Source organism: Diadema setosum, chromosome 2, assembly GCF_964275005.1.
Source record: "Diadema setosum chromosome 2, eeDiaSeto1, whole genome shotgun sequence".
Classification (NCBI taxonomy): domain Eukaryota; kingdom Metazoa; phylum Echinodermata; class Echinoidea; order Diadematoida; family Diadematidae; genus Diadema; species Diadema setosum.
This window is the reverse complement of record NC_092686.1, coordinates 47,255,043-47,363,010: the sequence shown is the minus strand read 5'-3', so window position 1 is coordinate 47,363,010 and position 107,968 is coordinate 47,255,043. Positions and strand designations below refer to the sequence as shown.

Below are 107,968 nucleotides of genomic sequence, written 5' to 3'. Positions count from 1 at the left end.
CACTTCATTCAGTCAACATACAAGTAAATCTGATATGTCTTGAATTTGAAATATGAAAACATGATTTATCAGCAATCGCAAGTTGTAAATTGCATACTGTGAGTCAATTGCGACTTGCTACAGTAATTTAAATCAGCAAAGTCAAATTATTGCATTTGTAAAAATGTGAACAGTGGCCACTGACCAAATCCTTCTTCACATGATTTCCACCATCTTTCAATTTTGAAATTACGAAAGTAGAGACAGTTTGAAGTGCTGGTTAATGATTTAAATTTACCTCTCCCCTAGCCCGACCAGACGCCATGCGAAGCAACTTGTGTACAGCCACAGGGCTGTGTATCAGCGTATAGATCTAGTTACCTCTCCCCTAGGGCCCCAACATTAACAGTTAGACATAAAAATCTGTCTGTCCGCAGGAGTCTTTTAGCATTTTGATACATTATTTTTTATTGGCTCTCCTATAGCCAAGGAGGGAAATCCATGAAGCCAGACACAATCTCCATGAAACATATCCCCGACGACCAGATACAAACTGATCTTTCATCCAACCTCTCCCCAAGATCCTCTAGAGGTCTAGAAAATTATATTATCATTGAATTGAGGTGACGGTGGGTAGGATGTACAAACCTATCTAATCTTTAACCCGTTGAGGATGGGCTGATTTTGCTATAACACGCATTTCCAAGACACCTGTCCGAGTATATTGGGAACTACATGTAGGTTGAGTCCAGGGCTGCCAACCTTGAGTGAGAGTTTGGTGTGAGACACTGCGAGGGAGCGGAGCGACCTCCTGGCTAGCACCTGGCGGCCTGCTGTGCGGCCGTACAAATTGTACGTACGTACATACGTACTACCTACACAGTCAGTGTATGTAAAGCGATGTAAAGCACACGTCATAGCCATACATGTACTTAATTTGCCAAAAGTACAAGCTACGCTCACTAGGTAGAAACCAATCGTAATCCAATAGCTTGTCTTTGCGCGCGAACCGAAAACGATTAGAAAGTTTCTAGACATCTACGTTACTGGTATTATTGGTTAAGCTTTACACCCACGCGGGAAAATCTCGAAATTTTGGGCTTGGGCATATCGATATTCGGAATAGACCTTATGCATTGACGTCATCACTCGCTTGACAACCTCTCGCGACGCCATCTTAGAGGGCAAGCGAAGTCCTTGACATCGCATCGCAGAGGCGTGCAGCTATGTGCTTTTCCTATGCGCGCTAGCGGCGATCGCCTCACTCGCCGCCAGTCCCCAGGCTAGTGGCAGGGTTTTTTTTTTTACCATCAATCAAGTTTGACATGACATGACACATTATGCAGCAATATTTGGGTAATTTTCTCACATTGTGCAATCGAAATACTCACAGCAACTACAGAATTCCTAGGTTATATCGCAGAAATTTGTATCCATAGCGCAACATCGCCGTTCGATGAATGTATGTCGCCATTTTGAATTTCATTAGCCAATCACATGCGAGGTACGTGTTTTAGTAAAAAACACGTAGAAATCTACCTCGCATGTGATTGGCTAACGGATTCGTAGGTTGATGAGCTGTTACGACCGCTGGTAGTTGCATCTTTTTTCATGAAAATTGTGCCAAAATGTTGGATATATCATTAACCTGGTGAGTGCAATGCATACATCAAATGTCGATTTTGCTATACAAGCTTGAATTTCCCGATCTAGGGCTGTAGATTACATGCAATAGAAAAGACAGTAAAAGAAACACCGATGTTGTGTGTAAATGCCCATTGCCTCGCGTGTAAAAGCACGCTCTAGCAACGCATCGCTTGCCCTCTGAGGGAGGGCGCCCTTCAGTTAGTAAGACCGTGTGACGTCATATGCATAAGGTCTATATCAGAGAATTTAAAGATATATTTATTTTTATAGTCATGCACATTCCATTTTGGGGGTTTAGTGTGAGATTTTGTTTATCAGAGTGAGACAGTCAAAATTGGTTGAATTGCGTGAGTCTCACTCTCAATGCGTGAGAGTTGGCAGCCCTGTGAGTCTTCAGTGGGTTAATTAATAATATGCTACATACAGTATCTAGACAGATCTAGATCTAGAAACAATTGCAATTGCAATTGCAATTGTGGCGACAGTCTTTTCCGGGATTGAGTAAATTCAATTTGTTACAGTTGCTTGTCATCATTCATAGACCACAGTTGACAGTCGTAGAAGCTAAACTAAATTTATCATGTTAAAAACAAGTGTAGGTAGGCCCCTTATCTAACGTGAAAACGATATGGTAACAGTCGTGAAGGAATTTGAGTGGAATCATGTGCAACAAAAATCGACTGAGGTCGACGTAGCCAGGTCTTCGGGCATAATAGTTGTAACGTTAGTTACCAGATAGATGCAGCGGAGTCTTGCTACGGGCTGGGAGTGTGAGGTCTGTCGGCTCGTGGTGGGAGGATCCCCGAAAGAGCTGCCACCTGATTCGTAGGTTAGGGAGGCACCACCGAGCGAATCTTCTTCAATTACTGCCGCGGACCCTCGGCGCTGCAGGAACACAAATCCAGTGGAGTAATCATGCGAATCCTCATACGATACGCAATAAGTCAAATGATTACAGATACTCTTCTAATTTGTGGATGAAAAATCTTGCAGAAGAGGCCGGTCTTTTTCAAAATAGTGGTGTGGGGCTACGTGCAACGCAAGTTGTTTACCATCGCCACACAAGTCGATGTCGGGTTTCTGGTATTACAGCAGCGGCGTCGTGCTACTCTACCTGCATGCTGTGTGTTCACGATCACGTTATACCGGCTGGCTGCGGGCAGTGCCGTATATTAAGAGAGTCTGGCCAACTCGGTTTTTGGCTTATGTGTTTTGAAGCCTGTGATTGGTCAAAAGCTGGTCCCGTGATCTACAGGCGCCATGTTGTTACCAAAGTCAATCACGCGGGCGCGAGCAAAGCTCATACGCAGTGCCCATTGTTCATTACGCGCAGCTACGCGCTAATTTTGTTTGCCTTTGGGAAATCCCCAATATCAGTCACGGTGCAGTGGGGATAATGAATTGTCATTGCCGTTGTCTACTTTATTGAAGTAGAAGGTATATAATATATCATTTTAAAGTTATTTTGATATGTTTCTGCGAAAAACTGAAGATTTGTCATGCCTAAATTCCTGCCCAGCATGGCGTTGCTTGAACCACCTGACTCATGTGTAATGATGCACCGCTTTCCGACAGATCCAAAACGAAGGAAAAAAAAAAAGGTGAGAAATCAGTGTGCGACGGGAAAACTGTATGATATGTTTTCTTTGGATTCCTCACGGTGTCTTTCAGACTATCCAAGTTTTGATTTACATTTGTATGCCAGCGCCATAACGTACGAAGTGTAGCCTGAGGCATCTGTTTTGGTCGTCCGTCCGTCCTTCTGTCTGTCCTTCATTCCGTAATCATTTTTTGGACACCGTTTGTAATGAAACTGTTTGACATAAGATGCATATGTGTGAGTGGACGAAGTTTTGTCTTTAGCTTATAAACTTTTGTGTGAAAGTGAAAGGTCAAAATCATGTACATAATGGTTAAATTCTTAAAACAATATTACTATTTCCCACATATCTACATGCAATTTTTGAAGGTGAGTACATGTATTTCCAGACAAAACTTACTGCGGCGACTATGATTCTCTTGTGATTTATTTACTAGTATTTATTTATTCATTTATTGGGGGGTAGGGGTGGGGTCATGGGAGGGGGCCAAAGGTCAAGGATCAATGTCAGGTAAAATGTTAAAATTCTAGTATCTATTGTTAGGATATTATTACCCAGTTCCTCCGTACCTTAGAGATTACCCAATGCAAAAACTTAAAACCAAACACGGTATTCGCATGCCATCATTACTACACAGTTACGCGTATATTTATAGGGAAAGATTTTGGCCATGATGGTCAGAGGTCAAGTGAAAATAGTCAAATGACAAGATTTTCCACATATTTTTAAAATAACCACTCAAGGTATTGCCATGAAGTATAGATAGGTCAACTGACGAGTAAAAAAATGCTCAAATTCCTTAATACTTGCTCTCTTAAACAATAAAAGTCATCCATTCACACTTAGTTCAAGGAAAGTAAACACTGGACGTATTATATCTTATGACAAACATGCCATTTTTTTTTTCTGTCAATTATATGAAACTGACGTGTAACACTGTCAAGACGTACTCTACCGTATGTACCAAAAAGAAAATTACAACGGGACTCTCCGCATTGATATCTTTAAAAATAGTCAATCAATCTAAATACAAATTCATGGTATGAAACTATAACTCATTGCCCACATTATTTACAGAAAACCCCATTCGATTTGCTTCAGTGGTCAAAGAGAAATTAGGGGTTTTGTAGAAGATGTCAGAAATCTCTTCCCTCCAAGTTCTGTATATTGTATTCTCACACAAGAGCATCGTAAGAATCAGACTCATGACATGCTTTACAACAATCCACTTTTCTCTGTGACCGCTTTACCAAATTGAGAGCTAAGATATTGTATTTCAAGACTCTGAAGTAGCATTTAAACAGTTTAATCCTATTGGGTGTTATCAATGCGAAAATCTGATTGTGATCTTTTTTTTTTTTTGGGGGGGGGGGACATATACTGTACACCTGCTAAGAGAACAATGTAATATGGCTGAGGTATACGCCGGCAGCCACTTGGACAATTTTATTTGTTTTTAAACTATATCTATATTAAATGATCCTGAACGTGTAGTTTATATTTGGTACGGATGTCGCTGAGGATATCCCTAATCATCATATGTTATCCAGGTATTTGTGCTTTCGTTCAATTACAGGTCTTTTTAAAAACTATTTCTAAACAATTTGAGATCATTTTACATACCTTTAAGGTATATGAAATGATCTCAAATAATAAGCACTTGCCGATGATGTTTCATGTTGTACATTGTACATAGGCGTTTTCCTTTTGGATTACCTAGAAGGCCTTCATGTCTGTTTCATTATAACTATATGGTACTAAATAGGATGGTAATTGAGGGTTATTTACGTGCTAAACAGTAATAAGTTAATAACTGTGGAATTCGTCTATTGCCTGTGCACTGCTAGAATTGTAAATTTATTTATCATGTTGTACAATATTCTTGTTCCCTGGACAGCTTGCTAATACAATATAGCATACAGTCTAGTGAAAGTGTATGACACGGCATACTGTGAATTCTTCTTTTATTTTTACAGCAAAAAAAAATATATTTATATTCAAGAATTATGTCCTTTAGACAGCTTCCCTATACCTGGGTGCTTGTGTCTGCAATGGTCTATTCAAATGTGTAAAATGATTGACGATTGTTGGCTTTGTTCAACATGGATGGAATGAAAGAGTGTCCTTCCCCCAATCTACACCCTTTCTCTCTCTGTGTCTCTCCCTCTCTCTCTATAATAAAAAAAAAAAGTCAAGCAATACAGTGCCTTGCGCCTTTGGGACGCCTGCGCGTAACGCTAACCCCCAAGCGCACACGCTAAAACCTTAAGCGCACTGTACGCTGGGTAACGACATGGCGTCCAATTTATGAGTTGGCCAGACTCTCTTAATATACGGCACTGGCTGCGGGTAGACGGTCGCGCGCGCTGGCGATGGCAGGTGCTATGTTCATTCAGAGGAAAATGTAGCAACCCCAGAGGTGCTGAACTTTCATTGAGCCATAACACACCAACGGGCTGCTACGGTAGCCGTAAAGAGCCGACAGGAAATCGCATACGGCTTCGATATTTTCTCGAATTTCGTATTCTTCACAAAGTAATTTTATGAATTGCGGTAGATTCTACTCAACATTGACTTGGGATGCCTCACATTTCTCACGCATGGGCGTCATCGGGGGAAAAAATGGGGGGGGGGCGTGCGTTGGTGCGAACGCGCCCTCCTTCAGACCTTTAAAAAAAGTTTTACTTATCATGTATGCACGCACAATTTAAATCTCCATGGGTCTCGGAGGTGGGACACCCCAATCCAGACCCTCCCCGCTCGCTCAATCTTTTTTTTTTTTTTTTTGTTAGCTGATGAAACCTGGAAGTGGAACCAGAAATATAAGCGCACCCCCTTGAAAAAAGCTGGTGACGCCCCTCCTCACGGGATCACTATTGAAGCATAGGTGTGATCTTTCATGAACACTTAAAGTTCATTCGACTTGACCATTGATTTTGTGGATATGCATTGAATCTTTATCAGTTAATATAATTGTGTACATACACATATTTCCATCCTTCCTATAAAATTTCTACATGTAACCGACATTCTTAGCTGAAGTTGTGGCTTGAAAATGACATCAGACCCTGTACTTTCATCATGTGATTGTCCTTTCACTTTAATCCTTGCTCCCAAAGCATATTGCTGCTGCATATTAGTGAGTAAAATTTGTTGGCTGAGAATGAGAAGGGCATTATGGTGCTTCAAACTCTGCAGTGGCAACTTAATGCCCTTATCATTCTCAGCCGACAAATTATGGTTAAAAATGAGCAATGAACTTTGACCCACAACTGTCTGGAATTTTGCCCCCGCATGTAATAATCAGCACATATCCACACACACGTCATACCTTAGCCAGCTACATTGTATGATGCAAGTTCACCACTCGTTCACTTGTGCATCATACATATCAAACATAGAATGTCATCAGTTTGGATTAACCAAGTACAGCTTAATATTTGAATCTGGCAAGATTTCTGAAGCACTGTGTACAAAATGGTATGATTGAGAATATGCTGTATTGTACCATGTTCATAAAAAGGAAGGGGAAAAAATGACACAAAAACCCCAAATAAACTTTTATCACTTGTAAAAAGTGAATGAACTTATCTGGGATAATAATCGAGGATTTGTTCATTTCAAGCAAATGTTGTTTTTTTTTCTTCTGAAGTATAATGATGACATCTTTCTGATACCATATATGCAATCTGTAATCTTAACTATCTTCATGCAAAAGTTGTACAGAGAAGATGTCATGAAGATAATAAGCATAAGGATCTCTATGACCTGAGCATCTTAAAAGAAATATGTATTATCCAATACAAAGTATGTAATGACTCTGTATCAGTACTACAGTGCCAAAATATATAACTGTCACATTGTCACTATCATTACTGCTGTCATCAACTTTCAATCACAATCATCGTCATCATTGGCGACATCAACATCGGCATCATCAACTACAAAAGATAACATCAGCACTCGGGATATTTTGTAGAAAATATTTAATGGTTATTGATAACGAATGAAACATTTTTCTTCCGCACTGCACTAGAAACAAATTGTGGTCTCTGTGTACACAAGTTCTTCTCCTTTTTATACCGAATCAACATTGGAAGACTAAACGAGTTATGAACTACTGAAAACGGATGAGAGTGAGAGTCGAGTGCTAGTGGGAGCTTGTTGGGATATATACCAACCGTATCACGAGATAAATACCTCTGAATACCAATAGATTCCTGCTTAATCTTAGCTTCATAACAAGTTCTGATGGTTACATCTAGTATATTTAAAGAGAAGTATACTTATGTCTTTTTCTTCCAAAACAGCTTCAATAAATTCATGACAACTGAAAAAAAAAAGCAACTGAAGTTATGATTAGCAAATTAATTTGAAAAAAAAAATGCCTCTTTTTGATGGTAAATCAATAAAAATGATAAATGAAGATACATGTGCCATTTCTTTAAATCTACACTGAGGTAAAACTTGTTTTGCATTTGAAGTGATTTTCCACAGTGAGCTTTTACCCTGAAGAAAACGATTTTTCGAGTGAATTTGGCAACAAACCCTGTAATGTCATGAATCACTGTATCTATCATGAGACGTGCCTTTAAAGTGTATGTATACATATATATCCCCCTAGGTCCGCTAGTACTTAAGACTTCTAAATAACCTTGTCAGCATTCTAATATATGAAAAACTTCAAAAAACACAATACAAAATTCTTACTGCATGAGGTTTTCTATTCTTTTTGTAATCATCAGAAGTAAATCTGCATGCTATTGAATTTAAACTGGCCCAAAGAGAACTTAGAGGTAAAGATACTGCAATTTCTTGATACACATTGCCACAGTAATACTCTTTGTTTCTTTTACATATGCTGCACGTTCAGCACTTGAAACAAAACTATGAAAGTTGTTCAATACATACACCTGCTTGTTAATATACCCCAGGGATTTTGGATCTCATATATTCATTCTTAAATTTTCTATGTTAAAAACAAACAAAATAAAACTAACCAAAACAAAACCACTTGCCATTTGAAAAATTCTCATGATGTTGATACTGCAGTATGTGTTTGAAAACTTGGTAAACTTTGACAGGAAACCACTGGTAGAATTCCTGGCATGACATTCTTCTATTAATTTCTGATTGATCAGTCGATGTTTTGCTTGCTTGCTGAGTTTTTTTACATATCATAACATAACACACTTAAACGGCATAAACAATAAATACAAACACAGCTTTCCTATTAAAAACAATAGCTTTTTTTGACAAAAAGATCAGCATATGAAACAGAAAAAAAAAAAACAGATTCAGTGCAATATGCAGAGATATTTGTACATCATACTGACATGAAAACATGATCCTATGTGGCTATTTGGATGAGAACAGCCATCTATTGTACGTATTCTGGATGGCACAAACAATATAAAATGATATTCCTACTTACAAGGTGGAATTTCAATATTTCTACCTAGATTTGTTAGAAATGTACATGAACACCATTTGCATAATGTATTTCCTTGCTTAACTACGAAACACAGAGTTTTCCTTCATCATGAATTAAACGAGGGTGACGAAAAGAATTTAATTGCATACCAGGTCTAGAGGCGCTCACTGATGTTATCATAGATGATAGACTGATGACACAAACATAATCTGTCCATTGTTTTCCTCATGTAGCACAACCTTAATCTAACTCTGCTGACTCCTCCAACACAGTCCAGTTACCATGGAAACACAAAAACAGAATTCACAGTAGTAATTTTCATTTTTTATGTTACTGGAATCATCTCTCTCTCTCTCTCTCTCTCTCTCTCTGTCTCTCTTTCTCTCACTCTCTTTAATTTGTCATACTGCATACACACGAAGAGAATTTCCCGGTCAAGGATTACAAATGAAATATTTACCTTGATACCTGATCTACAACATCTTGCATACTATCATCCATTGTCTTATTCACCTTCCTCATATGTTCAGATCTGCTATTATTTCGCTATATCATATTTAAAATAGTTGAGATGACACAGACATATTCAAAATATATATTAATTTGGATAACATTGCAAATATCAGTACTTTAGGTTTCTTGAAACTCTGAACAAATATACAATTATCTGTAATATCTTGTTGAGATATTACTTAACACCAGATGTTAAAACAAGACTAGATACCACCTTTGATTCCATGAAAAGTATATTTACCGTCTCGTTATGCACATAGTTTGCACCAAATAAATTTCAAGAACAATATGCTCCAAAACTACACAAAGACCTGGATATTTACAGACTCGTAAAGAGCAGTCTGATTGGTCAACACCATTGCACCTGCAAGGTGTCAAAATAGTTTTAAATACAGGTAGATCCGACATCTGCAGGCTGCAATCATCTTAAGATGAACATCACATGGCGGACAGGATATCTTGAGGCTTTCCTCACTGAGCTGGAAAAGTTAATGTCAGCTTGACAAAAAAAGATGACATAAACTCAGAGACACAGTAAGTTGCCTATTTGAGGGCCATATTATGATATCAGCTTTCACAAAGATTTCATAAAAATAATTTGATCTTGAGTAATGATGGGATCTGAAACGCTTTCCCCTCTCAACAGTCTGTTGGTCCTATCCTTCAGTCGGCAATTCTTAAATGGCATTCTTATGTTTATCCAAACTGCAAACCTCACTCTCAATCATCACAGATATGACATTGTCATCTCTGAATGATTTCATAAAGCGAGTGGTAAACTCCACTCGCCAAACAACTTGCCTCTAAACACTACCAAAAAATCTCCTTGCAGCTCAAGAATCTCCCTGAAACTTGTTTCATTCGTTCTTCAGTTTACTTTACAGGTACAGTAACTGCCTTTATTCTCTTCAAACTAGCATGGGCTTCATCCCAAAAGACTAAAACGCAGCACTTTTTGATGCTGACATATGGCTCCTATACTGTATGGTCTGATCTGGCCCCCTTCGCTGGGAAACCGCATAATTGATAGGTGTAGTATATGACTGGAGAAGTATATAAAATATATGTTGTATTGCTACAGTCAAACCTCACAAGACTCGACACCTGCCACATGTGTATTTCATGTACATGTCTACTTTTCAGTGCAAGGCGTCTGACACACACAACAATCATATGAGTTTGAGATAGTGAGAACATCTGCTCTGGAATGGATTGAAGATTCTTGACTTATCAACATAAATGAAGATCACAAGATATACAATCCCATTGTCTTTCTTCACTCTTTCTTAACTTTTTTATGGGGGTTATTGGTGACATACAGACACTTCTGCCATCCTATGCAAAAAATAAATAAATAAATAAAAAATAAATTAAAATCATATTATATCACTTTGCATCATGAGTGACAATACCAAGTAATTGTAGTACAGCTAGAAATAATAATAAACTACTTCTGAATCCATTTAATGGTTATATTCTTGTTAAAATGGTAACCCAATATCTAAGCTGTGGTTTCAGCCATTGGACATGGAAGCATGCCACTTCTGCGTGTCCTATATATCTATATACACCAGGTATATATCTTCACAAGGCCCATCCATGCAGGAAGCAAACCTTCCCGGGAGTTGTGGGGGGGGGGGGGGTGACAATGCAACCCTGCGAAGGAGCTAAAGTGTAAATTGCATTGATACATGTTGCTGACTGCCTACTGGGTTCAACTTTGAGAACCACATTTGAACAATTATTATGCACATATTACAAAGTCCCTGGATGCATGCAGATATGCAAGTACCAGGGTAACTGGAATCGGGAGAAGGGGGTGGGGGAGGGGCGGGAGAGAACAAGGGAGGGGAATCCCAAAACAATCAGATCATAATTCAAGAAAATCTTTTCTCATTTCACATGGAAAATCAGGGAGACTAAATTACATTTTGATTAAATAAATGTTGATCATCAGCTGCACTTTATAAGATTCCTATTAGAAATCGCTAAAGAGCTAAAGCAAAGAATACAGGTGATACCAGTATACAGTTGTTGTCTTGAAATGTTTAATTTTCAGTTTCCTTACATCCTGCCTTAGGCCTTCTTTTTTTTTCATGAAAAAAAAAAAAATCACACACACACAACTGCACCATGCAAACTTATACTGAACATACATTCATCAGTCTATACTGGATGAGTTTTACCTGATTTGTAGCTTGTTGGCCAACATGGTAGATGCAGCAAATCAAAACACACAAATACAACGGCACAAGAAGCATTGACCTAATTCAAAATATCTACGGATGATAACAAGCATCAAAAGACAAAAGAAAACACAGCTCTGACTTAACAATAAGGAAGTAAAGCTTACCATACATCACAGTGAACTGAGTGGGTACACCTAGCAGTGCTCATCACCCAAAACATGGTTTCTACTTTGCAAAGTTCGGGGATGCAACAGACAATAGCTGTCTGCCATAGCTCTCTACGCAGCCACATTCACAAATATATCTTTCCCTTGTCACACTGACTGAAGCACATGTCTCTCCATTTGTTCATACGCTTCTCATCACAGCCTTGACGTAGAATCCACCCTTCTGGTGGGGGGTTGAACGTGACAGAGAGGACTCACGTGGGGGAGGGGAGGGGGAGGGATACCACTGCCAAAGCCCCCTAGGGAAATAAATTATCTTACGGACTGAACACTTACTATACGGCTACAAAGGATGCCATGGACGAACTGGTATTGACATTAAAGTCAAAGTTTGATGTAGTACTGAACACAAAGCAAGAAGAAAGCGTAGAGGATATCACTTTCGGTCCAGCTGGATAAAGTTTTGCCACCAATGACTTCCACCCGTATTAATCACAGTACACGGGGGCTGAGGGCGGGGGTTGGGGAGGAGGGTTGTTGGAAGGGGTAAACTACCACTCTTCCACTAACAACAAAAGGAGATCACCTCGGATAAATTTCCCAGATGAAATGGTCAAATGCTTCCATTCTGTCTGTTCCAAAATTTGACATTAACAAAACAACTTGAAATGTCAGACATATGCTCACACATCAGGGCCAACACTTCAACATATCGGAGAACACACACAAAACCACAATCAAGTATTTGCAGAATTTGCACATTGCGTAATCTCATGGGACATAGACGGGTTAAGGTGACTCAAGATAACATATGAATGCACTGCCACATAACAATGCAATATAGTATTTTACCCATTACAGCGTACAGTAATACCTGCCCTATATACCACCTGTATAAAAACATATCTGATTTCTCAAGTGGCCACTATTAAATAGACCAATCTTGCCATCCTCTGGTGATGCATGAATCTACACAAAGAGACGTCACGACCAAAAGGGTCTGCATTCACATTCAATCATAAAAGATTTCTGTACATCATATTTACTATTTCATCTGACACTCTTAGATATTCACAAGTGACCATTTCACACAGCATCAGGCACCCCTCTTCTCACTGAGAATAAAATTCTTGTCTTCGTCCTCGTTCAGTCTCTCCTCTTGACCGATAGGTCAATCGAGGAGGATGGACTATGAGGGGAGGATGGCGATGTGTGATAACGTGTCTCTGTCGCACTTTCTCGCCTCACTGCCGACGTTTTAGACGAGGTCATACTTCCATCCACATGGCGAGGATACTCTGGGAGACAGCTGCTATGATGGCTATGATGATGACTGAGACAGGCAACCACCTCATCTGCGCCATCTGGTGGGGAGTACAGAGACAGAATCAAGGATGTTAATACATTGCAATGATAACGGTGCAAACATCACAAATCACGGTTGCAGCATCTAAACAGCATGGCTAAGATTAACTGGATCCAACAGATCACAAACAGAGATACCTCATCAAGACCTTTCAACTGACGGTTTTCATTGAAAGACACTTCCATGTACCTTTGCGGATAGAATAATTACTGCGTATTAGATGAAAAAGATTGAGAGAACGGATCATCAAATTTTAGCCTCAAACATAACTTTCTTGCTGCTGCCATAGTATGTAGCAATGCTCTCTACAGCAGGTGAATTTGTGAGAACCAAACCACTACCGTTGTGTTGTCATGACAGTCTTGTAAATATTTTCTGACATGGTATCCTATACTCCCGACATTAACATTAATTCAAACCAGTTTTAAGTTTTTTTTATGATACCATGCCTTGCATTTTTAGCTACCAATCAACCAAGCTTGATAGAGAAAGTATAAATCTAGAGCAAGATTTACACAAGTTAAGACCATAGTTTAAATCTAGACAAACTTTGCAAATACCAACACTAGAACAATTACCAGCCGGGTTAAGTTTAATTCACAATCAAAAAGGCTAAACTTGCAATATGAGAATTTACTTGATGAGAGTTCTGAGATTCGAATGATTTCCTGCTTTGATTCTTCTCCAATCTTGATCCAAGAAAGCCGTAGTACCGGCGGATACCAGTACAAACAGGGCAACTTACTGCATTATTTGACTTTGCCTTGGTCAGCTCCATGGTAACATTTTCCAGACGTTGCCTCAGGCCGTCCACTTCCGAGCGGTCATCCTGTGGTCCGGCCCGTAGCCTCTCTAATGCTTCCTCTGCTTTGGTCAGCTGTGATCAGGAAATAGACATCAAACTAAATCAGTCACACTAATGCATATAAAAAGAGCCCTTCACAAAATCGGAGGGTATGTAATGACTCTTCCAGCTGATGGTTGGACACTTATTCATACCCAATCCCTGCTTGTGACTGGCCACAATTTTGGTGGCCATGAGGTCAACACCATGATCAACAAGGAAAAGTAGAAATTACGCGGTGCGTAATATATGTCCCCGCCGGAAGTAGCATTTAGTAGCAAAATGTACAATATAGGTAAAAAGATCAAGGTCAAAGGTCAAAGAAGTCAAAGGTCAAAATTCTATGTAGAAGTTTTGAAGCCCTCACCTAGTGCCATCACATAAAGCAAACGGAATCGAAATCGGGTTAGAAATGGCGAAGGAGTAGCATTTTGTAGCCAATGTACAATATAGGTAAAAAATCAAGGTCAAAGGTCAAAGAAGTCAAAGGACAAAATTCTGTGTAGAAGTTTTGAAGCCCTCACCTAGTGCCATCACATAAAGCAAACGGAATCGAAATCGGGTTAGAAATGGCGAAGGAGTAGCATTTAATAGCAAAATGTACAATACAGGTCAAAAATCAAGGTCAGAGGTCAAAGAAGTCAAAGGTCAAAATTCTGTGTAGAAGTTTTGAAGCCCTCACCAAGTGCCATCACTTAAAGCAAACGGAATTGAAATCGGGTTACAAATGGCAAAGGAGTAGCATTTTGTAGCAAAATGTACAATTTAGGTCAAAAATCAAGGTCAAAGGTCAAAGAAGTCAAAGGTCAAAATTCTGTGTAGAAGTTTTGAAGCCCTCACCTAGTGCCATCATATAAAGCAAACGGAATCGAAATCGGGTTAGAAATGGCGAAGGAGTAGCATTTTGTAGCCAATGTACAATATAGGCAAAAAATCAAGGTCAAAGGTCAAAGAAGTCAAAGGTCAAAATTCTGTGTAGAAGTTTTGAAGCCCTCACCTAGTGCCATCATATAAAGCAAACGGAATCAAAATCGGGTGAGAAATGGCGAAGGAGTAGCATTTTGAAGCAAAATGTACAATATAGGTCAAAGGTCAAGGTCAAAGGTCACAACTGAAATTCTTTATAGAAGTTTCAAAGCTCCCATGTAGTGCTATCATATAAAGCAAACAGAATCAAAATCGGGTTAGAAATGGCGAAGGAGTAGCATTTTGAACATTTTGATCACACACGGACGCACGGACGGACGCACGGACGGACACACGGACACACGGACACACACACGTACGGAGCCCGTTTCATAGTCCCCTGCTCGAACTCGTTCGGCGGGGACAAAAAGAGACATTGGAATGCACCTTTCCCATGACTGAATATAACTTGAATGTTTCCATACAATGTCTTTTGTTAATCATATTAGTATTTAAGCAGTTATTGACAGATGACGCTGTTAGCAGAATCTTGGTTTGGAAGTATTTCTTTTTTTTTAAGATGCATGCAAGTAATCTGAAAAAACAAGAAAAAGTAGAAAAATTATCTTAAAATACATGGTACAGATCTTCTCTTAGCCACATAATTGATGATCAGGATATTGTAAATCAACACAAATCAATGTGCATTTGCATTGCATAGGTCCTTTTAATGTCCCAGACCAAAGAGGGTTGGGCAGTGAAGGTCAGTCACATACCCGTTTCTGGAGGTCATCTCTCTCCGTCCTAAGGTCATCCACCTGTCTGTCCGTCCCTCTCCTGGAGTCTGCCAGCCTCCCTCTCTCGAACTCCGCCTCTTTGAGGAGGAGCTCCAGTCTCTCCACCTCCCTGCTCATCTGACTCCTCTCCTGCTGAGAGCTGCCAGGGGAGAAGCAGAGAATGGTGCTCAATCCAAACATCAAATTCAAATTGCATCTTCATTCAGTACAAGCAGTAAAAGGTTCAATAAGAGGACACTGACCACTGCTAACAACGGAAGAAATTCGCAGGTTTGATAGACACACAAACACACAAACACATGTTTAAATATCTCGAGCAAAAAAATTTCACGATAGTGATGATAAAGATCATATTCTTGAATGATACAGATATCGCAGACTTCAAAATAGATGTTAAGAAAAGTCATTGTAAGAATGCACAGATATCACAATCATTTCAGGCCTACTTTGAATGCAGAGAAGTAAGGGCAAAAAACAAGGTATTTCATCAAAATATTTCAACTATATGCTAGTTTTCTCATACACCCACTCCATTTGGTATTGACTGCACTCTGAGGAGAAATAATGACCTTTGATGTGTTTAGGCCACATTCTTTCATTAGTTTTTGGTGGGCTTTTTCCAAGGGGATAGCTATATGTACAAGAATAGGGACAAGGGCCATGTCAAAGAATGAAATGATGGAGAACAGACAGCAGAGAGCAATGTCTTTCTCTTTACAAGTCAGACATAGGAAGAGGTACAACGGGAGACAGACTTGTCTCTTTCTCACCTCTTGAGATCTGTCTCCAAGGCTGCCATCTTGGACTTCAGATCCTTATCTTCAGACGTCTTCTTCTCATCTACACAGAGAAATACAGGCATGTACACAAGATGTCACACACTGGTCAACTGCCTGATCAGGATGCAATCTCCATTAGATGGAGGCCAGAGCAAAACCTTGTTTGACATATTTCATGTCGGTGTAAAAACTTTCTTGACACCTGCAAATGAGTCCTTCTGCGATAGTTTATTGCAGAGATACCACCAGTCTACCACTGTCGGAATCTAGCCATTCCTTAATCCTGTACATGCCCATGCCCATAATCATAACTTGCCACGGTCCTTTGGTGGCACTTGTAACTTCCACTCTTCTTGGCGGCAATGAGTTTAACAAACCCACTCACCTCTAGTGTCACAACACAACGGTCCTATTGTAACATCTTTAATGATATAATCAAATATCTAATACATTTTTAGTGTACATATATTTGAGCCAATTGATGAAGAAAGCAAACCAAAGGAAATGCTGACTGGGCATCAGGACACAAACAGGGTTTGTAGAGAAAAATGATTTACCTAGTACATTCCTGCTTTCCTGCTGTTTCTCTAGCTGGGTCACTTTTAGCTGCAGCTCCCTGGTTTCTGCCTGTAGTCTCTCCTTCTCCCTCCTCTCCCCAGCCAGCTCCTGCTGTAAGGAGCTCGCCAGGGCCACCTCTTTCTCCAGCTTCTGCCGAGACTGCCTCTCTCGCTCCAGGTCATCAGACAGGGCTCGGATGCGGACTGAAGCAGGAAGATACAACAGTGAATTAAAGGTTTCTTGCAAACAGTTCTCAGGGGCCAAGCTGCTGTCTAGTATGTAAATAAAGCATGTCTACCACACATCTATCCAATTTAGTATATTTACATGGCATCTTTTCACATCATGACAGAACACAAGAGTTGCTACACAACTATCAGCATTTATAAAACATGTCTCCTCTAATCTTCAATTACATAGTATAGTTTACCTAGGGTTTTTTCTCCCTTGCATTACACTGATTTTTTTTTTTTTTTCAGTCATTCGATAGTTCTCTACAACATGGACTGCTGTAAGGAGAAGAAGATAAACCCCAAGAACTACCCACTCTCACTTATCACATTAGTTTCCCCTTTGTGGCACAATCATAGAAAGTTACAAAATTGGTACAACTCTAGCATTTTCTGAAAGAGAATTGTTTACCCTGGTCAATGTATAATCTTTCCTGACTTACTCCTGGCTTTCTGATAAAACAAGGCAACAAGGGATTACAAAACCTCAAACTATCATATTTAAGAAGAAGCCTACGATGGCTCTATTCAATTGAAATGTGAGAGAGGCTTCTGCATTGTGCACTTTAGGCAAAAAAAACAAACAAAGCCACATACTTACAGACAAACTACAATAATATTATTGCTAAGCTTTCAGCTGTGGGAAACTAAAAATACATGATAAAAAAAGAAGACACACTAAAAATGTACATGATAATGACTTCCTTCATCATGAATTACTTAAAGTATCTGTAGTATTTACCTTTACATGTTTCTAGTTCATTCTGTGTGTTGCTTGCTGTTCCACTCGTTTCTACTAGTTTTCCTGGTACCAAGAAAAGAATAAAAAGACAATGGTTTGAGGATCATTCAATTTAAACAAATCACAATAATAAATCATGATTAGCTCAAACAAACAATAATTAAATAATTAATCCCATATATGTATCAAATAAAGGATGGGGGGGCAGAGGGGGATAAAAAGTATGAGATACAATAAGAGTGCCATATAAATAAATTCTGTCAAGAGTGATATGCTCTTTATGATTTCTTATGCAAAACTTTCAATTGTTGTAACAATCTTGCAATGCAAATACCAGTGGAACTAATGTTCAGTTTTAATTTTCCTTTCTTGGCATCCACCAATTTTGGGATCTACAATTCCTTAATATTGAGGGGATCATGACAGAAACCAAATTCTAGGGACAATTTAACAGATTGCAAGGTACTCTGATTTATTCAAATGTTGTATTCATTTAATTGATTGTCATAAACACTCAGACGAAGTTAAAATTACATTACCATGTAATTATGTTACAGCCTTTGAAGTTTATGCTAACGATACATCTTCTTTGTGTATTTCGTCAACAAAATATCTGATTACTGTTGTAAGTCTACTAACGAGTGACATCAAAAAGTCGAGCCTGTTCCTCATTCAGGCAAAAATTGGAACTTTAATAATATTGATAATAATAATACAGGGTACTTATAATGTGCCAATTCCACATGACTAATGTGCTCAAGGTGCAAAACTTTGAATCAAAGAATTTGGTTTTTCTAAACCTGCTATTGAATAAATCCTCATAATGAGACAAGAAACTTAAGAAATCATGAAGCCATTTGTTGAATAGAGACTTACTTTGCAAGCTTTCTATGTCGAGACTTTGCTTTTTGACAAGCTCAGATTCCTGTTTTAGTTGCTCTGTGCGTCAGTTCAAAGTGAAATGCAGACATAGATTAGAAGAAGTTAGAACATCTTGTTGCATAAAAAATTATAATGGTGCACAAAACCAGAGTGAAACATGGTTAGATATACAGTGCTATATATACAGCAATAAAATTAAAATCATATATATTAATATCATATATAGAAACATATTAGTGTCATAAATGTGAGATGCAGCACATATCTTTTATAACAAAGTCAAAATATGTTAGAGACTCCTGGGCCCGGATTTGCAAAGGTAGTTTGGATCTAGCCATTGAGAATGCAAATTTTGATTGCATTAATGTGCATAACGCATTGTGTATGGAAACAGACATCCAATGAATGCATGCTAACACATACAACTGTATATGAGGAATGTACACCCATTTCACACTTGTTTTTGTCCACAGACTAACTTTAAATCGCGAACTTGATTTAAACTACCTTTGTGAATTGGGCCACAGAATCTGGTGGTGAGACTAGTGATAGTCACAATCATCCATCACACACTGATTAAGAACTGCAAACACAACAGATAATTCTATGTGATGTCTATTTGGCCTTTTGATGAGCACTTGGTATAAATAATAGGTGGAGTGTATAACACATGCAAAGTGCAACCAAAAGATCTTGTCTATAGTATACACCTTTGTGCTGCGTATTTTGATATACTGTAAGACCATAAATTTTTGCATGTTTGAACCTTTGCAAGGAGCCAAGATTTGCAAAAGTAAAATTCTCGCAAAAGTTATTGTCTACTCAATGCATTGAATGCCAGCATAATGACATACACTGTTTAAGTATGTGTATTTGTACCAGCAATACGGTGCTTTTCACCGTACAAGTACTTGTACTAACATGCGTACTAGTAGTGCACATTCAGTTTTTTGCTTGTTTTAAACTATGCGTGTTCAGTAGTATGCATGCAGTTTTGTTGTGTGTACTATACCTACCAACAGTGTGTGTTCAACAAATCCTTGTATTACCAGAACATGTAGGACACTTGTAATTTTTCCATGGTCAATGACTAACGAAAGTTTCATGCCGCAAAAAAAAAGGCTATTCACGAAAGTTTCATGCTGCGAATGTTTCTGAATCTTTTAATAATATATTTTCCTGATAAGTCTGTTGTCACTTGTACAAATCACTTTCAATAACTGAGCCAAATCAGTACATCTTAGCATTTCTGGCCATACTAAACTTGCAGTGTTTGCTTAGTTTAGTTTCATTCAGGGTAGACACTGAACCTTGTTTTGACATTAGGGATCACCGTAGTCGATTTGACAGATATACAAATAGTGCAAGAGAGACATCATGTTCAAACATGAACAGATCTCTGACTTAACGGAAACTAGTTGTTCTGAAACAAATGTGTTAAAATGATAGCATAAAAAAAAAAAGAAAATAAAAGAAAGGAAACTTCAAAAGACAATAGTGCAGAATCATTAGTCACTGCATATCTTGCCTACAAAAGGAAAGTCTAACCTTTAAGAGGTGGTAATAAAGCTTTTGTTTCTCTTGATGATAACTCCGCTGCATCAAGTTGACCTGTACAAACACATGATTTGAATAAGATTCACACTGTTTAGAAACAAAGAAGGCATGAACATATTCCTGGAAAGTAACTTCCTAGCTAAGTGAAGTTACATATAGGCTCATAATGTAACCTTGGAAGTCACAGTAGTGCATGTCTGAAGTTCTGGAAGCCAACACAACCATTCACACTTTGAAAACAACATTCCCAGCAAATATCTGGTCAAGTTGGGTCAAATTCCTCCTCCAGATCTATTTTCATCTCATTCAAAATATCTGTGTAGGAAACACTAATGAACAAACTACTTATATCACTCTTTAGTAGCAGAGACACATACTAGATTTTTTGCATATCTATCAACCTATCTAAGTATACAACACCTGTATCTGTACTGTAATCAGCCTTAAAGAAGGGGGAGGCCCCTCCAAAATTTAGCAATGAAAATAACATCACTGACAAAAATGCATTAATTGTATATTTTTCTTGATCTTCAATTTGTGAATGCCAATGAATGGATAAATTAATAAGTTTATATCTATATTGATATATAGATAGATAGATATAACCCTCTTGGAGCATGTGGTAACAGGCAAACACTCTTTGTCAATAGCTACTAATATAAAATGCAAAAACATGTTCGCAATATTGTTCTTTCAATCTAAACTTACTGTGAAGTGATAACTGTATCTGACAAAGTCATAATTTCTGTTTTTTGATGGATGTTTTGAAATGAAACTATGAAAATCCAACGACATGGAACAACAGGTTTCTCAGTATAATTTCTTACCTAGCCTCACTGATGTGATATCAGAGGTTTCAGACAATTACCTTGTAAACTGACAGCCTTGTCATGTGCTATTCTGGCTTCATTCCGTGCTGAGCTGAGTTCTTTGCTGATCGATTCCTTCTCTGACGTTAGCTGGCTGTATTTGGACCGTAGTGTGTGCAATTCATCTTGAGAAAACAGAAAGGCATAAAGAAAGATATTTGATAACATAAATTTCAAAATGGAAACCAAAATAATCAAAGATAAGTCTCAATTTTAGTGCATATCTTCCTGCATTTTTATTTTCTTTGTCATTCTATTCTCTTTCTTTGTTTCTATCTTACATTTTTCCTGTTTTCTGGTTTCTAGCTTTGGAAGAGAAGGGGAAGTAACATGACAGAAGAAAGTCACTCTACACACAAAATTATGATCAAATATTGTATATCGATGTAAAAAAGTCATGAGACACATAGCAACATCATTCAACCCTTAAGTCTGATTCAGGAATGGCAAGATCCCTCAAACCTTCAGGGTTTTCACTAATCTAATCAGAACATTTACACCTCACAAAGCATACCTGAGTCAAGTACTGGTTCTAAGAAAATCCACTGAAATTATCTTCTTAAATCTTGATAATGAAATATGGGTGGGATGGACAGACAAACGGACAGATCGACCGACCGATTGACGGATGACCCCAAAACATGATACCTCCAACACTCTTCCGAAAGAAGGAATAAAAAAGTTATTTACTTTACACTCTCTCTTTCTTCGGTTCAAAGGTTAATGCCCAGAATAAATTGACTGTCTTACCTTTCAAGGTGTCTATTTCTAGAAGAGTTGCATCCAAGTCTTCAGAGTGTGCTGAAAACAAGATTCAGAAAGTCCAAAATGTCAAGCACAGACTCACTATTCATCACCAACCAACCATATACTGTAGTATGCTAAATGAACTAAACAATCAAGTCAAATTTGCTTTTAGATACTTGCTTCCCTCTAAAACACTGTAATCCAATTTGCTATTCAACCATTTAGTTTTCTCCCAATTGGTGTGTCTCCCTCTTCAAGTTCTTCTGCCACAATATGCCTGGAACATTGGCATTTCCATCATCCACTACAGAAACGACATGGGGTCCATTTCATGAAAGTCTTACAAGGGACTTGTCACTCATAAGACACATGTATGAGAGACTTCAAGAAATGGACTTTACTTCTCTTTGAAAGTCTCTCATAGCTACATGTACTGATGTGAGCGACTTTGGCCATTCTGAGATTTATGTAAAGACTTTTATGTGATGACTTCATGAAACAGACCCCTGGACCATGTTGGCAATTACTGATCTCAGACAATTTATGGCTTTCCTGAAGTTTTTTTTTTCTGTTTTCAAGCCACTGTACAATCTAAGTAAAACATAGAAGGAAGAATTACAAAAAATAGATATTTCTCCACTTTCCTGTTCAAATGAGAGCTAGAGTTTTACCTATGGTACCTTACCCTGTAACCAAAAAGGCCAGATTGGCACTGCCCATGAAAAAACTTTATTCTTCACTTATCAAGGAACTATGATGCCATGAAAACTTGGCTCTCACAACTTAAGGTGTCAAAGAATCTTAAAAAACAAGCAATTAAAAACACTTCAGCATTTGAGACTGTCCTAAAGACCCTGCAGATAGCTGTATGAACAGATCTGAACAGCTTTGGAATTGTAAAGGCCTACGGCAGATTTTATTAACTTATCTTCATGTGCACTAGTTTGCTCTTTCAGATGATTCAATAATACAGCACTCAGTAAACTACTTACAAGAGTTGGTACCATGAACGTGATTATGGAGATCAGAATCCCTCTTGGCCCCTAATCTTGGCGGCGACGACGATGACAAAGATGACCCTGAAAATGATGAGGGTTTTAACGTTGACGAGAACTCCTGGCTCATGACCACGGACTGCTGCTGCCGCTCCTCTTGTTGGGAGACCACTAGGGGCTCGTCGACCAGAGTCTGTACATTGATTGAATCCGTCTCCTCCTGTCCAAAGTCCCCACCACCCCTACCACTGTTCTCCCCGCTCCCTGATAACCGCTCCTGCAGCTCACTGACTGCTCTCGCCACGGCTGCCCTGGTGGTCTCCTCAGCCTCTTGCAGCCGCTGCTCCAGGGATGCGATCTCCCTCCGGTGCTGGTCCATCTCCCGGTGAGCATCATCCACTTTGCTCCGTAGGCTCCCTATCAAACGATCACTCTCCACCTGTCTGATCTGAGCATCCTCCAGCTCCACTGAAACACAAATTTAAATCTAACATGTAAGATATTCAATTCAATCTAATAGTGATCACTACATCAATTCAAATTTCAGGAATGATAATTAATGATAGCTCGAGTAAAATCAAGCAAACGATACGAAATAAGTACTTGGATATAAAAATATAAGAATATCTTGTTAATCATCTTCAAGATACAGCCTGTAAATATTTCAGAGGACAGATCACATGTTAATGCCAGAGTTGGAATCTGACCACTGGGATGACTAACTGCATGTGAATACTATGGTTACCTCTAAATAACTATCTCTCAGTGATGACACTGTCAAAAATTCTTCTTTTTACAAATTGATGAGGCATTCTGTTTTTTCTCTCTCTGTTTTCATCTGTCTTGTGCATACAATGACTTTGTCCTCATCAGGTCCTGGCAGTGAGTCTGCAAAATCATCCTCGCTGAAACAGTTGGTATCCTAGTAACCACTAGTCGCGTTGTTCCTGGTTTATTTGTCACCACAAATTTATTGTATCCACACCACGGGATGCTCTCCTACACATGCAGAGTTTCTGGTTTTCACACGCGAAAGAAGACATTGTGGGTATTCCCATTTCACTGAAATACTCACGTTTGTATTTCTTCACTTCTCTGAAAACCATCTCTTCTGCAGAATTCTTCAAAGACTTCACAGGTTGCACCTTAGCACCATCTAAACACATACAGAAAGAAGAATGGTGAACTCTTATGACACACTTATGATTTGAATACAACAAATGATATACTGCAAAAGTGGTAATTTTAATAACATTTCGCGCAACCAGAAACCAGTGCAAAAATAAAAGCACCCACATATTTTTGCTCATCGCGTGTTCCAGTGATTACTGTCTCGATTCCGTGGAACTAAAAACATGCAAAATTCATCTTCCCTGGTCGACTGTGAAAAATTACTTGCTACAGCAGGTTTCATAACTATCACTGCTGCATATATTTGGAAACTATGACAATGCTATATGACAATGCTTGCTCTTGGACAGTGTACTTGCCGAGAGCCTATATTGAAGGTGACTTACTAGTCAGGAAGTCATTATTTACCAAAAGACTTTCCCTGGGAGGCACTAAAGGATATGACATCACAGATCCTTATGGCATATGGTTTGCAGATGTTACCTGGCCAATACTAGTATACCAAGATGATATTTTCTTTTTGTCTTCCTAGAGGATCCAAGCTTTGTTTTGCATTCTCTGGCATCATCTCAGCATGATATTCCTGTCATGATACATTAAGGTCATTTATATCATTCTCAATTTCATTATATCTCCCGCAGTGAAAATATCACAGGTTAGTGGGGAAGACTGGACGTGCAGTGACCTCTACATGCTATGCATACAGGTAATGTGACTCTATGGGTCATCTCGTATTCTGGGAGCCCTCTTTGGGCAGAGTGGTGACTGGGTGAGGATGCCGGCTCATAAAGAGTCTGGTGACTTACCACTTCTCTCCCTGACCCTGCCATTGAGCTCCTTGCCGACAGCCTCCCTCCACAGGGACTCTACCTGGACACCAGACTCCCTGGTGGGTGTCCTATCGTCTCCGTTGGTGATGAGTGCTGCATGGTGGCTTGTCATGTCATCATCTACTGCCCCTAGAAACACAGGATGTAGTATGTGTGATTACATTTTAATCTCTGTAAACTCCTTCACAGTTCCCACAAAATGTTTGCTTTATAGTCATGTCATCTACTCTCCATAATTCTTACAGCATACTTTCTGAAAATAAATGCTTAAATTTGCATTTGTTCACCTGGGTACAGTGGACTCCCATTACAACAAAGTCCTCAGAACCGGCAGCTTTCTTGTGTTAAATTTTCATTATAACCAAACAAACAATCAATAAAAAAACATAAAGCGAATAATGTTGAGGCATGATTTATTACTTCACAGCAACTGGAATTTCGTTATAACCGTGTTCATTATAACGGGAGTGCACTGTAGTAACTTTTTGGAAACATATCATAGGAAGCAGTTTCAGGAATATCAATTTCACTTTCATAAGTTCTGATAGAATGGGCACAAGACAGGAAAAGTGGAGAGGCACTTTTCACGCACATTTACTATGCTACATATACCTCATGAGGTCATAAGCATTATGCCATGTGGATATACAATTTCATGGGTAATAATGAAAAAAGTCTGACAAACAACATCTGCAAAGCACTGACCAATTATAAGATAAAACGGGACATTGCTGCTTGAGGAGTCAAATGTACTTAACAATAAAAGTGTCATTGCATCAGCACCTTCTCTTTCTTTGACACAACTTGATGAAACATTTGAATATCAAAGTTCTGGCACTAGAGGCAATGGACAAAAAAACACAAAAGTTACCCATTCTCTTCTGCTCATTTGAAAGAAATATTGGATTGTTTTTTCTCCACTTGCTCTAGACCAACCTGCAATTCTTTCCTTGCCGCTTTGGTCTTCACTGCCAACATTTGATGCAGGTACAATCTCGCCCGAATCATTGACCTGGTCAGCGTCTTGGCTGGTCACGTGACCCGCTGCGCTTCCTGCCAGCTTCAGGGCTTCTTGCGTTTCTTCCAGCCGTTCTTTAAACACAGAGAAGAATATAGCATCAGTATGAGTTTAATAATGGAGAGAAAGTATATGAAATACATGGGACATATAATTTTCACATTTTAATCAAAGAAAATCTGCTTTGTTTGTTGACTGTCTCAATATCTGAACCTTTTTAAGATTGCTTCACATCAAAAGAAGCATCGAGTGATATTTGCTCTGTGCATGATATAATCCATCCCCCCTCTCTTTTTTGAGCTACTCATATTTAGCTATAAATCCATTGATTTATCCATTTTTCTACAATGTATCAAGTCATCTATCCAGGGTTCCCACAGAAATGTGAAAACAGAATTCCATGACTTTTCCATGACTTTTCCATGACTAAATTGCTGCTTTCCATGACTTCCTTTCTGGCATGGTTTCCAAAATCAGACACGTTATGATGGCCTCCACCTCCCCTCACAGCCATCCGTTCCACCCCCTATCTTAATCATGACATGTACATCTATTATCAATAGTATATGTCCCGGGAGTTATGTAGAATTTGGGATGTCACAAAACTGGGAAAAATGGAAAACATGAACACCAATCATAATAGCAGAGTATGATCACAGAGTATGAGAGTTGCGAGACACGACAAACTGGAAAGCTGCCATAGCCAAGAGGTAAATGCAATTCCATGACTTTTCCATGACTTTTCACAAATTTTCCAAATTCTCTGACTTTTCCCTGACTTTCCATGACCACAAATTTTTCCAGGATTTTCCATGACTGTGGGAACCCTGTCTATCAGTTTATGATCTATGCATCTATCTTTCCCATGAACAAACACTAGCACTTGGTAGCAAAGTATACAAAGAATAATGAAAGGATAGGGCACACTGTGAGTCAGAAGATTTGCAATCTCATTTTTTCACGTCTTGGCCTGCATGCATGCCCACCTTTGGTAGATGCTAGTTGTTTCTTGATGATGTCATTTTCTGCCTGGAGCTCCTCAGCCCTCGCTCCCAGGGAGCTCTCGGCCTTCTGCAGGGTGCTGATCCTTTCCTCCAGCTCTCGCTGCTCTCCGCGGAGTCTCTCCAACTCCTCCTGGTGCTGTTTGTCCGCATCGCCCATCTTGACGAGCAGCTCCTGGCTGTCCTTCTCCAGCTGGGAGTACTTCTCCAGTAACAGGTCCTGCTCCTGCCTCAGGTTCTCCAGCTCTTCCCGCGCATGGGCGCACTCGTCTTCCGAGTTACTCAGCATTTGCTGTATGGGCGTTGGCACAGAAAGAAATTTGGAAACATGAGAGTCAATATGGCTACATAATGAAGTAAAGGTTTTTATTTGACTGTTGGGATGAAAAGAAATGATTACATTGAAGACTCACTCTTGCTTCTGCAGATTGGGATCATTTTATAAGCTGTATGTATCTTAGCATTTGTGAATCTTGCCTGTGCTGGAGAATGAAATGATGAGGAAATGAAAAGGTGTGTACCACGTCAAGAGAAGACCACAAAAACACACACACACACACACACACACACATGCGGGATGTTCTTGTCGCACATTACACATTTTTCAATAGTCAGCCCCGCATTGCAATTTCCTGCTCTGATCATCAGATGCAGTCAAACTTGTCCCAGCAACCAATATTGTTGGCAGCCACATGTGTACAGTTACTAAGATTTCATGAACAGATAACAGTTTAAATTCAGAACAAGCTGTCCATTGTAGCCATGTGGATGAGTTGATCATTTTGTCGTTGTCATTCACTGTTTGCATGAAGTCACTATTACAGACATGATTGACCATACCTGACCAATAATAATGATAATAATAATAAAAATAATAATAATAAAGCCACAGTGACCTGTCCACATCCCTGTAGGTCTGACATAGGACATATTCAGCCATTATTTCATTTTGTCAAGCACAAGTATATTTATTATTTCATATTGTCAAGAAGACATAAAAAAAAATGAAAATAGGCAAAGTCTTATCAGCCACATGGGTAGACCACGGAATGAATGTTACACAGACAACTTGCAAAAAGCAAGAATCATACTGCCTGTAACAGACAAGCCTTGGTTGCGCAAGACTGACCAAGTCTGTGATCACATCCTGCTACTCATATCACATTTCTTTCTAAAATGACTTTCCGTGCTTCAATGTCTCATATAAAAATCCTGACTTCTTGAGTTTCACTTTCATTCTGGAATCCTTGGTAGCTTTTGGCTCACACCTACATGTAGTCATAAAACTCTTTGCCAAACATACAATCCCTCACCTATGCAAAGGTATTTTATCCCCAAAGTCACATTTGAGAATAAAGAAATATATGAATATAAACTAACTAAAATATGAACGAGATATGAAACTCGTCACACTGAAGACGAGTTAGGTGATACGCTTGGGGTCATCAGATGTCGGTCATCCGTGATCGACAAAGAAAAGAATGTAATACAGCACCTTGAAGTTCTAATGAGATACTTAGTTGAACTTTTTTGGGCCTACATTATTCAGATCACATTTGTGTTTCTGTCACACAAACTAAGTGGAAATTCTGTGCGTGTGCGACTAAGTCGATTTACGGACTTTTTGAGTACTTACAGTGCATAAACTTAGACCCTGTTTACGGTGCGGGGCTGGGCCGAGCCGCGGCCGAGCTGCAATCAAGGACAACCTCAATTGCGAGGCCGAGCCCCGCAATTTAGTCCGTTTACACTGCCGGGCTCGGCCGCGCTTTTGATTCGAACCTTTCATTATTTTGTCGTAGTGGCGCTCTACCCTTTTAAACAAACGCAATTTGGTATTGTCTGGTTTTCAGATCCTTTGCCAACTGAATTCCGTGGCGACGAAGTCGCCGTTCGGGCAAAGGCCTTTGTCGAAGGAGAAAATCCTTTGCAGGACAAAACCACCTTAAACTATACTAGTTTTCGACGTTGAAGTGGTTAATATCCTGAATAGCGAAATAGTACAGGAGAGGGTTTGGAAGCCAGACTAAAATTGGCCGCGCATTTAGCCCAGTTTGCGCTTACACTGAGAAAAAGGCCGGGCGCGACCGCGGCTCGGCCGCGGCCGAGACCACCTCCAGAGCGTGGCCTAATGCGAGGCCAATTTTGGCCCCGCATTTGGCCTTTTGCACGTTTACACCGAACGCGGCCGAGCCTCGCACTGTAAACGGGGTCCAAGTGATCCTCGGCACGTACAAATAAAACATGACAATTAAGTGTTTATAACCATCCTGGCTTTAACAGTGGCCTTTTAAAACATGACCTTTGACCATTATTTGCATAACCAATATGACTCCCTCTAATCTTGCTATCACAATGATCAGTTCAGAGAGCTCTTACAGCTATATTTATACAAGCCTGTGAGATTTACCAGCAGTAAAACCAATGAAGCCTCCGATACAAAACAGGGGATATAGAGCAAGTGAGTCTGTTTACATGAGAATGTGATTTATCCTGGACGAAAGTGATACCTCAATTAAAGAGAAAAGGGCAAAAGAAAAACGGGCCAAACGTACGGCTCTAGCGAAAGAGACATCACCTTTAACCATGTAACTATAGGTCTCCTCCAACTAAGAGTACACTTTGAACGTAAGCTTATACGTGAATGATAATTTATGACGATCTCACGTGATCGACACACATTCAAAGGGGACAGTTAGAAGTGGAAGGAGTGCTTAATCGTGTCATTAATTCCTAATCAATGACACCACATAGGCATATCATAATTTCTCATCTAAAATCAATGGCCTATAGGACTCATGCACCATTACTTGTATCGTGCATAAACTTTGTTTTTTAAGCTTTGAGTGAAACGTGTCATAACATAATTCTGTAATTCCATCAGCAGTGATTGATATAATAAAGAAGAAAGATATATCACCGTATTGAACGCTTAGAACCTAACGGGGGGGGGGGGTATTATAGCATGATACTCGGTTCTTTACTGCCCAGATGCCAACAACACCCATCACCCACGGCTGCGCATAGAGAAACAGCCATGGCGAAAATAAAACTTTGCTTTCTCGTAGGCAGAATGACACAGAACCCCGTCAAACACACTTTTATTGGCAGGGATGGGCATGAAAAAGTTTATTACTAATACTAAACAGCGTATGCATTCCATTCATGTGGCGCGAGATACCTCTATAGCAACATAAAGCCTGTCTTCAACTCCGTTGGTCGAACAATGACAACCTGAAATTTCAAAGAGATGAGCGAGACGCTATATACACCTGGCCTAGAGTTAATTTATTCAGTTCTCATTCCTACTTCAAGTTGGGTTATGCTATTGTAATCATTCCCATCTGCAGTATAACAAAACCAAAGTGAGGGAAAAGGGGAGAGAAAAACGAGAGGTGGCAAAAGGAAAACTGCATGCACAACTGCAATCCATGTCATTGCGTGTGACAGGTGAAGCAAATGTATTAGTTGTTATAGCAGTGGTTTATGAGCATAAACTGGCAAATAGACAGACAATGTCAAATATAAAAACCATCAATTTAATGTCAGAGAAGATGGTAAACAAGATGCATTGAAACTGTAACTAAATCGCTGCTCTTCTACTCGATCACGGAACGTCTAACTTTATATTCGACAAAAAACAAATGTTAGGGGAAAGAAACAAATTTAGATATAACATTCTTAAATTAAAAACAAGAAAAAGAAAATGTCCACGTCAGGATTAAAAAAAAAACGCCGCACGAACATGCATTATATTCTAGATGGGAATACGGTCTTGATGCAAAGGTCCAATGATTGTCTCATTACTTTAAAAGCAATCTATGGTTCCCTTACCATCACCAGTACCACACCACAATGACGTCTCTAAAATCAATGGTAGCACATTTATCATTGCATCATGCATTAACTCCCTTTTCCTAAACTACCAGTGGAACATGTCATATTATATTGCGTATTTCGATCAGTAGTGATTGACTTTAAAGAAGAAAGATGATGCAAAAAATTGAACGCTTACCACATTGCTTATAGGGCTATTCCAGTTTGGTACTGATCTGTTCTATTCTCCCAGATGCCAGCAACATATATCACCTATGGCTAACTAGTGAAACAGCCATGACGAAAATAAACGACAGAGAACCCCGTCATAATCACTACACTTGGAAAGGTGTTGCCCGAAATTCCTCATTATGAAGCAATATCAAGTCACTTCCTTTCCTGCCTGTCTTTAACTCCGTTATTTGGTCAAACAATAACCTGGAATTCCAAAGAGATAAGCGAGACGCCATGCACCTGGACTAGAGTTAATTAATTCAGTTCCCATTCATGTTAGTTATGTAAACGTACACGTTCCTAAATATCCTGCTACAGTATAACAAGAACAAATGAAGAGAAAAGGAAAGAGAAAACGAATGGTGGCAAGCGGGACACTGTAACAAGGGGCAATTTACAACATTAAGTGTGACAAAATTAATGAAGCAAACCCAATCTCCAAACTCCAATACAAAGCAAGGGAAATAGAGCAGCCGTGTTCACGGGTTACGTACACTTGATAAAATAATACGATAAATGACATCGGAGTAAAGCTGAACTGCCGAAAAAAAAGAGAAAAAAAGAAAGAACGGATAAAAGTCCTGCGGGAGTCGAACCTCTCGCCTTCCGGTATGGTGTTATGAAGAACCAGCGCGCTAACCGATTATGCCACATGGCTGTCCTGAAGATCGAGTGCGAAACTTAAATCTAAATACTATTGTGACAGTGTCGACTTGTGATGGCGCTATTCAACTTCTCACAAGTGGCAGCGTGGATTCGATCAATATACAGTTGCAAAGAAAAATTGGGAATCGTTCCGTACAGATTGCATTCTCATTTTCAGTTTTAAATTGCAAAATTGTCAACCTGATGAGGAGATTTGAAAACATAAAATGCATGATTACTAAAGCTTATTGTCTCAGCTACAACATATTTATGTTTCAGAGGAAATGGAGCAAAATCAGATGAGGTAAAGGTGCTTAAACGTTGTCAAGTCAATGCATGGTTTTAAAAAAAAATCACCTCCCATAGACATAACACGTAAACTTGTCTGATTTTGAGTCTTTACCTTTAATCACAATTTCTAGTGTGATGACGTCATCATATTTCAAAACCATCACATGGACTTAAAAGGCAAATGTTCAAACTGCAACATATCTGAATTTGGGATAATATTGAGCTTAAACAACAGAGATACGAGCAAATGAATGTCAGAAACAGTACCTCAAAAAAATTAATTCCACTTTTTTCATCTAAAATGACGATATGATGACGTCATCGCGTTTTCCTGGCAATATTGATACCAGGAATGTTATTTACAATTCATATACTTTTGTAATATGCAATAGAAATATAGGGTCAACGGACGATTTAAAGAGCTATGGCGAAATAAACAAAGACATGTTTTTTCACTATATTTGCAGAAAGACGCGCACGTGGAATTTCAACTTTGACGCCAGTGCATTCCTTTGTTATAGGTCGAAATCGATCGGAAATCAATGGATATTGTTACTCAAAGTATCAGGAATCCAAATCAGTCAAAAAAATTGCATTTTCATGTTGCTTACGGGCTCTGCGCGCGAAATTGCGCGGACGGACGCGCACGCGAGAAAATGTTTGAAACGCTTAAAATTGTCTGAAACTTCGAGATTTCCCATTGGGAAGTCGTTTTGAGCCTTTTAAAATTTTGACGCGCGCTTACGCGCGCGTAATGATGACCTGTGTAACTAGCGTTAAAAAGTAAGATAGAGCGTGACCTGAACTTCATGTCCATCGAAAATGATACAGAAATGACATCTAGTTATGAAGTTATGATCGATCATGTGACAAGGTCCGAAAATCACAAAATGGCGCCTAGATGACGTCATAGATATCTTACTGTCATGAAAACCTTATTGTGGCTAGATTTTGTCATGAGACATGTTGACTGAAAATGTCATGAGACATGTTGACTGAAAATGTCATGTTATTTCGTAATGTCATTCTTGAGATATTGACGACACAAAATTGTCCAGAAAGAAAGAAGAATAAAAAAAAATAAAGAGAGATTTTGACAATCACAATAGGTGATACGCTGATAGCGTATCACCTAATAAAACCAATCTTTTCTTCCTTGTAGTCAGATGTGTTGTCTCACATTTCAACATTTTACAACATTGTAAACCTAACTTTTGAAACATTAGCTATTTGGGAGATTCTTGTGTCCCCGTAGATTTTTTTTTTCTCCTTCCTCTTTAGGTATTTCTTCAAGCAGACATACTAGTACTTCAAGTTGGAAAAGCAATGACCTCCAATAGCATGTGCTAATATGCCAAATTTCTATGACAGTGCAATCTTCAGACAGAGTGCTGGATTCTCGTCAAAGAATAGAAAGAAAATCAGATGATGTTCCTAATTATTTCCCTCAGGAGTACTTGTGTCATGACCCTGTTTCTCTGAACAGAAAGAGAGAGATACTTGACATATATATCTGACACCCATTGATTAAATGACAACAAACTGGACCAAGACTACATAAAACAGTTCCTTTAACTCATGAAGCCCCATGGTAGTTTGAAGACACAGAACTTTATCGGTAAATATGTTTGGAATAGCTTCTTGTAAACATAAGAATAGGCAAAAGCATACCTGTATGCCACAACCTACTCAAAAAAAAAAAAAAAAAGCCATGTGGCTTCATTACCTTGGGTTACACTTTGTTATCCTGATCAGTGAAAAACAAGACAATAACAGAATAAAAACCAAAGGGTGGAATACATTTAGCCTAAAGAGCATTCCAGACAATTTACATAATTTCACATCAGGTAGTATATAAAAACATAGTGCAATGGACAGATTTGTGAAATTTATTGTGGTCTTTGAGCAGATAAACCAATACTAAAAAAAAAAAAACCAAAACATGACGCACTGAACAAGGATGATGTCATAGGAAACTCACACATTCCAATAATGTAGCAAAGTAATTCCATTACATTACCACCTGCTTAGCAAGTTTACCTTTGTAGAATTTATGCATGCTTTTTAATTTTGTTCTGCTTCCTTGAGCACCAAATCAAGCATTCTAACAATAAGCTGCTATGTCATCATCCTTGTTCATTGTGATTTGTTATGAATTTTAAAAACATTCTTATTCCTCATCCCAATCACTTTAAATTCTGAAACTCTGTTCAGAGTATACCCGATCTGTAGATGTTCAAATGCAAGTGTCTATAAATCATCCAGAAGTCTCCTTCAAAGCCAAAACATAGTTCTCGTATGCCTGAAGAACAGCCGATTTCCACTCCAAAATGAACAAGTATGCATAAGAAATGTGTGGAATAATAATGTACTAACAAGATTCACTAACAACATAAATGCAAATTAGCCAAAAAGGTTCTAAATCTCAGAACATACCCGATCACGGTGGCTACACAATTTTTTCCCAATCAATTGTCAATAATCAACAAGTTGTACCACAGCAATATATCCTCTGTGTTACAGGTATCAATCGTATGCAGCTCGTTGGAAAATACGATTGCAAGGGCACTATCTACAGTCCCACATTGCTGAACGGGGAGGGCTATTCTGGAATAAAAGTTGAGTACAATGATCGAAATCATTCTCCATTTTCAATCTCCAAATACTCCAAAACAATTCATCATTCCAGCAAATTGTGTCAGCCAGGGCCGGTATTCCATAAACTAGATAAGCATGCTAAAAAGTCAGAAAATCTAAGCAATTTTGCTTATTTTCTGGCTAAGACAAAATTCTTAGCCAAAGTTCGTATTCCATAAAAATTGGATAAGAATTTGTCTAGCATTTGGCTAAGAATTCTGCCTTAGCTAAGACAGATTTCAGCTTGCTTGCTAAGCATATTTTCTTTAAAAATGTGCCGTCGGTATTCCATAACGACATTTGTCTAAGAAATTTACCCAAGTTTAAGACAGCTATGAGCTGTCTTAACTTGGGTTCCAGTAAGAAAATTTCATGGGTGTAGCAAAGAGGCAGCTTGAGCTTATGATTTTACACCTATTTGGTAGATAAACAAGTTCGTCAGTAATGTATAAGGAAATGAGATTCGGGTTTGACGAAGCGTCTCGTCTGCGTCTAGTCAGACCACAGGGTGTACGGTAGAAACTCGGTGGGGAATGGGGGGGGGGGGGTTGTGTTGCGCGTACATGCGTGCCCTCTCGACCTCATTCTCAGTGCGCATTAGCGGCGGAGGAGCGCGCAGCTAGAGGAACGCGCATAGCCTGGATAATAAGTCTACGTTTAGCCCTGGTTTGTGTACTAAGTAGTATACGCCATTGTCTTAGTAGTGAAGCTACATGCCCTTACATGCGGCAATCACAGTTTGTGTATCGAGTCAGACGAACTATTCCAGCGTCCTCTACGGCTCTTATCGGTGAGTACGGAATACTATTATTTAAAGTAGGCCTAGTAACGTTAGGGGTGTAAGCATAAGTACTCGTTTTGATCTTGATTCCCATGATTTTATGATGTTCACTCGGTGTCATACTTGAAATGTGGCGTGATGTGATTGCGTTGTGAGTCTCATTAAAAAATATCTGCAACTTGGCCGAAAAGATCCAAAACAACACGTAACTGTTAGGTCAACTACTACTAGTAGTATAGATCACTAAGTAGGCCGTTTACTGATATCTATAGCGTTGCACAGAGGCACTGTGAGACCTAGAGTAATATGAAGACGTTGCTCCTATTCTAAAGCCTCTAAAAGTGGTAATTACCGCTTACATCTTTTTCTATGGGTGGCTAGGGTCGTTGCGATTATTGCTTAAAAACGTAAAAATACATAGACTTTCACTGCGGGGCAGTTGTTCACGAACAGTGTCAGTGATGACATGAACATCTTGCTTATGACGTCATCACAATTTAAGAATTTTGCTTAGCCAAATCGCCCGACTTAAGAAAAATGTCCTAAAGTTTATGGAATACCATTAACGCAATTTTCTTAGCTAAGCAAAAATCTAAGACAAATTGCTTAGACTTAAGCAATTTGTCTTAGAAGTTTATGGAATACCTGCCCAGGTAAGCATCTTCTTAGACCCTTTTGATGTATTCCAAGCAAATTCAAAATGGTGGAAGATGAATTGTTGAGCACTTATGAGAACTACGTTTTAGCTTTAAAGGCATATGGTCCCGGTGGTTTAGTCGAATGCATACGGGGGCGCACGGCACAAGTTTCCTAAAGAGACCTACGCTATCGACTCCTCTTTAGCGCTTACGCTTTGGCCCACTTTGCCGAGTCCGAAGAAGTCCGATTCACTGTAGTCAGTGGTCGGATCACAGTTCGGCTCATGATTCGGCTGAGGGAGATGACAGCTTTAGCAAACTTCTTTTGTGATGTCATAATAAGAAGCACATATGCACGCACCCTGGCATTACTACAGACTGCGTGATGCACACAGAAGACAATGAAGGCAACGTTACCTAGCAACACCTATGCGCTTTACTATTGATGACAGTTCAAATTCAGCAATCTTCGTATCAATGCCAACGGTGATCGGCACTATCATTCAACAGCGCCCTCTACACTACCGGGACTATGCGCCTTTATAGAAATGTCAATGTGGCCTACCTCTGTGTCCGCAACCTTTCTACACGCCTCCAGCTTCTCCTCCAAGGCCTTCTTCAGAGATTCCTTCACAGTCTTCTCATACGTTGACTTGTCCTCCTGAAGTGCTATTAGTTCTTTTCGTATGCTCTCTTCAGTATTCGCCTAAAAAGTCAGTCAACAACAAACAATGGCATTGTCAAAGCAGATGTGTGTGAGCATGTGTGTATGTGTATATGTATAGATAGGTACAATGTAAAAGGATAGATAGATAGATAGCTTGATAGATATGTAGATAGATAGATACAAATAGATAGAATGATAGATAGATTGATAAATAGAATGATGGATAGATAGATAGATAGATAGATAGATCAGGGCTTGGCACTTGTCTAGGGTGACTGGCAGAATCATCTGACAAAAACATGGAAATAGAAATCAGTGAAATAATCCAAGTTGGCATCAAATCACAAGTCCTAAAGACTACACTAAAAACTTGAGAATATATATGAGAGAGCATGGTCTTATTAAAAGCATCATTCCCTTCACTCACAGGGTCTCAATAAAATCAACTAATTACCATGGTGAAAGAAGGTTATTTCACAATCATCAACCCATGACTTGGCAACGTATGCTGACACATTGAGCAATCAACATTACATTCAGGGATTCCCCATCTGTTTCATGACAATAACACTACACAAGAGAAAAAAAGCATTCCCCTAGTTCGCCAAAACTGCTGCCTCACACTGAGCCCCACATCATCTATAGCACATATTTCATTCCTCCTTCACTGTGAAGCCTATGGATCCATTTTTTACAGGAGTACACTGAAGACACTGCACATATTGCATATTCGTTTGATGTATTCAAAGCATCATACAATTTGTACCTCACACAGTTCTCTTTTCGGCCAATCATTTATTAGAAGGCAAGGTGTGATGAGCAATTATGATCACTTCAAATAACATGCTTAATCAAAAGCTGGAAATTCAAAAGGAAAGAAAACTGAAAGAGATAGCCAAGAAGCCAAATTAAATGATAGCAGGAATTAAACCAGCATGAAGTGGCTTGACAGGCCAAAAATCATGTAGGGCTTTACAATGCCACACAATACTTGCATGGGTTTGGTTTAAATGCTAAAAATGTTGACAGTCATGTTGCTGCCTGTGATGATTTTGAGTATGTTCTTCAATGAACTCATCCAAGGTTTGCTTCCAGATGTTGGTAACTTTAATACTAACCAGAACAAACTGCTAGGACTCCCCTGAATCTTTAGCAAATTACTTATATCCAGACTACAGACAAACACCTGAAAGCTTCGCTAACCTGCCTACAGGTCAGGAGCATTCCTTGATAAAATCTTTACATTTGAAATCAGCAATGCTCGCACTGATGGAAACAATCAGGGTCCTGTTTTATGAGGAGTTATAATTGATTATATAGTTGATTTCTACGATAAGCCAATGGTAGCCTGTGTTGTAAGGGAATTTATAATCCATTATATCTTTTGATAAAACCAAGCCCTGGTCTCTTAGACCAGAGATGCAGCATCCAGACCCCCTAAACCTACCTTGGAGTAAGCCCTGAGTTGATTCTCCACCACCTCTAGTCTGGACAGCAAGCGGTCCTCGTCGATGAGAGCCTGCCAGCTGCTCTCCGTAGCCTCCTGGGTGGAGGACACCAGTCGCTGCAGCGCCACCAGCTTCTGCTCCAGCATCTGCTCTCGGTGGAGTGCTTCCTGTCATGGCAGAAGACAGGGAAGTAACAGCAAACATTCTGGTCGGTTACCATGGAGATAAACATCTCAATATGAGCTTTGAGCAAGCATCAGTCATTATACTGAAGGTATACCATATATTCAGTGGGTCAATTTTTTTTTTTGTATGTGTGTGTGAATTTCAATCTCCTGACAAATTCACATGTGGTCAAATTCGCAATCGTGAAGTACAGTATTATGAATAAAGAAATGCATGCATGTACATCACATTTATGTCAGGATCAGAGTTAATATTTTCATGTGTTGTTAACTTTGTGAATAGCAGGTAACTCACACAATTCATGAAAATAAGATCCTCACAAAATATATGGCATGTACAGTATTCTTTCAGGTTATTTGGGACGAAATATTGCTCAACAAGTATTCAAAGTTCTACGAGATTGCTTCCAGGTACAGATTCTACAGAAATGTGCATGTAACGAATGAGGACAGTCAATGTTGTACTTATTGAAGCTTGTATTGATTAACCTCCACAATATTGACATTTAAAACACAGATGACACAGAAACGCAGCTAAGTAAGAAATAAGGCTGGGGTAGATGATTTAGGAGGTAAATAGAACAAAAATTATCTAGTTATCAGGAATGTTCTTTGACCAATGGGGTCAATACACATTGACCAAGTATACAACAACAGTGAGCCCTGGATTCTGGATAGTCCTGGTTCATATAACTTGCTTTTATCTAATAAGGAAAAAATCTAAATGATACTAAGGTGTCCCCTAACTAACCTGGTATTGCAGCAGTACAATTATTAGATGTCATTGTCACAAGAACGTTTACATGGTAATAAGTTATCCACAATGCTTAATTGAACCTAGTTATTGTCAAGACCAATCTCTGTGCTCTGCAAATGATGTCTATTACCTTACTTATCATTGCACTGCACTTTGTTTACTGATCAGTCGAGATATCTTGGAACTATGTATGAGAAGGGATTATGTAATCAATCACTATTGTATTGTAATGGCCTTTTTGTGGGACTGCTGAACTGTCACAGGAGAATATAAAGGTTAGATATCTAACAGGAAGACTGGCGACAGTGTTGGAAAGGGAGGCGGGTATGAAATGCTGACAAACAGTTCCATAAGTCATGGCAAGAATGCATGGCCATGCTACATTTGAAGTGAGGCATATCATAAATCTAAGCTGAGTTATAAATGCAATGGTGTACCCACCTTGAGGTAGTGTGATAGCTGATAAAGCTCCTGGGATGGGACATTGTTGTTTCCTGTGACAGACTGGGCATTGAACCCTGAACCTACAGACAGACTAGAATCGCTGCAAAGAGAACAAACAACACAACAAACAAATTACCAATCAGCATTATATCATTAATTATTAGGCAATGAAAGTCAGATTACAGAAGTACATAAACCAGGGTTTTTTCTATGAACAGCAGCCAGCAAGCCTTTCACTACCATCTAAATTTGATGAAGGTAAGCTAATTTTAAAGTGACTAGCCCATCTGGCTTGCCAGTGATCTACAGTTCACTTGCCAATGTTTAGAATACAAAATCAGTGTACTTTAATACATATTTATTGTGAGGCAATTTTTGGTGCATATTCTTCTTTTCCCTCTAGAGGGTGCAAAATGATAGCAAAGTCCTGAAAACTTGTGTCATATTTAGACAAAAACAGCACTGTGCTCAAAATGTGTAGTCGCTAAAACATAATTAAGCAATATCTTTGCATGTCATGACAATTCTACATGGAGTACAAAATAGACAAGTACAGTAATACACTCAAAGGAGTGACACAATTTATATCAGCAGTTTACAATACAATTGTACATCATGACTACAGAAAGACAAGCAGAATGGATGTTCACAACGATCCAATGTTTTAACTCAAGTTTGATTGAAAGTTAATCCCCATATTTTGTCAAGGCCAGTGGACTAGTTTGTTATCTAGGATTTTGAATTGGGTTCTTCCTAGTTCTTCAAGGCAGGAGAATAACCAGCTTTGAAAATATCTTAGGACTAGCACTGTCACTTTTAGTGCAAGCATCAATTCTATTGTTCAAAGACAAGACCCTAAATCATCTTAAATGATCCAATCGGAGCTTCCGTAGAAGCAAAGAGTAAAAGCTTAATGAGCAAAAACATAAATACCATATGTGGCACTTAAACTGCCACATGACATGTTCAGAGCTGCCAACATTCACACATGTATTCAAATAAGGGATATTCTACAGAGTCATCAGGGACATACTTGTGTGTTACATGCCTGTCAGTGGGCAAAAATAATTCCTGAATCAGACAGATGTTAATATTTTCTTGTTTAGACATGAAGAGATTTTTACATTCTCAAATAGCTGCCTGCAGAATCAGGGAGAATTAGCAGCTCTGTATGTTTATAGAATAATTACACATGTACTGTTGATTGAAGGAGGAAAGATGACTTGATAGAAGACATTTTAAAACTAGGTGGTTTAATTCAATAATTGAAATAAAATATATATTCATATGTATGTAGATGTGTATATATTGCTGTTGTTGTTTTTTCCTTCAACCTTGAGTTAGCACATGAACTGCACATGACACATTGCTGATTTTCTCTATACACTGCCCTTCTGTCAAGCTGGATAACTGCCACAAACAAGGAACATAACATCACATGACTGCCATGCAACTCTATGGAAAGATGATATTCAATTCCATTTTGTTCAGTCCATTGGTTGGTTCATATAAGGAAATGATGCTAAACTGATATATCCTGTATGCGCTGGATTTCACAGATATACACCTGGAACAAAGCTGAATAGACTGAATAGATTTATAATATTAATCTCAAGAATGAAATAACACATTTCAAAGAATACAATATACCATACTACATAAAAAAGGCATAATACTTCATATCTTTACGTCATGAGCCATAAATAGCATGTACTTCATCTTGTTAAGCACTTAGTGTAAGTAAGAGCAAGAAAACATGTCAAGCTATCATAAGCACTGCTCAAGTGTTCAACAATGACAACTCGCAAGCAGAAAGGGCTTATACTTAAAAACCACAAGTTTGATGGTTACACTAGCCTCAACAGAAGAAAAAAGAAAAGAGCTTAGTAAAAAAAGAAAAGAGCTTAGTAAAAAAAAAAAATAGAAAAGGGAGGATAATGGTCTCTATGACCAGTGTTACATGACTAACCTTCTTGTTGCTTCTGTGCCATCCTGGTGGAATAATGAGAGCTCTGCTACAATACACCCATGAGTGACTGCAGAGTAAAAGTGGAGAGAAGCATAACATCTTAAAAATCAGAACTGAACTTTGATATTTTGGTTTTAATCTGCTTAGAAACAATGCCTTTACAACTGAACACTAGGTGAGCAAAATATATCTGAATAAAGAACAGAGACGCTGAAATAATCTCTTCAAGAACCTGGTTTGACAGTAAAGTTCATTCGCAACAAAACTACATTCTGTCTCAAAATCAATGTATGCCCAAAACACTTCTTGCATTGGCGGCGTGATAAACTGTGGCACATACAATGTGTGACATTCACTACACACAGAATGTTGCTGTACAGGGTCAGCAGAATTGCGTGCAAAGCCATTTGCTACGCAAACAAACAAATATTCACAGATTGGAGTGACCTCAAGAGAACTTTGTAAGGTATTGTGCTCAATATGAAACTAAAACTCTTCTATGATGACCTTTAAAAAAAAAAAAAAAAAGATTTTGGATCTGCAATGTATAATTCTGCCCCTATATGGTAACCAACAGAGGTAGAAAATACATTGTCCATGAACATAAGGAACATTAATTTCATGCATGCATGATCATGAAAATCATACTTCATTATTATGAAGGCATTATTGTTATCAGTATTTTCAATGTTATGATTATGGCAGGCGAACACAAAATATTCTTCATGTGGAATACATGAGACTCCTGCTAAATTATGAGCTTTCAGGACAAGTACTTTTCTTCCGTTATAATGAAATTTCGTGACAGCCTAACAATGCCACCATACATGTATAATCAAGATAGATAGATAAAAATTGTGGGACCTAAATTTTTATTTTGCTTTCACAAAATTTTGTTGTAACCATATTCATTATAACAGGAGTGCATTGTACCCAAAATTGATCCATGTTTCTACATGTACAATTGCAGATATATGCCGTATGTTGTAGATTCTTTTCTCTTTAGTGTTCTATGTTATCAATAAGTTAATAAAAAAGCATAGAAGAGAAAACTACCATGGCCAATACTTGATATCTGTTGCTTTTCAGGTGATTGAATACAAAACCTGAGGTACGAACGACAGAGCTTTCATTGCCATATCCTGAAGAGTAGTACAGGTACATGTAGTAGAATCAAGTATATATGTACGGTATGTAAATTATATGTACATATAAACACACAAGAACATAGAAACAGCACTGTGTACGAAACAAAATCTTCACTGGATCATGTGCCCTCCTTCAATAAAAGTCACATATTGTAGAACCCTGGTTAAAAAAGAAAGGAAACCGTGCCACTGCTGCTGACATGATATGTTACTGAATTATTGAGAAGACTAGCTCCACAAAAACTCTCCGCTCACTAATACGATGAATGAATGGTGATAGGGCATCCCTACTGCAGGACCAAGGCTAAAGGCTTTGATGACAAACACAGAGCTTTGGGCTTTTACAGGCTCTCACACATTCCTGCATTGCTGTGCAGTACAAATACCTCTGGGCCCTGTGAGCATTGGAATTGTGTCGAGTGAGATGCTGGTAAGAAACACGATTCCCTGATCTCTAATTCTATCATTTCGTCACAATACATGTCTACAGATACTCACTGTCGGGTCAAATCACAACAACACTGAGAGATTAAATCAGTAACATTTTCCTTACAGATATGACTACAAGACTACGATAAACATACAATGTAGGTCAGGCCATATTGAGTTATTTGTGATAACATCAAACCCATGTCACTGCAACAATGGTGACTAATTTACATCGCAGCAGTAATCATGTGTCCTCTCCGATAGATTCAATGAAATGTGAATCGTTTTTTCCCTCTATCTCTCCCTCTCTTGCTTTCTACCCTCTCCTGTAATAATGCAAAAAGACTAATAAAAATGAAAATTAAAACCAGTGGTTTGCTTCATTACATATCTGCAGGCCAGTGCTTGAAATCATAGATGATATGACTTCCTGAAATGTCAACCTGAGTCGAGTGTGTAGCATGCACACTCTTCCCTGTCACCCTAACCCATGTTGACCAATGCTCTCAAAGACTCTCGGTACCATCATTCGCTGACACACTCCTGGGGCATTCACTGACGCAGGAAGACATCAGCGAAGCGTCACATTTTGGGATGACGACATGATGAGGTCACGGACACATCTTGAGTGTCGACCTTTCAGTTGTGGGTGTGCACGTGTGCCGCACAAGTGCCATTTGAAGTCGCGTTAATTTGGCAAACTTGCCACATTACATACAGCTGGCCAAACCATGTGAAATGTCATGTAGCAGTGAATACCTGTGAATACCAATACCTTGATGTCATGAAGAAATTATGTACAACTGCTTTCACTATCTAAATGTGTATCTCAGTGTGAGACGCTAACCTTCTCCGGAAAATTCTTAATAATACTTCAGCTGTCAGTATGACAAGAATGTAAATGACTCCATCCAAAATTCTGATCTTCCATGGATAATATACATTGTACTACATGTTTCAATACTATTTTTCCCTCAAACAACTTCTGTCACATGTATAGATAGTACATAGTACTGTACTATAATTGTGATGAACAAGTAACCAGGCAGAAGAAATAATATTGGATGTCGTCAATAATCACAACTGTAGGTACAGAAAAAATTTCTACAAACCAAAACTACAAATCACAACTTTCAAGAGTAGTATTCTGCGCACTAATGGGATGCTTGCTAGACATAGACAGTAGCTGCATTAGTGTTTTTCCAACCTGCATCAAATCAGCAAAGGTACTGCAAACCAAACAACATTGATTATAATTCATGTTATGAGTAAATAATGACTTGCCATTAGGGACAACTGGAGACACATGCCATGTACATCATGGACCTACGTAGGTCCATGTGTACATCAACTGGTATCTGATTGACCTTGCACAGCACATATTGTAAATGGTTCCAGCACTACTGAATCTCACAACAAAACACTGGTACATTTGTACATGCACTACACTCTATGCACTCTACACTGTAACGAACTACACTGTAGTGTAGACAAGTCAAAGGAGCAATTTGTAATGTTATGCCTATACAGCCATGTAGGTGAAAAAACTCAATATGGGGCAGTATGAAAATGTGAGGGCACTTCTGATCTTCATTTCATACATGTGCAGCTGAAATAAACAGAATGGCAACAGATGAATGATGAAATTCACTATTTACAGACCGAGTTATAGATATAAATATCACATGGTAATACCGGTATACAACTGTACAAGTACATAAATTATGTAAGATTCAAAAAGAAAATACAATCCTATATTCTCCTAAAATGTCTGGCATACACCTGTATTCATATTAGCTTTTCTAGTTCACTTGCAAAACAAAACACAGGCTGTCCATGACAATCAAAATGACTCATTTGTGGTTTGACTATCAGTAATGGGCATGGTCAAAACCAATTGTTCCACACAGACAAATAAAGTTGCAAAAGGCATTAGTGAATGAAATAGTTCATGGCTGGAAGTTGAGGGGGAAATTAACACCTGCAGATTCAGCAAACTGGTATGTTGATTTGGACTGTTAATACTGGTTCTGCTCATTTTTTCTTTCTTCTTTTTCTTCTTTTTTTTTCTTTTTTTTAAATCTGACTACGAACTCTCATATCCAAAAGCACTGACCATGATCTACATGAAGTTCCTCATTTGATACAACATTCAATGATACTAATCTGTTTCTCAGAGTGCAGCAATGACAAAGGTGACAGACCATTTAAAGTGTTTCTAAGATGCAGAACTACTATGCTCAGAATCCTACTCATGGAATCAATAAAGTAATTCATGTGTGTTGCACACTAAATCCAATCACTCATAACTCTTGTCCCCAACGAAAAACTTTGAAGTATTGTCCACTAAGAAATTTCAGGATGATTTTGTCCCATCACGGTGACAATACACTTGTTGAACTACTCATACTGCTGCTAATACTTTTTAAAAATTCCTTTCAAAATCTTGAAAATTCTGCCAGCAATATACATGTGTAGGTGAAGGATATCCATTAATTTTAACATATTACTGATTTAACAGATGAAATCTTCATATGACTGAAAGTTTTGACAAGACCTTAGGTTTCGATAGTGGGTAGGATTCTATCACTTTTGGTGGGAATTTCACAATCAATGCAACCTGTATTTCAGCTTATCTAAGGAGACTGCTCTAGTCACTATGTAAACCATGATGTGGCTGCAAAACTGTAATGATGCATGATTTACCGCACATAGAGACAATTTTTTTTTTAATCCACAGACATTGTTGATTTGTGCTAGTTGGCAGTAAGGTTAATCAAAGACATTTAAATGCAACCAAGTTGATGGTTACTTCTCATTGTAAAGCAGTACTTTAACAAGAATACCATGTGTACAACTACAACTGTACCATTTGAATTATATTGCCCAATAGAATAAATCCATCAAACACAGAAATGCTAGATTCTGAACCTCTTCACAAGTTTGAGCAATGGAACAGATTTTATTCAATGGTTCTACACAACATTTGTAAAGTAAGAATGACATGAAAAGAAAATGCATCCATTTCGAATTTTGCATCCCTCTCTCTCTGTGAATGTTTTGAATAAATGCCTAAAAAAGTTCACCATACCATTCTCTCGTCATACACAAGGAAAGGAGAGCAGAATCCCCTCCTAATCTTTGTTAGGTAACCTCACTAGAGGATATATACATGAAAATAATCATGTTGTGTGCTCATCCTAATTCAAGGCAGCCTTCATTAAAGAGGCAAAATGCTTGGGGGCTAAACGTGTGATACTGGTACTGTAATAGCAATAACCAGCTGAGAAAGGGCATTACTTCACACAGTCTATGTTCCAGAATTCTGACAGGGTCATTTTCAGTGTCGCAAAATTTGACAAAATACCTCTGCCATTTCTGTGACATTCTACCTAGGCATGGGCTGATGATGAGTAGCTAACTTTGAAGTTTGTGAGACTGCACTTTAGAGCAGATCTATCACATTAACATTTTACAGACAGGAACACAGCAGGTATCATAACCTTTGAAAACTCTCACCCAGAACAAGTGAGAGTGCTTGAGTTAAAGGTAGAGATCAGAAATGCTGACACAACCTATCTTCAAGGAGTAAGCTCTTGCCATGTGGTTTCTTCTTGCTGTAATGCATTTTTGCAACTTGTCTACAACTCTAGAAGATTGCAGAATTTCCAGTGGTTTGCTACAGAACAACGGCTTCCAGTGACATTAGAGCAAATAAAAGGGAAAAAAACTCACCGACTCCTCTCCTCGAATTCTCCATGACGTCCACTCCAAACTGGACGATGTCTCCGGAGCAAATCTCCTGGGCAGGGCTCTCCTCGGACCCTCGGCTGAGGCGGTTGCTATTGACGAATGTGCCATTGCTACTCTTGGTGTCTTGCAGGTAGAACTGCATTGTTTTCAGCCAGCCAGGAAAGAGAATGGAAGCAACCTTTTATACTGCTTTTGAATGAGTTACACATGTCAGCTATTTGCACTGGACTTCATAGATATCTATACAATGTGAACACACATCCGGTATTAATACCACACCCTAATGAAGAGGAGTACATCATTTTCTTGACCTGCAACATCCATTTCGCTGATGCATTGTTTTTACCAACATAACCCTCTGTGTAAGCAGAAACAACATCCAAAGAACTTCCAAGCTCAAGGTTATATCAATATTGTTGCATGAATCTCATTCATCCAAAACATACCTTACCTCTGCAACTCAATACAAAGGATTTCTGAAACACGGACCAAAGCTCCACAGAGTACACTTGATGCTATTTCTTTAATCTTTAAAAATGAAGTTAGCATCTTAAAAGATACACATGTACAGGTAGGTGCTGTATAGAGGCTTCATAAGTTCTGCATTATGGTAAACTTTTTTCCATTTTTGTGTAACAGACATTAAACAAATATTTTATTTGTTTCCACGTGAAATGTAAGTATGATTGTACAATGTACTGATTAACAGACGACAACTATATTCACTCTTATTATTGAAGTGATAAATGAATTCAGTTTGTGATTTGCGAGGGCCATATGGTGCTCATAACTCAACATTATCCTGCAAACTTCGAATGCAATACAGAGCTCTACCATAAACGACCCACACAGCCTCAGTTTCAGAATCTTAATAATGCCCAACATAAATCTCTATTGGCCACAAATATTTCTTTACATCAAAATCATGCTTGGCTTTTTATATTCCTGAAAATACTGCTCAGACAGTTGGTTATTGTGATTACTATTTTTCAATTTTAACCCTAAAAAGACTGGGGGGGGGGCCTAAAAGGCCCCCCCCCTCGACATTTTGCACGATTACTCTGCAACACGCAATGCTCTCGCCGCGATGCTCTATGACTTTTTTCTTTCGAGTTTCCCGCACATTTTGACACCAAATTTGTGATGCCCGGGGGTACGGTTCTGAAGTTACATAACTTTTTGTACATACACGTGAGGCCGAAAATGGCTCAAAAATGTGATTTTGTGTACAAAGTCAATGCAAATTGAGTTTTTTCACATGGTTCATATAAATATGCTTATTTTTACTCTCAATGGCTAAAATTAATTTGTTTTAGGAGTATTATGCTTCAAAAAGTGTCTGCCACAAATTTTGTTAAAAAAAAAAACAAAAACAAAAGGTTGAAAAAACAAAGAAATACATAAGAAATTCATAAAACAATAAAATAAATAAGAAATTAATTTTGATACCGAATTTTTTTCAAGTACATTTGCTAAGAATGCCACAAAGAATAATTAGACAAAAAATGAGCACTTTTGGAGCTTTATTTACTGATTTAGATCAAAGAGTCTGATTTCTCGCATAAATTAGCATAATTAATCAAAATAAAATAAAAGAAGACTATTTTGTAAAATTTAAATATACGATCTTGTAGATTACATCGCACACTACCATTGTGCAAATTTCCGTGGCGATCGCGCGATCCACGGCCGAGATCTTAAGGGGGGCCCTTTAGGCCCCCCCCCCCCAGTCTTTCCAGCTACCAAAATAGCCCAGTCTTTTTAGGGTTAACTAAAAATAGCAAAGCACATCATGGTATTTGACCATATAGGATCACAAGAAAATTGTTTGTAAATGTACTCCTTCTGCGGGCAAGAAGAGACAGAGCATTTGCTTGTAACCATTTTTAGAATTCTTAAGAATTCTTTACATACTCCTCATCAGCTGCAATGAAGTCAAGAATTCAACATACTGGTAACTCTGATGTGATAAGCGCAACCTTCAGCACCTAGGGACTGTGATAGTGTAATGTACATGTAGCATGTCTACCTGCAAAACTCACCTTTGAAGAGTCGCTGTCGTACCAAATAAGGGCGTGGTTCCGTGAAAGGACCTTGCAGTCAAAAATCCCGTTGTCAAGGGCGGGGCGGGCCTTGGCAACAGATCGCCCGATCTTGACGGGCTCGCTCAGCCGTATGTGCCTCTCGTCAAAGTGGTGGGAGCTTGGGTGACACTTGAAGACAGCTTTCGCCGTCATAGTGACCATCGATTACAAGTGATGGCTACTGCTGGACGGGATAGTGGACGAACTCTGGGTGCGAATGGCAAAAAATCCAACTCTGGGCTGAGGTTCTTGGAGGACCAGCTAGTCGACACACATCTTGCAAACTGACAAAGCTGGACAACACAGAAAGTTTTATCTGCCTGTTGGCTGCATGCTAATTCTTCTTTGGCCGAGTTACCTTGCTGACCGTCTGTGTGAGCCTGAAGCTGAAATTTGCCCTTTTTCTTGAATAATGACTGACTTTTCACTGAGACGGATAATCTTTCCTCATGGTGGATTCCTCTTCAGGGGACTGTTCTGAAGAACTCGGCATTGAAGCTTTTCATTTCTGCAAAAGAAGAACAAACATAATATCCTTGCCTCTTATTAAGGGCCAAAACTACTGGGGTATGTCAAATATTGTAAGTAAAATATCACATTTTGAACAGTAATACCTATAACATGTATCAACCCTTTGATTGACAAAACATCATTATTTTACACGAGTCTGGAATGCAATGCTCATCATTTGCACATATGTAATTACACTTGACTGTTGCATGCTAATTACCTCCGCCAAGGGAGGAGATTATGTTTTCGTTACCGTTGGTTTGTTTGTTCGTTAGTTAGTTTGTCCGTGTGCAAAATAACTCAAAAAGTAGTTAACGGATTGGGATGAAACTTGCAGGAAAGGTTGAGAATGACACAAGTAACAAACGATTAACTTTTGGTAGTGATCTGAGAATTTTGGGGGAATTTACGAAGGATTTTTGATATTTTGGCAGGTAGGGTCAATGAACTTGGGAGTTCAGGCTGCACGTATTTGACGTTTGCATGAGCGCACTAAGGTGCGTGCTCTAGTTTCTGCTAGGGCGAGGCGCGCCGTGCAGCTGAGGGTTTATGACGTAACAAAGGTTTCTATATTGGGAAATCGGGCGACTCTCGGCACACAATGCTGTAAGTACGTATGGGTGGAAATCTCTATGGAAGAACAAGATCAGTGGTGGAAATGAGCTGCATACTTGGTGGAGGTCTGCGCTCTCAGAGTGCTTCTCTAGTTGTTAATGACTTAATACTTGCACAATTAAATTTTCATGAGCAGTGCACAATTGCTTACTCATAATCTTTCATGCGATTAACAACAAAGACAGAATGTGATTTGACATTTCCATGCATGAAAATTTATGTACCAGTATATACACAGATGATCACTTCAAAAGAATAGCCTGCTCAGTAGCATTATACACACACTGACATGAATACTTGAACACACACACACACATACATACACTCATACACACACAACTACTGTAGCAGTATATATCAGCTGACGAATATGTGCATAAAAAAATATTTTTGCTGGTTTAAGATTTCATGCTATAATGTAGCCAAAGGCAGCGTGAAATCCATTAAAATTAATGTACTGTGAATAAAATATGGTATTTCTGTGTTCAAAGTATATCTTCTACATGTACTTGCTCAAATGTATATTGAGGTCAGGGCCCCACACTTTTAATAAGCAAGTCGCATTCCATTTTACCTGCCCAACTGTGACTTTTACTTGCTCAGGGCAGATAGGCAAGATAGGTACCCTACAATGTACCTGGCCCTGCATGACAAACATTTCTGTTGACCGTAAAAAATGTTGACAAAAAATGAAGTTAGCCAATCAATTTTGATATTCAATTTCATTTTGCTTTACAGCCTACACAAGAAAGCAATGCATGATCCAACAAATAATTGCTACTATATTGCCATAGAATAGCTGTGGAAGAGCAGAACATAACTTCCTTTCCATAATATTTAATACATCATACTACATGTATGCTGTGAATTTACAGGAACAAGGATAACACTGCTCTTTGAACTCATAAAATACATTCGATTTCCTTCCACTTACGGGGTGCCACAAAGACAGGAATTGCCTATTTCTGCAGGATTCGTAGATCAGGTGGCACATATGCAGTTATGGATATTTCTGTCCACAACAATGTAAATGGGAAGTGCGGCAGCAAGAAATTTTCTTGATAATGCAAGATGCTGTTTGCATTAGTACTGGTATCTACTCCCAACGCTTATCAGAACATACAAAGTTGAGTCGACACGGAGCATAGGTTACAATGTAGAGTCGCCTATAAATGCCTGCATTATGGACGAATTGCAGTATAATTAACACACAGGCAAAAATGAAGCAATTTATGGGGAAGTAGATAGTCTCTGGACCAGGCTTAAACCCTATTATGAATGACTACAACTCGTCGTTTCTATGTAATGTAATTCACAGCACATTACAAAAACCAAACTGAGATGACAGAAAAACATTCTGATACCAAAACTACAGCTTTTCAAACGTTGGGTAAATTACGGGCCATAGCGTTGTGCACTGCCATGATGATACTGTTAAAGTGCATGAAATATATGGCATCAAAAGTGTTTCTATCACATGCTAGTGTCATATTCATCTATAACAAGATTTGAGTGCACATAACATGGTTTACAGTACCTAATTGCAGCTTCCTGAGCCCCATTTGTATTTAAACTAGTTAAATAGATAGATAAATGATAGAATCTGCTTACTCTGCCTTGAAGTTGACGAATCAGCTCACTCAAAAAGGTATCCAGATTATACAATGTACCATGATATCAAGATATAATTTATTCTTCTCTGTCTTTTTTCACTCTGCATACAAATTTCTTGAGTTATAAAAAAGAAGTCATATGAAAGCATGCAAATTAAATCTGTTCGACTGGACTTACTTGTGAAAATCACGGAGAGAACAGTTTCATGACTTATGATTTTCACAAGTCCAGTCGAACAGTCAGTCCAGTCGAACAAATTAAATTTGCACGCTTTTAGCATACTACCTGGATGAATCAAAATCTACATCGATATAGTGTAAGAAGTCATAAAAAAATTTATAAGCTTTTTAGAGGTCAGATAAAATGTGAAATTCTCTCCCATTTTGCAGTAATCTAGGGTTCTAGACCTGCATACATTATTTCCGAGGAGAGTGAACTTAAATCTACATGTAGGAGATATGCAGGTAAACCCCTGAAGAAAATAGATGTGATAAATAAAGAAGATAAAAACCTAAGTTACATTTGTCCCAAAACTGAGACAAATGAAATTCCAGTGCAAGGAATATCGATGGATGATACCTTGCAAATTTATGGTGCCATGACACCGTTTTTCTGTGTCTTGCTGAAAGAGACTTTAGTCCTGCCACAATGCTTGATGTTCTGAAAAATGCTGACCTTCCCAAGGAATACTAATAATGCAATATCCACACAGGGGAAGAAACAGATGCTGCTAGCTTTTCACTTGTAGTTTCTCCAGTTTTTCCTCAGTTACTGCCCTTACTTTTAATTAGTATGTACTATTTCCATTTTCTTATACTGTAATGCAAAAATATTCACTGTACATTAATGTTCACCTTTTCGGTGCTACTTTTGGCTAGCACAAATTCTAAAGTCTGCAAAGCTTGCATTTTGAACGGGTTAAACCATCAACTGTGCTTCATCAACTGACAATATACCACTCTATAATACCTTGGTACATGTGTGTCCTAGTATTCATTTGAGTGCATGCGTGTACACTCGTAAGCTAGTAGCTTTCTGTGCAGGTCGTATGATTGTTTGCGTGTACTAGTACAGTTGTATATCGATTTTCACGCATTGAGATGTCACATGATTATCAAATTCTGGGGGGGGGGGGGGGTTGTGAGCAGGATGAAAACATACGGATAAGTTATTGCACAGGACAAATTAAACGACATCCACCTTCATATATACATGTGGATTGAGTGAATGCAGCAATATTAGTAGAACACATCAGTGAAAGTTTGGGGAAAATCTGACAATCCGTTCAGAAGTTATGAATTTTTAAAGCATCTGTGCAATCACTGCTGAATGAGAAGACTACTACAGTGTGTGATGTCACATGCATACAACGGTATAAGGAAAATAAAAAGAGAATTTCAAAAAAACTTTGTTTTTTGAATAAAGTGCACATTTCTTCGTCTCGTTACTGACATATGTTAAGGGAAATGTTATTCCCCTTGCCTTCTGAAAGAGAGAAGTCGAGTATTCTTTTGTTATGTGAGAAAAGTGAAAATATGTTGAATTTTCTTTAGAGTTTCTTTATATCGTTGTACTCATGTGACATCACAAGGTATAGTAGTCTTCTCATCCAGCCGTAACTTTTGAACGCATTGTCCAATTTTCCTCAAACTCTCAGTAATGTGCTCTACTAATAATGCTGCATTCACTCAACCCACATGTCTATGAAGGTGAACTTGTCCTTTAAACAACCTACGAATATGTGTTTAGCCCCTCAGCAAGAAATTTTACTCGCATGAAAATCAGGACATACACGATATGAGAGTGGAGGAAACAAGCTACGCACGCATTAGATCATGGTGATGCAATCCAATGAGCGCACAAGTGAGATTGTATGTCAAATATCAAGTTCCCATTTTGCTACAATACAATTCTTGTACCCATGTAATCTTCATGAGAAGCTGGTTTGTCTAATTTGGATTTTTGGGGACAAAAGCTGAAGTAAATACAGACGCACATAACACAACAGAGGTTCAAGCTTCTCCACAATTTGACCCCTTTGTTGTGCTCGGTTGCCTTTTTTCATTCTTACTTTTTAGTCTCTATCAGTTTCATGGACAATTTACAATTTGATTTTACACATATCCATGCCTTAACAAAATAGAAAATAGACCATGTACAGTACATACTAATAACATCAATTATCAACAGCAAAGAAAAATATGTACATGTGTAGTAGAAATGACATACAACTTTGGATATAATGACTAAACTGTCACATTTTTTTATATGTATATCAACTTCTTTGTTGGGTAAAAAAAAAAGAAGAAGTCATAAACCCCCTGTTCAGACCCAAGCCAGTTTATACCAAAGCTCAATAAAGAAACAACGTTTACAGAATCATCGTATAGCTGACAGACCGTTCAGATGCTAATCTCGACCATTCTGGAAAACGTATAGATGTGCAGTTTCCCACTGCAAATGCTGTTATGGTCATGACTGACAGCCATGGGGTCACCTTTCGTGCGCGCTCCAATTAAGCCCCGCACAGTTATACCATTCCATGGTCGCCATACATTCAGATGCATAACGGAATGCTGACTTGTTATTGAGTTCTAGTTCAAAACAATGCTCTGACCGTCGTTTCGCTATCGTACATCATTTCGGTAGTCAGCATTCAGACGTATAGATTCATCGTATAGCTATACCGTTTTGGTATAGCTGTACCATCCTAGTATTTTTTTTTTTCCATCTGAACACCCTATCTGACCAACACATTACAGGAGTTTGTCAGAAAACAAATATTAACTTTAGACTGATACTCGTATGTACAGAAGCAGCTCTGGAAGACTGCCCTGGTCAAAGTGAGTCAAGGAATTATAGTATTTTGAAGAATTTGCATAAAAATATTGACTTTGTCTTGGCAGCTGTATCAAAACTAAGATGTTATGCCTTGAGTAGTGTCATGGAAATCTCGCTCTGGAGTACAGTTGTACATGGAAATACAAAAGTTATTAGGAAAAGATATAAAAGCTAAAAGTGAAAGCACTTCATGTGTCCATGCAATCTAAGGATTTCTACACAAACAATGGCACAACCATACAATTGGCTGGTTTGATAATATGCCCTCTACAAGTGTACTATACCATCACAGGAGACTCCCTGATATTCAAGTACCCATTTCCTTCTTCAGTTTTGTCAACTTTCGATAAAATTTTCACAAAGCAAAGTATGCTTTTTTAGGCTTCGCTACATTCCTGAGCAGCTACCTTTTCCTTGGGATGTATTTTCTGATACATAATGTACATACATACTGTAACTCACATGGTAGACAACACTTTGTATGACAAGTTTGCTACAAGTACACCACAGTAAGATTCAAACTGGAACTGAAGATGCCAGATCTCTATGAATTCTCTTGCTGTAATCATTAGCTTTATTTTCATGGAGCACAGTTTGCTCTACTGATCTTTGTGGTACATATTCACAAATACACAGGAGCAAGAGGACAAGGCCTATTGATTAAAAAAATGCAGAATTAACCATTCATAGTCTATTAGTAAGCAAAAAAAAAAAAAAAAATGAATGTTTATGAGTGCAATGGACAGAATGTTTGATGTGGTGAAAGATGAAATGATCCATTCAATGAGGTGCAGCTGAGTTGAATAGATCAATGATTTCATCTTTCACCAAATGAAATATTCTGTCCATTGCATGAATAAAAAAAATATACATCAGTGTTTTATATGATACTTAAAATTAGATCACTGTCATTTGACGTTTTATGAATTTCAAAACGAGAGAATGTGCAAAATCTGAGATGGAGAGATACAAAGAGTGCTGAGAGCTATACGCTAGCACGCTGTCAGTCAATATGCTTGATCACATGCACACTGCAAATGCAAGCATTTTACGTACAGCTGTACGTAGTGCACCGGGCTCTCGTTGTGCATTCAAACAGAGCAAATCGCAAGGATCCAAGATTGCACAGTTTTCTTTTGATGTGAATTCACTCATATTAATTTTGGTGTATCTGAATGTTCTTTCACTGTAATGCTGTATGATAGTTTGGGCATCATTGATACAATAATAGTACATTCAACGAATGTCCCAATGGTCTTACATTGATACTATACATAAAGCAAGATATTGGGCTTATTCTCAGCTTGTGATGACGGGTTGATATGACTACAATTTATCCACAAAAAAAAAAAAAAAACTAGAAATGTCGCTATGGCGACTGATGCCTCCGCCATAATGCATGATTCTCCCAATAGGCGTATAGTACAATGTCTTCACAATGTGTGATCCATGACAGTTTCACATAACTGCCAAATATTGAAATGACATGTTTGTCAGAAATGTCTTGAACTGGGTTTGCTATAATTTTCTAAGAGTGCAGGTACACATATTTGGGGAATTTTGGGGAAGTTTATGCATTGAGTAATTTCGAAGATATGAAGAAAGAGTGTGATGATGGTACAAAATAGATTTTTTGTGTGTGTGTGTGTGTGCTTTTTTTTTTTTTTTTTTTTTTTGGGGGGGGGGGCATTGAAACCTGGCCTTTGACCCTTAACCTTTGACCTTCTGGCTGGAAATTTCCCGGAGAATCTCCATTAGGTAATGCATGTATTAAGTTTTGAAACTAATAATACAAGCATTGCATATACTAGTATATGAGGGAAATAGTAAAATTTTTAGGAGTTGACCTTGACCTTTGACCCCTGACTATTGACCCATGACCCCTAAATTCCCTAGATAATCCCTGCCAGACAGTACATGCATATGTACCAAATTCCACAAAGATACATTTACCATTTGCAAGAAAAGTGATATTGCAACATTTTCACCTAACCTTTGACCTTTTGACCTTTGACCTTATGACATGAAACTCTCTCTGGAGAATCTTTACGCAGTAGTACATGTCCACACCAAGTTTCAAGAAAATACCTTTGGGCATTGCATAGATATGGGGGAAATTGCAACATTTGTAGCATTTGACCTTGACCTTTTGACCTTTGACCTCTTGCCAATGTCACTAAAATCTACTCAACTAATTGTCCCATCATACATCATCCTTGGACCAAGTTTGGTGAAAGCTGCTTCATCCATTTTTGAGTTATCACGTAAACAGATAAATTTTAGGATTTGACCTTGATCTTTGACCTTTGACCTCTGTCCAATTTCACTGAAAAACTAATCAAGTAATTGTCCCATCATACATCATCCTCCAACAAAGTTTGGTGAAATTTGCTCCATCCAGTCTTGAGTTATCGCGTAAACGGATACAATTTCATGATTTGACCTTGACCTTTGACCTTCAGCCGATTTCACCCAAAATCTAATCAAATAATTGCCCCATCATACTTCATACTTGACCAAGTTTGGTAAAATTCCAGTAAATATTACTCAAGTTATCGCGTAAACGAAAGCGGACGGACGTACGGACGGACAACCCGAAAACATAATGCCTCCGGCACCACTTCGTGGCGGAGGCATAAAAATCATGACAACATTTCAATGTCATCAACACAGTGTGCTAAGCTTTCCACAGGTCCAACCACACACCACTCATGCATATCAATTAGCTTCCATTGCACTCCGCACTTATCGTAAACCAGGGGCACAGTCTGAACGCTCCCATACGTGCTATCTGTATGCTGAGAGAATATTAAAATCTTCTACGTCGTGTGTACAATCCACATGCTACAAGAATGAATACGAATACAAACCACGTCTGAAAGCGGCCAGATCGACATAAGCACTTTTAAATACGTGACTCATACGGTCAGGTTACCCTGGGCATGTTACTATTTGTACACACATCCAAACAGGCTTCATTTCCTACAGAGCAGCAGTTGCGTGCGTGTCAATTCCCTACTGTCCCTTGTGAAGACAAGTGGGAACCTGTTGTATTTACTCTCGACACTTGTGCTCAGTGTTATTGAGTCCCTAACCTTCAAACTTTAAGGAAACATGGCCCTTGAATCGATGTCCTCCACATTCATTCATATGAATGCCCCTGCCTTCAGCAACAAGAAAGACTCAAGTGGCATTCATATATTGAAAAGATTATGTTATACACAACATGTTGCATTTTGACCATAACTGACATAATAACTACAGCAAGACAACACAAGAGGTGTCCCTTTTGGTTTTTGTTTTTGTTTGTTTTTGTTTTATTTTTGTTTGTTTTTACCTAAGTACCTTGTAAATATCAGTGAATCAATTATGTCACCCCACTGGAATCTCAAATTTGGCAGGCCTGTGAATGTGACTACAATATCAATTGCATAGAACTCCTCACTTGCGGTGTAGCCAAATTTCTAGGAATTTCTCTCTTCTCTCCCCCCCCCCCCCCCCCCCCCAATTCATGTTAGAGAATGTGGTGCTTGTAATTTTGTATCTGAAGTGTTGGAAACACACACAGCTTGCACACTTAGGATTTTCCACAGTACAATGTACAGTGTAGTGTGATGAGAGAGGAACACACAACTCTGTTGCACTGGTTACTTCTGTATGTAATTATTAAAGAGCAGGTGAACCACACACAGAACCCAGCTCCTTGGAATCAATATTGTATTTCCTCGCGAGAACAGGTGACTCTGTACAGCCTGAGACAGGTTTTTCCTCTGCTCGATGTGCCCTCTATACAACATGTTCCTGCAATATAGGGTGATTCACCAGTCTTCATTGTTCACCAACACCTCTCATTCAGTCCTAAGATTTTGATATCAGTTTGATGATTCTGACATCAGTCTGATGTATATTCTGGTTAGTTGCAAATTGATCCCTACACGTTTGTAGTTGCTAAAATTTTACCCCTTTTGATTAGAGCTATCTACAAAATAACCGGTGACAAATAATCTTGCACGAAGCATGATAAAAGCAACCCAATATAGAGTACAAAATGATTACCCTGACTCCAAAATCAAGCATACTGTACACATTAGTGAATCTACAACAGTGTAGTGTCTTCTGGTTTCATACAAGTACATTCTAAGCGAGATCTAAACAGCAATTCAGCACATAGAACCATGCCGGCTACTAATATGACACAAATTGGCTGAAATGATTAAGTTCCCTCTGCAATATTAAGCTGGATGCCAATTAAGAACGGGAGAAAATGGATCCTATAGAATTAAACTGTCACACACAGGTGATTGCAGCACTAGCGAACAGACCCCTGGTTTGGATAGTGGAATGAAGGCATGAGGTAGGTGCACACACGACAGTACAGAGTAATTATGCAGGCCCTGTACATGCAGTTGATCTACCTTGACCTACAGTGCATAACAGTGTCTGTTTGAGGGCTTTTTTTTTCACACTCCCTTTATAGTCATGGCTCTCAGGATTGTAAAGACACACAGGTGTTAAACAGTGACCACAATATACCCTTGGCATTGTTCAGTCAATACAGGTCTACACACAAAGATACCAGGATATCATCATCACTGTCCCTGCTGTTATTGTTGTCGGTATGCCTAACTACACAAATTATTCCCAGAGATCAAAAGTAATTGACTATAAACAATGTATGTTATTCACAATTGTCCAGGGTTGTTACCATATTGTGCTAAAGATGGTAAACCTAGACTAGACTTGTTACACAATCCAGTATTATGGTATCATTATTCAACAAAGACGGACATTAAGTACGATACAATGTAGTAGCACTAAGTAGAGAATTAAAAACATTGTCACATCAGATCAGAATTTAAGAGGACAAATGCTTGGTAACTACAGCATCAAAGTTAACTATCAAAATTTTCAAGTCATAAAAAGTCAAACACATCCAGATTCAACAAGGAAAAGTAGAAATTACGCGGTGCGTAATATATGTCCCCGCCGGAAGTAGCATTCAGTAGCAAAAATGTACAATATAGGTAAAAAGATGAAGGTCAAAGGTCAAAGAGGTCAAAGGTCAAAATTCTATGTAGAAGTTTTGAAGCCCTCACCTAGTGCCATCACATAAAGCAAACGGAATCGAAATCGGGTTAGAAATGACGAAGGAGTAGCATTTTGTAGCCAATGTACAATATAGGTAAAAAAATCAAGGTCAAAGGTCAAAGAAGTCAAAGGTCAAAATTCTGTGTAAAAGTTTTGAAGTCCTCACCTAGTTCCATCACATAAAGCAATCGGAATCGAAATCGGGTTAGAAATGGCGAGGGAGTAGCATTTGGTAGGAAAATGTACAATACAGGTCAAAAATCAAGGTCAAAGGTCAAAGAAGTCAAAGGTCAAAATTCTGTGTAGAAGTTTTGAAGCCCTCACCTAGTGCCATCACATAAAGCAAACGGAATCAAAATCGGGTTACAAATGGCGAAGGAGTAGCATTTTGTAGGCAATGTACAATATAGGTCAAAAATCAAGGTCAAAGGTCAAAGAAGTCAAAGGTCAAAATTCTGTGTAGAAGTTTTGAAGCCCTCACCTAGTGCCATCATATAAGGCAAACGGAATCAAAATCGGGTTAGAAATGGCGAAGGAGTAGCATTTTGAAGCAAAATGTACAATATAGGTCAAAGGTCAAGGTCAAAGGTCACAACTGAAATTCTGTATAGAAGTTTCAAAGCTCCCATGTAGTGCTATCATATAAAGCAAACAGAATCAAAATCGGGTTAGAAATGGCGAAGGAGTAGCATTTTGAACATTTTGATCACACACGGACGCACACACGGACGCACGGACGGACGGACACACGGACGGACGGACACACGGACACACACACGTACGGAGCCCGTTTCATAGTCCCCTGCTCGAACTCGTTTGGCGGGGACAATTAGCTTTTATATGCTACACACTAAATTTTGATTGATTGAAGTACACTGTATAGACCCCAGAGTCTTTGCTGTTGTTGTTTTTGTCGTTGTTATACAAAACACAATTTTTCTCCTCTCCGCTCATATTTCAGTCGGACACAAAGCCTAGTCTGTCACTCAATGCTACTCAACTCAACTGTTCTGTAACTGAAGCAGCTCATTTGCATACCACCATGATCATACTACAAAGTGACAGGCACCTACAACATGTCTACATTGTATGCAAGTATACACACACCGTGACACACGTCCATGTGTGGTGTAATATCTATCCCAAACAGTGCCAAGTTCCAAGCCCACTACATTGCACGGAGACAGGGCAGATGTTATTTTATCCCAAATGACTCACAGAAAACATGATGTGATAAGCGTGTAGGTAGCATGCTTTTACAATTGAGGAATTTCAACATTCCTCGTCCTGCTCTAAAATACACGGCATTCCAGAGTGTGGGTAAAGTGTGTGCAGTGAAGTGTGTAGTCTAACAAAAAAAAAGGTAATGAGATATTCTGCTTGTATTGTGCAATGTGCTGTTCTTTTTTTAGGAAATGTCTACATGACTTTGTGTCACAAAATGGTGTAATGTTTCTATACACACTGATGAATGAATCGGTATGGCAAGATGCCCAGGCCAATCATGCCATTTGTTTGCAGGGGTTCAAGGGAGTTTATATACAGCACAGCACTCCTTAACGTTACAATCCAAATCATTTACATTTTACTTCAAATACTTCAAATGAAAATATAAAACACCAGATATAAAAAATAGTGATTTCTATAATCCTGAGATAGTGTTTATCACCAAACTCACTTCTGGCGTAGAATTAAGGTTTCCAAACAACTTTCAGGGAGCTTTGAGCAGATGTAAAAATAAAACCTGGAATTGAATTGATGATAAACTCAAAGCTATTTTGATAATGGGCTTAAAGCGCAAAAAAAAAAAGTGCGATCTCAAACGTGTTTGCACAAGAAATGCGTTTCTGCACAGATGATAAATCCTAAGTTATTTTGAACATGTTTATTGCTTGGACCTACACACGCCAACTACATAATCTCTGCTAATCGCGTCAAACAGTGCGCTACGCAGTGCATGCAAAGGCCTTTCAGTTTGCGATTCTCAAGTTGTTGCATTTATCATCTCTATCTCAAATTGAGAGGAAGGCCTTGTCATTTTGATAGTGGGTGGTACTGAAACATGTTCAAATAAGGGAAAGATGATAAAAGCAGCCTATGTGATGTTCTTTACAAATCCCAAAAAGCATCGGGTTCAAAACTTTTATGAATTTTGAGGGGGATTAAACAGTAAGACTTTGTGAAATACATGTACAGTATAAAAAATGACAAGAATATCTAGACAAAATTGTTCAGGAGACCCAGGTTGCAAAAATGAAAAGTCTCAAATATAGCATAATGGATACACAAATTCCAAAGGTTAATCCTCTTTCTCTTTTTCTAGATGCAACATATGTCCAATGCTCAGATATTTACTGATTCGCTGCTTTTATAAACCTGAACAATCTCCAACAGGGGTAAATTGGACCTAGACTGTAAAGTCATCAGATATCCTGACACAAGCTACACTTCTAAAGTTTGAAATATGTAAGCAAGCAGAGGAAAGAGGTGACCCCGTTATCCCTACAACTTCCTTGTCTGGGTTCAGAGACCTTGAGTGCCAGAAATCCAAATCCATTTGGCATGATGATGAAGGATTAAGGCAATGACAGTCTTGCACTAACATGAGACATGAGTTAATACCAGATTAAAGAATATTCCCAAAGTGCTGCAAGAGGAGCTTGGTGGATCTCTTGGATATGTTGGATCCTGTACATGTTACCAATTAATTAAACAAGGATGTTGAATGCCTTGAAATGGATATTTCCCAGCTCCCTCAAACTCCTTCAGGAACCTGCTAGTGCTAGTCCTGCTCTCACTCTTACAGCTGTACGTCTTTTATTTCTTTCCTTATGCAAGTTTTAAATTAAATAAAAGTGTTCCAATACCCTGGAAATCAAATTTGTGTAGAGCTACAATACACACACAAAAAAAACCCCCAAAACAAACACACTCCTTAATTCACTTGGTTAAGCTTCCTACAAATTTGTACATCAGAATGAACATGTCCACAATCAACATTCAAAGCACATGATCATAAGATCTTTTTGATTCTAAGCTGTGTATGATCTACTGTAAAAGTGGATATTGTCGCGATACTAATTTTTCGCGCTTGGCCAGGTAAGAAGAGTTTTGCCTATTTTTAATTCAGTGGAATCAAGACATCACGCACAGGAACATATGGCAAGCAAAAATATTTGCGTGCTTTCATTTTTGCGCTAGTTTCTGGTTGCGCGAAATGCGCGAAAATTTCAACACCACGAAAATTTCCACTTTTACAAGTATAAAATAACAATTACATCACTGAGCTTTACTTATCAGGGTGGTCCACATCTTGAAATTTGAGCATGCTGCAAGCTCGGAATCTAAGAATATTGCAGAAACTGTATGTGCGCGGAGCACACATCACGAGGATGTAGTAAGCAATATTTCGCAGCTTACATGTATCTCTCTTTGTCCTGCTTACATTCAATGTTCTCTCACATGTTTTGCACACAAATTTCTAGGTACTAGGTAGTTTGATGTTTCTTTATGTTTTGCACATGTTTTTCACATGTTTGAATATATTTTAGTTTAAGCTTGTTACAAATTCTTGAGGATGTTGCACGATATGTTGCTGGCTTTCGAGGATGTTGCCCAAGATTTGAGGATGTTGCAGCGTCATGCTGAAACCCCTCGTGGACCACCCTGTTTATGTATTCACACTCACTGTGATGCTGCTATTAATTGATTGTAAACTTGCATGAATCACATCATGATTTCAAAATATGACAGAGTCAGTGATCACTTGGATTCTGTTTACAGGTCTTTGAGAATAAGTTTTTGGCTCATTTTCAAAGTTCTTGCTACTGTATAAGTCGTTATTTTTGCGCATGAATGAGAAGGTCAGAGACATTTCCTGCCAGATGTTGTTTTTGCAAGTTGACACTAAGGCAATAGTAAAAGCATTGTTACCCTAGCATATGGAGATATTTTTGTGTGTTGTTAAATTTGCAAAATTTAAACTCTCACGAAAACAACAGCTTATACAGTATATGTACATTTTACTCTCTACATAGACAGCTTCACATTGGTGCAACATTTATATTCATACAAAAAGATGGTTTGAGCATCAGTTTCTGAAAAGCAACAAGATATTCAGTACAAAACTGTAAATTTCCCTTCAGTATTTTCAGTATTTTTCTCTTAAGTATTTCCTTGTTGCAAAAAAATATATAAATAAATAAGAGCTAATAACATCAAGATAATAATTTCAGAGTCAACAAAGTACATATCACTCTATAACAAAGTTGATCTACACATAAGCTAGCAAACAAAAGGTTAGCAAGTTTCATCAGAATTTGACATACATGTACATTGTAAAGACGAAAGCTCTTGTGATGAACACTACACACGATGAAATGACAGCTCAACTTCGGTAATCTTCGTATGCAATCAAATCGTGAAAACCTAACCAGGATCTGGACTTGAAAATGACTGGAAAGCTGCATATGTGTTGTTGACTATACACATCGGATGAAAACCCTTCTGGTTTTGCAGAATTTACACCATGTTTTCCAATCTGTGATGGAAAATGTGCGATTCGATCGTTTCGTGGTTGTCCAGTCAACACACGGACCAGTCCCGGCTGTGTAACCACGTGGGGTATAGCGACACTGGAGTAGGCATTCAATGCATCAGATTATTCTATACTTTTCAAGTAATCCTACAAGATGACAAGTATCATATTTTTCATCAAACTACTTCTCACTATGTGAGTACATCGTAATATTTGTGTGGCGCTCCGTCGGAATGAGTCAAAAGTCGCAAAAAATGAAATCGTAGTTATGCCTATATGTGAATTCTACAGACTCTAAGCTTTACACTGATATGTAATACAACTCATTTCGACATCCCTGTAGATCATAAAAACGAATATTAACTACGCTTACGATGTCAGTCCTTTTTCTAAATAACGGAGAAAATCGCTCTCAAAGTTCAGGGTAGGTTCAAGCTCACAACCTGTTTCTTTCGCGGGACGAAACAATACAACAGTCCTGCTTAGCGACGGCGTTTACGCTCCATCGCACGCACTACCGTATAAGGCGATAGCTTGGGTGTGTAAGATAATTAACCAATCGCAGGACAGGTCTATCATTAACGATTCTGACCAATACGGTCGTCCGACGTAAACTTCGGTACGTTTGTGTCCGTGCCGCTGCCGCCGCATGAATGAGTCGGTACGCGTTGTGTGTCGGCTGCGGTGTAGTTTGCCGCAAGTTTTTAACTCACAAACAATAGGAAACAGTAGAAAGAAAAAAGGCACGCAATGCGTATTACGAAAAGCGTCTATAGCGAGAGCGTTGATCGCTTCCATTCTTCTCCCACGTTGTTGTCAATGGAAACTATAGAGGATGCGTTTAGCAAGTACCAATACCTAAATCGAACCTGAGTACCTATTGTAGCATAGGCGGGCACGCAATACGTCTTACGAGAAGCGTCTTTTAGCGAGGGCGTTGATTGCTTCCATTCTCCTCCCATGTAGTTGTTGTCCATGGAAACTAAAGAGGATGCGTTTAGCAAGTACCAATACCTAGATAGAACCTGAGAACCCATTGTAGGCGGGGGTTCAAAATGAAGTTAATTAGCGATAGTCGTCTTTTGAGATCGTATTCTTTGCGTGTACTAAAAACCCTTAAATTACGCACATGGTCGTAATGTTGCAGAACATCAAAGAGGCCCGTTTTTATTTAGTAGTATGTCTCAGTACTCCTATGTTTATTTTTAAGGATGTGCCTCTCCTTATGATTGCGATTGATGTTCAGCTATTTCTTTCCCGCAAGCTTGAAAAGGAAGCAGCTAAAATTCAGGCAAGGAGACTAGTTTTCTTCCATGAGATACAATCATTATTGTATCATTCACTATACAAAACGGTTGAAATCTGCTGAAAGTCGAACTTCGTTTTTTTGTGTGTGTTTTTTTTTTTTTTTAAGATTCCATTTCAAGCGGGGATAGACTAGAAATTAGTTTGTCTATACTGGCAGGAGACATTAGTTTTACAGTACATACTCCGCATTTAGATAGTCGCCATATTTTCGTGGTCAGAATCAGATACACACGTGATATTATCATAAATATGAAAATACAAAACAACTAACACGCCATAATCGTACAAAGAATAATATGAACTTCAATGAATTAGTGACTATTCTTACCTGTAATACTCTGCATAAAAAACAAACACGCCAATCAAATAATTTGATAGAATTAATAGAACATACAGCGATATCATGCGTGGCAGATCAAATCAAGTTCAATTGGTGAGAAAGCTAAATGAAGTTAAAAACTTGACTTCTTTACGTTTCTCTTTTATTTTATGAAAACAGAATTACATTGTATATCTACTGAAACGGATTGTCTCTGTTGCGAGCGATCGCCATATAAAGCATGTTTAGTCTTCTGAGCAAATCCGAATCCCTATATACTTTAATTTTTGCTTGATAATGTAACAACCCTTATAACTTTACAAAGGACTCGCAAATTCAAAGTTTCAAAACGTATACTAAAACATTACATTGTACACGGTGTATTTCAAAAAACATTTTGAATGCGTTGTGTGTTAGCATGTTAATGGAATCAATCTGCCTTTTATTTTCCGTACGTAAAGCGCACAGAAACGTAACCAAATGTTACCAAATACAGTTGAATGCATTGTACGGGGTGGTATCATCATTAGAAGTATATCCCATTCCTTTCTCCTTTTATTTGCTTGAAGCAGTAGTCAAACCATGTGTCATTATCGCAGCGGCATCACTTAGGAATTAGAATGTATGAAAATAATCGTTACTCATTTATTTCATGCTATTATAGCATTTACATTTTCCAACTGTTATTGACAGTAATATGGTACTGTATGGTTATGATTACGAATGTTGGTTATGAATTCAAAAGACTGGTTCATTAATCGACCCATAAAGGAAATAGCTGTTTTGAAAGTAGTTCGGTACAAGTTCGAAACGCAAACGAAATCATCGTCATAGGGGGAACTGATAGCTCTAGAAAACTTGTTTAGGCCAGTAAAGATTGCCGTGTGCAATCCTTGTAGAAAGTTTTGACTATGGCCATCTTTTGAGCATTTTGAGAAATTATATAAAGAATTATTTGTTTGGATTATGCCAAGAATGAGTTTGAACTATGAAAATAAAAAGGCGCGGTTACCTCAACAATGTCGTAGTTCGATTAGACATGATGGGTAAAGTGAATTCATGACTTGTTGATTAATCCTTGCTGATTGATGATCATTTCTGTATTAAAAACCATCAGATAAGTCTCGTAGATGATACCTCTGTAATCGTAGTCAAAATTCGTTTGAGCAATGAGACGAAAACCAACAAAACAAAATGCCATGTATTATCGCTCGAGTTTCCAACATTTGTCGTCACCCGACCAACAATAAGTGACGAATCAAATGGAACATTTAATTGTGGGAAAGCGGACTGCGTCACGATTTTTAAACGTTGCGAGCAATTCTTTAAAGAAAAAAGAGAAAATGAGGCAAAGTTCAAGAAATTAGAAAAAGCACGTAAATGCAGGCGATCATGTTTAATAGTCAAAGTGAGAGATTACAATCGGCCATGCGGATGTATATGACTGCCTTATTTACATGTCTGATTTCTATAAACTATGTTATATTTAGATATATTACGTTCCCTTCCCTCCTTGATAAAAGTTATGTTGGGTTTTCGCTAAAGGCATTTATTAGGACACGCTATAAAAACGACAACAAATGACTACTATACATCAAAAGATGACCTATGCATGAACCACAATAATTCTGTACGTTCTGATATAATGCAACTGCTTGTTTGTCTGTTTGCTTGTTTGTTTGCTTGTTTGTTTTGAATTACCATGGTCTTTGTCGGAGGAAAGATGAAGAAAAATAGTAGAGTGTATCACTCTCAAATCCGGATGATTGCGATAAGTGTGTATTCCCGCCCTTTCTATACAGGTAAACGATTTAAGCTTGGTATGCTATTATAAAAGCCTTGTGTCACGCAGAAGAACTGATTCCGCGATCACTTTCAACCTTTCATAAAATTCACGTTTTAAGATAGTAACGATAGCTTGTAGGAGATAAAGTAAGTTGGCGTCCCTGGCTGTGGTTCTGAACACAAAAGGGGACTGAAAAAAATCTTTTACAAATTAGCAGACATAATGCCGATCCTCCAACACTGTCGCTCCGTTACGTCACTAATTCTGCTATCAATAGCGAAAAAAAAAAAGAAGAATTGTACTGGTTGCGTGATTATCCACCCCGTGATAGCAGGAAGTTACCTTTCATTGTTAAAGGCTTCGTTGATGCCGGGTTTACTCGGATACAAGGCGTGAACAGTGTCGTCTGAGTTCTTTCATTCGGAATTCCCCAGAATACACAATTCAATAGGCAATTAGCGCTGCTACTTCGCAAAGCTGTTAGCCAAGTTCTTTACAGACTTGACCTCTCACATGTCAGCTACACGTAAGACACGACAAACGACTATCATTACACACATTCTGATTAAAAAAAAATGAAGAAAAACACTTTTGAGTAGCGACATAACTTTCTGTCACTTTCTCATAGGTCCTACTTCTAATACACAAATGACAAGAGTCAGAATATCCTCCAAAGGGAACACGAGCTATTTGGGCATTGATAATGTTTGTCGTCCGATTTCTCTTCATGCCGTTGCGGCCCAAACCATCATAAGAAAATAGGGCAATAAGTTTTATTAACCGGGGAAATAAAATTACGCATTACACACATTTGGCTTAAATTATCATGCGAATTGTCGACTTTATAAAGACGAGAATAATTGACAACTTATGCCATGCTATATCTCCAAAGATGAACTTTAAACAGCAAGTCACATACGAGGGAACGACAGTTATACATTAATGAATTCATTAATGAGGCCAATAAAAGTTGTAAAAGTACACACACACATAGAGAGAGGTTTCAAGTTCGATATGTGATCATGTATTAGCTCAGTGATAAAGTATCATAAATTTTGCGTGATCATTCGTTGGAATTTTTTTTTTTCAGCGCCATTTGTGCGTCACATCAATCACCACTTCATGAAATGTGGTGCATGTATCAAACGCAACTCGCTGGTCATGCAATCGATAGCCTTGGTCAGCTCACTGTTATTGCGTAATTAAGCCCTCGCCGCCGCCGACGCCGCCGCGCGCACCATGCTTTGTTTTGTCTTCAATGGGGTCAAGAGCAATGCTTCATTAGCATACGCCCTAGCAACGGAGGCGGAGTCTCAATCGGGCAAGAACAATAGGTGCGAAACGCAGCGCAAAGGCGAGCGTTCGAAAAAAATGTAACCGAAAAAAATTGTCTCAGAAAAACTGTGATTTGGGACACTTGTCCTCATTTTTACACGCTGAAATTTTCTGTACAAATAGATAAAACGTCAAGGAATCAAAATCCGTCATAAAAAAAATTCGACCCGAGTAGTGCTTCCCCTTCATTTTCGGCTCATTACGGGAAAAGTCCCCGTGCGACTTATGACTCATTTTGTCGGAGCGCCACACATTTTGTGTTGACATTGCACTTTGGAATTCCCTTCCACTTTGTGTTTTGACTTATTTGTATCATTGTCACAAGAATGGCTACCATGAAAACCAATGACTGTGTTGGAGAACCTGGAACAGACACATTGAAGTACAAACTACCAAAATATGTGACAAAAAACAGCCTCGTTACTGCCACCGAAAATGCTACAATTGGATCAGAGGGAGAAGACTGTGATACATTAACCAGTAAACTTTGTACAATGTATCCCTCATTGAACAAAGATATATGCCGCCAAATGTTTTATCTTAATCAGCAACAACGACAAAAGCAAACAAAGCGAAAGTACTCCACAACAAAAGGTAGCAAACACATGTAAATGTGGTGCTATTGGCCCCCAACTTGCTCTTTTGAAGAAGCAGGTTGCATCAATAGCTGGGGCTATCGACTCTCTTATTGCAACCGTGGACCCTGTAAACTCGGTCAAGGAAGTAAATGTGTCATCGAGTCAAGCTACAAACCAGAATGTTGATAATGCTGCTGCAGCGTGCCCCACTATTGATAATCTGACACACCAGATTAACGACTATCGTAGAAAGCAACGGGAATTATTCGCAGCTCATTCAAATGCTACGTGCAAGAGTGCCCACAAACTATACACGCCGTTGGACCAAACAAAGCCGATGTCCTTTTGATAGGCGACTCCATGGTAAAGCACATTCAACCTAACAAACTGTCGAGACGAGTGAAAGTCAAATGTCAAACACTCTGAGGTGCCAAAATAGAGGACGCGAGTGAAGCCATTCATGAGCTGGCTATGAATGCTGAACCCTCAGAAACTATTCGTCACCTCGAAACAAACAACATGAAGAGCGATGGCGAGGATGAAATAGTCGCCAAACTATCGTCTTTGTCCAAGAAGATCGTTACCAAAACGAACGTGAATACAGTAACATTGTCAACAATCATACATCGACGTGGCGAATCTCGTTCTGAGCGCACGAAAGTTGATAACGTCAACGCCCACAACAAACTGCTAGCCAATGATCGCGGTTGGAATCTTATTGACAACAGCTGCATTGATCCTAATGTTCACCTCGCCATGGACAGTGTTCACTTGAATGACAGCAGCATAATCGTCTTCGCACAAAACATCATACGCCATCTACGTCACGATTCTTGAAGTATCACCGACGATGAGCCTTTTCAGGATCACCGATTGTCCAATCATTGACGTCGGAGACCCAGAGGACGAGTCTTCCCTCGGGACTGGATGGACTCACTAGCAACGGCGCGAATGGTTCTGAATCCGAGGAATCGCTAGCTGCATTTCCGTACATTGATCTCGATGAGAAAGGAAGTATACTGATCATATCAAAATATGGTCTTCGTATTTGTCATTTAAATATTAACTCAATTCCATGTATTGGAATAAAGTACTTGTTCAAAAATACACCTTTTGACATTATTGGCTTCAGTGAAACTCGTGACTATACTGTGAGTGTTCGTGAACTACAACTAGACGAATTTGATCTTATCAGGAAAGACAGAACCCGGCATGGGGGTGGTGTTATGTTATATGTAAGGAAGATCATGGTTTACCATCGGTTACTTGACATTGAATGTGACTTAGAGGCTTTATGGATCAAAGTTAAACTGCGACACTTCAAATCGTTACTCATACTTGTATGTGTTGTTTATCGCCCGCCCAATTGTTCAGTTGACTTTTTGATACTCTGGGCGTTATGTTTGATAAGGCAATAGATTATGATGGTGAAATATTAATTATGGGAGATCTTAACTGTGATCTGCTTTCTGAGAATCTTGACTGTAACACGTAAACATTATTGTGAGTTATGCAAGGGGCACTTTTAACGCAGCTTACATGTATAACTTCTCCTACTCGTGTAACCCCGAACACCAATACTCTTATTGATCATATGTATACTACTTGCCCAGACGATCACTCTGTGTCTGGTGTTGTGAAAACCCACATTAGCGATCACTTTTTAAATTTTACCATCATTGGTAACAAATTTATTGACATCCCAACAAATACTGTGCGGTTTAGAACTTTCAAAAACTTTATTGAAGAAAATTTTGTAAATGATCTCCTACGATTGCCTTTTGCTGAAAATATGTAGATCAAGCCTGGGGGAAATGGTATGAATTATCAATGAGTGTGGTCAATAAACATGCCCCATTCAAATCCAAACGAATGAGAAAGAGGCCATGCCCCTGGGTTACAGGGGACATAATTGAATTGATGCACACCAGGGACTTTTATCATAAAAAGGCCCTACAGCATGGTCATCCAAGTTTATGGAATGAATATCGTAAAATAAAAAATATAATAACAGAGGATACGAGCGTCGAAACATGAATATGTACAGGGTCTTCTGAATGAAAAGACTGGAAGTTCGAATGCACTGTGGTCTACAATTAAACAGTTATCGGGTAGTACCAAAAAGTCTAGCATTAAGTTATGTTTCGGTGACACTGATATTGTCGAGCCAGAAGCCGTGGCCAAAAAATTTAATGACTATTTTATTGACAGTCTAAACAAATTATTGCTCTCTACATCAATTGAAAATGAGACGTTGACTGGAAGTAACGGCTCATACGATGAAGCCAGTGACAATCATCGTTTTGAGCCTAATCAAATTTTTGAATTACCCAGTGTGACACTTGAATTTGCAGTTAGAGAAATTGATGGATTGTCTGTACAGAAGGCCACTGGCTTCATCATCATCATCATCATCATCATCATTGAAAGTATCAGTTTCACTGCTCAAGGACCGCAGTAGATTCAGCAAGATGTAGAGAGCAATAATTTGTTTAGACTGTCAATAAAATAGTCATTAAATTTTTTGGCCACGGCTTCTGGCTCGACAATATCAGTGTCACCGAAACATAACTTAATGCTAGACTTTTTGGTACTACCCGGTAACTGTTTAATTGTAGACCACAGTGCGTTCGAACTTCCAGTCTTTTCATTCAGAAGACCCTGTACATATTCATGTTTCGACGCTCGTATCCTCTGTTATTATATTTTTTATTTTACGATATTCATTCCATAAACTTGGATGACCATGCTGTAGGGCCTTTTTATGATAAAAGTCCCTGGTGTGCATCAATTCAATTATGTCCCCTGTAACCCAGGGGCATGGCCTCTTTCTCATTCGTTTGGATTTGAATGGGGCATGTTTATTGACCACACTCATTGATAATTCATACCATTTCCCCCAGGCTTGATCTACATATTTTCAGCAAAAGGCAATCGTAGGAGATCATTTACAAAATTTTCTTCAATAAAGTTTTTGAAATCGGTAAAAATTCTGAAATTCTGCAACATTTTACAGCAACATGTGTATATTATTAATGCAATTTTGCGAATTTTAATGTTCTGTATCGTATATCTTATGTGTTGTTTTTTTTTTAAAGGGCCTTGCTGAAAACCAGACCTTGCTGAACAAGCAACCCTTTCAAAATATGTGAAATACATGTAAATAAATAAAGTAAAATAAAATAAATAAAGTAAGAGTCACTGGTGAGTTTGGTCTCAATCGCTTTACACTAGTCTACCTATCATTCTTTTCACTCTCACAAACACATGATACAACATGTGTACATACCAATACAGGCTCATAAAAATGTGCCAAACTGCAATCAATAACAATGAATATAATCAGTGTCAATCACTCTGTGATCAATATATTAACAAATTTATCTTAGGTAAGACACGCTCACGAGTGCCATTAAAGGCATAATTTACAATTTTCAGATGAAACAAAAGCCCAGTATTAGTACTTAAGAATAGTTCTAAAATGTGAGTTAGGGATAGAAACAACCACTGTAAAAATTTGAATCCGTATAATCAATGTTAAGTATTGTTGAATACACAAAATGTGAACAATAGGTATAATATGAATGCTTCCAGATTAAACCGTCTAGAGTTATGGTTTATTGAGAAAAATACTGATATCTCCTTATATTTTCAGCTTTATTGCAAAAATGTTATATGGTAGGATGTTTTGTGAAATGCATCAAATGTGATATCTTGAATACTGTATTTTTAAAATCACTCCTCCCAAAGGAAAACTGGACCTTTAATGTGATGAATTCCTCATTGGCTCTGAAGCAATGAATCCAAGTTTCACTCAAGATTCCATTGTCAAAATCTCACGCACCTCCAAGAGAACAAAGCCGTAAGGTACGTATCAAAAACGACAACCCACAACCCCATAACATTTGTAGATCTTTAGTGTGCTTTGTTCTACACTGCACAGTCATTAGAAAAACAATTCCATAGGCAAGTAGATGTCACTGTCTAAGTTAAACTGAATGTTAGATTCTTTCAATAGATCTACAGTACCAAAGAACATGATTCAAATTTCAGTCCATAATCTTATGTACTCTGCTATAAAAGTACAGCACGTATTGATCAATCTCACCTTTGGAAGGTTTACAACAAATGATCTAGGATTGCATCTTCTACCCATGAAAATGTATCTCTTACTTTCCTCTTCAATGACTGTCTAACATTTCAGACATCTTAAAAAAAAAAATACAAGGTATAAGTGATAGTAACAATATTTTTGTTTGAAACCGACACATAAAATGACCCTTAGAGTCATCCATTAGCATTAATCAGCATTGATTACCATTATTAGCATTAGCATTTTATACCATTCTCTCTCCATTTATCTCTTTCTCTATCTTCATACATATCACAATCTTGATGTTAAATTTTGATGTATACAGAAACATATCTTGACTTCACTACCAAAATCATTGGCAATATGTACATGGCTCCCCCTTAATAACACAAAATTTGCCCAGGAAACACAAATGTGAGAAAAAGAGTTTTCATCATTAAGTGCTTACCCAGGGCCATCAAATACAAAGTATGCCCAATGCAGCAATGGACAGCAGTGAACGCTGTCCAGAGAGAGCAGGGGGGTGTTTCATGAAACTTTTTGTCGGTGATTTACACCGACAACTGTTAAAAGCTACTGAAATCCTTGCGTCTGATTGGCTGATAGCAAATTTGTCGGTGAAAACCTCCGACGAACTCGTTGATTAAACGCCCCCCAGTAGGGTACAGATTTGTAATTACTGTCAAACCAAAAATTTTTCCATGCATTTTAATTTTGCAAATTTTGCAAAAGCCAAGATTCACACAATTTAAATGCACACAAAAGTTCTTGTCTCTACATAGTGAAATGCATTGAATGCCATTGGCAATTTGCTAAAATTTCATGCCACAATTATTTCCTGCTTTACAGTATAAGGTAGAGGCATGCTGGCATGTTTGTTTATGTTTGTAACAACCTTTTCAAACTTTAATCTCACCATGCAAACACAATCTTTGTGTGAATCCATCTATGTTTCAACATGCATTAGACCTGGCATGGTTGTGCATTGGGATAAGAAGTTCAAAGGTCATGTTTTCACACCAAGGTTGCATCTTAATCACCAAATATTTGGGGGTTTGTTTTGTATTATGTGCATTTATTTTCTTATTTTTTAAATTCTTGACTGAAAGGTCTCCATGGTCAAAATTATGTTGATTTTGTTTGGAAAAAATCAAAGATTTAGGTTCTGGATGAAAGCAAACTTGTGTTTCTATTACAGCAAAGGACAAGGTCTAAACAAAAGTGGCATCTGTGCCCTAGAAATATGACAAAGATTTTTGGAATGTTCATGGTCTAGGAGAGAGACTGTGATGTCATTTCACCATCAACTGAAAAAGTACCAAGTACATGTACATGAAAATATAAACCCTTATAAGTATATGGTTACAGTTAAGTTGACTCTGAACAAGTTGTTAAGAGTTCAGTTGATTGAATTGAATTACAGAACTGAAGAAAGGGAACAAAACCACACTCATGCATTGCTTTATGGTAATTGAAGATACGGAGTTAAAAATGGTAATAATAAATGAATGAAATAAATTGCAGGTAAAATATAATGCATTTTATCTTAGTGCATTAACTTGATGACATGCTGAAAATAAAAAGCTTGCTAATGGATTGAATGCACCGATAAAGAAACTAAAAAATGCACAGGGTAATGTTTATTTTTGGATTACAGCTCATGTTATGTGGTTAAGAGTTCAGACATACATAGGTTGCCAGATTGTACAAGGGAAAATCTTCACCCCTAGAGCTTCCAGGGCCTGTGAGCAAACCCCTGCTACAACGAACTCTACACCTGTAATGTGTGATTAATGCACAATATCAATTTTTTTTTTTTCTTTTTACACAACTCATTTAAGAATCAAGTTGTGGACCTTTTTGGAATGTATTTAATACTTGTCATGAATAAACTTTGCAATATATCATGATCAAGAGCATAAAATTAAGCCAAAATTAACTACAAATTAAGTTATTAAAATTGCATAATTTTTCTGTTTTTATGTAGACTTCCGATATTCATAAATGATACTAAAAAATGAAATCTTTCTTTTCAGTACTAATTTGACATAATATTAGAGAATTTTTTCTCTGAAGTATTCAGGTGAAAATGAATATTTCAGTTGGGTGAACATCACATCACACTTTGGTAATGGCAACACTCCTAGCATCTTGAAATAATCTTGGACAGTGTTAAAAAGCAACATTAACGACAGACAATGCTGCGATAGTGAGGTGCAGCGAGATAGAAAGAGAGTGAGTAGAAAGGGACAAACATAAAAGCGGTGTCCTAATGAAGTCCATTCATGCTTGAAGTTTCAATACCTACTACTCAATCACCACTCTTTGATTAAATGCCTTGTACATGTTTATCTTGGAAAATATCCCTCAGTTTCATCTTTATTTCATTTCACTCAAGGTAAAAAACAAAACAAAAACAAAAACCAGAGATTCATATCCCCAGCTCAGAATGCTGACTCATATTGTACACGCAGAATTCTTGGCGACAAACGCAAGTAACATTTTATACTGTGCACCAGTGCAAGCTCATCTTAATCGACCGTCCGTTCTCCCATTGATAGAACACGTAAATCTACTAAATGGCAAAGACATGTTAACAATAATCTCATGTATAGACCTTACGCATTGACGTCATCACTCACTTGACAACCTCTCGCGATGCCATCTTAGAGGGCTAGCGAAGTCCTTGACAATGCAGGCGTGCAGCTACAATGTACTTAGCTATGTGCTTTTCTTATGCGCGCTAGCGGTGATCGCCTCACTCGCCGCCAGTCCCCAGGCCAGTGGCAGTTTTTTTTTAACCATCAAACAAGTTTGACATGACATGACACATTATGCAGCAATATTTGGGTAATTTTCTCACATTGTGCAATCGAAATACTCACAGTAACTAGAGAATTCCTAGGTTATATCGCAGAAATTTGTATCCATAGCGCAACATCGCCGTTCGCTGAATGTATGTCGCCATTTTGAATTTCATCAGCCAATCACATGCAAGGTACGTGTTTTAGCAAAAAACACGTAGAAATCTACCTCACATGTGATTGGCTAACGGATTCGTAGGTTGATGAGCTGTTACTACCGCTGGTAGTTGCATATTTTTTCATGAAAATTGTGCCAAAATGTTGGATATATCATTAACCTGGTGAGTGCAATGCATACCTCAAATGTCGATTTTGCTATACAAGCTTGAATTTCCTGATCTAGCAAGGATGTCAAGTTCAAAAAATTTTTATGAGTGAGACTTTCATGACTCGGCATCTCGGCGCGCGAATGTGCGTGCGAGCGAGGGTGTGGGAGGGGTTTTTCCTCCCTGTGGCCTTTCACGGTAGGGAGCTTTTTCAATTCTTAGCTCTAATGGTGCCACCAGGTGCATATTTATACCTTCAATTGCAACTATTACATTAATCCTTTGAGCTATGCTCCTTATCAGATTAAATAGGCCAAAGTTGCAGACTTCGCCCGATGTGTGAGAAAAATGGGTGCCATGCGTGAGATCGTGAGACGGCCCCTAAATGCTTGAGTCTCACTCAGAATGCGTGAGACTTGGTAGCTCTGGATCTAGGGCTGTAGATTACATGCAATAGAAAAGACAGTAAAAGAAACACCGATGTTGTGTGTAAATGCCCATTGCCTCGCGTGTAAAAGCACGCTCTAGCAACGCATCGCTTGCCCTCTGAGGGAGGGCGCCCTTCAGTTGGTAAGACCGTGTGACGTCATATTCATAAGGTCTATTACTAATACAAATGAGGATTTTCTTCAATTCTTTTTCCTCCTGTTTCCTCAGGTTATTTACCTGTATCCCCTAATTTTTCTTAATTTGTATTCATGTTCGAACGTTCCAGCATATTGTGCCCCGTCCCAATTGTACTTTTGATTTTATATGCGAGAAAGCCATTGCGCGAGGGTGGTCGATGAGCAGACTATTTCTAGTACACTTTAACGTAAGGAAAATTAGAACATTAACGAATAGGCCTACTCTTAAGCTTGCACCTGATTGGGCCTTTTCATCAATGAATGACATGGCCCTTGGCCTTGTTAGCCTTGCTGCAAATAGGTAGGCCTACCCTGTCACAAACTGGAATGATTAGAGGTCCAGAATCTAACAATCAAACATTATGAGAATCACATCTTTCAGAAGACACCAACACGTACACGAATGCTAGATATCTAACATTAGAATGTGTCGAGGATATAGAGGGATAAAATATGAGAATCACTGGTCTAGGCCTACTTAAACTCACTGTTGTAACGTTAGTGTTGGAGTGAAGAGTTCCAACATTCTTCATGAAATCAATAAAACGGCGGCTGCTTCACTCCAAATATTCTTCACAAAATTAATAATCCAAGCTTCTACAGAGAATTCCTGCCATGAAATGCATGATATAAAATTACCGGGTAGTTATTGCATTGACTGTGTCGCCCGTCTTCCCGTGCATACGTTCAAGGCAGACTAGCTAGATGATACCGTAGCATTCTAACGTTACACGTTATTCACAACTCAAGGCTGGCAAGAGACGGTCCAGAACAGAAGCTACACATATTTAGGATAGACGTTCAAGCCTGGTTCTAAGCTAACAAGACCTACCCCAAGAGTCTCGTTATTGAAAATCAATATTTAGGCATACATAACGAGGCTATAACGTTTATCGTTAAATGTTCTCAACGAAAGGTGGGCAGTAATGAGAAACTTAGGTACAGAAACTGAGACAACATACCACTGGCATCGCCTTCCTACTCCCAGCATAGGTAAACAGTCGCCATTTATTCTCAACACTCCGGTTCCTCTCTACCGCAAGATGGCGCCATTCTACAACCACTGCGGTGCAGTGATAAATCGCCAAAGAGATTTTTCTCCTCCCCACCAGTCACTGGGGAAAATCGCCCACTGCTCGATTTTGTCCAATTCTTTTGTTTAGTATCAAACTTTCAAGGAGGTGTTCATGTATGCTCCTATGTGGTGCAGCTGCCAAATAATTGTGATGACGTAAGAATGATAGGTGAAATTTAAAAAGTGATAAGATCTCCCAAGCAGAGTAGATAGATACTGTTGAGTGTTGGGGATGCTCATAATTATGATATGAAAATCATATAATTTCATTTTGCCAGTGGTCGTTAATTGCCAGCATGTGATTAAATTCATAGATCTGTTTGAATGATCTATGTATAGAAGAGTTAAGATAACGAAACTATCTGTAAAAAATTAATGCAAACAAACCAACAAATACATTTTGCTCTGAATATTGTTCATAATTATATAACGTGATAATTCAAAAATTTTGATGAAACATTTCGTGATAAAGTAAGTACATAATGCTCTACGGTCATGGCAGGAACAAAAAAAAAAAGAAGAAGTATTGCAAAATTCTGAAATGTTTCTTTTTGCTTATGCGCAGGCTTTGAAGTCCTGTTCTCACAAGAAACTACAACTTGCACAAAATTATTCACTTCAGGGCATATCTTCCAGCAAGAGGGGAATTGTCTTTATTTTCAAATCATCTAGTAAATTCTTGTACAAGTAGTATATGCCCATTCTTCATTTTCGAAATGCTGTGCAACTTTGATAAAATGAATTTAGAATTTCGTTACCAACCCTGCAGATTGGTGATGTTTGATTTGTGCCGGGGTTTGTTTGTTTGTTTGTTTGTTTGTTTGTTTTTTTTTCTCATTTCATATCCAGCATTTTCATTGCTGTAATCAGATGAGAGCATGAAAGATCTCACCAAAATAAAATTGAAATTGCGGCTTGGAGCCCGGGATGACCGATTTGTGGATGTGCCAGTGAGCGCGTAAGTATACGATGGGCGATTGCACAATGATGGCGCTATACGAAAATTGACCATGGATTGTAAAATGACCATAATAATACGGAATCTTTTTACAACACACCTTTTTTGAACAGTGTATGATTAGACGCCCACACGTCATGATAGTTTATCCCAGATTTGACTTCCGTTTTGACTTATAATCATTTATGTACAAACACAAACAAAATGTGCAAGCTGAAACACATCGGTAGGCCAATATTCATTAGCACCCTCCCCCCCCCCCCCCCCGATTAAATCTGCTCGTAACCCAGGGTGTGGCCAAACACATGCTTTTTTTTATTATCATTACTGCAGCGTATCATTTATTTTCCCTTCCTAGATCTGTAGTCCATCTACAAAAGTTGGAAGAGGACGGGGTCTGAGTCCGGAGCACTCCTCTCAAATCAGGCCAAAATTATTTACTAAAGGTAGATGACTAGTGATGAAAAGATTCGTGTTTTTTTCTTTTGATTTTCTCATCCTGTTTGTATATTGCTTTGTATTAGCATTCGAGTGTTTCTATAATACTGTTCATGTTATTGATTTGTCGTGTGTGTGCTTTGTATCATTGTAGTCGTTGTTATTGTGGTCATTATGTTTTACGGCGATTTTTAATATCAGCATCACATAGTTAGATAAAACTTGATTTTTTCACTATGTGATGAATCGGTGTCTGTTGATGTGTGTGTGTGTGTGTGTGTGTGTGCACGTGTGTGTTTGTTTAGTTTGTTTTGTTTTGTTTCTTTTTTTTGGGGGGGGGGGGGGGCAACGGAAAATGGATGAAACGGAAATGAAATCGTTCTGACCCCTATCACCCTGTCTCCTCCCTTGTTACGATTACCGGTGTATGCACCACTCGTCCGTATAAATTACGTAACACAAATTACAATGGCTGAGAAGAATTAATGGAAAGGGAGAGACACATGCAGATGAACAGAATATTGAGATACCATGTAGGCCTAAGTCTGTTCGTCTGAACATGAACAGGACATAAGTGAAGATAAAAACAAACAAACAAACAAATAAACAAACCAACTGTTAAGGAGTCGGTCCCAAATACATAAAAGTGGACCCCATGGAAGACCAGCTAATGCAGCTGAATATGGACTTTGTATATCCAGCCATCTTGTCAGATGGAAAATTAAATGAACGAACTTATTAGTATTAAGTGTGTTGCTCAGCACACACTGATCCAAGGCAAACTTTAATTTGTCGAAGTCCCACTTTTGGTGAAAGTATAAAGAGAGCGGAAGGCATATATCATGTATATAGCCATGCAAGCCTCTTGGTTTCGGGTCGCTTCGCTTCGATGGTCGGGGCTCTGACAATAGCGAGCTGACCTGTATGGGAGAAAGGCCAGACCTGTATGTGAGAAAGGCCATTGTGTTATACCAACCCGAGGTCATTTCCGTGCATCAAATTATGATCATGTATTGATCACTGCATGGGGCAACGTGTGATGTAGAAAGTGATACTCTGTGTTATTGATGGTCAATTTCCAGTGAAACAAAACTGTGCAGACCGTTTGCTTTAAAAAAAAAAAAAAAAAAAAAAAAAAAAAAAAAAAAAAAAAAAAAAAAAACACGCCTTGCTAAACGAGCCTATAACAAAATGAGTGGTTATTCAAGATAGCATTTAAATGACAAGTTCACCCTCATAAATACATGTGGAATGAGTGAATGTAGCAATATTAGTAGAGCACATCTGTGAAAGTTTGGGGAAAATCGGACTATCTATTCACAAGTTATTATTTTTTTTTTTAAGTGTCGGCGCAGTCACTGCTGGATGAGAACACTACTACAGTGTATGAAGTCACATGCGTAGGCCTACAACGATATTAGTAAATGTAAAGAGAATTTCACGAATTTTTATTTTTTGAAAAAAAGTGCACATTTCCTCGACTTGTCGCTGACGTATGTTAAGGGTAATGTTATTCCCCCCTGCCTTCTGAAAGAGGCAAGTCAAGCGTTCTTTTATTATGCGAGAAAAGTGAAAATATGTTGAATTTTCTCTATGTTTTCTTTATATCGTTGTACACATTGACATCACAGGCTGTTAGTAGTCTTCTCATCCAGCAGTGACTGAGCCGAAAATTCAAAAATTCATAACTTTTAAACGGGTTGTCCTATTTTCCCCAAACCCTCACTAATGTTTCTACTAATATTTCTGCATTCACTCTATCCACATGTCTATGAAGGTGGACTTGTCCTTTAATTTACAGCAAAGCCGACGAAAGGGGGGGGGGAATGAAGTTAAAAAAAAAAAACTGACGAACTTGTCTAAAAAGGATATTTTAGTATAACACAACAGCTGTAAAACTAGTCCCTGTTTAATACAAGCAACGTTTCTGTGCATAATATTCACTACTAATTTAACAAATGTTAATAGACATAACTCAAACAGCAGAAACAACTGACTAAAGAAAAATATATCCCACCGTCACAACATTGCAAGTAAACTTATGCTAGAAACAATCAATAACATCAGATCTCTCTCTCCCTCTCTCTCTCTCTCTCCCTCTCTCTGGCCAGTACTTTATAACTTAAAGTGAATTACCTCTCTATGTTTCACATCGACCTTAAGCATTTAGAAAACGTTTCAAACGTCCAAAATAAAAAGTGTTCGTTAAAATCGGTTATCGACATGACAAAATTATGGATTTCTCACATGATTTCATCAAACAAAATTTCATTAATCCCATCCATAATATGCAGAGCAGATGAGGCATTGACGTCACAGTCTATACCCCAGTTACAATTCGTTTTTCCGAAGGTTCACTTTTCACGTTATTCCAAAGATTCGTTGATCCGAAATTGAAATAAGGTTCGTAATGCCACTGGTTCTTTTATTCGAAAATGAAACAAGGTTCGTCATTCCGAGAGTGAAGTAAGATTCGTTCTTCCGAAGGTTCGCTAATCTGAAAATGGAAAAAAAAGTTCGTTATTCCAGAGGTTCGTTTGTACAAACCTTCGAATAATGAACCTTTCTTTATTTCAGTTTCGCATTAACGAAAATTATTTCATTTTTGGAGTAACAAAACTTCGGAATAATGCCACTATAATGTTCGTAATGTTCGGCTTAATTGCTAATGCTAAGGCATAATGTTCGGCGAAACAAATGAAGGCATAGGGATTGTGTTTCGGAAAGACGAACCTGCGGAATAACGAACGTCAGTCGTCTGTCAGATTGGTTTATAAAGAAAAATGATGAACTCATGTTTTTCGTCTATAATTGCAGCTACTGCCCAGTAAACGTTAGCCTTCTTATTTCTTTTAATCCCTACAATAATTTGATGAGAATGCTACGATTAATTATTTTGTTAAAAAGATATATTTGATGACATCTTAGATGTGGGTCAATGCTAACCTTGGGGCATTCACGAGACGATTACCAGTCCATTATGATTATTCTGTGTTGAACACAATAAATGCCCGGTCCACATTTTCTGTGATTGTGACCAATATGAAGTATAATATGTTCACTGTCGTTATTGTAACTGTTTGGTCCCTTTTCTCGCACAGGCCACTTTTAGCTGAACCCATCCGCGGGAACCATTGTACACAATTTGCCGTGGTCAGGGAAATTTCCTTAGTTTGAACGGGTAGCTTCGAGAGAATTTTCCCGAGAAGTTTTGAGGAAGTTTGCCGTGACACTGGCAAAACTTCGAGATTTTAAATTTCGCGATATTTTGCCATTGTGACCGCGGCTTTTATACGAATGATCTGCTTATTATAGGGGAATAAATCAGAGCAGTACATTAGAATTTTGCTCAAAATGTATTGCTAAAATCAATACAAAATATTGTAATATTGTTTACCATGTTACTTTCAAGGTAGCGTCACGGAGAATGGTGGAGAATAAAAAGGTAAAAGAATGTTGTTCCGCGGGTGGCTATGAACGGTTTGTCATGAGTCATCTCGTTTTTATGATAAACGCTGTGAGAAACTTGAAGCATGAATTTCTGCCCCCACGTTTACCACCTCTTCTGCACAATAATACCACCATCGGCTGCGTGGCACTATTGGGTCGGTGTGGTGTACCGGTATGGGTGACAATGGAATCTCTGAACCAGAACACAAGCGATATCAGCGTTTGTCCGAGGTACAACGGAAACTTGCAAGCGATCCCTAGCAACGACATGACTCCTTTGTTGTCGTGTTTTAGCAAAGAAAAAAAAATCAGACTGACGAATAAAAAACAAAACAAAAACGTGGGTGTAGAAGTTTATCATGATTGTTTGAATGATAGAGGTAACCTATAAGGAACGAGCATGAAAATTTAGCCACGGGAAAAGAGAAAAACTATCCACAAGTAATTGCAAGCGTCATGTCCGGTCTTGCAGTAACTCCAAATGAGAACTGGTAACTTGATATACAGATTTGATATCTTTAATATAAAAACAGCAACAACAGCTTTGAGTTGATTTGAGAAAATGGATAGAATAGAATAAATAATTCAATTTACCCTTCGAAATTTTGCCAATTAAACATTTGCATGAAACTAGAAATTCAATCTTTTTTAATACGTTTTGTGAGTATACGCATCATAATTCCTTTCTATTATTTTGTTGTTGTTTGTTGTTGTTCTTGTGATAAACAAGTATCTCAGTGAAATGATTTTATGTTTTTAGTTAAACAAACAAACAAACAAATGATATGTAAATATATGAGATGTTAGAATCTAGTACAATTGTAATACATTTCTCTCTGTTCTAACTGATTGTATCTATTTGTCTCAACGCTATCACTGAGTCTCGTTACACTCGATTTGTATTCACATGTATTGATTTCTAAACAAGCAGTTACAAACAACTCACAAACGCGCATATACAATGCACACTTGGCTAACTTTAATTATTGATTGTAATATCCTGAGTAGCAGGTGTTATAACTTTGGCTAAAAATATGAACGGAATGCATGACACAAAATAGTTTGACAATGTGGTCCTGCTTGTTGTTGTTTTTATTCCTTCCTATACAAACTAACGAAGACACACAAATGCACGGTCATACAGCACTATGGGCTGCAGCGGCAAGAAGGAAGAGAAGGGGTAAGAGAAGAAGAGATGGGAAATGAAACAAAGAGAGAGAGAGAGAGAGAGAGAGGAGGAAGGTGTGAAGTAATGTCTGGTATTTGACCTGCTTGTATGAAGTCTTATCACTCTTACCACAGACTCTAAATAATATTCTTTTACAATCGTTTTCAAATGTTGACACAGATGCACTCTCTCGTAAATGCTTTCCAGAGATTTATTACCTCTCAGCTTGGCCTGTAAATATTGCAATGTGGAATTCTATATGGGCGTTAACGAAAAATCGCAGCATAAACATTATGTCTCAGTGAAAATAAACGTACATGACATTTCCCGCCACTTGCAGTCAGAGCGCGAATCATGATATGCAACGACATTCGAAGAATATTCTGTGATGCTATTGAAGTTAGAGCTTAATGCACGCAATTCTTTCGTCATTATGGAAAAGAATTCCTCGCTCATTGAAGTATGAAATGTGAAGTTCATGCGGTGTACCACTGCTCAGCAGGCAGCAGGTAATAGGGAGAATAACGAAAGGGATTCATTTTATTATCAATGGGAAATCAGCGAATGTGGTATTCAGTAAAAGGGGAGTGCAGCAAAATCTGTTGTGATATGTTACTCTCAGGCAAATCTACTGTTCTTTGCCATCTCACTTGTTAAATCTTAATAATATCATGGGGAATGATGTAACCAATCAAATAAGTTGCAGCTGTAGTTTCTAGTTTTTTTTTTTTTTTTTTTTTTTTTTTTTTTTTTTTTTTTTAGCCTGGTAAAATGTTACTATATAAATTCATCCTGCGTTAAAGCGTCACTTCAAATCTTAATTGATATGATGATTATGATTACTAATGACAATACAAGTTGGTCTTATTTTCAGTGGGTAGTCTATTCAGTGTTCAGATTGATTTTCCATATGGTCCTGCCATTATTATTATTACTCTATAGCCTTACCAAGTAATGATGATTTCAAATAATCATACTTGGGTCATGAAGGATATTGTAGGCAAAACATTTTGACCAAGGATGAAAAACACCGGGTAGCTAGGATTCAAATCCCATATATACCTTCTGTTTACAAATCAAGAGCCTTATCCACTGTATATACCACGGCAGTCCTTACTGAGAGAAGAATGTACCAAATCAGGAATTCCGGAGTTGGCATGACGTCATCATGATGTCCATAGCGCACGAAGTTCAATTCAAAGTTAAACAAGAGGAGTGCTGAGAATTATGGGACAATTAACTTCCTGCCTAGATATCCTGCCATGTCTGTATTGCGAAACGTTCCAGGAAAACAGTTAATTACCCGCTGTAATTGAGTTTGGAAGAATGGAGGTTCCATAGATGTGAGTCTTTGTTTTAAAGATGACTACTGGACAAACACAACTTAAGTGTGTGAGTGTGGCGTTTGCTTGAGAGCGTGTGAATAGTGTATCTCTATATGTGTATACATCATTTTATGCTTGAGTTTTTATAATATACTTTTTTTTTGCATAACCAAATACTAATTCAATTCAATTTACTAATTCAAGTAAAATATGTATATGTTTTACTTTGAATCCAGAATGCAATGTTTATTTATGTATGATTTCAGAATGAATTGCATAAAGATTAAGAAAACAAACAAAAAATGTGTGTATGGTTGTCGGCCTGAAAGAGTATAGAAATTAATATTCCATATAATTTGAGATTACCCATTGCAGTTTTGTTATATACTATGATAATAATTATTCAGACGATGACGAATAAATAGTCCATGGTTGAGAGAAAACCATTATTTTTACATCGATACAAAACTCTAACATGCAAGAAAATACTGACCAATGACACTCTACAACCCCAAGACAGAGGTTAATGTTAATTCTCACGGGCCCCAGTGATACCCTTTGAAGATTTTGACTGTTTATCTAACTTTAGTAATGCATTGATTAGGAACCAATAATGGCACCATAACTGAATTTAAACTGGTTGCGGAACACGAGTTTTCCCAAGATGATTAACCGCGAACTGTTAGCTGCCGCAGAAAACGAGACCACTGCGCTACCATTGATGTTTCAGTCGTAACCAAATTTATGGCCTACCTGCATATTTCATTGGTATCATTTTCAGCTTTGCTAGGGGAAGAATGTAATCAAAGTGAGCGGTTATAGAGGATTACACGACAATTAACGAAGTTATCAGCTCCCCGTGGGAAAAAAAAAAACGGTGAGGGAGACAGGGTGAATCACTGTACACACTGAGGGTTAATCGCTACCAAGAATACATGTACATGGACAAAGGGAGCGCGTGTCGGCCAGGGCATGGTCAAAGTCACCGGCCGCTCGATTGTGGAACCAGCCGCCACAAAAAGATTCCATTCTTCCCGTCCGATAATCATTAACTGCGTCACCAACTTTCTTTTGTCCACCTGTTTGTCCACCTATACAAGGTGGTAGGGATGATCCAATTATGCCCTTCCAGGAGCGGCAAGGACCAAAAGCCTCAAAGGCCACCGGGCGGGGATGGTTCCTGCGGAGGATGCGGTAAATTGGGCTGGTATCAACCGGCGTGGTTCATTCTCTTCTACGATTTGAGCGTGCAAGGAGGACCGAAGTTCGCCATTCTCATCTCTCACTACACAAGGCGTCCACGATACCATGTATCCACTGAACGAAGAAAGGCATCGCTCCGCAGTCACAAGTTTCCAAAGCGAAATTCGAGAAGGTAAGGAAATCGTTTCAACCACTTTGCTTTCTTGTAATCCTCAGTAAATATAATCATGTGGTAACGCTGTGGAATATACATGTAGTTTGCGTTCGGTACATACGATCGTGGTGGAGTGGGGAGTGTACTCACTTTTTGTGGTAGTAATTAAAGAAACAGCAAAAATATTTTTCTGTATAGGCCTATAACATGCTTAGATGCTGTTTTGATATGTCTGTAACGTATAACTGTATATCACAAGTTTGCCAACCATTTCGATCGCAATTATAATTTCAGCTTGGGAGAGCAATACCACACCAAAACAGAATCACTACGAAAGAAACATGTGTGTGTGTGTGGGGGGGGGGGAGCGTAGGGAGATTAGCCATGATTATATATTTTTTAAGTGGACCCGATTATTCCTCTAGTGCGCGTCATCGGTGCGATTTACTTGGAGACTTGTAATATTTAAGGAAAACTCATTAAAGACCTCTACTAAATTGAAGCATGCTCTACACGTATGATTCGGAGAAGAAGTGGGAACAAGGTAAGCTGGTTCCTAAACAAGTTACAGTGTACAACACTATAATCTCTTGCATAACAGCGAAAAATCCACTTTGTGTTTGTTAAAGGTGAATTTAGTGAATATAATAATCACAGTAAAATCAAACAAACAAAACAGAAGTTTCATCAAATCAAAACAAAACTGACTAGAAGTCATAATCACAATCAGTTTACTTTTATAGAAATTTAAGAAAATAATTCTTCTTATCATAATTTCAAAAGGTTATTCTAGAATTAATGACGATTTAGCAATGATGACTTTGCAAATGTAAGTTCTACTAGATGAGTAATATCAACATTATGTAAAGGAATTATTTCACTTGGTCTTAGTTTGATATGTACAAGCTGATGGGATAGTGTGACAAGGTGCACGATAGCCTTGTCTGCGAGAAACCAGGCAACACTTTTCATTGCCATAACTTCTTTATTTTTCAATTGCAAGAACGCTTCTTTTGTTTTATTTGCTTGAGTTTACTCTGACTAGCACACGTCAAGCAGATTTTAACATTTACTACTAATGAAAAAAATTACCGGGCAGTCTCAACAGCGTGTGTCAAAATGCAAAAGTGAGATTCGAAAAAAAAAAAAAAAAAAACCTCTTCTGATAAATTTCAGTTTAGGTGCCTGGTGAAAAATCTGTTCTTACTGTAACAATACATACGACTTTAATCCGGTTTTTAAAGAAAAGTCTCTGTGAATGAGGAAAGTAGAAATGTTTGAGTAATGCGACCCACCAACGGCGTTGCGTGTATTATACTGCTGCATACCAGGAAACAAGAGTTGTAATAAGCATTGCTAGTACTGTAGTTGGAAAATGCGGACGCTAATGAAATTTCCAAACATTGACACCACTTTTTCTCGGTATCGCACCGGTGATGTTATAATAGGCCTCTCATGACGTGTATAGGTTTGATAGCAAGCTGAATCACTTATCAAACACAGGTAACACCTCGAACGCCAAAGACGTATACCACCCCGCGGACTCCACCAGCACAATCTGCTTCTCCCCATCGACCAATGAGGAGATGGCGTCGGATCACGTGACAATGCTTGCCACAGGGGCTTTGGGAGCCGCGGCGCCACAGGAAATGGGTCCGCTTCGACACCGGCGGCGCCGCAGCCGAACGATCTATACCCGACTACAGCTTGAGAGCCTGGAGAGGGTGTTTAGCACCAACAAGTACCCCGACATTAACTCCAGGGAGTCACTGGCCAATGCCATTGACCTCACCGAGGCCCGAGTACAGGTGACTTAACTAACCATATTTATACAACCTCACTACACATTTACTCACATGTGTCTTGGAACAGACAGGCATCTTTTTTATATTAAAAAGTCGCCACATAAATAAGCTACTATCAATAAATAAGGCTTTGAAGGACATCCATGTTTATGAGAATTTTTGATGTAAACTCCATTTGGGGTTACTCTATATATACATTTGAGATGGAAGATATGTAACGTACTTATTTTTTTTTTCATTGGATTTGTTTGTGTGCTTTGAAAATTGGGAGTAGGTTTTGTCCTCAGAGCTTACTTTTGCGTCATGTGATAATCATTGCACAAAAAATTTATCCACAATCCATCTCTCATTAACAACAGCTAGTCGGCCTATTCAGATCGACAAAAAGAGTTTGACAGATGGAGTTTGCATACTAGCATTTGTTATGGCCTTTTTTTCCTAGTTTTGTTTTAAAAGTTAAAATTCAGTCTAATAGAAATACCTTTTGAAACGAACAAATAAATATCTATCAATTTCATTTGTGTGACAATAAATGGTATAGAATTATTCAGTTCTTGCTTTTATATAACGCACCAGTGAGATAATAATGTTTCTAGTTTTCCGAAAGACATTAACTTATTCGTAAAGTCATCAAATATAAATGAAGATCACGTGCGTGCGGCATTTTAGGCTCTTTAAAAAAAAATCTTAAGTCCCTCAGACTTTATGACACTGATATTCACCACAAATATGTTAATGCAACTGTCAAAGATGCAATATTTGTTGTTACATCGTGGTATTTTGTCCGTATTTTTCTACTTGGCGTTGCACTAGCATGACCGACCAATCTAAACTTATCCTTGAAAATTTATAACACAAAATTAAATCAAAATGTGCAATGCCATGATTATTTTTGCAGGTTTGGTTTCAAAATCGCCGAGCAAGAGAACGTCGTGTCGAAAGAACGTACAGTGGCAAGACAGAAGTTCTCGAGAATCCGGTTTGCCAACCACCAATTGCGGTCATGTCGGAATCCAATCCGTCTGCGGTCACCATCGTCGACAAGAACTTTTCAGAGCAGCCCAAATCAAAAGTACAGTCATCTAAGCGGTTTGTTGGCGAAGAGAGTGAGAGACCACAACTGAAATCTAAATTTATGTCTGTCGAGTTCTTGGCGAAGAGTAGTAGAGACGAGCAGTCCCATTCAGGAACCTCATTTACAGAAACTGTGCTGCTACGTTCCACCAACACCGCATATTCATCAGTACCGTTTCAACTACCACGCCCTGTCTGATAAGGAGCGAGGTTTCAGCCAGATGCCTACCACCTTGTCACATTATACTGCCACCAGTGGATTAAGTCACACCCCACAGGTGTCCTTGACTTCGAACAATCCCACCAGTACACTCCAAGGTAATGCCGGGCTTTCGAAATACGCCATGTACGTAGGTATGCCCCTCGTGTCGGCCCAAGGGGCGAACAGACTTTATACGTAACTGGCCATACTCAAGTTTCTCTTATCGTCATTTCTGTAAGAGATATGTGTCTTTCTTTCACACCCAACAGAGCCACAGGTAATTCTAAAGTCCAAAGAAAGTCTTTTAGATCTATTTGCCAGATATTGTGACCTAGTATTTCTGGCCTGACAGTTCACTGAAATTTTATGCTAACACGGAATATTGAAATAGTCGTCATGAGACAAAGCTAAAAAATTATGTTCCCACTGTTACTCTAAAATCTTGTTCGACGGATTTTCTATCCCGCTGAATTTCGATGTGTTTTCCCAAGATCTGTAGACTGAAAGACCCTGCAATTCATCTTTTTCATTTGATCTGATTCTCATTGTTTTTATGTATAATGATAATGGGTAATTTTTGGTAAATTTTAAAACACGACCATAAATAATTAATGCATCGTATCCACTTACCAAATTTGAACATGAAACTTTGAATGTTAAATCACATGAACATTTCTGTCTTTGGAATGTAGTCACTTGCTTATCCTGGATAAACGAAACATATGACCTGTCATTAAATGAAAAAAAAAAAAGATATTATTCAGATTGGTTAAAGTTCAGGTGTAAGTTTCTTGAATTTGTCTCCCTCTACAAATTAAATTTGTTAAGATCGCAAGTGCTGATCTGTAAATTAACACCTGAACCTTCACCCCTCTGAATAATATCTTCCTTTCATTTAATATGCCTTGTCCGCCCTGGACTATTTAACATAACAATGTCGAAATTTCGGAGCTCGTGTATCTTATTTTGTTCCATGTTCATCGTGTCACTGCCAGCAACCAGGGACAGCCTGGTGGTAGTGTCGCTGCCCGGAAAGCAGTAGATGACAGGTTCGAGTCCCACTAGTTCATTTTTCCGACATGTTTGTTAATTTACAGATCAACATTTGCGATCTTAACAAATTTAATTGAATGACCTGTCATTGTCTGCATTGATTTATAGCTAATATTCCATTGATATCTTATATACAACTGACGCTGGCAGCTACTGGAAAAAAGTTACACGGTAGCTCTTCACCTCTAATCATTCTTTATTGGTTTTCCCTTTTTTGACTTGTTGAAATAGCATCGTTTTAATTTGGCATTATCTATTTTCACGCCAGCTGTTTCTTGTCCATTATGAAACCAAATAAAGAAACAAAGTCATGTTTCAACAACCGATGTCAAAGTTTGTTTTGTTGTTGATAAGGGTAGAACGTAAACAAGCATCAGAACAACTGAATGTAGCAAAATGTAAATGCATAATATACACATGTATACACACACACACACACTTATATATATATATATATATATATATATATATATATATATATATATATGTTTATCGCAAAATGAACTAAGCGTCATTTTTAAAACATTTTGAAGTATACATGCCAGTGATACCTTGCCAGTGATAGCTCACTTGTAAGATAACAAGGAATATTCTTGGAGTTATAGTTAAAAGTATCCCACAATTTTATGTTCTTGTTATTCTATTTGTATTTTAGCAGCTTTTATCGCAAATATCTCAGCTTGACAAGAATAGAATTGACTAATCTTAGTATGGAACTCTTCATCTAAATATATATATATATAATAATATACATATACAAATAGATATATAACCTGTATATCATATATTATGTAATGTGTATGTATCTCTGTGTATCCTGAATGCTATATGGCTTGCATATAATACTTTAATTCGTCTTTAGAAGGGAAAACCTCAGTGTCCCTTAAGAAATGCTCACAAAAGAGGATGAGAGCACGTGTATTAATTTACGAAATGAATTGACCATTTGCTCTTTTTTTTTGTGATTTTGCAAAAGAAGATAATATCCTAATATGGCACAATTGCCACAAAATAAAACCAATTACATGTATTGCAATTGCATTTTCTATTATTCAAATTAATAAAATAAGTGATAGTTGTACGGTTTTAGAAAAAAAAATACGGCCGCAAACATCTCCCCACTCGTATGCACACTGACAGACGACACACATACGCAGCAATGCACTCCGCAACGAAGCAACCGTGACCCATAAACGCATTCCTCGCCACGTGTCTGTTCTCTTGTTTTTCTGTGTTTTTTTGTTTTTGTTTTGTTTTCATTGTCATGCAGATGAGGGCAGTTTTTTTCAGATATTTAAATTCGTATACTTACTCTGGTTTAAGTTGTAGGATCCATTCAGCAATTCATACACTTTTCCACTGCATTATAGTATGTGTATTCATACTTTACACAAATCAACACACCTCACACATACAAACACACACCCACATTATATATATATATATATATATATATATATATATATATATATATATATATATATATATATATATATATATATATATGTATATATATATATGTATATATATATATATATATATATATGTATATATATATATATATATATATATATATATATATATATATATATATATATAGACTGCGAGAAGGGGTCTCGACCATTTACAGCACCAGTGCAGCTCCTTCATTACTTATATTCAGTGCGAAAAGAAGAGCAATCGTGGACGTAGCTATAGGGCCTGATGAAGGTCCTAACGGGACCGAAAGCTCGGCAATAAACACGCACGTTGACCCTAGCTACGTCCACGATTGCTCTTCTTTTCGCACTGTATATATATATATATATATATATATATATATGTATATAATCAATATATATATATATGTATATATATATATGTATATGTATATATATGTATATATATATATATATATATATATATATATATATATATATATTATATATATATAGTACACTTTTCGACAGAGCAAAATAATACACAGCTCTTATAGAGAATGAACAGAACATTGTAAAGCAATTTTGACTGATTTTAATTCATTTCATATATTTACTTCTATAAAATTTCAAGACACATAAAATAGGTTGTAAAAAAGTAGGAAGTCCGGTTTAAAACGACCGACTTTCATGCTTACACAAGTCATATACACATAAATATAGATACACTTACACCTAGCATTACAAAAAGCGATACGGCTTAAGACTCTCACTGGCAGATGTCCGGATATTGTGCATCATCATTGCCACAAATCTCGGAAAAGTGACCTATTCTGTCTTCCAATGACAAGAGTTCTAAACATTGTTTTGCTTTGACAAACTGACTAAGAATACAGAGTCGTAATCTGAGTACATTATGAACGTACGTACTTGTGTCAATGTATGAATGAGAATGAAAGAAGAAGAGCTTGTGTACCTAGCATCATGAGCTGGGGCCGTTACGGTGTCCACAGCATTCAGCTTGATATTCATCAAGGTTGCGCAAAGTAGCAGAAAATAACATCATGATATTGCAATTATCCGAAAATGGATTACCACAACATTCTTTTTTGATATAAACATTAAAGACACACACTGTATGGCAGCACATTTGTGTTTGCGTGCAAAGTATCAATTAAATACATTTTGCACCTTAAGATGCACAAGTCAGGCCGACAAACACACTGGCGCCTATCAAGCCCAGAATCTGGAGTTTTTCAGCGGGGGTTTCTGATTGGTTAATATGCACGCATGCGCACAGATCTATACGCCCTGTATAGATCATATTTTTGTTGTTGTGAACTTCTGATTTATTTGTTCATTCCGTCGTCTTTATAAGCAGGGTGGTCCCATTCGGAGTTGCAAAGGCCTGTTTTACAAGGGAGCCCTGTATCAAACATTACTCTGTTTTACATTAATTAGTACAATATCACTATGTTCAGCTTTCTTTGTAAAACATCAGAACATAACATCGAGGCAGGCCCACTATTGGCTGACGTTACGGTATACATGTGTCTATTACACACAAAACAACATAAACACACAAAAACACACACGCACATGATGACCACGGACAGCCGGAAATAGACTGTGTATTGATAAACAGCCTTCCACTCAGTACACACAGCGAAGGCCCACAAGGTACATTCTTACCATCCCCCCCCCCCCATTCCCCAATCCAACACATAAAACATAACTAGACTCGGAATTTGTCAAGACTGACAAATTAGGTGATCCGATCTTTTTGGAAATCAATGATTTGAATCCTGCTCCCAAAGGCATGACCATACAGTTTTCACCTGAGATTAGGGACATTGGTCGTGTTATGTTTGGATTCTCATTTAGAAAAGGGAGTCAGACCTGCCATCTTTGGTACCGAATTCCGTATACACTAACGAATAAACAGAATGAAGTATATTTGACCTTTGACCCCACTTTGGACACCGAAGATGGCCTCTGAGCAAAAAGTGGTTATTTTGTGAAATGATTCTTGTAACATGGTCTTTGCGTGTGCAAAATATGGGAAAGATAGGACATGTACTTACCAAGATACAGGATGAAACATTTATGACCTTTGACCCTAATTTACATACCCAAGATGGTGTCTGATTAAGTAGTTGTTATTTTGTGAAATAATGTACGTGACATGAACTAAACATGTGCAAAATATGAAGGTGATAGGGGCTGTTTTTCTTGAGTTATTGCAAAGAAAGTTGCAGAGAGAAAGAAATATCTCTGTACATCGAAGATGAGCTTTAATTTCAACCAAGTTTCTTGACGTGATGTCGAGGTCGTATGAAAAAAATGAGGGTACACAACGTTAGCCGAAAGTCTCAGCTACAACATATTAAAATCTAGGAGAAAGTCACCGAAGCATAAGTGAGCTACTGTTCGATAAAGACAATCATGTCAATTGTCACATCTAGAAAAATTTCCTCCCATAGAGATAACACGTCATAACGAAGATAGAGAAAAAAGTACATATGACCTTTGACCCCACTTTGCACAGACAAGATGGCTTCTGAGCAAAAAGTGGTTATTTTGTGAAATGATTCTTGTAACATGGTCTTTGCGTGTGCAAAATATGGGAAAGATAAGACATGTATTTACAAAGATACAGGATGAAAAATATATGACCTTTGACCCTAATTTACATATCCAAGATGGCGTCTGATGAAGTATTTGTCATTTTATGAAATAATGTACGTGACATAAACTAAACATGTGCAAAATATGGGGATGATAGGGGCTGTTTTTCCTTGAGTTATTGCAAAGAAAGTTGCAGAAAGAAAGAAATATCTCAATACATCGAAGATAAGTTTGATTTCAACCAAGTTTTTTGACGTGATCTCGGCGTCGTATGAAAAAATGGTGAAACAGTGACGATAGCCCAAAGTCTCATCTACGACATATTAAAATCTGGGAGAAAGTCACTGAAGAGTAAGTGAGCTAGTACTCGATAAAGACCGTCATGTCAATTTTCATTTCCAGAAAAATTCACTCCCATAGAGATAACACGTAAACTGGTTAAATTTGACAAGGTTACATTATATCCATTTTCACGAGGTGATGATATCATCCGATTAAAACTTTGGTTGAACAAAACTTAAAGAGTATTAAACTGGCTACAACATACTAAAATCTGGAAGAAATTCACCGAAGGGTAAGTGAGCTAGTCGTCGATAAAGACAATCAGGTCAATTTTCACATCTAGAAAAATTCCCTCCCATAGAGATAACACGTCATAACGAAGATACAGGAAGAAGTACATATGACCTTTGACCCCACTTTGCACAGACAAGATGGCCTCTGAGCCAAAAATGGTTATTTTGTCAAATGATCCTTGTAACATGGTCCTTACGTGTGCAAAATATGGGAAAGATAGGACATGTATTCACCAAGATATAGGATAAAACGTTTATGACCTTTGACCCTAATTTACATACCCAAGATGGTGTCTGATTAAGTAGTTGTTATTTTGTGAAATAATGTACGTGACATGAACTAAACATGTGCAAAATATGGTGGTGATAGGGTATGTTTTTCTTGAGTTATTGCAAAGAAAGTTGCAGAAAGGAAGAAATATTTCAATACATCGAAGATAAGCTTTAATTTCAACCAAGTTTTTGGACGTGATGCCGACTCCGTATGAAAAAACAAAGGAGCACTTACGATAGCCCAAAGTCTCAGCTACAACATATTAAAATATGGGAGAAATTCACCGAAGCATAAGTGAGCTAGTGCTCGATAAAGATAGTCATGTCAGTTTTCATTTCCAGAAAAACTGCACTCCCATAGAGATAACACGTAAACTGGTCAAATTTGACAATGTTACTTTTAATCCCTTTTTACGAGGTGATGCCGCCATCCAATCAAAATGTTGTTATTATGTGACTAAAAGACCATTAAATAAGCTACAACATATTGAAATTTGGACGAAAATTAACAGAAGAATAAGTGAGATACGCTTGAGTGAACTTAAAATTTGATGACGTCATTTTGAAAATTTACTTTTTTTACTTTATTAAGAAATTTGATATCTTTTCATCATTTTTCCAGCATCGCCAACCCATGAAATGACATGTACAACTCATCAGCTTTCAGAATATGTAAAGAAAATGTGGGGTCACCGTCCATCCTGACGAGTAAAATCGGATTCAAAATTGGCGTTTTTTTTTTGCATTGTTGCCCTGTATATCGCCATTGACGCGCGCGCGGAATTTCAACTTTGACGGGCCCGTGTGACGTCATATTGAGTCGGATTGACTTGAAACTTGTTAGAAATATGCCTTGACATTTCAGGCATCCGATAAATGTGAAAAAACGGGAAATTTCTATTGCGTATGAGCTGTGCGTGCGTATATGTGCGCGCGCGTACGCGTCCGTCCAATTTTTTTAATTTTTCAAAAAATGCTCCAATTGGTCTGAAACGTGTGCAAAAAAATTTGAGCTCGATTTGAGCATACAAATATTTCAACGCGCGCGTACGCGCGCGTCTTAAGCGTAAATATGAATTTTGATTATATGAGTAGAATGCGCTTGACTTGAAATATATGTGACGTAAATTTCATTGAAAATTTTCATTCCACTAAAGAGATATGATTGAGAATGTGTTTTCATATAATGACGTCATAGTGACGTCACGGTCGACTGATCACTTTGATTTTAGTTCGATTGCCGTCTTTGGGAGATGATACATGTATGGTATAATTTTGACATTGATAGGAAGAGCACTTTCTGAGCTAACCTGTCCACAACTTTTGAGGAGAAAGAAGAAGAAGAAGAAGAAAGAATCCGTACAGATACAGAAGGTGATCCGAGAGGATACTCGGATCACCTAATTAACCCAGCTGCGGGCCTGCCCATAACAACATCTTAACGAGATACAAAAGCTCTAAAATCAAAGATTGGAACTAAAGCATCAGGATCACAGCAAGAATATTATTATGGTTCTAAGTACATCAACTATAACAGTCATCGTGTTTGCGAGATTTCGTGGAATGAAAGCGACTTCTTGAAATCATGAAATAAAGGCATCTTAGAATATCGGCTACCTCAAGCTAAATATAATATTTCATTCGATATGAAAGACAACAGGTTCTTAAATCAAGGATTTTAGAATATAGACCTACCTGGTTCTATTCTAACTGCAATAAAGCGAGAATGAAGCATCCTAACAAACTACGTCTTGGCTATAGCTGTTGTGATGAACGCCCACGACATACACTGTACTATATTCACTGCTTTACGTGTATTTCGAAGTTTATTTACCATCAACCAGATAGATATGTGCTCTAAAAGCATAAAGCGCATGAAAGAAAGACTTATCTTTCTGTATTTGTTGCGGATTTATAGTACATCAGTATACTTTCTGTTCTTGAAACAAAGTGTGCACTATAAACCCGCTACGATATCTTGGATTCACAATCTTTAAGACGGTGCATGCTTTTTTTGGCGTGATAAAAGGGCGCTATTGAAAATGGCTGCATTGTGCAGTTGCGAAACCATGCATAACCTAAAGACGAAACCGTAACAATTCAAGGATCTCCTACAACGACAGTGAGTATAAATAGCAAACATTCGAATATCGCTGAAGCCGTGACCACAAAATGAACCGCTGCACGAAACTAGGAACCAAGGAAGCCTTGCCATTTGTACAAATATCTCGAAAGATTGAACCATAAAGTCATTCTAGCGATATTGTAATTAAAATGTTAGTGATGCGAGAACAGGAGGTTATCGAGAGTATATGGCGCTTAGACTCTGTGACGTCAGGATTACAAGCTACAATTGTATTTTTATGAGGGGAGTTATGTGAATATATCAATGGAACTGAATACTATAATAGTCACGCTAGAAACTAGCCTTAATTAACAGTATATACTGTACAAAAATACATGCATGATAATAGTCAGACATGATATAAACTCAGAATAAGGGTCTGCAGCATGTACGACCCGATCAAGGTTAAGCTTTCAGCTGGACATGACGGAACAACGTAAAGTAAATACAATTTCTCTTACCTATAATTCATTCAACCATTATTATGCTATTATCATCATTTATATCATCTTCATCATCACAATATTATCCTCATAATTTTTATCATTTTCATCATTCTTTCTCCCCCCAAAAATGTCTTATTACACAGTACCTTATAACCAGACTACTTTGATCAAAGTCTTGAGCTCTTATCAGGTAGAACAATAATTGAGCACGCTCTCAGATATTGAAATACACTTGTATATCAGTTTGGTTCAACAAACTAATCATCGAAGAAAGTGGGACATTTTAACAGGTGTAGGACACTATAATCAAGCATGAGCTTACTCAGCTGTTTAAACATGGTGAAATGAGATGAACTCACATCGCTGAGATAAAGTCAACAGGCACATTATGCTGGGCACTTGTGTTTAAATGAGAACCATAATATGAAGCATTCGCATCACGTTCTGTCTAGGTAAATATACAGACATGTATGAAGTATTGGTGTATTTAGGTGTTTTTTCCGCATTCGTCAGAAAGTAAACTGAGCTTATACTAGTACTCGTCTTTCACTCGGATGATAGTACTGTAGATTCATCCATCATTACCATATGCATCTGATGTATACTGTTTCATTTGAACAACACCTTTAGGTCGAAGAATCATATAAAGTTTCAGGGTGCGTAGTCGGTCTGGGTATGTTTCATGTATACAGCTGTATAGTTTCCTGGTAGACCAACCCAATATTAATTTATAAATCCAACTTGGATCAAGTGATCAAGTGTAATACTTGCGATGTAGACGTGTAGTAAATCTACCTACTGTAAGTTTTAGCTGGCTGTACTGATGTCTGGTTTAAACTTGAACATTGCCAAGCAAGAGGGCCCATGACTGTGAAAGCTGAAACAGAGAATTGCTAAAAAGCAATATAGAAAACTAGCTAGCGCTGGAATATTCAACCAAAACGGGTGTGAAGGATGAATGAACATTTCTCGTATTGTAACATTCGAGAAACAGAGAGACAGAAAAATAGAGATCTAGAAAGAATGAAAACATATGACTCCACTTCTATGATGTGTCCAAGTTCTAAATCTATCTAGGTATTCTCACCCACGTAACCGAAAAAACACCAAACAAGCAAAAGCAAAAAAACATATATGTACCTCTAAAAAGTCAACCCACGGATATGCACTTCGCAGTCCGTCGGGCGTCGGTAATCATTATTTCATTTTCTTCAAAAAGATTGCCATCCATAAATGTTGGTTCCTTGTTTCATTATTGAGTATAATCAGGCGTGTAAAAGGTCAGAATGATGAAAGACAGATTGGTAAGACCACATTCTTCATCAGAGTAATATATAAACAGAGTAGTAAACTATCGCCATGTCACTTAACGATGTAAGGAACCCATAGTTCGTAATGATTGGACCAAACCCATGGCTGTGATAATCGATAATTAGTGTAGACTTTTAGTCTTTCTTAGTTATTACAAGGTGTATTCCTCTCAATTCATTTCAGGCCGACCAAAGACACTCAAACTTACAAAAAGTAGTAAAACATTATTATTTAAGGCGAAAATTCAACCCGACAATATCTTGACTTGTATATGCCTGTAAACGGCGCTCCCGTTGCTCCTTATTGCTGGTCACGTGATGTTGTTTGTACCGAAGCCGGGTACCGAAAGGCCATAACACAGTATGGGTCGTCTGGTTTACACAACTTGCGTTATGAAGTTCTTGAGAGTACCCAAAGAAGACGACGTTTACTTTTCTTCTCCTCCTCTTTCTTGGCCTCTTCCGCTGGTTTCTCCTCTTTCTCCTTTTTCTCCTCCTTTTTTGTTTCTTCCTGTTTTTCTAGAGCAGCCTTGGCTTCGTCAAGTTGTTTCTGCATACAGAGTTATAGGAGAGTTGAAATGTAGAAAGGTGACAGTTGTTGTTTAATCATGACTTTATTCAAGTTCAAAGAAGTGTTAGAATGACATGTAAAAAAAACAAAAAACAAACAAACAGGTCCACCATTTTATTCAAAACGAATGGCAGGTTAAGACACGTACATGGGGTACAAAAAACAATACTGAAGTTTTACATTACCGCAACACAAAATATACATACAATGTACTATCATATCACACACGAACTGTCAAAAATTAATCAATCAATCAAATATCAATACATAGACTATGTAGTGTAGACTTTTATACATATATAGTGGGAAATTTATCCATAATATATATATATATATATATATATATATATATATATATATAGTGGGATATATAATATATATATATATATATATATATACATATATATATAGTGGGATATATAATATATATATATATATATATATATATAGTGGGAAAAGAAATGAAATGGGAACGGTGAAGGAGATTTCATAAACATTTGATGCGGCAGTCATTGCGACGATAACTCTTATAAACGAATACTGATCAACATCACTAATCAATATACTGTTCTGAACGGATTCATATAATTTGCGACCATGAGACTGAGTTCGAATCAAGATAGCACAACGTTACTACTATAAGAACGGAACGTGGTGCCTCGGTAATGCGAACTGTAGCTGCAACGTTTCATTCGTGCGTTACAATTTCGCTAATTGCTATGGATATCACTAATATTCGTCAGTTTGATGGCCGAGCTCACGACCTTGAAACCAAGGCATACAATTTCTGTTACAGACAGGATTCCAAGCCCACAAACGCTTCAAAAACACCAAGGCCTGAAAACAATCATTCCAGTTTGTCTCTTTGACATCTCCAGTGATTGATGACAATGTACAAAATGGTGGATGGTGAACAGTACTAGTAATCAAAATGTATGTACGCAGTAGGTACCATCAATGTTCACAAATTTTGTACATTTGTATATATACAAACCACTAAAGCAGTTATATTTCCTAACAACACAAGCAAACTGTGGAAGATTTACTAAAAAAAAACAAAAACAAAACATAATTCTACATTTCCAACGCAGAAGCCTTTGCACAATGGGCTGTGTTTTCACGTAAGCATTTAATACCATGTTCATTGAGGAAAAAAAAAAATCATGTAGTCCAAAGTTCATGCGCTGTTTGATATTCATGATTTATGTTTTCGTGCAATATTTATGGCATGTTAAAAAGGTGGGAATTGCTTCTTAAATCACACCATTAAGAAGCTGAATCAAAATGTCAGATATGAAATATCATCCCGATGAAAGGGGTTGACATGATGACATCTCCATTACAGCCATGCCGTTGCTTATGATTTAATATTGGATCAAAATCTGTCGTGGGTGTTTCGTCACATTGCTTGACAAATCCCGAACCATGATTAAAATCGACTACAGTGTATTTTGTAATATCGTTTGAGAACACATTCTATTCGAGAGAGTCTGCATCTTTTACGCAAGCTCTTATTCAGACCCAATCGTCGAAAAAGATGGGTGAACGCTGTCTCGATAATAATATTATTAACCCTTTGTGTGTTTTCAGTTTTCAGAAAATCTCACAACGTTAAAATGTCCAGTGTTGTTGGTATACAGAGGGTTAATAGGACAAGATTATATCAACTGCAATTCGCCTTTCTTCAGTTCGAAAGAAGAGGCATCCATTTTCTTCTTCTTCTTCTTAGAGTTCTTTTCTTGTTTTTCGTAAATCCTGTTCACATAGGGATATATAGTAATGGGGTGCCGGGTTGGGTTGGGGGTCATGTCAGCGAAAATGGAGGACGGAAAATTAATTGACCGTACTGAGATAATACGGTTTTTAATCGGGAAAAAATATATAATATATCGAATGTGTTTTCACTCTAGCACATCATGTTATATAGTCCTTTAGACATTCCGCTTGTTAGTTTTTTTTTTTCCATTAAAAGCGATTGAAGCTGTCACATTGTTGGCTGATACAGTACATCGCACGTTAATTATTGCTCATCAACGTGAAAGCATTATCAATGTGTTGAAGTATTGCTTTTATGGAGTATGATAATGTTCCGTGTTTTAACATTTTCGATGTTCAGGATACCAGTTAACATAATTGCTTGCCGGAAAGTTTTAATGATTATCTGCTATCATATTATTCAGAACAATCACGCTTAATTGGTATACATGAAAATAATGCAACATTACAGGAATTCTGATGTTGGTTTAAATACACGCACGTATTTAATCTCGCGTATGTACACTAGAACGAAATGACGAGTATGGGTATACTTCAGTGGATTACTGTATACACACTCTATATTGCATATTTACTTTCCTTTCAAAGTAGTGGCAAGCTCCGCATGCCGCAAGCTTCTACTCGACGGAACCACAGAGCACTGAAGCGGTTGTTTTCGATTCACTGCCGCAGTCACTATTGTTACCAACTTCAAGGCAGTACCATGGAACATGCCCCCCCCCCCCCCCCCCAAAAAAAAAGAGTAGATAATGGAACCGCTTTCGTGCCACGTTGCAAGCATGTTGCAAGCACCTCCCTGTTGCAAGGTCCTCTTTTCAGCCGGGGCTTATAGATGCGGAAGCAGATACTATTAAAAAGCTGTAGAAAAATATCCTAACCGTCCAAATGTATTACATTGCGTCTGTGTTTGATGGTAGGATATCCAGTGATGATGTGCAAACAACGGAGATACACAGATTTGTGAACTCTAGTCCAGTGATATAAATCTTGAGATGCCAGTATGACCTGGAATTTAATATATTAGTGAAAGAATCAGTATAACTTACAGTAATTGTAATTTGACAATAAAGTAAGTAAAATCAGTGCAGAATTTTATACGCGCTTGGACTGGAGGTAGCCACACTACAGAAGGGAACATCAGGCGTTTTCACATCAGTCCGATGTTTCGAAATAGCGCGCTATATTCTGACTTGAGAAATTTTCCTGATAGCGAAATAGCGCGCTATTTGATAATGTGAACACAAATTAGGGCGCTAATTGTATCGCTCTGATCGAGAAAATTTATCGACTCCAACTTGGGAAATTTCTGAAATAGCGGGATAGTAGCGGGATAGTAGCGCGCTATTTGATAATGTGAAAACGACTCGAGAAATTAGCGCGATGAATCCCATCATGCCTAGTGTGTGTGACCCGATTGATCAAGGCAAACTGCACACAGGAATTTTTGAGAGGGCACACACATTCTGATGCTGTTTGCACATACTCAAATGTCGAATTAGCTATTTTCAAATTTTTAACTATTCGGGCTACCCCCTCTTCGGGCTGATGTGAATAAGAAATGAAATAGCGCTCTCATTCGCAATCGCGGAAAATATTTCGAGCTTGGATTTTTATCGGGCTGATGTGAAAACGCCTACTGAGTAAATTTGTGTTAGTAACTTTGACGATGGAGATTAGGTTCACTTTTTATTCAGTGCTTCTTCATCTAAGTTATGTGTCTTATCCTATATAATAGGTCCTGTCTGTGTGTACAAGACTACAAGTATAATTATGTTTGTATGTATTGCGTTGTCTATGTTGTGTATGTGTGTGTGTATGTGTGGGTGTGTGCGTGTGTGTTGTATGTGTGGTCTGTTGTGTGTGGTGTGGTGTGGTGTTTTGGCGCCTGATCGATCTAGCCTACCTGTAGTGCCGCTCCTTTTTCTTCTGCTTCCTTCTGTTTACTAACAGCATCCTCCTTCTCCTTGGCTAACTTATCCTTTTCTGCGGTTACCTTGTCCTTCTCAGCTTTTACTTTTTTTAGCTCCTCTTCGGCCTTGGTCTTGGCCGCGTTTGCCTCATCTATCTTAGTTTGGCCTTCTTTACGAGCCTTCTCTTCACCGTCTTTGGTTTTGGTGTTCTCCTCGCGAACGAGCTGCAGATCGTTCGACAAATCCTGGTTCTCGTTGTACAGCCTATCGTGCTCGTTCAAGAGGTACGTGTTGTCCCTCATCAAGATCCAGCACTTGGGCACTAGAAAGGAGATCAAGAGCAGACTCACGAAGAACCAGATCGCATATCTCGATCCAACCTGCGACATGATGGCCAACTATACAAGCATACATCCACGACTAATCCGACTCCGTTGGCAACACCCGGATTTGCACAATACAACGTGTGCGAGTTGCGACTACCGTAGCGATGTCTTGCGCATATAATTATGCTCTTTAGGCTCCTTGCGTCGTGGTGGAATGTGTGACTCCTATACGAGCACCTTTTTCCAGTAGGGGGCCTACCTATGTCAATAACAGGGCAGATAAAACATACAACGCTGATACGTTACCAGAAATGGCTCGCAGCAGTACACGAATGCTTCTCAATAAGTATTGGGTTGCAACGCACGTATAAACAAGGTCTAGCCTGCGAATGTGTGATTTGCCTGAACTCACGCAGCGGATCTGACACGATTCGTTGGTTGCTGCCGATTCGCGCGGCAATGAATGAATAGATCCCGATGACACCCCACCCTAGTATGCATGTGCTACATCACATTTTTACAGAGCGTCATTTCATATGGTCTGGACTTTGATCACAACTCCTCAATGTTGGTCTCGTTATAGATTTGTCAAGAACAATTCTCAGAGTTCACGATCTGCCGTACCTGATCGGTGTAGTGAAACTCATGTGGGGACTACGATGTGTGCTATTATCATTATTACTTTTTGACCAGCATGTACCACGCAGACCTTTTTTTTTTTTTTTTTTTTTTTTTTTGTCTGCGTTTGGTCAGCGTTGGCTTTCTTATGCATACTACTGTGGCAGAATCGAGCAAACAAAGTATTGTCCATGACTCGGTGACTGCACTTGCCACGTGTAAAGGCAGAGTACTGATGATTAATGATAACGCTTTTGCAGTGTTTTCATCCACACTGGAGTGCTAATAATACACTAGATGGACAACAAATAATGAATGATCACCGAGGCAGGTATCAGGGAACGCACATTGGGCTAAAAACAAAGCAAAACAAAAAAAAAAATTAAAAAGTCGAAAAAATAAACAAGAAATCCATGATCAGACATTCGAGGGTTCCGCCCTCTAGGCTACGTACATGCAGGGATGAACTAAATACGTTTCGCGGCTCTTACAGCCGATACTGGAATAAAATATACCGAATGCCTGAACATTAATTCTCGTTGGTTATACATTGCAGTAACAAACGTTTATTTTGTCATTATTATCATAAGATTCACACTTATAATGAGTTTACAGGACTTTCCGGGCCCGTTTCCGGGCAGCTTTCCAACCCGGAAGCTTGACACCTCATGGCCCACACACTTATCTCCCAGAATACACTGTACCAACTGTCGGTCTATCTCGGAGGTATAAGGAAAGCACCTCATCTTTCCAACCTCCCTGGTCAGTACATGGTGGTATAGAGGAGCGCTATGGGTGCGGTGTATCCCTCAAAGGCTTGAACCATGAATTTCCTCGTTTTAAATCGTACTGCATGCTCAATCCGTGCACTATACCACGATATCTTGCAGTCTATTCAACATTCTATTTTGTTTTCTTAGCTATAGGCCTAAAAATATATACCCATCATGCAGATGACATGAGAAGAAACAAATCGGTATACATGCACATACACACAGTCATAATTATATATATGCACACAAACCCGTGAGTGGCACTTTCAGTTTCCTAACTTATTCTTCCATTAGTGGTTATATATTTGAAAGAGGCTTTGGTGTAAATATAATCCAAAAGGCCTGTTGTACCATATAATATATAATACATAATATATAATATATGATACATAATATATAATATATAATATATAATATATAATATATAATATATAATATATAATATATAATATATAATATATAATATATAATATATAATACATAATATATAATATATAAGATATAAGATATGATATGTAATATATAATATAAAATATATAATCTATAATCTATAATCTATAATATATGATATATAACATATAATATATATAATATATATTATATTGTCTACACGAGAAAACAGGTCATGTTCCCCATAGCAGTAGAATATTAGGGTATAGACATGATAGAAAGTGTACGGTATGGACATTTTCACGGAAATGTAGAATTAATCGACGCACTTTTCAGACAACGTTTCCTCATTGCTATAATATAGACAAGTGCTACGTATGGAAGTGCTGGTCACTGACATGCAATGGACAATATCATTGCATAGAGGTATTACTCACTGAGTCCTTGATAAATGCTTTGAGTGTATGATATCCTGACAGCATCAAATCGAAACATGTGATGTCTGTTTGTTAAAACCATTATCTTCACAAACTTTCACCCAAAAGCATTTTCCATTGGCCCCGGGTTTTAATTGAACTTAATGAAGTGTCTTCCATGGCCGAAATATAGGGAAAGTGCAAGTGCATCTCATTTTGCCGTTCTACACGCCAGTAATTTGCTTCAATTTTGCGTCATTTATTTCAATTTTTCAGGTGCTGGCAAGTCGGCCTATTCGCCATACCCAGTGTGACCCAAAGTATCAGTTTTACCCTTCCTCGGTCAAAGCACAGAATAAAAAAATATTATTTGTTTTTCTGTTTTTATGTTTGACATATTTGTTGTAATCGTAAAGGTAACATCAAGTGTATTAGTAACAAAAGTATAGGTAATACCAAGGAGGTATGAGGGTATACCTCCTTGGTAATACATTATCATGAAGAGAAAACTCTGGAAATATGGGGGGGGGGGAGGGGGGGGGGTCTGTCATTGATATAACCCACACCCGCTGCATTGCGAATGATACAGACGTTGTAAAAATAACAAACAGGAGACAGTCAAAATGCATTGGTATACGGTCATAAATTTAGGCTGTCGTTTCTCACGTGCAAGCTGGCCATATATCTTCGCGAAGTATAGCGTATTTATTATGGCTAAAGACCAAGAACAAGGTTATTGTACCTCATTGCTAAAAAAAAAAAAAAAAAAAAAAAAAGACGTGCAAGACTTGCAGAAAGGGAAACATTCTAGCCTGTCTTCAAGATGTTTGTTCCGTGGTTCGTGAGACTTGTAGACCCTACTGCTATATGCGCGCTCAGACTACGAATTGGTACAAGCCATGTTCTTGAACCAAGGCTATGGTAATCTCTCCCAAGGTAGTCTGGCTTCCAGACCCTCTGCCCATACTATTTCGCTATCCATGATATTAACGCCCTCAACGTCGAAAACTAGTATAGTTTAAGTTGATTTTCTCGCCAGACCCTCTGCCCATACTATTTCGCTATCCATGATATTAACGCCCTCAACGTCGAAAACTAGTATAGTTTAAGTTGATTTTCTCGCCTTTGCGGCGACTTCGTCGCGGGGCGGCGACTTCGTCGCCGCGGAGTCCAATTGGCAAAGGGTCTGGAAACCAGACTACTCCCAAGGTAGAATCACTGTCAAAACATCGTTTTGCATCTTTTATATGGCTGGCTATTGTGTGTCATTCGTGTATTTTCTAGTTCACCCAAGGAGGTATGAGAGAACTCTCATACCTCCTTGGTTCACTACTGTACAACTTGTTCGTGTATGCGTGAATGCATGATTAGTTAAGAGTACTTAAGAATAACCAGGGAATAAGAAAGGACATGCGGTAAG

General features: G+C 38.2%; 2 protein-coding genes across 2 annotated transcripts; both read right to left on the bottom strand.

Annotated features, from left to right (window-relative positions):
* Positions 1 to 11,310: 11,310 nt before the first annotated feature.
* Positions 11,311 to 78,120, bottom strand: LOC140245834 (uncharacterized). The gene is made up of 22 exons (XM_072325336.1): positions 78,051 to 78,120; positions 48,667 to 49,216; positions 46,607 to 46,760; positions 41,295 to 41,361; positions 39,323 to 39,425; positions 37,939 to 38,106; positions 36,390 to 36,530; positions 26,768 to 27,074; positions 25,700 to 25,855; positions 24,740 to 24,892; positions 23,878 to 23,958; positions 22,800 to 23,270; positions 21,811 to 21,861; positions 21,060 to 21,185; positions 20,183 to 20,245; positions 18,629 to 18,691; positions 17,753 to 17,815; positions 16,780 to 16,983; positions 16,214 to 16,283; positions 15,423 to 15,582; positions 13,642 to 13,773; positions 11,311 to 12,894 (listed from the first exon to the last, which is right to left on the bottom strand). Exons 2-22 carry the CDS (start codon positions 48,868 to 48,870, stop codon positions 12,799 to 12,801), a joined length of 3,033 nt encoding a protein of 1,010 aa, XP_072181437.1. The 5' UTR covers positions 48,871 to 49,216; positions 78,051 to 78,120; the 3' UTR covers positions 11,311 to 12,798.
* Positions 78,121 to 99,847: 21,727 nt separating this feature from the next.
* Positions 99,848 to 104,576, bottom strand: LOC140246077 (uncharacterized). The gene is made up of 2 exons (XM_072325522.1): positions 104,019 to 104,576; positions 99,848 to 100,318 (listed from the first exon to the last, which is right to left on the bottom strand). Exons 1-2 carry the CDS (start codon positions 104,412 to 104,414, stop codon positions 100,160 to 100,162), a joined length of 555 nt encoding a protein of 184 aa, XP_072181623.1. The 5' UTR covers positions 104,415 to 104,576; the 3' UTR covers positions 99,848 to 100,159.
* Positions 104,577 to 107,968: the final 3,392 nt, after the last annotated feature.

Bases quoted from the DNA above. Each gene is read 5' to 3' on its own strand.
- LOC140246077 (XM_072325522.1), bottom strand. From the start codon at position 104,414: ATGTCGCAGGTTGGATCGAGATATGCGATCTGGTTCTTCGTGAGTCTG. The intron at 100,319-104,018 runs GTAGGCTAGATC...CTCTGTATGCAG, and splicing joins AAAAAGGAGCGGCACTACAG to AAACAACTTGACGAAGCCAA.
- LOC140245834 (XM_072325336.1), bottom strand. From the start codon at position 48,870: ATGGTCACTATGACGGCGAAAGCTGTCTTCAAGTGTCACCCAAGCTCC. The intron at 38,107-39,322 runs GTGGGTACACCA...CTGCCATGACAG, and splicing joins AGCTATCACACTACCTCAAG to GAAGCACTCCACCGAGAGCA. The intron at 21,862-22,799 runs GTAAGTAGTTTA...TCTTGTTTTCAG, and splicing joins CGTTCATGGTACCAACTCTT to CACACTCTGAAGACTTGGAT.